The 107,500-nt window shown below is 43.7% G+C and overlaps 6 protein-coding genes across 16 annotated transcripts; 5 read left to right on the top strand and 1 right to left on the bottom strand.

Moving 5' to 3' along the window:
* Positions 1-33,725: 33,725 nt before the first annotated feature.
* Positions 33,726-38,969, top strand: rack1 (receptor for activated C kinase 1). Its single transcript, XM_083786629.1, has 8 exons — positions 33,726-33,937; positions 35,152-35,323; positions 35,961-36,108; positions 36,389-36,484; positions 36,974-37,084; positions 37,947-38,087; positions 38,361-38,471; positions 38,754-38,969. The coding sequence occupies exons 1-8, from the start codon at positions 33,829-33,831 to the stop codon at positions 38,817-38,819; spliced, it is 954 nt and encodes a 317-aa protein (XP_083642755.1). The 5' UTR covers positions 33,726-33,828; the 3' UTR covers positions 38,820-38,969.
* An 882-nt stretch (positions 38,970-39,851) lies between these two features.
* Positions 39,852-43,847, top strand: nme5 (NME/NM23 family member 5; the record flags this gene model as incomplete). The annotated part of the gene is made up of 5 exons (XM_083786346.1): positions 39,852-39,983; positions 40,791-40,996; positions 43,307-43,407; positions 43,524-43,642; positions 43,773-43,847. The coding sequence occupies 5 exons, from the start codon at positions 39,852-39,854 to the stop codon at positions 43,845-43,847; spliced, it is 633 nt and encodes a 210-aa protein (XP_083642472.1).
* A 1,577-nt stretch (positions 43,848-45,424) lies between these two features.
* On the top strand, positions 45,425-49,919 carry LOC310873982 (heterogeneous nuclear ribonucleoprotein D-like). Of its 4 annotated transcripts, none has more exons than XM_083786621.1 (9): positions 45,425-45,473; positions 46,084-46,554; positions 47,508-47,676; positions 47,767-47,925; positions 48,103-48,234; positions 48,333-48,462; positions 48,822-48,977; positions 49,071-49,156; positions 49,582-49,919. In XM_083786621.1, exons 2-8 carry the CDS (start codon positions 46,121-46,123, stop codon positions 49,139-49,141), a joined length of 1,251 nt encoding a protein of 416 aa, XP_083642747.1. In that variant the 5' UTR covers positions 45,425-45,473; positions 46,084-46,120; the 3' UTR covers positions 49,142-49,156; positions 49,582-49,919. The 4 variants fall into 4 exon arrangements, with proteins under 4 accessions (XP_083642747.1, XP_083642745.1, XP_083642748.1 ...); XM_083786619.1 differs by having other exon boundaries at positions 48,333-48,468; XM_083786620.1 differs by having other exon boundaries at positions 45,438-45,538; positions 48,333-48,468.
* Positions 49,920-50,098: 179 nt separating this feature from the next.
* Positions 50,099-56,828, bottom strand: phykpl (5-phosphohydroxy-L-lysine phospho-lyase). The gene is made up of 14 exons (XM_083786616.1): positions 56,722-56,828; positions 56,506-56,593; positions 56,213-56,331; positions 55,741-55,900; positions 54,692-54,766; positions 54,508-54,595; positions 54,304-54,420; positions 54,059-54,141; positions 53,444-53,669; positions 52,306-52,460; positions 52,087-52,176; positions 51,720-51,850; positions 51,480-51,526; positions 50,099-50,882 (listed from the first exon to the last, which is right to left on the bottom strand). The coding sequence occupies exons 2-13, from the start codon at positions 56,565-56,567 to the stop codon at positions 51,501-51,503; spliced, it is 1,332 nt and encodes a 443-aa protein (XP_083642742.1). The 5' UTR covers positions 56,568-56,593; positions 56,722-56,828; the 3' UTR covers positions 50,099-50,882; positions 51,480-51,500.
* A 381-nt stretch (positions 56,829-57,209) lies between these two features.
* Positions 57,210-64,307, top strand: LOC310873984 (protein FAM53C-like). Its single transcript, XM_083786624.1, has 5 exons — positions 57,210-57,260; positions 59,872-60,170; positions 60,580-60,640; positions 61,019-61,872; positions 63,557-64,307. Exons 2-5 carry the CDS (start codon positions 60,087-60,089, stop codon positions 63,806-63,808), a joined length of 1,251 nt encoding a protein of 416 aa, XP_083642750.1. The 5' UTR covers positions 57,210-57,260; positions 59,872-60,086; the 3' UTR covers positions 63,809-64,307.
* A 9,669-nt stretch (positions 64,308-73,976) lies between these two features.
* On the top strand, positions 73,977-102,220 carry ctbp1l (C-terminal binding protein 1-like). 8 transcript variants are annotated; one of them, XR_014570527.1, is made up of 12 exons: positions 73,977-74,102; positions 75,754-75,810; positions 77,127-77,296; positions 83,381-83,559; positions 85,535-85,679; positions 86,713-86,919; positions 91,835-92,049; positions 94,238-94,368; positions 95,511-95,638; positions 96,355-96,472; positions 98,683-98,804; positions 99,706-99,808. XR_014570527.1 is itself a non-coding variant. In XM_083786612.1 (11 exons), exons 3-11 carry the CDS (start codon positions 77,239-77,241, stop codon positions 99,884-99,886), a joined length of 1,362 nt encoding a protein of 453 aa, XP_083642738.1. In that variant the 5' UTR covers positions 73,977-74,102; positions 75,759-75,813; positions 77,131-77,238; the 3' UTR covers positions 99,887-102,220. The 8 variants fall into 8 exon arrangements, 7 of the variants coding, with proteins under 7 accessions (XP_083642738.1, XP_083642739.1, XP_083642735.1 ...); XM_083786612.1 differs by lacking the exon at positions 98,683-98,804 and having other exon boundaries at positions 75,759-75,813; positions 77,131-77,296; positions 99,706-102,220; XM_083786613.1 differs by lacking the exon at positions 98,683-98,804 and having other exon boundaries at positions 83,405-83,559; positions 99,706-102,220.
* Positions 102,221-107,500: the final 5,280 nt, after the last annotated feature.

Raw genomic sequence — 107,500 nt, 5'->3', positions numbered from 1 at the left:
TCCCACCGTGTGTCCACTCAGCTCTGTTTGTCTTCTTTTCTTCTTTAACCATCTTTCTCTCCATTGAACGGAGGAGGCCTGACGGCGGTTCCCGTCTCAAAAATGCTTTTCTGATCGGCTCATTCATTCGTGTCTCTTCCTCCTTTTCCTTCTCTTTTTCTCTCTCCTCTCCTGTCTTTCTGTCTGTGTCGTCGTCTCGATCACCTCCTCGGCACCTCTGTCCTCCCTCCTCTTCCTCTTCCTCTTCCTCCTCCTCCTCCTCCCTCCTCTCCCTCCTCCTCCTCTCCCTCCTCCTCCTCCTCTTCCTCTTCCTCCTCCTCCTCCTCCCTCCTCTCCCTCCTCCTCCTCTCCCTCCTCCTCCTCTCCCTCTTCCTCCGCCTCCTCCTCTGTCCTCCCTCCTCCTCCTCCTTCCTGTCTCAGATGGTCTTTCCTCGCCATGACCACGGCTTTCTCTCTGGCGACCAGTCCAACAACTTTCAGAGACGCTTTCTAAAGGTAGACAGACAGGCTTGTGCACGCCGTTTAACCTTTTATTACACTGGTGATGTTAAACGTTGGTAGAACCATTGGGTTGTGGGCGTAGCGCTGTCGCCTCACAGCTAGAAGGTCCTGGGTTTGATACCCGCTGGGCGGCGTGTTCTCCCCGCCACGTCATCAGTGCCCATAACCTATAGGTGGGGTTGGCGAGTCCTGTGTCCATGGGTCACAAAAGACATGCAGTAATCCTGGTCTCTATACTCCCTCCCCCTGGCCAGCCAAGGGCGCCTGATGGAGGGGAAAGGAACTGGTTGTGCTACGTCCAACCGGGGAAACTCTCCCCTTTCAGGTGAAAAGAAGCGGCTTGCACTCCTCATGCATATAGTATGAGGTCAGTCAGTTTGCAGAGGGAATGTAGCACCCTGGATTACATTAGATAATTGACACTGGGTGAAAAGAATGGGTTGCAAAATCGTGGGGTAAAAAAATCTAAAAAGAAAAGAAAGTCCCAATCCTACAAGGCCTCAGACAACACCATGCTGGTAGGAATAATGGAGTGCTAAATCTTTCCAGGTACATTTACAATGGAAACATACTGTATTATGTGTTAGCACTGATTTCGTTTTGTCCAAGGTTTAAAAAAAAAGAGGGGAACATTGTTTTATGGCCAAACGGTTCATTTATGGTGGGAAAAACTGCTGAAATAACTTTCTTTTCAAGGTATTTTTCTTAAAGCCATCACACTAAGTGACTAAGCACATAAGATCTCTAACACAGCATAATTGAGACGTCTCTGTTCAGACTCAGAGATAGATTGCACAAATAACACACTGTTAGAATATATAGTATTAGTATATATACAGGATGTTTTTTCTTTTTTTAATTAAGGACATTATAACATGAATGGGCCTACAGTCAGTTGACCTTCCCAGAAATGAGTACCAGCACTGCTCTGGAAGAATCAGCTTTTTATCCTGTTTGTTTGTACTCGATATGTCATTTTGAGACCAGTTTAAGATCACCAAACATTAAGAGTGAATGCAGTGAGATAGAAAAACACTACAGCCATAGTACAGACCGAGTCAGTCACATTGGGCCTTCTCTTTTATACATGCAGGTACCGTCTTAAACAACCCCCAACATTCTACCAATGTTCATCACTTTTAAACCACCGTTCCATTTCTTTACCGTAACATTTCTCCTTTTTTGAGGGGCGCTATCCCCTCCTATGTCCAGCTTTGAGGGTTTGTGTAAACACAAACATTGCTTAAACACAAACATTGAAGTCTAAAGTGAGGACGCACTTCACACGGGTGTGATTTTTCACAACTTTTTTCCCCCCTTTCTCTCCCGTCACCTTTTTTCACTCATGCCCATTTCCTGCCCGTTGCACGGCACCATGTTTCTTATTTTCCACCATTGTCTGTGTGTGTTTTTATCATAGCGTAATTAAATTGCGTTTGTTTGCAATGAAGTTGTTTCATATCGAAGGTCAACAACAACAATATTAGGAGGATAAACCACACGCAATTTTGATAGGCTTATGGAATGTGTTTTCCATTAGAGGGAGAATAGAACAGCTTTGTTGGTGAAGGCCGTGGGACGTCTAGAGCTGTGCTACCAATCTAGAGGAGGAAATGGGGTCTTAATGCTTGTTATGGACGATGTGGGCATAACATCGATTGCACTAAGACCAACACGCCACAGTACGGAATATAGCATGTCACACACGGATACCGCTAAGCCCTCCGGGGTGTGACAAACATTAATGGAGTCAGTTAAATGTTTGTAACTTCATTATAAAAACGGGGATAGAGAGTATAGTCGTAGACCGACGATGACACACTTTGTTGTTCGCGTGATCAAAGTTATTTTCGTGTGAAAGAAGGATTTCCGTTCGGTCTCGCAGAGGAACCGCAGCGAAATGAAACACTGTGGGTGTGGTTCTTAGTTTTAATTTAATCTAACAGTTTTAACGTGCGTGCGTGCGTGTGTGAGACTGAGAGTGAGCGTGTCATGTCTTACCATTAGCAAACCGAACCGGCTATCGACGATAACCTCCCATCATTCCTCCTTGTGTTCATCCCGTCAGGGAGACCAGGGCCAGGCCGGACCCCCTGGACCCCCCGGGGTCCCAGGCTCCCCGGGCCCCCGAGGACCCCCTGGAAACACTGGCAAGGACGGGCCCCGCGGCCCTGCCGGGGAACAGGTAGGAACCCTTATCTCACTTGTCCAAAGGCCTTCACAGTGAAGTGTCTGCTGTGTCCGTTCACCCTCATCTCAACATCACGCCCTAGACTCGTCTGTCACACACACACACGCACACGCACACACACGCACACACACACACGCACACACGCACACGCACACACGCACACGCACACACACACACGCGCACACACACACATGCATGCACGCAACCACACATTTAACATCTTTATTTGTATTCACATTTAACAAGAAATTCTGTTAAATGTATAGCGGATGTGAAAACTTGGAAAAGTGCTTCAGGATACAGATCACGGGTACAGAAAGCATCGTCCTTCTCCATATATGGTCGACTGCCAATTATTGCAGACACTGAACATAATTTAGCCGATGCCTTATAGCTCTCGGCTTGGGCATGCTTGCAATCTGCAGGCCCCTCACGACTGATTTATGTACATTACCCAGGCTTCCAAATATGAACACAAGTAGTTTACATTTGTAGCCAAACAAACACACACGCACACGCACGCACATAAGAGTCCGAACTCTGAATTCGGTATCATATTCTGGCATATATCCATTAGCGATTTGATAATCAGAGGAGCTATTGTGTGTACAAAGGAGAGATTATGTAAATACTGTATAAGCAGTATACGCGTGTGTGTGTGTGTGTGTGTGTGTGTGTGTGTGTGTGTGTGTGTGTGTGTGTGTGTGTGTGTGTGTGTGTGTGTGTGTGTGTGTGTGTGTGTGTGTGTGTGTGTGTGTGTGTGTGTGTGTGTGTGTGTGTGTGTGTGTGTGTGTGTGTGTGTGTGTGCGTACATGTGCGCGCATGTTGGGAAAGGGTGTGTAGATAAAATGGCAGTAAACCCAGATGTTCTATTCTCTTCCTTCTGGACCAGCCATGCAGTGAGCTGTGTGTGTGTGTGTGTGTGGGTGTGTGTGTGTGTGTGTGTGTGTGTGTGTGTGTGTGTGTGTGTGTGTGTGTGTGTGTGGACCAGCCACAGTGAGCTGTGTGTGTGTGTGTGTGTGTGTGTGTGTGTGTGTGTGTGTGTGTGTGTGGACCAGCCACAGTGAGCTGTGTGTGGTTTACCTAAAAAGTTCCCAAAATAGCAGCGTTGGTCTTTCGCCTCATCTGGACCGTGTTAGCCAATGAATGGCCACAGCACCGCGATCCAATCGTGTCCCCACTCTCTCTCTCTCGCGTGCCTGCGTGTCTTCCTGGACACGTCGTTGCAGACTTGCCACTGTAACAGATATAGATGTAATAGATAGGGCAACCGTGGAGGGTTCAGGGGCAGTTTCCTGCTCTAAAACAATGTGCACGCCGCCGCCTCGCCTCAGGCATCAGCCCTCCACTTTCCACAAGTTAGTTCATCCAGAGTGACAGCCCGGGGCTGTGGCTTGGGGACATAACGGCGGGGTGCCTGGGCTGGGGTGGAAGGTAATTTGTGTTCATTCAAGTATGAAGGAATGGATGCTTAGCCTCTGCTGGCATGATGCAGTGTGATGGAGACTCAAACGTGTGGGAGCATGAATCTGAGCCCCGGGAAAAAACAGAAGACGGGAGAGCGAAGGAGCCGGCGTGGCTCAAGAACAGAAACAGAAACAGGCTGCGTCGACCAAACGGGGTCGTCCGTTTAACCTATACTGCAGTCTAATGTGCCCCTCGCCGTGGGCTGATTAAAGGAGGTTTGAATGAACCCCAAACAACAAAACAAAGCATGGCCGCCATGCTGTTGGCAGATGTGTGAACAACGCACGCAGGGGAGAAGAGAAGGAGCCTGGCTGAGCGTTGCAGCCCGGCTGGGCGGTGCAGCCTGGCTGAGCGGTGCAGCCTGGCTGAGCGGTGCAGCCTGGCTGAGCGGTGCAGCCCGGCTGAGCGGTGCAGCCCGGCTGAACCGTTGCCCTCAGACCCAGTAATGGAAATGGAGATAGAGCAAGCCTCAATTAAAGTGACTGCATGGTAAGAGTGAGCTATACAGGGGTCTAAAGAAGGCAGTTCTTTGGAAAGACATTCAATAGATAGTACTTCCTGATGATTTTTTTTTTAACTTTTTATAAATTGTATATTAACATACCGTCGGCGGACCAAACCATGCTGCAGGCCACCAAGCTGCTCATTGTAGCAGTGCAGTGCCTTGCTCAAGGACACTTCATTTGAACCTGAACGCCAACATTTTGGCGTTCAGGTGCTTTCTGCCTGACAGGCAGCAGAGATATATATATTTGTAACTTGGAGCCAGGTCTGGTCTAGAGGGAATATATCCATCTATGGAATGAACCAGGTCTGGTCTAGAGGGAATATATCCATCTATGGAATGAACTTCCCGTTGCGATCAGAACTGCAGACTCACTCCCAATCTTCTGCCGTAGTCTGAAAACTCACCTCTTCAGAGCGACTCCATCTTAGCCCCGTAGACCTTACAGGCATATGTAAAGACGACCTTACAGGCGTATGCAAAGACGACCTTACAGGCATATGTAAAGACGACCTTACAGGCGTATGCAAAGACGACCTTACAGGCGTATGCAAAGACGACCTTACAGGCGTATGCAAAGACGACCTTACAGGCGTATGCAAAGACGACCTTACAGGCGTATGCAAAGACGACCTTACAGGCGTATGCAAAGACGACCTTACAGGCGTATGTAAAGACGACCTTACAGGCGTATGCAAAGACGACCTTACAGGCATATGTAAAGACGACCTTACAGGCATATGTAAAGACGACCTTACAGGCGTATGCAAAGACGACCTTACAGGCATATGTAAAGACGACCTTACAGGCATATGTAAAGACGACCTTACAGGCATATGTAAAGACGACCTTACAGGCGTATGTAAAGACGACCTTACAGGCATATGTAAAGACGACCTTACAGGCGTATGCAAAGACGACCTTACAGGCATATGTAAAGACGACCTTACAGGCATATGTAAAGACGACCTTACAGGCATATGTAAAGACGACCTTACAGGCATATGTAAAGACGACCTTACAGGCGTATGTAAAGACGACCTTACAGGCGTATGCAAAGACGACCTTACAGGCATATGCAAAGACGACCTTACAGGCATATGTAAAGACGACCTTACAGGCATATGTAAAGACGACCTTACAGGCGTATGTAAAGACGACCTTACAGGCGTATGCAAAGACGACCTTACAGGCATATGCAAAGACGACCTTACAGGCATATGTAAAGACGACCTTACAGGCGTATGCAAAGACGACCTTACAGGCATATGTAAAGACGACCTTACAGGCGTATGCAAAGACGACCTTACAGGCGTATGCAAAGACGACCTTACAGGCGTATGCAAAGACGACCTTACAGGCGTATGCAAAGACGACCTTACAGGCGTATGCAAAGACGACCTTACAGGCGTATGCAAAGACGACCTTACAGGCGTATGCAAAGACGACCTTACAGGCATATGTAAAGACGACCTTACAGGCGTATGCAAAGACGACCTTACAGGCGTATGCAAAGACGACCTTACAGGCGTATGCAAAGACGACCTTACAGGCGTATGCAAAGACGACCTTACAGGCGTATGCAAAGACGACCTTACAGGCATATGCAAAGACGACCTTACAGGCATATGTAAAGACGACCTTACAGGCATATGTAAAGACGACCTTACAGGCGTATGCAAAGACGACCTTACAGGCATATGTAAAGACGACCTTACAGGCATATGTAAAGACGACCTTACAGGCGTATGCAAAGACGACCTTACAGGCGTATGCAAAGACTAACCTTACAGGCGTATGCAAAGACGACCTTACAGGCATATGTAAAGACGACCTTACAGGCATATGTAAAGACGACCTTACAGGCATATGTAAAGACGACCTTACAGGCATATGTAAAGACGACCTTACAGGCATATGTAAAGACGACCTTACAGGCGTATGCAAAGACGACCTTACAGGCATATGTAAAGACGACCTTACAGGCATATGCAAAGACGACCTTACAGGCATATGTAAAGACGACCTTACAGGCATATGTAAAGACGACCTTACAGGCATATGTAAAGACGACCTTACAGGCGTATGCAAAGACGACCTTACAGGCGTATGCAAAGACGACCTTACAGGCATATGCAAAGACGACCTTACAGGCATATGTAAAGACGACCTTACAGGCGTATGTAAAGACGACCTTACAGGCGTATGTAAAGACGACCTTACAGGCGTATGCAAAGACGACCTTACAGGCATATGTAAAGACGACCTTACAGGCGTATGCAAAGACTAACCTTATTAATTTAGATGTAGCATATTATGCGTGCGTGCATGCGTGCATGCGTGCGTTCATGCGTGCATGGAGCAGAAGGATGGGCGCCAGATGGAAAGCCTCACTGCGTAGCTTCTGATTATCGTTCTGAAATAAGAGAAAGGGGTTAATAACCTCCAACTTATGATAACATTTAGAACATTTATTACGACGTACGAGCAACTACTTGAGAGGATGGATAAACACGCGGCAACCCGTGCGATCGGACAGCTGTGTGTGTGTGTGTGTGTGTGTGTGTGTGTGTGTGTGTGTGTGTGTGTGTGTGTGTGTGTGTGTGTGTGTGTGTGTGTGTGTGTGTGTGTGTGTGTGTGTGTGTGTGTGTGTGTGTGTGTGTGTGTGTGTGTGTGTGTGTGTGTGTGTGTGTGTGTGTGTGTGTGTGTGCGTGCGCTCTTACACAAGATCTTCCCTATAGCTATGGATGACTTCACAGCAGATGTTGAACTGCTCAGAGCACAAGCCCACCTGGCACACACACACTTACATGCACGTGCACGCATGCACGCATGCACACACACACGCACGCATGCACACGCACGCACGCACCCACAAACACAAACACACACAGTATTTACATAAACTTTCATTTGTACACAATAGCTCTGATTACCAAAGCTGTATGGATATATGCCAGGATATGATACTGGATTACAGTCCCAAGTGTTGACTCCTCTCTCTCCCTCTCTCTGTGTGTGTGTGTGTGTGTGTGTGTGTGTGTGTGTGTGTGTGTGTGTGTGTGTGTGTGTGTGTGTGTGTGTGTGTGTGTGTGTGTGTGTGTGTGTGTGTGTGTGTGTGTGTGTGTGTGTGTTCGCTACAGTATGTATATTTATGTATCAATCTATGAAACACCCACACACACACGCACGCGCACGCACGCACACACACAAACACACACAGTATTTACATAAACTTTCATTTGTACACAATAGCTCTGATTACCAGAGCTGTGTGTGTGTGTGTGTGTGTGTGTGTGTGCACGCATGTTACGTGTGTATGTTCGCTACAGTATGTATATTTATGTATCTCTGAAACTCTCCATATATGTCTTCGGTCTAAAAAACATGATTACAAACATGCAAAAACATGCACGAGCGCGCGCGCGCACACACACACACACACACACACACACACACACACACACACGTTTCCACGCAGCAGGTCAGTGCAGGCCTCATTCATCATGCTGTGCAGAGTATGAGTTCTGACTGCAGGGGGCGCCGTGTTCATATCTTTCTCTTTAACCCATTCTGACCTGAGATCAGATTCATACGAGGTTTCCGCCGGACACACACTGGTCTGATGAACCCATTCTGACCTGAGATCAGATTCTAAAAATGTCAGTCGTTCTTCGATTTTTCAAAAAATAGCAGACCTACAAGCTCGTAGCGCGCCACTCGGTGGCGCGCTATGAGCTTGTAGATCTGCTATTTTTAAATAGCTAAAGCATAACATGATGCTGACACCAAAATGGGTGCCCGGTCAGAATGGGTTAAAAATGTCAATCAGTCTGAGGCGACAGGCCAGGCTCTGTTTAACCACTATTTTATTATGTTTAATAATAACTGTACTGTATAATACATTGCATCACTATGTAACTGTTTCTCATTACTATTTTTTGCACATTATTGTATATTATTGTTTGTCATTTACATGTCTCGATGAATTGAATACACAGGACCCTAACGTAAACAAGCTCTGAGAGCTTTATCTGGGTCATCCTATACGATTATTTTGTATAAATATGTGCCACCGTGCCTCTTCTTACAAACTGTTAAAGTATTTAATCAATCAACCAATCAATCAATCAATCAATCAAAAACTATATCTACATATACACGTAGCATATCCATGTTGTACAGTATGTACATGTACTACTACTCTTACTCTTACGATGAATAGCCAATCTACACGCTTCTGTACCAGTGTCTATTTTTGTCCAAAATGACATGCTCTCAAACCAAGGATGTCAGGATGACAGTGGTTAAAACACCAGTCAACACTGACATCTAGTGGCCATTTATCAACGTTCACCATAACACTACTATACTGTAATATCTTTGTCCTTTCTTCTCCTCCTCAGGGTTTTCCAGGTCGTGACGCCATTGAGGTGAGTCCAGGTTTTTGGGTTTACTACTAAACAATCCATGTGTTGTTCATCAAACATTATAACATGCTAGTGGCTATTAAAGACCTGAATAAACTTATATGTCTTCTCTCTCATCTGACATTTCTTTCAGGGAGCGCAGGGGTCGCCTGGAAAGCCAGTAAGATCACTCACTCATCATGTCGTTTCATCTTGTATTTGACCTCTCCTGTATATCAGCTGAGACACAACGACCCTTTCAGACAGAAGTATGGAGTCAATGTACTGCTCAGACAGCTGGTCATCAAGGGAAACGTTGTACAATTAATTTAAAAATACAAACATATTTTTTTTATATAATCATATAAAAAACAAAGAAATGTGCCTGTCACAGACATGAACAAAGCATGTTCAGTGAGGAAACAGTCCTGCAGTCGTTCATTTTGCCGCTCATTTTGCGCCTCAGCATCACATTCTCATTCACATGATTCACATAGTTTTAATTTAGTTTTTTATTAGTTTTAGTGTTAGTTTAAAAATTAAATCTGCCCTTTTCAATCCTGCACCTGGCAGGTAAGTCAGCTGCAGGATTGAAAAGGGCCAGAGTAAGTATTAAAGTAATAAAAACTCAATAAATAAATAAATAAATAAATTTACAAAAACAAAAACTATAAGGGCATTTTGTCTATCATTTTACTTAGTTTTAGTTAGTTTTGTAAACACACAAGACAGTTTCAGTTTAGTTATCGTTTTTTCTTTTCCTTTTCTAGTTTTTATTTAGTTCAGTTAACGAAAATGTTTTTTATTCATTTTAGCTTTAGTTTTTTTGTTGGTTTTAGTTGACGATGATAACCTTGACCCAGGTCTTGACAACACTCGTAACCCATCATGTGTGTCAACAAACAGGGAGAAGATGGTGAGCCTGGCTATCCTGGCCCGCAGGGCCCTCCAGGGGGAAAGGTAATGATGAACTCTACAGCAGTGGTTCCCAAACGCTTTCATGTCAAGGACCCCCAAAAATCGACATTAATTAGGTCGAGGACCCCCATTTGAAAAGATATGCCAGTGACCCCGATAAGAGAGGATTTTTTACGGCTCTAGCAGTGATTCCGAAACAATTATACAAAATAATTTCATGGACACCCAGTTTCACATGCAATAGGCTATGGACCCCGATTCAATGGCATTTCTATCTCTGGTACCCCAATTGATATTGTAAAATCACTGTTAATTTAAGTCTGAGAGTGTACACTCTCTGAGTTACAGACCCATAAGGGTCCATTTGGTTCCTAACTGTATCTCTAATTTAGCTAGGGACTCCCCTCCTCCCCCCTGAAAGTACCCCTAGGGGTCCCCGGACCCCACTTTGAGAACCAATGCTCTACAAGTACTCAATGACCACATGCAGTGGGGTCGTATCTACGGAGAGAAAAGGTCCGTTTCTCAATGGATGTATCATCTATGAAGTTTAAAAAACAAATTGAGCCCCTATGTACCTCGCAAAAATGCGGGCAAAATTCATGAGAGCCCCAAATCCATATATGTCCACCATCAACAACCTGGTAAGGCACAATGAGGCAAAATTACCTCAAATTCATTCTGCTTTCAGTAGCATGTGACGTGTCAAACTAGGGGGTTTTCATGATTCTGAATCCATTCCAAGCATTAGTTTTGCACTGACCTCGTCACATTTGTGATGACGGCTATGGTCTGTAACTCAGAGAGTGTACACTCTTCTCCACTGAGAAACAGACCTTTGCTCTCCGCGGTCACGGAAGTATCAGATACGACCTCACACCGACATTGTGAATATAACTCTCACACTGACCATGTCCCTCTCCTGCATGTTGAAACAGGGCGAGGCAGGAGCTGGAGAGAAAGGAGAGAGGGGATTGGATGGACTGCCAGGATTCAAGGTAGAAGTCTTTATTATTAGTATCAGCAGCAGCGGTAGTAATAATAGTAATCTAGTTAGTACATTCAGTACATGCCATAGCGGTATAATGTAGGCTAGTAGTAGTAGTAATAACAATACATATTGCACTAGCAGTAATAATAGTTATAGCTGTACATGCATGCAGTTGTAGTGGCAGTAATAGTACCCCCAGAATTATCTGTATTTGGTTGCGGACCCCCATCTGAAAATATGTTGTTCCAGGGACCCCCCAGAAGCAAAGATTTTAGTTAAAAATGTTCGCTCTGAAAGAATAAGATTTGTGCCACATTTACACGATTAAAAAAAAAATCCAGATATACAAGCTTGTATCGCGGCACTCGGTCCCGTGCTATGAGCTTGTAGATCTTCTATTTTTTATAACATACGGTAATGCTTGCGGTAAAACCACCAAACCATCTCTCTTTTTTTCCTCTAATGTGTGTCTGTTCAAATGTGTTCAAAGGGTGACCGAGGGGAGGCCGGTGACCACGGACCCCAGGGACCCATGGTACGTGCTGTTTGGTCCAAACATGTGCCCGTCTGTCACGCAGTGGGCTTGTTGCTGTGTGTTTTTGTCATGCGACGCATTGTGAGCTTGTAGAGCTCGTGTAGCTATTTTCAGTACATTGTGAGTAATTGTGTCTCTGATGGGCTCTGTAGGGCCATCCTGTAATATTAATAATAATAATAATAATAATTGTGTCTCTGATGGGCTCTGTAGGGCCATCCTGTAATATTAATAATAATAATAATAATAATTGTGTCTCTGATGGGCTCTGTAGGGCCATCCTGTAATATTAATAATAATAATAATAATAATTGTGTCTCTGATGGGCTCTGTAGGGCCATCCTGTAATATTAATAATAATAATAATAATAATTGTGTCTGATGGGCTCTGTAGGGCCATCCTGTAATATTAATAATAATAATAATAATAATTGTGTCTGATGGGCTCTGTAGGGCCATCCTGTAATATTAATAATAATAATAATAATAATTGTGTCTCTGATGGGCTCTGTAGGGCCATCCTGTAATATTAATAATAATAATAATAATAATTGTGTCTCTGATGGGCTCTGTAGGGCCATCCTGTAATATTAATAATAATAATAATAAGTGTGTCTTTGATGGGCTCTGTAGGGCCATCCTGTAATATTAATAATAATAATAATAATAATAAGTGTGTCTCTGATGGGCTCTGTAGGGCCATCCTGGGGACAAGGGAGTCGCGGGCTCCTCAGACATCATCGACTTCAACGGGAAGCTCCTGGACGCGTTCCAGGTGAGCAGCGCCACAATATACCCATCTGGGCCTCTACACTACACCATGTGGTTTCCCAAACTTTCTTATGTCAAGGATTGACACTAATTAGCCCGCAGACCATCCATTCTCTTGTCAAGACCCGCCACGTGTAGGCAAATTGAACACATTGCCGTTTCTTCCTGACAGGCGATCAGCAGCATCAGTGTCGCGGTAATCTACTGCATGGCCTTGTTGGTGTGATTTGTCAGCAAAACATACGATATGCACAGCCACACACACACACACACACACACACACACACACAGACAGCACAGAGCATGTTCGTCTGATTATGTGTGTACACTGCAGGGCCACACACGCGCACACACACACACACACACACACACACACACACACACACACACACACACACACACACACACACACACACACACACACACACACACACACACACACGCGCACACACACACACACACACACACACACACACACTGTGATCTGTGACTGTGTTTATGCCGTGGGTGTGTTTTTCTCAGTAGGTATACTCCTGACATCAGATGTTATTGAATGTCAGTCCATGTAACCAAACGCCCCAGGCGACCAATACATCATTACATACACATGTATACGTACAGGATGCAACACATGCCAGAACATACAACTCTCAATTCAATTCAATTCAATTCAAAGGGCTTTATTGGCATGAGAAAACATACGTTTACATTGCCAAAGCAGAAAGAACAATGCAACGCATGCAGGGCATCACGTTCAACACATCACTCACGTTCAACATGTTTACAGAACCTTGTCGTTCATCATCGGTGTGCATGGACGCTCACGCCACTATCATTATAGTTATCTGACCTCATCAAACCCTGTACACGCAAGACACTGCCCCCGCTGCCACCCTTAGATCTCCATATATGGAGCTGACCTGTTCTGACATTCCATATATGTTGATCTGACCTCATCAAACCCTGTACACTCAAGACAAGCTCCATATACTGTATGGCCGGTACAGAATTCATTCCATATGTTGATCTGACCCCCCCCCCATGCCAAAGCGCCAGCGCTCGCCCTGCAGTCTGACATACACCCAGGCGAATGCGCTCTTCTCGCCCTCAGGGCGTCTTACTGGTAGTTACCATTCCTGATGTGGACGTGATGTGCCCCTTTAAAATTTGTCAGCTATTGCGTTTGTTGTGTGTTTCTTTCTTGTGGCATTTTCTTTTATTGCCTTCGGATATGTGTGTTTGAGTTGTGACATGCTATGAGGATTTGTGTTTGAGTTGTAACATGCTATGAGGATTTGTGTTTGAGTTGTAACATGCTATGAGGATTTGTGTTTGAGTTGTAACATGCTATGAGGATTTGTGTTTGAGTTGTAACATGCTATGAGGATTTGTGTTTGAGTTGTAACATGCTATGAGGATTTGTGTTTGAGTTGCAACATGCTATGAGGATTTGTGTTTGAGTTGTAACATGCTATGAGGATTTGTGTTTGAGTTGCAACATGCTATGAGGATTTGTGTTTGATTTGTGACATGCTATGAGGATTTGTGTTTGAGTTGCAACATGCTATGAGGATTTGTGTTTGATTTGTGACATGCTTTGCGGTGGTGCTGTGATGCTAGCAGACGGGAAGACTTCTCTGATCATACCCATGGATGTATTAAAAGATCCAAAACTGTCATTTCTTTAGGGACAGAAGTATTGCTTGTGTGGGACAAGTTAGGCCTACCTATAAGTTGCTATTAAAGGTCATATTCGACCATATAGGCCTAATATTGCTTTCATTTTGACATTAAACCCCTCTGGCGTCTCACATTTTGTTTTTAAATCTCATGTTATTATAACAGGCTTAAAAACACATCTAGCAGAAAAAGAGACAATGAGAGAGCTTTAAAACAGAAAGCCAACTATTAGGGGGACTATGGCATTGGATCACTGATGCCTGCCAGTCAGTCAGTCACAATGTGGGACAGCTAGGGTCTCAATTTGTGGGACGCCTGAAAAGTCTTGGAAATGAGGGACTGTCCCGTGCAAATGGGGGGCATCTGGTCACCCTACCCATGGCTGTATTAAAAGCCTGTCATGCTCTGCATGCATTGTGCTGTTCCGCAACTCAGCGGGGATGCAAATGAAAGCCTGCAGTGGAATATAATCCCTCTCTTCTACACACAGAGCACATTGATATTCTGCCACGTACCGTGCTACATGCTAATAACTAGATGCTTATCTCTGCAGTGGAGTGTGTATTTGATTGAAAAAACACCGTGCATTCGGCCCCCGCGAGGCTCAGTGTGAAATGGGCCCCATGCGTGCGATACTATAGAGAGCCTTGTGAGCAGAAGTTCCAGAGGACTCTGACCTGCAGAGATCTTATCAATAGTCTGGGGCCAATCTGCATCGGTTGGCCTCAGTTCAGTCAGATGGTTTTAGAGGCAGAGAGAGATTGCGTGAGTTTCGCATAGTGCACTGCAGTGCACCATCATATGTGTGCAACCTGTTTCGCTATATCTACGCTGACTTGTTTGTGTGGAAAAAGCCACATTTCACATCTGTGGTGAAATTCTAGTCAATGATGATAAATTTAGTGCTGAACACAAGACTGAAATATACTGGATTTATTATATTCCAACCCAATTTAATTTCATGGCTTTTTAGCATAATTATCTGCGTGGGTGGCTATACCACTGCTGGGTGATGATGGAATAGCCTCTAAGACAATTGTTGTTGGGGAAACACATCTGTCGGTTGCCATGGCTTTGCCAACGAACAACCACAGGCTTCTCGGAGGAGGAGAAAGAAGCATGTTCACCTCTGGGAGGGGGAGTATTATTTCCATCTTTTATTGCTTCAAGATGGCGGCACACACTTCAGAGGTCTCGGGCAACAAGTGTTGCTTTGTGACTCTAGAGAGGAGAGTAAAGGGCATGATGTAAGAGAGCCATCCGTCACCAGAGAAGACACCATGGACTCCAGATATAACCACTAGATACGCTTCCATCATCTGCTGGCCCTATGAAGCCCTAAGGACGTTTCATTTGATTCGGGAATCTTTGCACGTTGAATTAATCATTATCCATTGTTTCAGCACCCTCCCCCTCCCCCCCTCCCCTCTCTACTTTTGACATGTCCATACATACGCTCATATGGATGCTAGAAATAAAGACTAAACCTTAAATAAAGTCAGAGGTGGAAAGTAACTTAAGTACTGTACTTGAGTACACGTTCAAGATACCTTTACGTTACTGGATTTTTTCTGATCTGCAGTACTTCTATTTCTGTTATATCTCAGAGGAAATTGTTGTACTTTTAGTCCACTACAGTATTATTATTAGAAAACCTACATTAACCACGTCAGCCCTACTGTATATTTAGACAATTTGAAAATAGCTGGTCTACCAGGCAGTGCGACGCATTGTGAGCTTGTAGATCTTCAAAGGATTTTTAATACATTTGAAAAGATTTAAACATTCTGCATAATGAGCACATTTACATTTGACACTTTTAATTTTGATGCTTTTTTAACTTTCACTCACTTCCACCGCTGCATAAAGGCTCTGTCTCCTTCGTTGCTCGGTGATGGAAACCTCCCGTGAGGCGTTCCAGTGTGAAGCGTGCGGTCGACGACATCGTGTAGCATGAAAACCACATTCTGTGCCATTTTGCAGCCGTTTAACCCATTCTGACCTGAGATCAGATTCATACGAGGTTTCCACTGGACACACACTGGTCTGATTAACCCATTCTGACCTGAGATCAGATTCTAAAAATGTCAGTCGTTCTTCGATTATTCAAAAATAGCAGACCTACAAGCTCGTATCGCGCCACTCGGTGGCGCGATATGAGCTTGTAGATCTGCTATTTTTCAATAGCTAAAGCATAACATGATGCTAACACCAAAATGGGTGCCCGTTCAGAATGGGTTAAGAACTTTAAGGCCTAATTGTATATCAACGCATCGGCAACAAAGCTGGTCCTCATCAGTCAGCGACAGGCAGCGGCGGAGAGAAGGAACACGAAGAACCATCCGATGTGTTTACTGTCGGGGCCTGATATTCATCCGATGTGTTTACTGATATTCGCTTGAGAAATCAGCCAGCGTTTGTACTGTTGCTTTATGTTGGCGCCAGAGCATCACATCACAGCCCCGGTGTGAATTCCCTGCAACGTTCCCAAGGTTTTAACCAGTTAAGACCTGAGACCAGATTCTACTTCTAAAACCTATTGTTTCTATATTAGTGGTTCTCAAACTATTTCATGTCAATTGAGCCCCCAAAATTACATGTATTTGGCCGCCGACGCCCTGGTCAGCGACACCCCCAGCAAATATTTGACTGAAAAATGTTCGCTGTGAAAGAATATATATTCAAACATTTGCATACATTTTCATGTATCATGGTTAAAAGGGGTTAAAAGCTACGAGGTGACGCAGATGCGTTCCAGGTGTTAATGGCTTAAACACCAATATGTTTCACACATCAGACAGCTGCCTGCGCATCTGTGTGAACGAATGCCTGAGAAAGAAAGCACTATAGTGTCATTAAACATGGAGAGCTCTTTCAAACGCAATAAATTAGACAGTTCATTATTTTATTTGTCTTTTTCTTTTTTCCCAGGGTCCACCTGGTCCACCTGGGATTCGCGGACCCCCCGGCGAAAAAGTAAGGAATTTACCAAACTTCCTGTGAGTTGTGTTATCGTGAACGTCACACATCTTCACACCATCATGTGACTTCTGGATCTTTCTTTTTTTAGAAGCTGTGGTTTGAAACCAGACTGTTTAAGCACATTCAAGCCCGTCGTGTTGTTGAGTTGTGGTTATGATAATGCATTCTATCTCATATAGGATTATTAGAAGTCAGGATAATAAAAGTTGTCTTTCACCTGTCCACCAGGGGGAGCTTGGCTTACCTGGACCTTCAGGAGAGGATGGAGAGAAGGTACGTATAGCACATACCAGATTGACCATAGATAGACCAACCATAAACAGCCATATAGCCATCATCACAAATGTGATGAGGTCATCACATTAGGGCAAGTGGCTATGGCCGAATTGAGTGATTTTCATGGAAAACTAATGCTTGGAATGGATGCAGAATCATGAAAGAAGTTTGGCATGCCACATGCTACTTAAAGCATAATGAAATTTAGAAAGGTTTGCCTTATATCGGTTGTTAATGGTGGCTCCCCGCAGAGGGGCTTGGGGGCTCAATTTGTTTTATAACCTTCATAGACGATAAATCCACTGAGAAACGGACCTTTGCTCTCCGCGGTCACGGAAGTATCAGATATTACCCAACTAGCATGCGTTTATTTTGGACGCACAGAGAAGTTGAGGGGCGATTACGCACGCGTATTTTCACGGGTGAAATTGTTGCACATGCGCTTGTTTCGTGCACACGCCCGCGGGATGACTAGACCTGGAATGTGGTGAGTGGTCCCGTGTCCCTCATGAGCAGATCGAGGCGACAACGCCTGCGCCACCCACTTCCCGTCTGAAAGGACCTTAATATGTAAAGAAATACGGTAAATACAGAAAGAAAACAGAAGGTTTTTGAGGGGCGCTATGTCCAGCTTAGAGGGTCTGTGTAAACACAAAAATTTAAGACAAAAGTGTGTAAACACAAACATTGAAGACAAAAGTGAGGACGCAAATTGTGATTGGCCAGAATGAGATGATGTATGATGACGTATAATGATAAGAGCGCCCCTCACTTCACACAGGTGTGATTTCTTTTGACTAGCCACATATCAGAGAAGCACATGCTATTACACCCCATCTTTTGCTATAAATAGCTATAAAGCAACCATTACACTTACGTACTGTCAACATATTATATTGTGTAATTTTTCTTTGTTTGGGATTGTCTTGTCTTGTTTTTCTTCATGAGGAAGCTCTAAGTAGAAACATTTCAGAAACAGCTGTATCGTAACGTGTTGGAACAGCTGTATCGTAACGTGTTGGAACAGCTGTATCGTAACGTGTTGGAACAGCTGTATCGTAACGTGTTGGAACAGCTGTATCGTAACGTGTTGGAACAGCTGTATCGTAACGTGTTGAAACAGCTGTATCGTAACGTGTTGGAACAGCTGTATCGTAACGTGTTGGAACAGCTGTATCGTAACGTGTTGGAACAGCTGTATCGTAACGTGTTGGAACAGCTGTATCGTAACGTGTTGAAACAGCTGTATCGTAACGTGTTGGAACAGCTGTATCGTAACGTGTTGGAACAGCTGTATCGTAACGTGTTGGAACAGCTGTATCGTAACGTGTTGGAACAGCTGTATCGTAACGTGTTGGAACAGCTGTATCGTAACGTGTTGGAACAGCTGTATCGTAACGTGTTGGAACAGCTGTATCGTAACGTGTTGGAACAGCTGTATCGTAACGTGTTGGAACAGCTGTATCGTAAGCATGAGACAAAACCGTTTGAACCTTGATTCAGGTGGAAAACAGCCATGTTTCTCATCATGAAATCGTTTTAAGGTTCTCTGTTCCTCATGAGCTTACTACTAGGCACCTTTCTTTCTTTCTTTCTTTCTTTCTTTCTTTCTTTCTTTCTTTCTAAAATAAATAAATAATTATATTGTGCATGTAATGTGCATATCATCACCTGAACACCAGATTAGAGGGAGTTTCTAAACGCCTTTTTCAAAAAGGCGCCATGAGGCGCCAGTGGCAACGAGGGCATGACGGGAAAGCTTGACCTTTAACCCTGCTGCTCTTCCACTAGGGGCCGAAGGGTGACCTGGGTTTGACCGGACTGGCAGGAGACAGAGGAGAGAGAGGAGAGATGGGTCTTTCTGGACCTGCTGTGAGTATAGTGAAGGATGTAGAAGGATGTATTATTGCAAAAGGTGTTTAAAGTGTGTTGGACACAGCTGAATGTTAACGCTGTGGTTCTTCTGCGTCCGTGTGTGGGTCAGCAGGCAATGGACGGGCACAAGGGAGAGAAAGGTGACTGCAGAATTGAAGATAACATGGTCAGTGGCACGCACGCACGCACGCACGCACGCACGCACACACGCACGCACGCACGCACGCACTAGGGTGGGACGATTCACTTACCTCCCAATTTGATATGATCTCGATATCTAGGGTGCCGATTCGATTTATACTACGATTCTTAATTATATTGCGATTCTGCGATTCAACGATTGTTGCGATTCAATATCACAATTATTTTTCCCAAAGTTACTTTTAGCTTTTTTTTTAATATATACTACAACATTTTAAAACAATTATAAACAACATAAACAATGAAAAGTTGAACGATACGTGTACACTTCAATGCAGATAGAACAACATAAACAATGAAAAGTTGAATGATACGCGTACACTTCAATGCAGATAACGTCACTCAGTCTTCCTGACATGAAAAGTAAAAATATCGTGGCATTAAAAATCGAGATATTTGAGTGAATCGATTAAAAGAAAATTGCCCACCCCTTACAAGTGTGTGCACGCACGCACGCACACACACACACACACACACACACATACACACGCGGTGTGGCAACTCACCAGTGTGTCGTGACACCTAATACATATCTCATCAGAAATAATGTAACCTTTATTTAACCAGTAAAAACACATTGAGACTGTATGTGTCTCTTTTTCCAAGTGGGAACTGGCCAAGCAGCAGAATACATCATTACACTTTCAAACACTACATGGTATTGAGGCCAGGTGTGTCTGTGTGTGTGTGTGTGTGTGTGTGTGTGTGTGTGTGTGTGTGTGTGTGTGTGTGTCTGTGTGTGTCTGTGTGTGTCTGTGTGTGTCTGTGTGTGTCTGTGTGTGTCTGTGTGTGTCTGTGTGTGTCCAGGTCCAGATGATCTCCCAGCCTGGAGCTCCAGGACCAGCGGGGCCTCCAGGACCTCCAGGATTCATGGTGAGTCATACATGGATACATCCATCCATCTTCAACCGCTTATCCATAGTCGGGTCGCGGAGGCAACAGCTCGCTCCACCAGAGAACCTTTCATTCTGGGGGATCCCGAGGTGTTCCCGGCAGATTTTAGAGATATACAAACCCTCCATCTCAACCTTGGACTGCCCCCGGGGGGATCTCCTTCCAGCGGGACGTGCATGGAGAACCTCCCTAGGGAGACGCTTCGAGAGGCATCCTTACCAGATGCCTGAACCACCTAAGCTGGCTCCTTTCCAAGTGAAGAAGCAGCGGTTCTATACTCCAAGAATTGATACCTCTCAATCCATTAGATTACATTACATTTATCACAGAATTGGTACACATAAAGGTGGATACATAAAGATCCATGAAAGACCACAAAGGGATCTAATTACCAAGAGTCTATAATACTGTATGCATAATAATAATGTTTGCTTTTATGACACGTCAATCTATTAGTGATACACACTCACACAAGTGCACCATGTCTTTCAGGGACATCATGGAATGCCTGGTCCCAAGGTAAGACTCTAAGACCCTGGAATGGGCTCTTATGCACACACGCCATCTTGGAAAGAACTTGGGCCCCTTCCCACCTTCCTTAATTCACAGGTGTTTACCGCTGATACTAATGAAGGCTCTGTTCCATTCTGGTCAAACAGAGTCGGGGTGCTGCTGTTGTGCATGTTGACTCACTGGAAACACTCTTCTCCACCATGTGGGTCTCATAAAGTGTCCTTGAGTGGGTTCCAAATGGCCCTGTACGGGGTGTGTAACTCTGAGAGGGTACAAATGGAATGGGTCCATTTGGTTATGGAGTTATTATGGGGGGCCTTGAAATTAAAAAGTCTGAGAACCACTGCACACTAAATGGAACAGGGCCTTAATTAGTATCATTGCCGGTAACACCTGTGATGGAAGTAGGGAAGTAGGAAGAGTTATTCTGTGTTATGTATTGTACAGTATGTTGACCACAATAGTACTGCCGTGCTACAGTAGGTGTATGACTGAGGAAAGTGTGTCTGTTCTGGTGCAGGGAGAGCCTGGAGACGCAATGAGGGGAGAGAAGGGAGACATTGGTCCACCTGGTTTCAAAGTGAGTATCGCTGTAGCTAGCTGGTCTATTGTTAAAGGCCTCGACAAGGTCCGACATTCTCTATGATAGAAATGGGAGGACTGCAGGAACTTGCCATTGATGAAGATGTATGTGACCAAATGTCCTGTATCATCTGTTTTGTATCATTATTGGCCTAAGACTCTATGGCTTCCTGCACACCAGCTGAAACATGATAAGAAACTCCTGTTTTTTCCCTGGTGAGAGAGAAAAGGCAGTTTCGCTTTTGTTATTGAATTAGTTCATAAAGTGATATTGCCAAAACCATGTTTGAAAGAAGTGGTGTTGACACAACCAAGAATCTATGATGATGATGATGATGATGATGATTGTGTTTTACTAGGGCTTGGATGGCCCCCATGGACCAACTGGGCCAACTGGTTTGGTTGGACTTCCTGGAGCCAAGGGAGAGAAAGTGAGCAAATGAACCCATTTTAAAGGATTTCGCTATTCTAGTATTTGCTTTTGTGGGACATTTGAGATTGAAAATGTGATTCTGTGTTCACAGGGCAGAACAGGGGAAACTGGAATGGATGTAAGTATATACACAGTATATAAATGTACATGCATCTAATGTCGCACTCTTATTTCTGCCACAGCTATAAATAAATGAGATATTTCAAAGCAAAGTCAAATGGTAGATGAATGAGTCCAACACACGCAGCTCAAAGTCTTGATTGTGATTACTATTAAACACTTTCAACGTTGGCCCAGGCCGTAGCGTAACGGTCTGGGCACCGGACTGGTAATCCAGTCGCAGTGTGCCGCGGGTTCGACTCCCGGACCCGACACGGCCTTTACTGCATGTCATCCCCCCATCTCTCTCCCGTTTCCTGTCAGCCTACTGTCTGTCCCTTCAAAAATCAATAAAAGGCGTAAGCCGCAAAAACATATCTTAAAAAAAAAAAAAAAAAAAACACTTTCAACGTGGCGTCCCTGGCCTGTTCTGGGCATGTCGTTGTGGTGAAAATCTCTCTTTCACTATCGCAATCTTTAAACGTTGGGGTGGCAGTGGCTCAGGGGTAGAGTGGCCTCATGTGAACCGCAAGGTTCCCAGTTCGATCCCCTGGGCTCCCCCAGAGTTGGTGTCGAAGTGTCCTTGAGCAAGACGCCAAACCCCTAATTAAAGCTCGTTAGAATTCATCATAACTCCCATTGTTGTCGTTCACCTCGCTGTGTGTGTTTTGGCTACATCAAGCTACTTCAGTTACATCCGGGATAGCACCTGGTCCGTCGCTAAATGTGTTCTGCTGCTATAAATTGCTGGGAGCTCTGATTTAATGGATTAAATAACCCCGGGCGATTAGAGTGTTAAGAGTGGTCATCTATAGCAGTCGAGAGGCGCACGCACATCCAAACATTTGGACAGGTGCTGGATCAATATGGATCAATATGGATCAATATGGATAAACTGTTAGAGTTATTCCTTTCATCGCCAGGGCTTCCAGGACTGCTTGGAGAGAAGGGGGAGCGAGGAGAAAGAGGAGATAAGGTAACTGCTGGTTTGCATATGAATCTTGGACTTCATTGTGTGATATGTGTTTATGTATCATATTACCTTACCATACAACCAAAGGTATGGCACCCGCATATCTTTCAAGTCTGAACCCCAACCTGTTTATGGATTGTCAAAACAAATAGCAAACATTGTGTGTTTGTACTTGTATTTCTTGTCTCCAGGGTGACAGGGGAGGGGTGGGGAGAAGAGGGCTGAAGGGCCAGAAAGGAGAACAGGGACCCCCGGGTCTGGACCAACCCTGTCCTGTGGTATGTACGCACAGTCGCACTCACATGCACGCACATGCACACACACACACACACACGTGCATACGCACGCACACACACACACACACACACACACGGTGTGGCAACTCACCAGTGTGTCGCGACATCTAATAATACGTAGGTATCTCACCAGAAATAACTTCATCACTTTTTCTCTTGTATAGACATATTTCTCTATCTGGACCTGGGCCTCCAGGACCTAACGTAAAACCAAAGACGAAAACATTTTAAGCCGTACAACGGCAACATAAAGTGCAGACCTACAAGCTCGAAAGCTTGTATAGGTCTTAAAGTTATGACAGTAACTGTCATAACTTTAAGCATCAGAATTGTCTTGAGAAAAGCTTCAGTGGTGTGAATTACCCGTTTCTCTTGCACTCTTGCTTATGTTACTTCCTGCTATTTCCTCTGCTCTGTGACTCTTCTGCACAATGCTGTGGATGTATCCTCTGTGGATGTATCCTCTGTGGATGTATCCTCTTCATGCTGCAGGGTTGTGAGGAACCCAAAGATCTTTCCAGGGATGCTGAGCGCTCTGCTCTTCCTCCTCCTCCTCCTCTTCTGCCTTCTTCTGGCTCTGCCGCCCCCTGTCCTCTGGTACAGTATCTATGTCTCCTTCCTCCTCGCTTCTTCTGTATTGCTGCTTTATTTGGCTGTCCTATTCGTTTTCTACATATCATATATAACTCTACCCTACTGCATTCTCTTCTCTTCTCTTCTCTTCTCTTCTCTTCTCTTCTCTTCTCTTCTCTTCTCTTCTCTTCTCTTCTCTTCTCTTCTCTTCTCTTCTCTTACTCTTCTCTTCTCTTTCTCTTCTCTTCTCTTCTCTTCTCTTCTCTTCTCTTCTCTTCTCTTCTCTTCTCTTCTCTTACCACATATTAGGCTGATTAACCCTGTGTGAAGTGAGGGGCGCTCTTATCGTACATCATCATGACATAAAATAGACACTATGTGACATGTGAGAATGGTCCAGTGGAAAAACGTAAGGGTGTATGGGATTTTTCTCTATCATTCTATCACTATACACGGGGTGAAATTCACCCCAACATCTGCCTGTCGAACAAACCAGGGATGTGGGCACAGGGAAACAAACCTACCTTCTATGATGTCACTGAGCATCATGGAGGTACTATAATCATACTATAATTCTAACAATGTCTGAGTGTCCGTGTGTGTGCCTTACTGCCTGCACCAATCACTCCCACTTTTCACACAGGCATTGCCCATATGCATGCGTAACGAAGCCCTTTTTTCGATTTGACACATTAATGATTATTAATGAATTGATTAGTCAATTACAAACGCACCCGGACGCAGTACCCCCCATGGCCACAAGGGGGGGGGGGGGGGGGGGGGGGGGGGGCAAATATCTCACAACGGGTAAGGACTAGTTAAGAAAATTACCTAAATATAATTATGAAGTATTTCGGTATCTGTGTCCCTTTATTCCTATATATGGAGTTCTGTGTCAGGTATGCCCAAATATGAAGTGTTGTGATGTCAGAAGAACAGGACAGCTCCATATATGGAGATATAAAAGGGTGATCAGGTCCATTCGGAAGTCGGTGGGGCGAACGGTTCTCGCGTTAAGTGGATTACAGACGTACGTACACATACAGATGTATACAGAGACTTGGTGCATGTGTTGCTGCTGCACTGTGCTCACCACTGCTGTCACTCCTCAGGGACACGACGGACTGCCCATACCAGGCTGCTGGCACAAGGTGAGAGGAAAGAAACGCACAGGACAGGGCTGGGCAATATATCACATATCCTCACTGTCTGGCAGAAACCATCTAACTCCATTATAGACTTTTTTTTTTCTCCTCCATAAATCAATGCTATTGAACACCCTTTACGCCTGTGTGTTGGTTATGCGAATTTGGAACCAATGAAAAGTATTAAACAGTGATTATGACAAAATGACAAAAGCGTTGGTCCATTTGACCCTCAATCTGTCTGATAAAGCAGCTAACTCCACCACCTCTCCCCCTCCCATGCAAGTAACTGACAATATATAAAGTCACAATGCCAACTTTGATGAGGCAGTATTGCTTTGTTTTAAAAAATATATAAGGTTTTCTTAATTTCCTGAAAAATTTTGGAGTTAGCTGGTTTCTGCCAGACAGCAGTGATATCATGATGAGAGTGTTGTCTTTTCCGTATTTTTAATTTAATTATTGCATTGGGAGCTTGTAGATCGGCTTGTAGATCGGCTATTTTTGCTATTTTTTAAAAGCTTTGAATTGTTTTGAAAGAAAGAATGATATTGTCACAAATCACAACATGATTTCATCGTCACAATATCGATATTATGGTAATTGGTCGGACATATTGTGATATTTCATGATGTTGTCCATATCGCCCAGCCCTAGCCTGAAACATAAATGGCTAACGAAGTGATGAGCATTTCTTGTCAGTTGGCACGGTGATATGCGATTGTAGTCCAGCTAACATCTAGTAGTCACAAAATGCCTTGAATAGAAGCATTTTGTATTCTCTGTGGAATGATTAGCAGCATTAATTTAATGGTTTGATTTTGATTTGCATTTCGCTACAGGGGCATTTTGTAAGTACAGTCGGCTGTCTGAGCTTGTAATTGAGAAGCATGATTGATTGTTTGAAATGGACTGATTCCTGCTTTAGTGGGTACATGTTGTTTGGTCTGTGATATGAAGCCCTTCTCATAATCAATAATCATAATCAATCCTTGCTCTTCTTCTTTTGCAGTGATAACTAACCAGCGGCATGGCATCTGTACATATTGATCATATTGATATGGTATATATTGCAGCTGAATACCCCCCACACCCTTTTTTCCATTTTTACAAAACATTTTTATATAATATATTGAGATGATTCTTTTTTTTTCTATTGAGGACATCTTTTGGAGTCAACAGTATTATCAACAAGACTGGATGTATAGGACTTTCTTTTAACTCATAAACTCTTGAAGTATGAAGTATTTGATAGCCAGTGATGGTGAAAATTCATCCAAATTGAACTTGACGATCAGACTCCTAATATGAAGGACAGTGCACCTGGATGCGTAGAGAGAGAGAGAGAGCGAGAGAGAGAGAGAGAGAGAGAGAGAGAGTGTGGGGTCGAAGCTGCCTTACTAACTAACAGAGTCGGACTTGTTGATCATTAACGCTGCATGGGAGTGGCTATGGACAGATCTCCTGGTGTGACAGACAGACAGACAGACAGACAGACAGACAGACAGACAGACAGACAGACAGACAGACAGACAGACAGACAGACAGACAGACAGACAGACAGACAGACAGACAGACAGACAGTCGAGACAGACAGACAGACGGGTCGGTGGTCTCTTCTCATCTCTCTCTTCTCTGAAAAAGGAGGAGATGGCGAGACAGAAGCTCAAACGCAAACGTCTCTCTCAGCCCTGAAGGGGAGACAGACAGACAGACAGACAGACACGGCCCGGAGGCCACAGAAGACGTGTGACTGAGAACACAAAGGGACAGACTGCCCTTTCTTTGTGACATGTGGTGGCAAGCCATGGAACGCCCTAGTGTGTCCTCCAGTCCTGACCTATTATTACCAACACTCAGATAGTATCCTCCATTATGGACATTCACCAGGAGGTGGCGACAGTGAGCACTGCATTTCCACGCATTCACCCGAGGAGGACACACACACACACACACACACACACACACACACACACGCACGGTTATTGATATTACTCAGTAGCGTGATAATCAGTTGAGGTTTGCTCCTCTGGGTCACTATAACTGTGACCACTGGCACATAGGGAGGGTTTAATCCCACAGATGTATTGTATATGATTATGGTTTGCTCTTTTTATTATTATTATTATTAAGGTTTTCACTAATGAAGTGCATGATCATGACAAGACACTAGTGCTGTTTAGCAACCTGAAGGCCTTTGTGGTTTGTTCTCACTCTTCTAGATTAACTTTCTAGAAAACAAACAAACAAACAGAAATGTAACTACAATATTGTGTGTCATTTTACTTGCATAGTGCAGCTTATACAAATCTTTCCATTTGATCAAGGTCATGAGGTCAAGGTCAGTTTATGTTTTCTTGATGGCTTACTCTTCTGCTGGTTGTTACTATAGTGTTGTTTTGTTTTGTACTAATTATTATTATTTTCTATACTATTGTTGGCAAGTTACATTTTTGCATTCCTGTGCATGGACACGTTTGTATAGTATAAACAGTGCATGCTGAGTGTTAGATTCAAAGCAAAACATTGAAGGAACCATTTACTACAGTATTTATGATTTTGCAGTATTTCATCTTATTAACATTAACATGAGGTTGACCCCTGTTTTAATGAATTTGACAACAGTGGTGGACAGTAATGAAAAACATGTACTTTAAGATCTGTACTTTACTTGCATGTTTGCATTTTTTGGATAGGCTACTTGTGACTTTCACTCCACTATACATTTCAAAGACAAATGTAGAAATATTGTACTTTTGACTCCACTACATTTCTAGGAAAGGGAAAGGTATAATATTATACATTAACCACTTAAGCCCTATTATTTCAAACATAGTGGAAAATATCAGAGCTACAAGCTCATAACACATCACAATGCAATGATTTGTGAGCTTGTAGATCTAATATTTTCACATTTATTATTAGAATATTCCTTTGGGTGGAAAATGTCTAAATTTCAATCCAACAATGCATTGATATTAAAAAAAAATGTAATTTTGAATTAGATATCTTCAAATTCAAGTACTCCAGTATAGGCTACAAATTTGACTGGGCATTTTTCACTTGGGGTTGACTTGAGTCATACTTAGCCTCAGTCAGTAGGTTGACTTGAGTCATACTTAGCCTCAGCCTTAGCCTCAGAGCCTTAGCCTCAGAGCCTTAGCCTCAGAGCCTTAGCCTCAGAGCCTTAGCCTCAGAGCCTTAGCCTCAGCCTTAGCCTCAGAGCCTTAGCCTCAGAGCCTTAGCCTCAGAGCCTTAGCCTCAGAGCCTTAGCCTCAGAGCCTTAGCCTCAGAGCCTTAGCCTCAGAGCCTTAGCCTCAGAGCCTTAGCCTCAGTCAGTAGCCAGCCTTTTATTTTCATTCACATTCGGCTCAAAAAGAGAAGCCTGGGGAAACCTATTGGAAAATCTGGCATAGGAAGTAGGAACCAACTTGTATTTTGCTAACCAATAACAGTGCAGAGGGGTGTGGCTCCAAATTTGGTGACGTCAGCGTCTGCTGTTTTGAGGGGAAGGGAGGAGGGGGCGGGGGCAGGGAGCTCAGATCGGGGAACCAATAGGATCCACCGCCGTGTTTGGGCGGCACCCGTCCCTCTATAGCAGATATCACACGGCCTGGGCCAGTTCGGGATGACCTTTTACGCAGAGCCTGGTAGTCGATGGTCACTGAGGGGGCGCTTGTTTAACAGGCGACCGGATTAAGGTTGGTGAGGGGTCTGTTAAAACGACCGGATTAAGGTTGGTGAGGGGTCCGTTAAAACGACCGGATTAAGGTTGGTGAGGGGTCCGTTAAAACGACCGGATTAAGGTTGGTGAGGGGTCCGTTAAAACGACCGGATTAAGGTTGGTGAGGGGTCCGCTAAAACGACCGGATTAAGGTTGGTGAGGGGTCCGTTAAAACGGTTGGTGAGAGATGCACTGCTCCGTGCTTGCGGTTGTGGTTAGGTAAGGGTTTGAGGTAGGTAGTAGCCGGCGCTGTAAAACAAGCGTCCCATCAGCGCCCATCGAAACCGAGCCTCTGCTTAAAAGGTAGTCCCGGGCCAGTCCAAATCATTATTTGACCAGGAGTATCTATCTCTCCAGAACTTCTGAACAGCAGGGGGGTTTGCTGCTGACTTAACATTATTTTTATCGTGTGTTTGTTTGGACATTTTTAATCAATGTTAATCAATTGGACTTGGACTTAAACGTGCAGTTCACCCAAAAATGAAGCCTTGGAGATTCATTCAGGAGAGTCTCCTATTGACTGATTGATTAAATTATTCGCTCCGGAATGCAACAAAAGTTAAAAAATATATATATCTCTTTGAATTCAAGGCTTCATGGGGTTGATAGAAAATAAGTCATTTTTGGGGTGAACTACTCCTTTAAGGACTATTTATAATAGAATTGAATGCCAAATCTTATTTTTTTAACTGTTCTTTTTTTTCTATACAGAAAAAGAGCTTGACACGATGTTCTTAATTGTTAGCTGTTTAGCATTTTGTGTTTTCTTATTTGATTACTGTGACAATTTCAATGTTTTATTTTGGTTGCCACTTCTTGGAGGGTTTTAGTTGTCTAAAGACATTTTTAAGGCTCTCACCAGCTGTTTGCTATATTGCATCCACACATTGGCATTATTTTATTCGCACATTCTTTGACAAACACATGCGCACACGCACGCACACGCGCACGCGCACACACACACACACACACACACACACGCACACACATTCTGATAAATGGGCAATGGGTAGCATAGGAATAAAGCATTTGGCTTTTCCACAGTTAAGTTGTTAGGATATTTACTCATAGAGTAAGGAGGGAGATTGTTTGCAATCACATTTTGAGATTCTATTTACATTTGTCAGTTATTTTTACTTTGAGGTTGACATCAGTATGGACTTTTTGTATTGATACTAATTGCACATTTTTATACAAGAATGAAAGTAGTCATTTGTATGGCAAGAAGAATTTCCATGTTATATGCTTGACTAACAATCTTCGGTTCGGTATAATGTCCTTCATTAAATACATGCAGTTTTAAGTTATTGTAAAGGCAATTTCACGCTTTACATTACCTCTGTTCCACTAAGCCCAAAGATTTATCTGTCTATATATTTTCACACGGCCCATCTCAAATCTATCCCTCACTTGGATTAAATATTAAAATAATTGAGTCTGCATGCCACCATATGTGCTAAACCAGTGTAACCAGTGTAAAGGAACAGTCATCCACTGACCATGGGGAAAGTGAGACACAAGACTGTGGATACTCTGGTCATCCTGAGTAGACTATTCATGAACTCACATTGGGTACATGCATTTTAAGAAAATGATAACGCTTCATCGGTTTGACACATCTCTTTTATCCACTTACAGAACCTACCTAAATGCTTGCTCTATTCAACACTGTAATGAGGCAATTTGTTCACTTGAAACATTGACAAATACTTTTGTAGTGACAGTGGGCCAGTACTGCTTAATGAGGATGGCACTTTGCCATTAACTTTGCCATTAGTGTTTACTGTTTCAAGTCCCCACAACTACAGTAGGCCACCTCACACATTCTCTCAGTCCATCCCAAAACAATTCTCAATTCAGGGCAAAAAGTCATATTGTGAACTTGACCACTTGTTCTTACATTCTTTTTGCAACTTGTGCCAAAAATGGGCATCGAGACACTATGTCAACCTGTCCCCTGTGTTGTTGTTTATATCGGTAACACTGATGGGCTATATTTGTGATGTATTAATACTCATCATTTTGTCTTCCATCTGACTGCTGTGATTCATGTGTTAAAAACAACACACAAAACAGTAGATTAATGCAGGGTTTGATTTGTAAAATAGAAAAACAAGGGGGGGTGGGCGGGGGGGGGCACTGCACTAGGCATTGTCTTAACCACTAAACACAACATTACATTGCAGAGATGGGGAAATTGTTTTGATTAAATTATGATATCATCAAATTAACATAAATCAATAGACAGTCTACAGTTCACAAAAGGATAATTGTAAGACCAGAATCGAACCCTGCATTAGTGTACTATTGCTAAATAAATTTCATAAATGAATGAATGAACATCAACAATCACTGAGGTGTAAACCTGATAAGAGAACTGTTGAATAGTATATAGAGCTATGTTTTAATTTGAACCAGGAATTCAGTTAAATCTCAACACAGTTCTAGCTGTGATTTTTTTGGAAGCTGATAGTTAATCTGTCACTTACATTTATATGTGTTTATTTCTTTTGCAGATTCTATCAGTTTCATTTATGAAGGCATAACTACTATAGGCCTAAGTGTAATTATATCAGAATGCAGTTTGGTATAATACAAATATCACAGTATTAGCTTGATGTTGTGAGTATGTTTATTTGGTTGTGTATTTGGTTGTAAAGGAATTAAGCTATTTTTGTAACTTCTCGTCGTCTATGCATTATGTGAAATCTGGTCAATTCAACTTGTAGACTGAAATAAATAAGATCTCCAAACAATGTTTTGATGTTCATTTGGAAATATTGCTTGACACTGAATACTTTTTTTAATATAAAATGTAGGGTCTATATGATAGCTGCAATTTGCAACTCTAGATTTTTTCATAATGGGATGAATCTAGAGTTGCAATACCCTCCATTGACTCCCCACTCATCCAATTTGCTTTTGTAATCTGCATGTATTAAACAATGTTAAACTCACCAACATTCTTTCAATCTGCCAAGCGTTTAATTGTTTCATAAAAATCCACCGTAGACATGTTATGAGCTACTTTCTGTCAAGAAATTCTCTCTTTTTCTAATTGTTGGAGTTTGGAAGCACTCGTCGAAGTCACTGAACGGCCCTGCATACCACCTGTTTCGCATTTGCAATAATGCAGGAGGCAGCAGCGTGACCCGTTAATAAAACGAGTGCTTCCAAACTCCAACAACTCCAAAGAATCACCTGCACAGAATTTCTTGACAGAAAGTAGCTCATAACATGGTGGATTTTTATTAAACAAAAGCTCGGCAGATTGAAAGAGATAAAGATAATTCAAGCTTGGCCTAGACCAGGCTAGAGCTGCAATGTTGGTAAGTTTAACGTAATTTAATACAAGCAGATCGCAAAAGCAAATTAAATGAATGGGGAGACAATAGAGGGTATTGCAACTCTAGATTCATCCCATTATAAAATAAATCTAGAGTTGGAAATTACGGCTATGTATATGATTACATGATACTATTCATCATTCAAGATCAGCTACAAGATATTACTATTTTTAAATTTTCATTTTGTATTTGTTCAGCTGACTACAACAGTTGACATGTTCATCATTGGTAGGTATACTCCTTATACATACATACAAACAAACTAAAGCACAATTTATAGTCAAAGCGGCATGGAGCTCTGAACAGACCTCAGGTCAGGTAAAATAACTTGAGGCCCAAAGTGCAGATGTCCCACCCCTGAATTTCAGAAGCTGAAACAAAAAAGTCACACAGTATAAATAGCTGTAGAGGAACAATAGGGGGCCCAGAGGGCCTATGACAAATTGTTATCCCAGCAAGCATGGTCAGGACCTGGACTAATTAGTGACGTCTCGATTGGGGCCATATCAAGTCAAAACAAGACTAGTCACATCTGGCCCAGAATATCACCTGATTTCAACCAACATAAATTTTACCCACTATAAAGTTTACCCACTAAAAGACGGACGTTCCTGGATGAATCAGAGAGAGACTGATCGAGGCCAGATCAACTTAGGTCATATCATAACTAGTCAGATCTGGCCCAGAATAAGATATTATTATTTAAACTGGTGAAGACGTCCTGGAAATGACGTAAAGATCATCCCCATAAGGGCTGTGATCTGGCCTAGTCCTGAACGTCACCGGAGTCACTGGAGGACGTCATCATAATGTTATCATGACGTTTAGAAATAGAGGAATGGAAGCGCTGCAAGGATCTGTTAGTGGCCCTTAGATGGGTGCCCTTTGGTGATACAGGTAAAAATAGACAAAAGGTATCCTTCCTCCAAGTAGTACTGCTTGTCAAAATGTGAATTGCAGACTTGAAAAGAAAAGAATCCAAGGCACTCTGTCTTTGGTGGAAAATGAAATAGTTTATTTGAAGATGAGCAAGGCAAATAAATAACAGGACCAAAATGACGTTATTTGACTTGCTGGGATGCCTTTGGCTGAACATTCATTAATAGAAAATATAATATAGCCATTTTAAAAAGGTAAAGTTTTGATTGATTGATTGATTGATTGATTGAAGTAGGCCCTATTTATTAACAGTTTGCAGAATGACGGTACATTTCAAGCACAACTGAATAGAAAAACTGTTAACTGTGAGTGGACGACACCATTAAAGCATTACACTTTTTTACAAGAGGGTCCACCGTTTTCAATTCATCATAAGGCAGGCAGACTAATGGGTTTCATTCAATTGCTGATAAATGAAAAACTATATTTTTGTCACACACAAATAAAACAGTTGATACATAACAAAGTTAGTGTAGGCTATTAATGCATTCATCATAATGCACAGTATCATGACATTGACATGCATTATTGGCTATTGCCTATATATAGGCTACTATACTGGTTTCAAATAATATCAGTGAATGCATACACAGTATTACACACGTTTTCAGTGGCCAGATGTTGACATTTAAAGGTATTCTGTTTGCAATGTGTAGGAAAAGGGGAAACAATGATAATACAAAAGTACAAACGTTTGCATTTGTGACATTTAGTTTACGCAAGTGTATATGTGAAACAATCCTAGAAACTATTTATATCTCTCCATTATACAATATATTAATCTATATAGAGATAATAGTGAAACAAGAAACCAAATGAAACCGAAAACGCGCTGGTCCAACAATTCCCAGCATGCTATGCGGCTCGCTCGCGACCCCTCAAAGGTTTTACATCCGGGGCGCGACTTCCTTTTTCTCTGTGCCCAAATGCGATGAGGACCTAGGGCGACCTGGACCTCCACATAATCTAACTCCATCCTTGTAAAAGGCACCGCCAAACCTCGCAAAGATGACCGAGCAGATGACAGTAAGGGGGACCCTAAAGGGGCACAATGGCTGGGTCACCCAAATCGCCACCACGCCTCAGTTTCCCGACATGATTCTGTCCGCGTCCCGAGGTAAGCGCCACTCAGCCCCGGCTCCGCCAACATGGCTACCGCCGCTAGCACGGTTAGCATTGTGGCTAGCGGCTTGGTTGAAGAGCTGATTCAGATGGAAAGTGATACGGTGATATTAGTGGTAGAAATAAGGCGACGCCTAATCAATCCAAAGACACAAACCCAGTCGCGACTCAACGGCGTGAACGTCGAATCTCATACTATTCGCCTAAACGTCACTCGTCCTACCGGCAGTTGGCCAAACCACCTCAACTTTATACTGAACACCGAACACTACATCTATGACACGTGTTTGAGTGCTGGATGTCACAATATGTCGTTCAAATCTTTTACCTGAATGTTTTGGGTGATGGGTGAACGTTTCTTTTTTTTAGCTCAAATAAGGCTCTGGATGTTCGTAGCTCAATCTGGATGTAAACTGAACTCCTTCACCTGTATTTATTTGAACCTGGTTGCAACCGCTACCCTTATGACAGTTCATGTCATGTGTACTGTCCTCTGACTCAAGTCATTTCTCATCAAAGTAAACAGGCAATGATGGAAGATGCACAGATCTTTGACTTCACTAAAGTGAACGTAGCAATACCAGTGTTGTACAAAATCGTGACGTTGGGCATTCAACATATAGCCATATACTCAAAGTAGTAAAGTTGTCATTGTCTAGATCCCCTATTTGAGCTATAAGGTGTAGTACTAATGATCATTGTCTAACTCAATGTTGCAGCTGATAAAGGTAGAGCTTATTTCAATAACTTGCATACTAACTGGGTGGTACAAAAGTAACACTTTGTCGAATGTATTGTAATAAAAGCTCAATATTCCCCTCTGAAATATAGTAGTTCTAAAAGGACATAAAAATGTATATTAAAAGTAGAGGACAAGTATCTACATTGGATTTAACAGTGATTGAATATGATAAATGCATTTAAACATTCCATCCCAGCATCAAGATCTGGGTGCCTTTTTCATTACACCTTCCAGTCTTTGTTTAAATGAAATGAAATAGCAAAATACTAGTATGTATTTGGTGGTAAATGAGCAGTGATGAGAACTCCAATGCCAGCTGTATTTCTTGTGATGATAAAGAGGCTGTTCCTGAGCTCTGAACCAGGTGCTCTCATTTGAGAGATTTTCACTGATATTTGATTTGATGTTGTGGTCTAATGTGTGATACTGAAGAATTAATGAGTTGCCTTTTTTTTTTAATTTCTCAGACAAATCTATAATCATGTGGAAGCTGACCCGTGATGAGACCAACTATGGCATCCCACAGCGTGCCCTCAAGGGCCATTCTCACTTTGTGAGTGACGTTGTCATCTCCTCGGATGGCCAGTTTGCCCTGTCAGGGTCCTGGGATGGCACCCTCCGCCTGTGGGACCTCACCACGTAAGTCACGTCTTACTGGTGGAACACTGATGGGTGAAACTGAAGCAATCGGCTCTCATACTAGCGATGACTGTTATGTTATTACACTACCCACCATCAATCGTAATTGTCCGTGTTTGTTATGACAAGTCTAATCGGATTCCTCCAAATGTTATTTGGAGGAATCCGTGGGTTGGTGGTTGCCCATGGTGGTGATTCTTGTAGGTGAAAGTAAGCTAAAATAAAATGGTACTTTAACCCCCGATGATTATACTTATTCACAGATTGCGATCTGATAAACTGTGCTGAAATCCTGCAAATATGAGGGGCATTTGGACACATTTCTTGACAAAAGTTAAAAAGAAAACCGGTACATTATTTGAGTGACGTCTGCCTATCCTGTTAAATTTGGAAGTATATAATGAGTTGGCTTTAGTTTCATTGGACTTGATCAAACGTATGAACTATGCAATATGTTTGGGATTTCTTTGATTAAATAAACATGGCCTTTTTTATCAATTTTTTTTCCCAGGTCTAAGTTGTGATGGAAACTTAAAATGCTCCTTTGTCACTGATGAGAGAGGCTGTTTCTGAACTAATTGTTCTGTGGTGGGTTGTTTTGTTGAAATGAACAAATGTTTTTTTTGTTTTACTGTAGTGGCACCACCACTCGCCGCTTCGTTGGTCACACCAAGGATGTACTAAGCGTGGCCTTCTCGGCGGACAACCGTCAGATCGTGTCTGGCTCCCGAGACAAGACCATCAAGCTGTGGAACACCCTGGGAGTCTGCAAGTACACAATCCAGGTGTGTTGCTGCACAAGGAGTGTGCATTTCACTGTCGGGAGGCAGCTAACCTGTGGGTTGGTTGCCCATGGTGGTGATGCTTGTAGGTGAAAGTAAGCTAAAATAAAATGGTACTTAACCCCCGATGATTACACCTATATTCACAGATTGCGATCTGAGATACTATGTGCTGAAAATATGCCTAGAAATATGAGGGGGCATTTGGACACATTTCTTGACAAAAGTTAAAAAGGAAACCGGTACATTATTTGAGTGTGACCTCTGACCGTGTCTCCTTCAGGACGAGAGCCACTCCGAGTGGGTCTCCTGTGTGCGCTTCTCCCCCAACAGCAGCAACCCCATTATTGTCTCCTGCGGCTGGGACAAGATGGTTAAGGTATGTCCATCCTCTGTAAAACTACTTTCAGCCTGGTGGCCCGTGGTCGGTATACGCAAAAATGGCAGATCTGCAAGCTCACAGCATGTTGTGATCTGTTGTGAGCTTGTATATTCAGATTGGTATATATAGGGCTTCTGTGGTTAAACTCCTGCATTAGGGTTAGAAGAGATGTGCAAATCCTTGCATTTTGAGAATATATGTTAAATGTTGAGTTTGACAGGGGAAAGTGCAAACATTCTCCTGTTCTAATAACTAACCCTGGTTAGTTATTAGTTGTTCTAAGTGTTTTCAATGTGATCTGTCCATGTACGTGCGTTTGCTGTGGTTTGTCCAATGATTTTAAAAACTTTTATGCATGTATTAGCTGACTGGCTCTGATGAGAACTGTTGATGAGGGCACAACCCACGGAACACATTGAAGCAATGTAAACCTAGGTAGGTGTATGTTGCTATTGACACCCAGTACTTCATTCCCCTCTGCCCCAGGTGTGGAACCTGGCCAACTGTAAGCTGAAGACTAACCACATTGGTCACACTGGCTACCTGAACACAGTGACGGTCTCTCCCGATGGCTCCCTGTGTGCCTCCGGTGGAAAGGTAGAATGAAATCCATTCATCTGGACTGTTTATTCACCCAGTCAGTTTCAGTGCAAGTGTTCAGTTTTGATGGAAAACTAAAAATGCTCCCGTTTAAATATGATGAAAAAGAGGCTGTTACTGAACTGAAATAATTATAATACTCTCCAGCTATTCAAGAGTTGAATAATAAAAGTGTCATTTTCTTGTGACCGTATAGCTTATTTCAGTGGTTTTCAACCAGTGGTCCCCAGCTAAATTATGGAGTTGGTAACCAAATGGACCCTTATAGATCTTTAACTTTGAGAGGGAAAATGTTACGCTTTCAAGACTTACATTATTATTAAACGTCTGAATTACTTCATTTACAAGAAGTCTACACAATTAGAAAATGTGGAATTGTTATTTATTAAATACAGCATAGAATTGTGGACAAAAAACTAAACTAAAGGGACTAAACCTCGTCAAATGGTGGTCCGTGGCTAAATATTCTGAATAAATAGTGGTCCCGGGTAAGGGTATCAACATGGTTGAAACCCCACTGGCTTATTTGAAAGGATTCTATTGGTATACTGCTGTCTCTCTGGAAATTCAGACACATTTTGTGTGTTCTCCTCTCTGCATTTCACTGTCGGGAGGCAGCTAACCTGTGGGTTGGTTGCCCATGGTGGTGATGCTTGTAGGTGAAAGTACGGTAAGCTAAAATGAAATGGTACTTTAACCCCCGATGATTATACTTATTCACACAGTGCGATCTGACCGAGGACTGTGCTGAAATCGTGCAAATTAATGAGGGGGCATTTGGACACATTTCTTGACAAAAGTTAAAAAGGAAACCGGTACATTATTTGTGTGTGACCTCACATTTTGTGTGCTTCTCCAGGACGGGCAGGCCATGCTGTGGGACCTGAATGAAGGCAAACACCTCTACACCCTGGACAGCGGTGACAACATCAACGCCTTGTGCTTCAGCCCCAACCGCTACTGGTTGTGCGCTGCCACCGGTCCCAGCATCAAGATCTGGGTGCGTTTTCATTACACCTTCCCAGTCTTTAAATTCAATCACAAAATACTAAGTATTACTTGTGCGATAAATGAGCGGTGATGCTAACTCCAATGCCAACTGTATTTCTTGTGATGATAAAGAGGCTGTTTCTGAGCTCTGAACCCCCGGGCACTCTTCAGTCGAGAGATTTTCATGAATGTGTGAAAGTTCTCTCGGCCGTTGCAGTGAAACTGCTTTGTCGTGCTTTTGCAGTTATTTGTTTCCTCATGTTCTCTGTCTGCTCTTGTTCAGGACCTGGAGGGCAAGATCATCGTGGATGAGCTGAGACAGGAGGTGATCAGCACCAACAGCAAGGCCGAGCCCCCACAGTGTACTTCCCTGGCCTGGTCTGCTGATGGACAGGTACGATGCATGAACCACCTTGAGCATGTCTTAATTTATAGTCAATTACAAAGGTGTTGCTTGCCAAAAATAACCTTTTGGCAAACGATAACCCTTGTGTGATGAATAAATTAAGCTTTACTTTCACCCCTGGTGATTATACCATTTCACTTAACGCACTGTCATAAACTGACTGATATACCTGCAAATATGAGGGGGCATTTGGACAAACTAATTTGACAAAGGTCGAAACTGACAAAATGACGCAAGTGATTTTTTTCCTTGTCTTTATTTTCTCCTCAGACCCTGTTTGCCGGCTACACTGACAACCTGATCAGAGTGTGGCAGGTTACCATTGGAACTCGATAAGATTTCTCAAGCCGAGCGTTGATTTGAATAAAAGACACTTTAAAAAAAGAGATATTGTGATGTGTTGGATTATTAATCACAGATTTTTTTTTCTTTATTTTGTATTCCTTGGATACTTACAAAATCCACATTAAATGACATTTAAAGATTCATTTGTGTAAAGTAACGTAATTTTCGATTGAAACAGGATGGGGACAACATTGTGAACGATTTGAATGTTTAAGGGTAAAGAATAAGTTGAAGATTGGTTGATGGGTGAATGTCATTATTTGGTGAAATTGGTTGTTCAAGCATATGTCGGCACAAGTTTGATGGGTGGGTGGCAATTATATATTTTAAAAAGGCTGCACAATATAACTGCATGTGATGTCAAATGTTTTTTAAATCGTGCATGTTTTCCATTACAACTCTTACCACTATTTGTAATTTGTTCTACCTGGTTATAACTCAGCCTCCCGAATGAGACTGAGTTGGGCGCGATTCACTAAGCTGTTACACCCATATTTTGGGAGTAAATTAATTTTCCAAACTTTGCAGTTTGCACATTAATAGTAGTCTGAATTTTGTTGAGGGCTGCTCTTTCTCAAGTCTGCTTGGATGCAGACTTGAGACTTGCATGGGACCAAAGCTTGCTGTATGTATTATAGACTAACGTGGCAAGTTTGAGAAATTCCTTTACACCCAAAATGAGTGTATATTGAGACCAAATTGCTACCATCACAAAAGTAGTCCTTGCCAAATGCGTGGCATGGGGAGAATTGCACTTGTTTCAGGCAATACTACTTTTCAACCAGTAGGTGTCCTACCTGACCTAGGGTCTAATTTATTTTCAATGGCAGAGTGCAACAACAAATCGACAGTTGGCCACCTGGCTTGCCCGTAGAGTTGTGTGTATCCTAGCAACCAGCTAGGCTGCAGTTAATGCTACAAAGATGGTTTCATTCATGCTAACGAGTATTGCTACTACGAGCTGCATTCCGTACTTTACGCAGGCGGTGGCCTCTTGAAATGAACTAAACAACCAGGGTCAGGATGTCACAGCCAGAGGCAGGTCACGGTGGTGTTCGTGTGGAGAGAACATTGGCTCTGATCAAACCAGATGCGGTCCACAAAGCAGAGGAGATAGAGGAGCTCATTCTCAAATCGGGCTTCACAATCTTGCAGGTTGGTGCACATGTTTACTGCAAGAAACTGGACAATGGTTAATCAGATTTGTTTAATTGTAGCCTGTAGGCCTATTTAAAGTGCCTTGAATTTTCTTTGCCTCGTTAAAGGTGATATTTTTTTGGTTAAAACAAAGTTGTTAAAAGGTTACATCATATTCTGATAGTAATAATTGCTATCGACTATAGCAATACTATCAGAAATTCAGAATAGCAATGATTACCACCTGAATGTGTTTGCTCAATAATATGGGTCTCTGTCTCTCCAGCTCTTTAATAAAAAGAAAATGCATTTTCAGGTAGGTGACACAATTTCAGCCAATCTGAGACAGTATAGGCCTACCATCAATTACAATTCCACTTGTTTAATCTGTATCCTGATTGGATAAAATGTTATCCCGACCTGAAAATGCATTGTCTGTTTAATAAAAAGCCGGAGCGCTATGGAGACCCCTGTTACTGAAGAAACATTCTAGCAATGAGTACAATCAATATAGAGCTTTTTATTATTCTGATCAGTTAAGGCCTATTCATACTCACATTTTCGGTGATGAGGTGATCTCCAGGGTTTAAAGCTAAAAAATAATCCCAAAACTGAAAACTATTTTTTGCAAATCTGCACTGATCTCATTAAATGACCCCTAATGAAGTCCTCAGGACTGAAATCCGTCCCCTGGACAGAACTTTAAGCCCTGGATCTCATAAGGTGACCAAAACTCATCACCCAAAACTGGAATATGAATAGGCCTTTAGTCGGCAAGCTGGAGCGTAAATCTGATACTTAATGGTACTACTTAATCCCGAGCAGAAGCGGACATTGCAGCTCAGTCCAGAGGAGTGCAGTGACTTCTACGCCGACCATTACGGAAAGAACTTTTTCCCCAGTTTGGCTGCCTTCATGAGCTCTGGTCCTGTCACTGCACTGGATCTGGCTCGGGAAGATGCCATCGCCCACTGGAAAACCATCATAGGTCCCGTCAACAGCGTTCAGGCCAGGGACACTCAACCTGAAAGGTCAGTATTAATTCATCCTGCTTGGCATTATTTTTGGCTTAGTCGAGGGGCCACAGGCCCAAAAGCACCAAGGAATAGTTTTTGTTTTAAGCTAATTTTTATCCCACGATTTTGCAACCCATTTTTTTTAACCCAGTGTCAATTATCTATTGTAATCCTGGGCGCTACACTTCCTCTGCCAACCTGGCGGGGCAGCGGACTGACCTCATGCTTCCTTCTATGCATGAGGAGTCCAAGCTGCTTCTTTTCACCTTACAGGAGGGAATTTCTCCGGCCGGACGTAGTGCGTGGAAGGAACACGTTATTCTGACCAGTTCCTTGGAATAGAGTTTAACCTGTGATGTCATGCCATACTTTTTATTTGTGTTGTTGAGGGGCGCTAGCCCCTCCTTAGCTCTGTTCCATACCCTTCCTGCTTTCGATTCTGCGAATTAATTCGCAGAATCGAAAGCAGGAAGGGTATGGAACAGAGCTAGCCCCTCCTATACACAGGTTTAATGTTTGTCTTCAGTTCAAAGTTTGTTTAGTAAACTCATTGACAATAAAGGGAAAATGTACGTCATAATGTGTCGTTCACGTCATATTGTCTCTTTACTGTTAATGGCGTTTAATGTTTGTGTTGGCACCATTTGTTTTACATCACCATTACATCACCTAATCAACTTGAGTTAGACTTTAATATATTAGCGCTCCTCACTTCACACAGGTGTGATTTTTTTCTATTAATTTGGTCATTAAGGTCCACAGAATGAGAGGCCTGCTCTGCCGGAAACATCGCGAAAAAAGTTATGGCCATTTTTGTATGATATTTTGTGTGGTATTTTGTATACCACACCAGAGACAACCTATATAGGCCTATGGCAACATTTCCAAATTCCATTATGCTTTAAGTAGCATGTGACATGTTATTCTGAATCCATTCCAAGCATTAGTTTTGCACGAAAAACACTCCTTGGCCTAAATTTGGCCATAGCCACTTGACCTCATCACATTTGTGCTGACCTCATCAAGGTTCAAGGAGTTTTATTGTCATTCCATACAATACAAGTACAGAACAAAATGTGATTTCCCAGGTCCTGGTCAGGCATAAAAGAAGGTCTAAAAACACTAAATATAAATAAAAACCTATACCTATTCATGTGTCATGGCTTAAGTTCATAATGCATGAGTTTATGTGTAATCAACAGATCATCACATTTGTGATGACGGCTATGGCCATTTCTTATTCCAGCATGACATCACAGGTCCTCTCAAATGTTGGGTGACTGGCTCCCCGGAACCCACCAGAACCCACCAGTGACACATATAAATATCTTAAACTAATGGCCTAATGTGTGAGGGGCTGTGTACCTTCTCACCACCTTGACAACTTTTTCTCATGTTTTTGTTTTTGTTATGAACGTAATTTAGATCATGTCAAGGACCCCCTAATGAATATGTATTTGGCCCCCGGACTCCCCCCTCCCCCCCTCCACTACCCATCCCCCAGATCCTAGATCTATTGAAAATAGCTGATCTACTAGATTGACTATTTCCCTTGTCCTTATTGTGTCTATGGCACCCCCTGGACATGACACTAGAATGTCACAGGGACTTATCCCAATCCAAAGCAGGGATGCACTGGGGGCCAATTTTATAGTCTGCTGGTATGACTCGCCCCGGGAATTGAACACCGACCTCCCAGTCTCACAGAGGCGTATTTACAATAAGGCCGAGGGCAGGCCGCCGTCTGTCCAAGTCTCAGTCTCACCTGTCCTTGAAACCAGAAACCCAAACTTAGAACAATGGGAGTGCAATTGCTCCGACTTGCTCGTGTATTCGCCCCCCCGTCCTTTCACGGCCCGGGCGTGTCCATTACGTGGTGCGACCCTCCCATAGATATGCAAATACAACGCCTTTGTGTTCACACACCTTGCTGTCAAAGAACGCATGGGGGATACATTTGACACCCTACTAAAGGTATTTGATGCGTGCCCAGCTGAAGTTTTTTCCAGTGTATAAGATACACGAGATATAAGAATTATATTTTAGCCTGGCCAACTTGTCATTCCTGCATACGCCACTGCAGTCTCAGGGCAGATATTCTAACTACAAGGCCTGTGAGCTGATTCTCCCTGTAGCTACATTTATGTGATCATTTACCTAGTTTATTGACTAGAGTTCATTCTTACTATGAAGATGTTGAGCAGTTTTCTGATTGATGCTGTCAAAGTAGGTTGAGTTCTGGTGTCATATAGTGATGTACAATAATGATCCTTTGACAGCCGTAGCAGAAATTATACAAATACATTCTGAAAACTCTTCCCATAGCCTTCGAGCGATGTATGGAATCTCTGAGCTCTGCAATGCCGTTCATGGTAGTGATACATTCATAGCAGCTGAGAGGGAGCTCAAGTACATGTTTCCAAACTGTAAGTCTCACATGGAAAACACACAATTATTATTCTTATATACGTTAAACTGTCAGCTTGTGAACACTTAACTGTACGTTCCAATTACCGCCCCTCTCTCTCGTCTATCATGACAGCTGTTATTGAACCTGTTCCAACGGTAGAAGCTGCCAAAGAATACCTGATCAAGTATGTGAATCCCACACTGCTCAGAGGTCTTACTGAACTCTGCAAGGAGAAGCCTCTCAATCCATGTGTAAGCTAAGCATCAGAATGTTGGACAGATGTATCCAATTATTGTATTTATCAGTGTTAAAACATGATATGTTTGCTTTTGTCAGCATGTCGTGCTACTTTCATGGATTTGTCTTCTTCATTTTCAACAGACTTGGATTGCTGACTGGCTGATCAAAAACAATCCAAACAAACCTAACGTGTTTGATGGGGCTATTGTGGAATAAGCAGAATAACAATATATAACTTCTTACACTTGACATCTCAATCCTAGAATGAAATTAAATGGTATTTTGACTATTTTTTATTATTATAATATACTGGCATTTGTAATTAAATCATTTCCAAACACATGTTGAGATTATTTTTTTTCGTCTTGGTATAACCAAAATATATGCAAATGACTATTATGGAGGCTGATCTCGACTGCCATGCACTCAATAATAATCTCAATAAACAATATAATAAACCATGCAATGTACTCAACCAGCCTGTAACTCTCTTAAATGACATGACTATCTGCAATCCAGTTGTTAAATCAGATCAGACCTCAGAACCATTGCAACTGCATAGCTGGTGTCAAATATAAATCCCAAAGAACATGGGCATGGTATTTTGTGCTGTTTGCATTGTCTGTTGCTGTAAAAAACAAACTACATATAGGCCTACAGTTTATAATTGACACAGACAGGCTATAATTTAGTGTGTTAAACTGAACTGATCATTTTGTACAAGCAGACTTGAGGCTGCACTTCACTTTCACTCACATGAAATGGTGAAGAAAGATGACATAGGCTATATAAGACATGTTGCATGTTTATATTCAGTCTGGGTATTTTATCAGGTAGGCTAGAGCTAATTGCCTTTGGCACGTACAGTAGGCTGCATACAGACTAGCATCCATATTATAAGTAAAAGAGAAACACTCAAAACAAACATTTATGGCCCCCCTTTGCCTTTTATTATTTCCATTAATTGGTAACCGGAAGTGTTGGCACCGACCTAATTGGCTTTGGTTCCAATAGTTATGGAATAGTGTGCAAGGTTTACTGTCATGTTGAGAGGAAAGGGTGGGGAAACTTGAAGCCACGCTGTTGGCTAAGAATTAAACCCTCCTTTATCGTATAAGAAGTGTATTTTTTGGAGAGGTCACTCATAAGACACGTTACTTAAAGAATTTGATTTTACATCTATAAAGAGCATCTCAGAAATGCATTTGTTTGATACAAATTCTTGTTCTAAAACTGGTCTTTGGTTAACAGATGAATGCAATGAAGCATGCAAATCAAAAGCGACTGAAAGGTTCAATGGGAGTTGTTGTCTGTTGACAGGCTATAATTCCATGTAATAGATACCAATTCAGATTCCATAGCATGAATTTGTCAAGACGAAATTGCTTAACTTTTTTAACCAGTCCAATAATATTTAACAGCATTCACACGCAACTTTGTAAATAAATAAATAAAATAAAAAATAATAACAGATACATATATGTGTGTACTGTTGTGCAAATTCCCATTTAACAGTGCCAAATGCAATGTTTTGGACATGACTCGACATAATACCAAACAAACTATCAAGTCCAAGTTGTCCAACCCCAAGAATGTGCCTGAAAGCAGAAAAGGTACTCAAAGTTCCCTGTGTGTAAAGGGCGTGAACATCTGAAGGAAAAAAAATGAACGTGGTTTTGTGATTGGTCGGCGCTACGATTGGCAGCACTGACGATCCAACCAGACCGCCTCCTGCCGGCAGTGTGTTTTTTTTCGCTACCGGTTCTATAAAACCAACCACGAGTTTGCGTCGTATCGTATGGGAGAATCCATCTTGAAGAGTGCTCTCCGATTGTGTGATCAGTAAGCAGTCCTTTTTCCGTCTAAAAATACGTTTCTCGGAGGTTTGTTTAGTTGAGACTCAGCGCGTAAGTACGTTTGATTGTGGTGGATCTGTCGTTAAAGTTCTAGAACGGAGTGATAATTACGTAATTTGCAATTATACAAATTTACACAGTGTGTGTCTGTGGAGCGAGGCACGGCCTCCTCCGCATTACGTAACTGCGAATAGAGTTGCACGTTCGTTTTCATGGGTTTGGTTTATCACCAGCGGCCATGCAGCTTCTTCTTCAGACATCTGGCTCTGCATGTTAAAAGATTGCAGACCGCCGGTTATCTTTTCGTTTGTCGCAGCAGATCCGTTCCGTTATTTGCCTACTAAACTGAAGTAAAAAAAGGGGGTCTCCCTGTTAAATGTATGGACCGTGGAACCGGTCAAAATGGTGGTAGATGTATGTATGCATTGGCACGGCGTTAATGGCGAAGCATGTTTTACTGAGGGGGGATCCAAAATGTGCTAGACCTATTGGATTCATGAATTGTAGTGGGAGGAGGGAACAACAATGGCAGCAGTACTTATGTAAGGGAGCAACACAGCTAAAAGTGGGATTTTTTTTTTAATTTATCTCCTCAGGATTATAAAATAGAGGGATCATACTAGGTTTATAAAAATGTCCGACACCGAGCAGCAGTTCATGGAAACGTCGGAAAACGGCCACGAACTCGACGAGGATTTTAACGGAGGCGCCGCCGAGGAGGAGGAGGAGGAGGAACCGCAGCACGAGTTGGAGGAGGCAGAGCCGGAGCAGGAGGCCATAGACGACGGGATCGACGGAGACGCCGAGGCCGAATCGGAACTGGTGGACGACGCAGAGGAGGACTCCACAGAAACGGCAGTAGCGGTAGTAGCGGCGGCGGCTGAAGCAGCAGGGCCCGAAGCCGAAGTAGAAGCAGAGTCCGCTCTGGACGACGGCGATGGTGGCGAAGAACAGGCGACGGAGGAGGGGGGAGGCGAGGCAGGAGACGAACTCGAAGCCCAGAACGGCGCCGGCGGAGCCTCGGAAGGCGGGCAGATCAACGCCAGTAAAGGGGAGGAGGATGCGGGGTGAGTTTTTATTTTTTAATATATTATCATTGTGAATTTTAAATGCATTTTTGAGTGGATTCGGCCTAGTTGAAGCTCCAGGTTTCGTCCTAGTTCCTTTGTTCCGCCGGGCTTTGTTGGCGCCATGTGCCGAAGGGAAGGGGGGAGGGGCAGCCACATAGAACATGATTGTACTCTAGTTCAACGTATGTGTGGTGGGTTTCGATCGGATGCCTAACCGATCGCGTTTACTGTGCGGATGCATTCCGGCCTATATTCTATTAAAAATGTAGATGGAAGAAAAGGAACCGTAAGCTAGTGGGATCGGGGAACAGGACCCCTACCTTCCCCTTCCTACGTCACTGGTGGCAACAGATGTTCTGGAACAGTTTGTGCACTTGCCCACCAGCGCGCCCTGCCCCCCAATCCTGAATGAGCTATTTAGTGGCGCTGCTAATGTTACAATATAAAACATTTAGCGGACACTCTTATCCATGGCAACAGAATGGATGCTAGGTTCTTGGCTTCCTTATGATTCTCGACGACTTTTGGTAATGCATTACCACGTGGTCGTCTTGCTTACTGTAAAGTGCTCTGGATTAAGAGCTTCTGCTAAATGCCTAAATTGCAACCAACTTCAAAAGTATGCGATCGTTAAAATGGTCCTCCGAACCCTGGTCAACTTACGACATGGTCATGTAGATGGAGTGAAGAAAGCTTTAAATGCAGCAAAATAACTACTGAGATACCAAGTAAACATCAAACCTAGCATCTGTAAACACGTGAACAAGCAAACGGCATGACTTCCTAAATGTGAATAAGTACCCAACAGAGGCACATCTGCATGGTAACTAGCAGCAATTGAAAAATTGTGACGAAGTGATTGCAAAAAAACAAGAGTGTTGGGGGTATAGTTAACTGTAATGCTATGCTGTGGTGTTAAACTGTTTACCACTTTGTTTTTGTTGGCTTAGGAAAATGTTTGTCGGGGGTCTCAGCTGGGACACGAGTAAGAAGGATCTCAAAGATTACTTCTCTAAATTTGGTGAAGTGACAGACTGCACCATAAAAATGGACCAGCAGACAGGCCGGTCAAGAGGGTTCGGCTTTATTCTCTTTAAAGAAGCAGTTGCAGTAGATAAAGTGAGTTGAAACGACGTTTTTTTAATGTTGTGTATTGTGTAATAAGCAGTGTGTTCAGAAGGGAAACTTAACCATGCACATTTCCAATAGGTCCTTGAACAGAAGGAACACAGGCTAGATGGTCGACAGATTGACCCTAAGAAGGCAATGGCTATGAAGAAGGAGCCAGTCAAGAAGATCTTTGTTGGAGGCCTCAACCCAGACACAGACAAAGATGTTATCCAGGAGTACTTTGGCACTTTTGGAGAGGTAAGGTCCTAATGCTCAAACAACTGCGGCCTATTTTCTTTTTCCTATTTCTTGGTGAAAATAACATGTTCAGCTTGTAGATCGGCTGTGTTCGGCGCACAGCAAATGGATGAGGCTTGAAGTGGCTACAGCAGAACTGTCTTAATGAATGCCTTTCATTGTTTTATCGTCTTTCAGATCGAAACGATTGAGCTCCCGCAAGATCCAAAGACGGAGAAGAGGAGGGGATTTGTTTTTATCACGTATAAGGAAGAGAATCCAGTCAAAAAAGTTTTGGAAAAGAAATTCCATAATGTCAGTGGGAGCAAGGTAAAGAACAATTGTTTTTAAAAATAGAATTCATGCATAATGGCAAAATGTCCATGACTTCAGTCTAATGTCTATGCATGTCTTGTGTGGTGTTGCAGTGTGAGATTAAAATAGCCCAGCCCAAAGAGGTGTACCAGCAGCAGCAGTATGGCGGTGGTCGTGGAGGTGGCGGCGGAGGCGGTGGTGGTGGTGGAGGAGGAGGAGGATATGGGGGGCGTGGCAGAGGACGTGGAAGTGAGTGTCCATCCATTACTTTATTTACCAACAATGCCAACTGCTGGTGTGTGTGTCTTTTAGTACTGCCATTTCTATTGTATTGCTATATTTGTGTATTTTCTCATTTTGATACAATGTTTGTATCAAAACCAAGATTTATACTTGTATATTAGGATGCAACGGCCGTATTATGTTAAACTTAATTTTGTATATATCTAATTTATTGCCCTTTTCTCACCTTGCAATGTTGGGAGTCGAAACCCAAGAATCTGACCCGGTTTAATCCTTTATATGTAGACTTTGTAAGTCCTATTGACGACTAGTTAAATATGAAATGGTGTGAGATGTCTCGTGTCTCCTGTCGTTTCCAGGCGGCCAGAGCCAGAACTGGAACCAAGGATACAACAACTACTGGAACCAGGGCTACGGCTATGGACAGGGCTACGGACAAGGATATGGATATGGCAGCTATGGCAACTATGACTACTCTGCTGGATATTACGGCTATGGGGGTGGCTACGACTACAGTAAGCGATAACTGCCCCCAGCGAGAAAAACGTAATTTTCTTGGTCGTTGTTGTACAGAAGCACTCAGTCCCTTTTTTTTCCTTGTCCTCCAGACCAGGGCAATACAAGCTATGGGAAAACTCCAAGACGTGGAGGCCACCAGAGTAGCTACAAGCCATACTGATCACAAGTAGTGCAGGTATGCATTTTTGCATCATCTATAGTAACATGACAATCTAGCTCTAACCATTAGTGCCTTTTTGACTCAAAATTCTTCCATCTAGTCTTAAAACTCATTCAAACATTGTGGTGGTGAATGGGGGGCAGGGGGGACTGTGTCATGGGGTCTAGAATCATTAATTGTGGATTCATTCCATGTGCCAATCATTAAGATGCATCCCTACAAACACTACTGGATCAATAAGGGTTGAGGTGGTGGTGGTAGTAGGGTTTTCATTGGGGTGCTAGCTAGGTAATGCAGCTACTGGTCTTGTCCCCTCCGGTTGTGTCTGTGTCCATTCTGTAAAGATCTGTAAAGCTCATTCATGTTCTTGCCTTTCTGTAACTTATGTTGTATACATTTATTTTTTTAGTAACACTGAGCACCGTGTTTTTTCTCTTAAGGTCTAAAGTAAATAAGAGAAGGAACCCATGGTCCAACCACAGCCATCATGGGCTCTGGCTTTTCCTTTGGAGTTGGCAGAAATTTGGACTCATGCTCCATATGTACAGATCAAGTGAGGAACTGGGGAAGCAAATGTCACTTTTCCACTTTTTATTTTATATTGTTTTGTGTCCATTTACATTTCCAGCAATGGAAGTGTTATTTTTACTGTACTTTTTGGTACCTTTTTTTGAATCTAATGTATTGTATGGTTGTATTTTACATGTCTACTGGATTTACCAACAAGCAAGGAGCAGAGCTTTTGAAGCTCAAGAATAAAACAAATTTTTGCATATTTTTTTTTTCTCTTTGGTGTTTGTAGATTTTTAGTTTTTCTTTCCTGAGTGTTTGATGCGAGCTGCATGGCTTCAGATGTGGGGTGAGGAAAGACGGATAAGGGATTTAACTAATCAAAGGGTTAATTGTAAGTGTGTTAAGTGAATGTTTGCAGTTGGTTAAGTAGACAAGGACAACCAGTTCTTTTTTTTTTTCATTTCATTTTTTTTTTTTGCTTTGGCTTTTAAAAGGAGATTCTTTCCCATCATGTCTGCAATTTTAAGTGGCTTTACTAGTGTTATGATACAACCGAAAGCAAGCCTGTTTAAATGTAAGAGGGCACTCCCTCTCTCACTGGAAACTCATTCCTCTAGTGTCTTGGGCAAATTGGTAGAAATAAACTTTTGATTTATATTACACATGGATCCTTTTGTTATTATTTGTAAAAGTAATGTTAAATGTTTTGTACTGTTAAATGGCTTGCTTGCTTTTTTTTTTGTCTTGGATAATGGTAAAGTTCCTACGGATGCCTTTGGATAACTGGCAGAGTGCTTCACTTGCTGCTGGATATCTGGCTAAGATTTTGTACTCACCCCCCCTGCTAGGTGTGAACCTCCAGTATTTTTGGTATGTTTACTGTGAAAAGGTCCAGGAGATTTAAGGTTTTACTCTGGTAAGTTCTTATTCCCCATATTTTAAGAATGTCGCAGAGACGGTTGCATATAGAATGTGTCTTTATTTTCTTTTTGCTACGACGGATGCAAGGATGTGAAAGAGGCAGGATAAACTGTATTTAAAATGTTTATTGAGGTTTGGCTTAAGACATTTCCTATGAAAAGCAACCATTAGTGTTGCAGTACAAGTGTTTCTCTTGCTTTGGTCTCAGACATTAAGTCTTGATCACAGTGGCTGTGTTTAATGTGGTTCAATCAAATGACTACAGAACACTGGCAATGGAATGGCCTGTATATTCAAGTAGAAATGCCTGAAAAGAACAGAATAGAATGAAGTGTTACTTTAGTAGTGTACTTTAGAAAGCATCACAACTCCAGAGGAGATCAACTGAGCCTCCAATGTTAGTTGACATGGGCACTTGCTTTTAGCGATGCCCCAGTTTACAGTATTAAAACATCACTAGTCTAATGGTGTTGCCTCCCTGTCCGGTCTGTAGCTGTCGATAGAAAGTTAGGTGTACAGTTTGAAGGAATTGGTGAGTCGGTGATCTTATGTCCACTCAATGCTACAGTGTATTGCATCAAATGGGCAGAGTTTTTGTGAGCTCACAAGGGTTTTGTGTTAAGATGACATTTGAACTGTGACAACTACGGGTCCCCTATTATGGAGGTACAAAGTGAACATATTCTGCCATAGGAAATACCAGTATGAAAGGTAATGAAATTGTTTTGAGATTGGAGTGCATTTTACCAGTTGGTGAAGTCAACTGGATTATCAGAAAATAATTGATACTCCATTTTGACTTCACCAACTTCTTCATAAATTATGAAGATGCCTATATCTCTACCTCTGAACCTTCTGAATGTGACCAACAGCTATTAAATGTTTTTCTACAGGATTTACAAACCTGTAAATGTCTTCATTTTTCCTATTTAAGGTCCTGGGTCTCCATATCTGGGGAAAAATTGAACATTGATTGCTTAATCATGAATTGAACTGTACGATAATCTTGTGCTTCTATAATTTATACCTTTTTAGGTGTTGCAACTTTTTCTCTTGGTACTTCTGATTTGTGTCTGCATACTGACCTTAGAGTATATATTAAGGTACTGACGTACTGTAACATTGTATGATGTCATTGTCTCACCTGTGAGGATGTGGTCGATGCTATGTGCTACCAGCTCAGCATCTTCCATACTGAAGCACATGGGCGGTTTAAACTTAACGACACTCTCCCATGGTCCATCTGTGCTGACACAAATCCGCTCCTTTTTCAGCCTGCAATACAAATAGATAAGATTCCCAAAGCAGAGACCAAAAATTGAGGGCACCAACTGTTTGGTCATGACCCTTTATTTCTACAGTAAGGCTTGATTTGTACTTGTACTGCCATTCTGCCAATGTTGTTCTGTAGCTCACAAATGCCTTGCAGCATGGATCCGTAAGCTTTTATATTGGCCAATTTTGGCGTGATGTCAGATTTATAACAAGTATAAATCAGTGTTGACCATCACCTCTTCACCACCCTTGATGCAACATCCGTGGCTGGGGTCTTCAGCGCTCTGTCTGACACCAGCTCCAAGCCCACAAATAGACCGACCCCTCTGCAAAGAACCAAGGATTACAAGTGAAAAGCAGTCAGTGACAGTGCTGTACAGATTCAGGCTGTTAAATTCATCATCAGTACATCATTTTGTAATACTATGAATTGCTAGTTGATACTGTGCTCTTACCGGACATCTCCAATGATTTGATGTTTAGTTTTCAGCTTTGTGAGCAGGTCTTTGAGATGCCCTCCCACTCTGGTGGAGTTCCCTCTTAGGTCCTCTTTCTCGATGACGTCAAGAACTGCCAAGCCAATGGCACACGACACTGGGTTACCTCCAAACTGCAAGAGGTCGGACGGAATGGAATTCCCTAATTGTTTTTAGCACGTATTAGAAAAAGAAAATGCTGTCCAACATAGTTGGGGGGAAAAAAAACAAAGCACGGTCCAATAACCATGTCATGGCCTGTGGATCTATCATGACAAGTCTCCCATTAATGAGAGACGGTGGGATTTGTGATTTGCAAGATTTGCAAGATTTGATTTGTAGTAAGCGCTGTAGGAAAAACTAGCTCTTCCAGTGTGTGTGTGTGTGTGTGTACTCAACTGTGCATACGTGTGTGCGCATGTACGTGCGTGTGTTAATATTAACCATATGCAGTACTAAGTTGGCCTGCTAGCAGTGTGAACAAAAAACTTGGGTTGTACTGAACTGAAAAATTACCTCCAGACCGGCAAACACAGACCCTCTATGTAAAAATATATGGCTATTCTCATTAAGAGCCTCTACAGCAGTGCTCGTTGGGCACTGGCCTACTTGTAAATGCATGCCCCACCTAGATATTATTTCTGTGTCCCTTTTATGCCCATATATGGAGTTCTTTGTCAGGCATGCCCAAATGTGGAGTCTATGCAGACGTCAAAATGATGTCAGAATAGGCCAGCTCCATATTTGGACAATGGGCAAGGGCCCCTGTCCAGACCCAGGCAGAGGCCTTTTTGGGGCGGTTCTGGACAACCGTAGGTCCGACCGACTCGACACAGGCTACTGCACCCCCTGTGGTGGTGTGGAGCGTGTGTGTTGGATTTGAAATCGGTGGGGCGAACGGTTCCCGAGTTACGTGGATTACACACGTACGTACAGACAGAGACTTGGTGCATTTATAGATCGATAGATAGATGCTGTAAAATTTTTGACACATGAACATTTTAAAGATTTCTTTCCCCCAAATTTGACCTTTAGTGAGTTTAATGTATGTGTTACAGATTGATGACTAAATTGGTAGCATGGACTTATTTTATTCCCGCTGATCTGTAATAGTCACCGTGTTGAAGTACTCCACGCCAGTGGCAGTGAAAGCTCCAGCAATCTCTACCGTGGTTGCCACACATGCCAAGGGGTGCCCGTTGCCCATGGGTTTCCCCATTGTTACTATGTCAGGGCTGAAATCCTCTCCCTGCAGCTCAAAACCCCAGAAGTGACTTCCCACACGTCCAAACCCTGTCTGCACCTCGTCCGCCACAAACACCCCCCCTGCCGAGCGGACATATCTGTGAAGAAGAGAGAAATCCAAATCATTATGTTTTTGTCCCAGGATTCAGGAAATGTCGATTGTCGAAGATGAAATTGCTCCACTTCACTCATGTCTTAGGGTTAGTTCAGATTTTTAGACTTAATGCTGTATGAAATACTTGCCATTTATAAAGTGGTTGCAAAGGTATTAATTGATTGCCGTGGTTCTGGTCTGTTTTTTTTGTGAATATTACCGTATTGTGCCGAATATGAGACAACTCTGAAACTATACAAAGTTTATAAACTTAAGCAAGGTAATCAGGCAATCAATACCCTTGCCACCACTATATTAATGGCAAGTATTTCCTCCAGCTTTAAGTAAAACAAATCTGAATGAACCCTTTAAGAGTGACTACTGAGGACTCACTCGGCTACTTTAGTTGAGTATCCTTGTGGCAGGATGATTTGCCCTCCAACGCTTGGCAATGACTCTGCGACAAATGCAGAGATCTGTTGAAAATGAGTTGAAAGAAAAAAAAGAGAAATTATACATTGATCACCATGAATAATCATAACACTATTTGGCCATGCAGTGGCTTCACATGTGGTTCTACATTATGCATTACTGCAGTTTGCAGTACTATTAGCAAACTGAATTGTACTAAATCGTACCTTCCTGCCTTTCCCTTGCACCTCGTCTATTTTGTCTTTCACAGTGGCAGCATATGCTTCGGCCGGGTTGGGGTGGTCGTCTTTATATATTCCTCTGTAGGTGTCTGGCAAGGGTACCTAGGAGAATGATGTGTACTATTTTGTCATGGAAAATATTCACTGTTGGTCAGCAGTTCCAAATGATGCTTATGTAAGCTTACACACCACATGAACCCATTCTTTCTGTCCTGCCAGTTTCCGGAACTTGTATGGACTAATGTCGATGAGAGACATAAGGTGTCCATGGTATGCACTGGTATAGAAGGAGAGTTGTATTGTAATTGATATATTTATTTGTACGTTTTATTGTCTATGTCAAAATGACAGTAAAAAAAACCTCTAAACTCACTGGTCGAGCACAATGACATCTTCGTGTTGTGTGTACTGCTGTGCCAGGCGGAGAGCGAGATCGTTGGCCTCAGACCTGTTGGGTGAATGAATGGATAAATCACCTTCAATAGGGAGGCAGTGGCTCAGGGGTAGAGTGGCCGGTAGAGCAGCTGGATGGGAACCATGAGGTTACCAGTTCGATCCCGAAGTGTCCTTGAGCACTGAACCCCTAATTGCTCCTGATGTGCAGGTTGGCGCCTTGCATGGTTTCCGCTGCCATCGGTGTGTGAATGGGTGAATGTAATGCACAATCTATGTGAAGCGCCTTGGATAAAGGCGCTATATAAATGCACCATTTACCAATGTCATGCTATATAGAATTTCATAGACTAGAGGAAGGAAACCAAGGACAGACAGAGCAGTGACATGCAAGACGTGATGGGATGGGTTTAGATTCAAACCTGGGTCCTCACGGTCGTCATCCTTGTGTGCCAGTTTATTCATTTATATTCTGTATTTGCGTTTTTTTGGCAGCAATATATTAGAACCCCAGACTCCCAGTCCCAGGGCATACACTCTAGTAGTCTAGTAGTCTAATTCACTGCACATGCATTTATCAGCAGCATGTGGCAAATACAAATATTTAAATCTTTAATCACTTTGTGTGCACCACCACTGATGTAATCTCCTCGTCTGGTTCTGACAGACAGGTAATGTGTGCAGGCTGGGTGGTGTGTGACAATCCGGTTGAAGTATTCCTTCGGTACGGCGACTGCGGCGGCGGGCCCGGGAGAACAATAACGCGACACGGGACATGTATCACGCTAAAGATTCACTATAAGTTTATTACACAACAGGGAACATATATAGTGCTGGATCATAATGACGTGACCACAAGATATGAGACAAAATAACGTGCCTACTGCAGCAAGGCTGACCTCGCTGTCGCTGAGATGTCTCTCGTAGCCACAGTTCAGGCAGTACACAATACATATCAAGTACACTGTATCTCAAGTTCAAGTACACAGACATGGGCAACTCATGATCATTATAACAACCACCACTCACCCAGAGTTGACAAAATAGAAGACACACAGCTTGTCAGGCAGTGTGGCAGCCAGGCGTTCTGCATAGAGGGTGATATTGTCGTGCAGGAAGCGTGAGTTTGTGTTCAGTAACTCCATCTGAGCTGCTGCAGCTTGTGTGATGCTGGGGTGACAGTGGCCCACTGGAATAGACAAACACCAAGTTATACAAAGTGTGCCCACTAGAGGGCAAAATTGAATTGAGAATGTTGTGTTGATTGATTTATTAACAGTTTGCAGAATTACGTTACATTTCATTTAGTACAAGTCAATACAAAGACTGTTAACTGTGAGTGGACGACGCCATAACGCATTACACTTGTTTGTTTACAGCCATAGACCACGTCATGTGACTCAATTTCCTCGTCGAGTTGAACGAGTTCGGAAGTTGTATCGATATGTTTATAAAAAACAAACATGTTGCTCTATTTAAAAACAGTTTGATGGGGTTTTACCATGCTGAACGTTGCTGATGCAGTCTAAATACCGCTGGTCGTTCTCGTCATACAAGTATTGACCCCGAGCTCTCACTATTTTCACTGGGTCATCTGAATAAAACAGTCTACAGGACGATCTGGGAGAAAAACAACAACAATACATTTAATAGCTCTTCTTAATACGGTGTAACACGGCTGTTATTAACATTGACATAAACAGACAGTCTTGATACTAGTTTTAGATTGCCGTTATGAATGCTAGCAGGATAGATAGAAATCAGTTCACTGTGACAATGTGATTGTTTACCTACCCGATGTATTTCTTTCTCATCGCAAGAGTCTGTTCTTTTCGGAACTTTTCTGATGATGCCATTCTCGAGTCGATGCTCTGTCATCTGTCTGGGATGAATTAATTACACGGCTCCACGTTGAGGGTCGATCGGTTCGTTCTTCTAAGTAAACAGCGTAGTAAAGAGTACAGTAGGAGTAGACCATAGCGTTATGGGAGTAATAATACAGTAACAAACCTCTCTACGCATGCGTCTTCCTGAATCATGGCTGCTATATTTGTTTGGTGTTTTACAAATCACGTTTTATATAGGCTTACATTATATAACACAACTATATCTTATTCACGCCTTTTTTATATACTGACAGAAATCAGGACTTTAGTTATTAAGCCTGTCTGTGGGGTTTCTTTACATTTCCGAGCTATTTTAATGTTGTTTATTCAGGAATCCATTGGTAGCGGACCAGGCCAGGGGGAGGAGGAGGCTGCTAATGTTATGCATGAAATACACTAAAACAGTCTTTCATTTGACAGCAAATGCAATGACAACACAGCGATAAAACATATCCACGTGTACAGTTAATGTTACAATGGGTCATCGTGGGTCTCACAGACGAAGATCTTAGTGGATTCGGCGGACGCGTTTCATTGGCACTCGCACCCTCCGCAGATGGTTCCGTCCGAAAGCTATAAATAGTGCGCGAGGCCGTGCCGTGGCTCGTCCAGTGTGCGCGTGCAGCCAGCTTTGCGGTTGCTAAGGAGACACGGGAGGGCCAGGTAATGCATCAGTTTGGCTGTGTGTGTGTTAGCTATAGTAGTGTGTGGCTGACGTAAACACCTCCGCATCGTATAATAAATAGACCTAAACGTGATGGAGTCGCTCGTGTGTGTGTTTGTAGATCCGTGCGCTGTTCTGTACAACGGTGTAGCATTGATGACAACACGGTGGGGAAGCAGTAAACAGGCCTTAATGTTGCCACTAGGGCTAGCTATAGCCGATGTAGCTCAGCCCCAGCTAGCTCTGATTGGGTTGAACGCTATACACAGGGTCAGTTCAGTTCCCACACAGGCTGGCTGGGGCTGCATCATGATGTCCAGATGCTATGTTAGTTTGTGTCAGCGTCTGGTTTTAGACTAGTCTGCACTTCGTTGGAAAATAACCGTTGGTGCAGATTAACGGTTAACAGTTTTCACACAATTGCTATTTCCTTTTTTTTTTTTTTCTTCTTTTTTTTTTAAGCGATGACACCCAGTTATCTGAAGTCAACCTGCAGTGTTCCTGTTTTATTTTTTAGCTTTAACTTGTCGTATGCAAACCTCAAACGGTTTAGCAGTCAGCTAACCTGTTTTTCAGCAAGCAGTTAGAATTAACACTGGTTTAATGAGGAAGAGGTGGGGGGGGGGGGGGGTGGTGTCATTTGACTTGATTGTCACATTCATGGTCGTTTGGCATTAACTTCCTTTTACCTAGTCAGATCAGGTCAATGTTTAAAACCCAATGAATGTCCATGAGCTAAACTGCACATTGTACAAGGGTTCAAATCACCTGGCTGACTGACAGATGTGCAAAGATCTTTTGGCTGTTTTAGAATGGATGACACATTTGTTAGCTTAGTTATTGATCATATATGTGTGTATATAAATATATATTTGCAGTCTTTGAAAGTCCCTGCTCTATGAGGGATATTTGTAAAGAAGGGCTTGGTGTACTGATGATGACAAAGCTAGGCAAGTGGAATCTCATGTGGCAGTATAGGCTACTTGTAACACTAATACTGTAGCAAGCAACATGGTTGCCACATGGAAAAGGCCCAGCCCCAGAGGGCCTCCTCTGACTCTCTACAGAAAGTTCTGAGGGAAATAAATACCCTCAACGCCTAAAGCATAGCAATGAATAGTCTCAGCTTTGTCATTTAATTTCACCATGGACACCCCTTATAGTTTTACTTTAGGTGTCAAAGGTAAAAGTTGTGTGCCATCATGATTTCCTTAGAGAGCAGTGCAAAGGTTGAAATGTATCGTCAGGATGTTGTATCGCGGCCAGTGTTAAGTTTGTTTCCTAGGGTGTGTCTTACTTTCACTTACTACTATTAGATCTTGTATAGAAGTCAACTGACGCACGCAGTGACGTGTTTCCATTAAATGAAACTTAAAATGAAATTCAGAAAATGCCACCTTGGGCCTGTGAGGTTGTTTGTCTTTGCGTTGATGCACGTCTTTGTGGTCTGTTGTTCGGTGTCCTGTGCATTCTCCTCTTCACCCTGGCCATTTTTTTTAGACCACTTTGGATCCCTCTTGTCCACTTTTTTCCTCTCTTTTGTCTGCCTCACAGAGCAGCTATGGCATGCTTTCAGCCCCGCTCCCCCTTCATTTTTTTTTTCACACACACTTCCCCCATCCTCCCCCTCTTCCTCTCTCGGTCTCCTTCCCCCTTCCATTCTCCTCTGTCCTAAAGCGAGCGCCAGGCTCCTATCACGTCTTGTAAATTGGACCCACTTGGCTTTCATTGCCGTGGCATTCCCCAAAAGCTTTTCCTGTGTGCACTGTGTGCGTACTTAAATATCTGAGATGGGCCCTTCTTTATCAGATGGCCAATGGTCATACTTTTCATTGAATGTATGAAATGGAATGTGGAGTGTTTCTTTGTCCTTGGGCCTTGAGCCACCTGTATGCTTTCTGCCTTTTGTAAAAGTGGAACCTATCAAGAGTGCCTCATGTGCACGTAAAAGACAGAACTGAAATCTCTGCCTTTTTTTTTATATAGCAACATTTGTAACCTTCATGTATACTTTATTGCAGGGGTTCTCAACCTGGGGGTCGCAACCCCTTGGGGGGGGGGGGGGGTTGCCAATGCAACTGAATGCGACTGGCTGGAAAATGGAAATTTAGAGTTTACATAGTACATGCATAAACGTTCCTTAACGATTCTATCTGGTTTCAGTATACTATTTATGATGCATTTTCTCTATTAAGGTTATTGTAGTGGTCAGTTTGTATTGGGGTGGGGCGGGGGTCGTGAGGCATGGCCAAAGCATTTCTGGGGGTCCCGAGCCAAAAAGGCTGAGAACCCCTGCTTTATTGCGCCTGACCTTCAAGCTAACAATGTGTTACAGTCTTGGAAGATCGCATAATTCCACATGTCTGCATATTAAATGGCAATTAAATATTTTGACATTTGTCATAAAATAAACACACCTGCAACCGATGAACCGTGTGTTTAATTTCCTTTGGGATTATTATTCATGTGTTTTACGTCTTCTACATAGCTCGTCACTAGCATGTCTTAACGTAGCTGCTATGGAAGACAGCCAGAGCCATACATACTGTAAGTTTAGCCACTTTGCTTTTCATACCTGGATTTCTCCTCCATTGCCTGTCCTTTCACCAGGAGAAGTGAAGATGACCGTGGCGTTGTGAGAGAGCCAGTCAGTCTGGCTGGTTGAGGTGTGGAGGGGACACCACAGACCTCGCCAGGATCCTGACAGACCCCTGTACCTTTTTCCTCCTCCTCACCGTCATCTCTCCGGGGGTCCAGGATCCTGACAGACCCCTGTACCTTTTTTTTTCTTCTCCTCCTCACCGCCATTCCTCCCGGGGTCCAGGATGGTGACTCTCATCACAGAGCAGCTCCGGAAGCAGAGTTTGGAGGAGCACAGTCACAAGGCCTTCTCCTTCAATGTGAATGTGGTGAGTAGAACTTCAGTTCTACAAATGTCTTCTAAATCTTGACAGTTTTCTGAAAAACCTATGTTTCTATATATATATGTAAGAGGTGCAAGTCGAGAAAAACCTTCCAAGGAAGGAACTGCACACTCCAGGGAACAGAGATGGACAACTTACTGCATCAAACTTATTTATTAGCACGACGCGTTTCGCCGTGAGCTTCGTCAGGTGCTATATATATATATATTCAAATATTTGCGGCACATTTTCACGATTCTTCAGAAATAGCTTGTAGATCTGCTATGTTTCAATAGCTAAAGTAGAACATAATGTTTAAAACACCAAAAGGGGTTCCTGCCCAGAATGGGTTAAACCACTTACTATGACTACTTTTAAGTATATTACATTTTTAAGTAATCTTTTGTCATTTCAGTCTTTGCCTGCAGTGGGATCCAGCCCTACTATCTCCTGGAGTGCCTATGGATTGACTCCAGGTAAGTCCATGGTTATGAACTGAATATTTTCATTGGCTTCAATATATAGATCCTATCTCAACCTTGGGGAGGGGCAATTCTAAATGATATATTGTCTCTTTATTGTTAATGGCGTTTAATGTTTGTGTTGGCACCGTTTGTTTTATATCACCATTACATAATCTAATCAACATGAGTTAGACTTTCATATATTAGCTTATTACTACTACATGTTTTATAACTTATCTTGTATTGGCTAGTTATATTTGCATACTGTATTTTGTACTACGGTATATTTGTTGGACTTCATTAGCATAGTCTGGCGGCGTTTGTCACACCAACATTTCACTGCATATGTGTGACAAATAAAATCTTGGATCTGTCTTCTGGCATTCCCAGAGAGCAGTTTGGCAATGTACCCCTCATCCAGGGCCCATCTCCTGGAATCCTCCTCTGGCCTGTCCCCTCTCCACCCCCTAGGGCCCCCTGTCCCAGTTGGAGATTGTCTCTACCGACCTCAAATTCCCAGCACCTCAGTCACTGACCTGGCCTCCCAGAGCTCCCCACCCCCACCTCCCAAACGTCACTGCCGCTCCCTGTCTGTCCCGGAGGATCTGTCTCGCTGCCGTTCCACCTGGCGCCCCTGTGCCTCCAAGGTGTGGACCCCGGTTAAACGCCGCAGTCAAAGTGGAGGAGTGGCTTGTTTGGCGTCCGGTGCCTGCTCCGGCCCCCTCCGAGGCCCCAGCTCCTCTCTTACGTCCTCGTCCGTGCACTCGTCCTCCAGCCCCACATTCTTTAGCCTGGCACTGTCGTCTGACTCCCCGCTACCCTGGAGCTTTCCCTGGGACCCCTGTGACACGCTGCGGGGGGCCTGCTCCACCTTCTTCCCAGCCCCCTCCTCCTGCTCCTCCTCCCCGGCTCCTCTGGCTTCGTCTCGCTCGCTGCTGCGCAGGCGCTTCTCCCTGTCCCCCGTGCACATCCAGGAGGCGTCTCTGCTCCCCCTGCCTCCGCAACCCTCCCCGGTTTCTGCCCTGATCCCCGGCTGCTGCGCCACGGAGCCCCATGGAGCCCCCTCCCCTTCTCCCACCTCGGCCTGCAGCACGCCGTCTTCCTCTAGACGCGCCCTGCGCCCGGTCCTCCCGCGATGCCACTCTCAACCCTGTGACATGCGTAAGCCTCGCCTGAAGAGACGCCATGACTCAGATATTCTACCCTGTCCCCGGCCTGGCCTTGACTTCAGCAAGATGACTCAGGTGAGCATAATGCTGCAGCCAATAGGGGTGCTTATTATAATTTGTATCGTTATTAATATTTGGTCTACCGGTATATATTTTTTACTTTTACCTTGCCGTATTGAATTTTACATGAACTTTATACTTTGAAACCTTTATTTATTCTCGAAAGAGCAATTGAGGTTCTCCCTCATTTTCAATGCTGACGAGATTACATGCATTATATAAAACAATTAAAGACATGCAGGTATAAAACACAAAACAAAACTTCATGTAAGGCAAAGACGTATTATATAGACAATGAGACAAAACGTAAATTAAAAACAGTTACATATTGAGGTAGGGAGGTTCAAAAGCAGGTTGTTACTTGATGTTATGCTCTCAGTTGATTTATAAATTCTATGTATTTACACATTTTTAATTAATGGCATTAATCAATCGGATATTATGGCATGGCTCTGTAGCATGTCCCCACGATTTATGTTTATTTGAGATATTTCAAACAAATTATAACTAATAAAAATGAAAGATACGCCCGCACACTGATTATATAGTAATCTGCTCTAAAGGGCAACGTTTCAATCCCTACGGACCGTCTTCAGGCAACCAAATTATAACAAATTAGAAACATGTTAGCAGTGTATTTGGTTGCTTTCTGGTAGTTTGCTTTGCCATGAAAAGCAACTCCACCACCACCAAGGCCCTTAGTTCCCTGCTTCTGTCCCCACAGTCCCAGTGTGTTTATGTTGGGATCATTAGTGAACAGAACTGGGCCTCTGGTTCCCTGACCTCAACCACAATCAACCCCCCCCCCCCGTACCCCACCTACTGTATGAAGCAGCATTGCACTCACATTCCTGTTTCCATCAGACGAGTCCGGCCTGCATTGGGTTCTGTGGTGTGATGTTAGTACTGGCACTTTCACCCCACTTCCCTGACCCACTGTGTGTTTTTGGGCTGGCCCCTGCATTCCTGTGCATCTGGCCACTGGAGTCTGCTATGCCTGTCGAATATTTCCCCTGAATGCAGCTTTCTAACCCTATTAAAAGAAATGCCACCGCCATTCATGGTAACTTCCTGGTTTGTTTAGTGATGTCATCACCTTTCCTCATCGTTCTTGTTTATGACGTAGGAAAGGCGTTGTGTAGATCTTCTTGTTCTGCTGCTGTGTTGCAACATAAAAGATGGTGCATTTTGAGAAAGGGCCAGCTAGAATACAGTTTCAGAACGGCTGCACATGAACCGTAAAAGCTTTGAGCATTCTGATTTCCATGGTAAAGCGATCTACACACTGACTGACTGTGCGTACCATGTGACTCGTCCTTCACATGATGGCCCACACGGCAGTGTGTTGATTTTTAACCCATTCTGAACGGGAACCCATTTTGGTGTTAGCATCATGTTATGCTTTAGCTATTGAAAAATAGCAGATCTACAAGCTCATAGCGCGCCACCGAGTGGCGCGCTACGAGCTTGTAGGTCTGCTATTTTTGAAAAATCGAAGAACGACTGACATTTTTAGAATCTGATCTCAGGTCAGAATGGGTTAATCAGACCCAGTGTGTGTCCAGTGGAAACCTCGTATGAATCTGATCTCAGGTCAGAATGGCTTAAATGACGTTCAGTATGGTGTCATGGGGACATATCTGCTCACCCTATGATGGTGTGTCTGCATGGTCTCATGTAACGTCTCTGTGCTTTGCAGATCGGTGGTGGCGGAGCAGGTGGCTGCATGATGCTGGAGCACCTAGCCCTGCAGGGGGAGCGGCGATCAGCCTTTTCCCCCGCAGACTTCCTGCTGGGACGGACCAGTATCGTACCGTTGAGCGAAAGTGAGGAGGAGGAGGAGGAAGAAGAGGACAACGTTAAAAGAAAGGGGAGTACGATAGACGGACAAAAGATAGTTTTTGAGAGAGACTGCACAGAACTGGACTTGAACCTTATAGAGGAGAATTGATGCCTCCTCCTTGGTGCTGCTTTGTGTGCTCAAACGGCATTTCTCACCATGTTATTCACACGTAGGCTACGCACACTCTTCTGGCAGAACCCTTGGGAACCTGTTGCCCCTCTGTAGGCATGCATCAGGGCCCTTCATAATGCCCCCCCCCCGCCGCCCTCTCCACGCCCTCAAAAAATGCCAGATATTGTCATTTGTCAACAAATTCAGCAAATTCATTACTCCCAACATTTCACAAGAATGATGTCATAGTGTCTTCCATCATGACACTCCGTTGGTAAATCTGCACGAGTAAATAAGTGCGTTCACATGCACAGCACACGGTATTCTGGCTAATAATCAATATTGCGGTTAAAAGACTCGTTCAGGATAAGCCATTTATTATTATGCATCTGGATCACGCACACGCACACGCGCACACACACACACACACACACACACACACACACACACACACACACACACACACTATATTGTAAATATTGCCATAGAAAACCTTCCAGTAAGCAAAAATGTAATGTTAAGGCAGGTGCAGTATATACATTAATCCCAGCTAATATTTGCATATCTTGTATTTGTCTGTATGGAAATGAGCTTATACAAGTTGTGGTATCTGTATATCTTATGGTGAATTTGGAAAATATGGTGGAGAGAATTTGGGGAAAAGCAACATTCCACATGACAAACATTGGTTTAGGATGTATAGCGCCATTTAGACATCGTCATACAACTGTGTAATCATAGCTCTACAAGCTCACAAGGCAATGTGAGCTAATGTAGTTTGTCTGTTTTCACGTTAACATGGCTGTGTTCCCATAGTCCTAGTCTCGTGTAGCCAGACAACTATTCCACAATCACCGAATGCTATATAGAGTCTGGAACTACACCTCCCAAAATCTGAGTAAGGAAGCTGGCATTTCCGTCAACAAAAAATATATTTTTTAAATATCTTTACATTTACCTTTATAATATCCATTTCTGCTAAGCAGCAAGCTATATATGCTTAGATTATTTCTATTTATATTAGGATAAATTTGCACGACTGTAAAGACGAAACTGAAGTGGGGAGGAGGCTTTATCGCTTCTCCAGACTGTGTGATGAAACTGAAAGCATTTGAAAATTGCAGGAGGAAACAGTCTGGCCACATGAGACTACTTTAACCCTAATGCCGAAACATGGAGCTGAGGGAACAGGGCTGACCCTGGTCACCCAATGGCTCATTTGGGTGCACATCATGAGCCACAATTTAGACCCCAGGACGATTCTACAAATTGTCTTCTAAATCCTGACAGTTCTCTGAAAAACCCATGTTTCTATGTCAGTGGTGCTCAAACTATTTCATTCTGGACCCCCAGAATTATCTGTATTTGGCCGCTGACCCCCCATCTGAAAATATGTTGTTCCAGGGACCTCCCAGAAGCAAAGATTTGAGTTAAACGTTCACTGTGAAAGAATAAATATTCAAAGATGTGTGCCACATTTTCATGATTTAAAAAAAATAGTTGTTGATGTTCTTCAATGGCTAAAGTATAATGTAATGCTTAACCCATTCTGACCGGGCACCCATTTTGGTATTAGCATCATGTTATGCTTTAGCTATTGAAAAATAGCAGATCTACAAGCTCATATCGCGCCACCGAGTGGCGCGATACGAGCTTGTAGGTCTGCTATTTTTGAAAAATCAAAGAACGACTGACATAGAAACATAGCTTTTTCAGAAAACTGTCAGGATTTAGAAGACGTTTATAGAATCTGATCTCAGGTCAGAATGGGTTAAAACACCAAAAGGGGTTCTCGCCCAGAATGGGTTAAGGCTTTGGCCTCAGCACACCTGCCTTGTGAGTGAAACAAGATGAGTGCCCCCTCCCTTCTGATCCATCCAATCTGCAGAACATTGTAACGTATCGCTCTCTCTGGTCTGTCAGCTTTTTCTTTTCCATTGCAAATTCTCACATTACACTTTCCCAAATTCACCTTTACATGCAGTATACAATCGCATCATTAAGAAAACTGAAATATCAGAATATGAATCGGCATGTAAACGCTCTCGGTCATTGAAAGCAGGAAAATATTCCAAGGGTACTTATATGGCACTTTTCAATGATTGTAAATTAGATTGCTTGTTATGATGCCCCAGTGGACAGGATACATTCCAGAATGTCATAGCAGTTCCTGAAAAGCCCATCCATGTCACCATATTGGATCTTCTACAGTCTACACCACCCAGTTTGACCCTGTGGAACACCCCAACATCAGTAATGCTTAATTTATAATCAGTCGTACAATGGTGTCGGTCAAATCTGGGTTAAAAGCTTGCTTTTCTTGTATCAAAACCCCCCAAAAAAGCTAAAACTATTGCAACCCCCCCCCCCCCCCTGTTCATATTTTCTTAGGTGTGGGAGAGTTTTTGTTGCTTGAACATCAACGCATCTATTGTCAAAGACTAGTTCTATAATATTTTGGATGATATATTAACTTGATCATGCCTTAAGCTTGAAGTACAATGGGTTCCTGATGTTTTAGTGTTCACCTTTCTCAGCCAGACAGTTGTTCCTTCCAAGGAATCATTTGCTATGATTCAGACGCTAATGAACGGGTCACACATGCACTATAACGGACAATTGATTAACTAAATCAATGCTGCAGTTGGCTCCAATAGGGCACAATGTAATAATGTACTGTACAGTGGTTACACATGTGGTGTGTGTGTGTGTGTGTGTGTGTGTGTGTGTGTGTGTGTGTGTGAATGTGTGATTAAAAAAAAAAAGAAGGAAACAAAAAAAAGCCGGTAGTGATGCAGACTTACAGAGGATTGGTGGCCTTTCGGAAAAGATTTTTAATGTGTTTTCAGATGGAGAAGTTCTTACACAATTTGTGTAATAAAATAAAGTTTAATAGTGTTTTTTTGGGGGGTTTCTTTTCAACAAATGTCCTTTTTGTCTTTTATTTAAATCGGGTATTTTTTATTGGAACATTTGGACTAGGGATGAACTGTGCTACGGTTAGTGTTAGGTGACACCTAGTGTTTGATTTAGGCATTTAAGTTGCAATGGCCCGGATTGATTCAAAACAATTCTGATAAACTTTAATGTAGATATTGTTTTTAAATTGCACCTGATTAGTATCATAATTTCAGGAAATATATGAAACACATGCATGGCTGAATTATGACAACACATGTACACTTTATTAATCCCACAGGGAAATGCAGTATTGAAGGTTAAATATTCTCGTTTTCTTGCAAACCTTTTAGATTCCATAATATACAATTCAAAAAGTGAAACTTTCATATATTCTCAATTTGTTGCGCATAAAGTGAAATATTTAAAACTTTTTTTATCTTGATTGTGGCATAGCTCATGAAAACCAACAAATCCTATCTCAAAATATTAGAATATTTTACGAATCCACAACATATTTTTTTTTAATCCAGAAATGTCAACCAAAATGTACATTAAAGGGATGGTTCAGATTTTTTTTACTTAAGCTGTATGAAATACTTTCCATTAATATAGTGGTTGCAACCTGAGTCCCGTGGTGGGAGTTCTGCTCTGGTTTTGGTGAAATATTAAGTAGTTCCGGTCATTTTGTGGGGGGCACAGGGGGCCACGCAGTAAAAGTAAATTGTATTTGTATTGTTGACCTATTTCTAATATATTAGTGCAACTTTCGTTCAGTCAGTACTTGGTCTGGGCTACTTTTGAACAAATTATTTCAGCCAGGTGATCAGCCTTTGTCTCTGTTGTTATGGAAGCCCAGGTTTGCTTTGATAACAGTCGTAAATTCATTTGTATTGTTCAGTCTTATGTCTCGCACCTTACTCTTGACAATACAGCCATGATTCTCTGTGGGGTTCAGGTCAGGTCAGTTGGCTGGTCAGTTAAGCACAGTAATACCGTGGACGATACATCTAGTCTTTTGGCACTGCGGGCAGGTGCCAAATCCAGCTGGAAAGGAAAATCAGCAGCTCCATAAAGCCCGTCAACATACAGAAGCACAAAGTGGTCTAACATATCCGGATAAATGACTGTGTTGACCCTGGACTTGATACAACACAGTGGACCAACACCAGCAGATGACATGCAGCCAAAAAATATAGCTTTTGTTTTTTATAATAAATACATGAATAATGTGGTGTGGTGTCACGTGTGTGCATGCAGGCCCACCCAGTACTGGCTTTGCCACTGACATGGCACCTCAAATCATCACTGACAATGAAAATGTAACACTGGACTCAACACAGCCATCTATCAGGATATTTTAGAACACTTTGTGCTGCCGCATGTTGACAAGCTTTATGGAGCTCTATTTGGCACCTGCCCACAGAGCCAGAACTACTAGTAACTGCTGTACTGACCATGGTAATACTGTGCTTAACTGACCAACCAACTGGCCTAACCTGAAACCCATGGAGAATCTAGGTTGTATTGTCAAGAGGAAGGTCTGAGACATAAGACTCAACAATACAAATTAACTTACGGCTGTTATCAATGCAAACCTGGGCTTTCATAATACGCCACAGGCTGATCAGCTCTCTGTGCCACGCCCCATTGATGAAATTATTTGTTCAAAAGTAGCCCAGACCAAGTATTGACTGCATATATTAATATACTTTTCAGATGGTCGACATTTCTGGATTAAATCCCAAATATTTTTTTAGTGCTCTCGTAAAATATTCTAAGATTGAGATAGGATTTTTTTTCATGCCATAATCATCAAGATTAAACAAAAAAAAAGTGTTCCATATTTCACTTTATGCGCAATGAATTGAGAATATATGAACGTTTCACTTTATGAATTATATTATGGAAGAAAATTTACTTTTGCAGAATATTCTAATTCTTTGAGATGGAGCTTTACATTTCGGCCATTTGAAAATAGCCAATCAATTTTATTCATGTGAACTGAAAAGGTTTATTTAAAGAATAAAGATCAAGATGTGTATATATATTTTATTTTAAATTACAATTGAGGTGCATCGGTCACTGTCGGTCAACATTCCGTTTTCCATGCAGTGGACGTAGCCAGGAACCACTCGACTGTGACACTCGGCACAGGACTTCCTGTGAGAACTTTTCCAATCCTCTGTGAAAAGATGTTAGTGTTCTGTGAGGTCACCGGCCCCAATGGCACAGCACAGCCCAGTGTTGAGGTCCCAGCTGACCTGCAAGTTGGACTGGTAGTACTTGTTGGGCCCTTCTTCTTCAGAGTCCAGCAAAAGCAGCCCAATGTCGATCACCACTTGGTTGGTCTCTGGACACACCTCCAGTATGACAGGGTCATAGTCGTCATAGCCACGGACCCGATGGCCCCAGGTACCACTCCTGATCATCTTATCGATGAGAATGTCATAGTGCAACGTCAACTGCTCCACACACACAGATGGCCTGTTGTGCGAATCTCTGAACGGCAGGAGCTCCATTCCTGTCAGATCTGTGACACGGAACAGCGACTCATCGACCTCAAAAGGTATAGCATGGTGCTCCACTGGCCCTGGGAGGCAGTAGTGCAGGTGTGTGTAGTTGACATATTAAGTGGGCTCACTTGCCTCTTCTTGAGGAGGTGCTATTACGGAGCCAAAGATCTTAGGCGACTGGCTATGCTCACCTGCTGGACAGAAGGAGGTGCCACTGGCTATCAGGGATGCTCGGGTGTCCCACAGGATGACCTGGTCCTTTTTCATGTGCAAGGCTGCCTGGAAGCTGAGGGTGCCACCCTTAATTTCCACACGGAGCACATGGCCATGCTCTAGCCCTGGTCCAAGGCTTACAGCGAGCCTCTCTCTGACGCCTTGTGGAAGTACCTTCCACAGCCCTCTGGTCATATTTCCACTCCCGTGCGCTGTTTTTCTAATACCAGCAAATAAACAAAACGACGAAACCACTCACCGAAACAAAGCCTGCTAGACCTTGGTAAAAGTCTATTCTCGAACCTGGGAAGCGTCTCAGGTCCCCAGTTTCTCTCTAAAATGCACTTTGTGCCATTTTAATAACGCAATGTACCCTGAATTTAACTGAGTAACGCTATCCTACACTCGCGAACCGCCAGTAATGTGATCTTGGCGGTTCGCGAGTGTAGGATAGCGTTACCGTCCTTAAATTCAGGGTACATTGCGTTATTAAAATGGCACAAAGTGCATTTTAGAGAGAAACTGGGGACCTGAGACGCTTCCCAGGTTCGAGAATAGACTTTTACCAAGGTCTAGCAGGCTTTGTTTCGGTGAGTGGTTTCGTCGTTTTGTTTATTTGCTGGTATTATAAAAACAGCGCACGGAAGTGGAAATATGACCAGAGGGCTGTGGAAGGTACTTCCACAAGGCGTCAGAGAGAGGCTCGCTGTAAGCCTTGGACCAGGGCTAGCCATGCTCGAGACATACCCCTCTACCTGTGTCTGTGGCGCCTATGGTCGATGAGGTTGCTGACGCGATCATAGGACAGCAGTGAGAGCAGGGTGCAGGTGGAGGCTTGGGCATAACGCAGATGAAGATCACGGTCGGGTAGACGCGTCTGTCGGAGCCGAAGATGACAACTTTGGAGTCGTCTCTGGGCCACTCGCACAGTGAGACGCAGGTCTTTAGGGATAAGATTGGCATCTACAAAAAGCTGCACGCGTTGGACCTGCCTGAGTTTGCTGTGCACGTTAAACTCCCACCAGTACAGATAAGAACCAACAGTGCCAAAACCCCGGTCTTTGGTGTAGTGAGAACGTATCGGCCACATTTGTTAAACCCAACAAAAGTGTGTCGCTCTCTGTCTCGCTCGGTGACAATGTTCTGCAAGGGGATTCGTACCAGAGCTGGCTGCAGTTCCCTGAACAGGTGTTGAGAAAACTTTCCTGAAAGCTTTCCGCGTGCAAGAAGCTTGACGACGTTGTCTTTTTGCACTTTCTGTTTGATATTATTATCGTCCTTCTCTGACTTGGATCTGAAGGGTGCCATGTTCGAAACACATGTGTTCGTCCTGGAGAGTTGAAGGAGGCTTAACCTCGCCACACCAGGCGAGGAGGATTTATTGATTGAAGGAGGAGCTATTTGTCTGACGCGGCTGACGCACGTAGCTGCGTGGTAGGCTGTGCAGCAGCAAATGAGAAGCAGCGACAGTGTGATTGATTTATTGATTGATTTATTGATTGATTGAAGTATTTATTAACAGTTTGCAGAATTACAGTACATTTCAAGTACACCTCAATACAAAAACTGTTAACTGTTAACACTGCTATTCTATATAGCCAAAAAACTGTGTTTTTGTGTGTGTGTGTGTGTGTGTGTGTGTGTGTGTGTGTGTGTGTGTGTGTGTGTGTGTGTGTGTGTGTGCGTGTGCGTGTGTGTGTGCGTGTGTATAGTATAAATAATAACTTTAACCACCCTGTGCTGGAGTCAGGGTGCTAAACGTTGCAATATATACAGGTATATATACTGTATATATATTTTATGGTACAGAAAGTTCAGCTAAATAAATAGCTAATAAACAGAGACACAAAATAAAATAAACTAACACACGACAAACAATAAATAAATAATATACTATACAGGGTATTTCTGCATTGCAGTACTGACAGGCCTAACCTACTTTTAAGTAAAACTTTTCCACCACTGGGATTGATATAATTGATTGAAATTGATTGATTTTTTTATTTCACAGTATGCAAAATGGGTATAGTAGTCAAATAGTAATCTCAGCGAGGCAGATGGCTTCTTGGTTAGAGTGGGTGACAATATTATCACACGAAAAGATGAAATTACCTACCTAGGTTCCATCCTGGTTCCAATCTTTCCGTGATGAAATGGCCACCAACGTAATCAAAAAAGTCAACCAAAGAACAAGATTCCTATACAGGATCTCCTCACTGGTCAACAAAAACACCTTGAAGACCCTAACAGGAGCCCTCATACAAGGTTTCTTCAACTATGCATGCACCTCTTGGTACCACAGCACCTCAAGGCCCTTAAAACAAGGCTCCAGACTTCCCAAAACAAACTGGTCAGGCTACTACTTGGCCTCACTCCCCGAACCCACCTCACCCCTGCCCATTTTGGCTTAGGGTTGACGACAGAGTACAGCATCTTGCAATGGGTCTGGTTCACAAGATTCGCTACACCACCAAGATACGATGATGTAACTGTCTAAATACTTCCTTAATGTCAACAAAGTCCACACCCACAACACCAGGGAGTTCAACAAACCATGTGCAACCCAGATTCGGCACAAACAAGGTACTAAATTAATTTCGCTCCTATGCCACCAAATGTGGAACGCCCACATGTCATTGAGACATGCAAATCCCTTGACTCCTTCAAAACTGCTCTCAAAGGGCACCTACGAACGGCTGCAATTCGAAACTGGCCTCTGTAAAATCTACCCCTTTCCCCCCTCGCTGTATATGTTTCTTTTCCCTTTTTACCTTCTCTATGATGATTTCCTGTTTTGACTATATAGTTGTGTATACTGTATATTTGTACGTCTCTAAATGTTTTGATGAATTAAAAATGGTGGGACCTATATTGTAAACAAGTGTAATGCTTTATCAAATCTAATCTAATCTAATTTAGAGTACAATACAATACAATACAATACAATACAATGCAATACAATACAATTCAGTGCAGAAGACGTCAATAATAAAACAACAGGCATATAGGACAGAGTAATCTAAAAGGAAAGGTGCAAGATCATGTCGGTGATGCAAAGGCTTGGGAATATAAAAATGTTTTAAGTTGTGATTTATTAAAAGACTCAACGGAGGGCGCAGACCTAACGGCGAGGGGAATGCTGTTCCACAGAGTGGGGGCTGAGACAGCAAAGGCGCGGTCGCCCCTGAGCCTCTTTTTTGTGTGCCGAACCCTAAGAGACCCCTGTCTGCTGACCTGAGGGTCCTGGTCAGTGGCGTGCACAGATAGACACTAGGGGGTGCTAGAGCACCCACTGCCCTTTTGGCAATTTTGCTCTTAAAAAATAATAATAATTATAATTTGTAGTGTGTGGACCATGGTGACATTGATCAAATCTTGATAAAAAAACGCTTCTACTATATTATTTAGGCCCCCCACAATCTAAAGCTATGTTTCTATGTCAGTGGTTCTTTGATTAAAAAAGAAAATAGCAGACCTACAAGCTCGTAGCGCGCCACTCGGTGGCGCGCTATGAGCTTGTAGATCTGCTATTTTTCAATAGCTAAAGCATACCATAATGCTAACACCAAAATGGGTTACCGCCCCAAAATGGGTTAAGGTAACCAGCCGGTTCCACGCGCTGCACAAGGTGCCCTTTTTTTCATTTGAGCACCTGCCCCTCTAAATGTCTGTGCACGCCACTGGTCCTGGTAGAGGGGGTAGAGGGGGGATAGGATAGGAGGTCGGTGATGTAGGAGGGGGCCAGACCATCAAGGGCTTTGTATACAAACAGGAGGGTTTTGAATTGGATTCTGAACCGGTGAATCGGATTCTATGGTGTCGTCCACTCACTGTTAACAGTTTTTTTGTATTGCGTTGTACTTGAAATGTACTGTAATTCTGCAAACGGAACCTAAATCAATCAATCAATCAAACCCGGCGACTTCTCCGGTATTCCAGTTCAAATGAAAGCACAAGTCAGTAACAGTACAAAAAATGTTACGACACCATGATTAAGCTTAGCTCACACTTGTTTGCAACAGGGTCCACCATTTTCAATTCATCAGAACATTTAGAGACGTACAAATATATACACTTCTATGAAAAAACAGGAAATCATCATATAAAGAAAGTAAAAAAAGTAAAAAATAAAATAAAAAAGGGAAAAACATGTATAGGCCTACAGTATATGGTGAAAGGGTGTGTGTGTGTTGGAGTTGGAGACCTTATTTACGAGGAGCAGTTTGGAATTGGAGCCGTCCGTAGTGTGCCCTTTGAGAGCGGTTTTGAAGGAGTCAAGGGACTCCACATGTCTTAATGGCTTGTTGGTATTCTGTTTAATACAGTGTTTATACTGCTTTAATTATAAATGTGTGCACTGCGCTGCCAGTGCTGCGTGTCATTCTGTCGTGGGACCGTGAGTGGGCGCTCCTTCCAGGTCTGATCTTATGATACTTCTCTCTCTCCGCTGCTCTTGACCCCCTGTGGCGTGAACAAGACACTTCCTCTGAGTTTTCTTTTTTTTTTCGTGATTTCATGGCGATCGGGAGAAGAGAGAGAGAGAGAGAGAGAGGGAACCACCGAGCGACCCACGCACACGCACGGCACGCACACACACACACCGTTGGTTCCACCACCACCAGCAGCAGCAGCAGCATTGAGAAACAGTTGGACTAACATCTGGGGTAAATAACAACAACAACATTTACTTCTTCATCTTTTCACGCGCACGACGCGTGCGTTCGTCCATTCATCCCTGCGTGCGTGCACCCGGGATCACGCACGCACCTAGTAAACAACGCCGATTGATTGATTGATCACATCGATCGAGCGTCTCCGCGGCGTCCCGTACTGGTGAACTATTTGGGAGATAACACGCGAACGGGACGAAGCGAGCTGCACTCACTCACGAGGAGAGGGTGTCGCTGCTCGCCTCAATCTAAAGCGCAGATCTACAAGGCATCGCCGGCGTCGCCCGGCGACGCGGCGATGCCTTGCAGATCTGCTCTCGCGACACCGCCGTACCAACAGAACATACATGAAGCTTAATAACGACGCCGTGCTGCTAACTCGTTAGCATATTCCGCTAACGACCACCAAAACCACAACGCGTTGGAATTGGGAAACTTCCATTTAAATGTTCATCGGAAGGTTGTTTTGCTGTTGTTGTTGTTTTTTACTTGGCTTAAGAGTTTTAGACTAGTTGTTTTAAGACGTATAAAATAAAGTGTGTCTTATGTTGTCGCTGCACGAGCTGCGTTAGCGTCGCTGCTATAGCTAGCTTAGTTGGAAGTTAAAACAAGTTAGAAGTTATTGCGTTAGCCGTTAGCAGTAGTAGTGTAATGTTTTAATATATAATTAAGTAAATGTGAGTTGAGCCTCGAATTAAAACGGTGCCCGTGGCTGTCGTTGTGTAAATGGGGAATGTATATTTGATATGTGTGTATATATATATATGTATATGCAACACATTTTTAAACTGCTAAAAAGAAGGGATTAGCATTAGCAAGTTTTATAGCTAACGGTAACTAGCCGCTAAAGCTAGCGGTTTCCATTGAGGATGCGAATTGAATTCAGCATCAAAGTATTTTTTTATTCTTGTTGTGAATAATGATGCACGTTAATGGGGTATTGTTGTTTTATGACGCACGTTGTCGTTTATTGAAGTTATAACTAACATGAACAAATATCAACACTACCAATTGGGCAGCAGCGTTCTGGTTAATTTATACGTCATTTTCGTCACTTTCGACAAAAATGACGTTTTTCATCTGAAAAAGGTGACTACTCATGACGTCATTAGTCGAGGAGTTTTAAAATAATAAAAGTGTATATTAAAGTATGCCCTATATACTTGTGCTATGAATTGCACTTTTATGAGCAGACTTAAAAGTAGTGTGCACAACATGTGGCCCCTGTCTGTCTTTTACTGGTGATAAATACAGCAAAAGCAGTGAAACCAATACATTATAGTAGAAGAGTCTACATTATAGTGAAGTGATGTAATTTTCTGAACTTCAACATACATGAATGTTCTATTATGTGCCTAATACACTTTATTGTTGTATAGGCATTACTGATTATTTATTAAACTGAAATCTCATTGTGTAAATGTTTGAAATTATTATTCATTTCCACAATATTGTAGTGACCCTGCAAGATGCATCAACAATATTGAGCTAGTTGGGGCCAAAACACAGTGATATTATACTGTTGCCCAGCCCTCCATTTAAATCAAACGTCAAAAACAAATGTCATGTTGAGGACATCTTGCTTTGATGGCAATATTACCAGATTATAATTCAAAATGTCTTACTTTGTTTTCTTTTTCTACAGTACAGATTACTTTCTCAACCTGATTGGTGGAAAGGTCCATACAGAATTGTTCTGCTGGTGAGTGAAAATATTGATGCACTTCGCCATCAGACTGTGTGTGTGGGAAGGGGGGGATTTGAATATCTGACTGTTGGTTGTCTTGGACATGAATATGTTAGACATTTGCATATAGGTTACAGGTATTATTCTATCAACTCTAAACTGACACCACTGCCCAAATTAAGTAATTCCTAATTATTTACATGCACAAGTCGGTACAAAAATAAACATGTGCAATATGCCTTGCCTTACTTTTTAACAGTGGGCGAACAGCGATAAAAACCTAGTTGGAGTTCCTGCTGTCATTACCATAATATGTCCTCGCTTTGATGCGCATGTAAAATTACTACCGTAAATCAGTGGTTCCCAAACTTTTTCATGTCAAGGTCCCCCAAATTGACACTAATTGGCCCGCGGACCCGCATTTGAAAAGATATGCCAGGGACCCCCATGAGAGAAGATCTTTACGGCTTTAGCAGTGATTCTCAACTATTGTCATTTCAAGGAGCCCCTGGTTTGACCCGAATTAGGCTATGGACCCCCATTTAATGGCATTTCTATCTCTGGGACCCCCAATTAATATTGTAAAATCTTGAGTAAATTTAACTTGAGTGTACAAATGGAACCTTTAGGGTCCATTTGGTTCCATTTGTGCACTCTGAGTTACAGGCCGGGGCCATTTCGTTCCAAACTATTATTTACCTGGGGACCCCCTGGAACTCTCAAGGACCCCTAGGGGTCCCCGGACCCCACTTTGGGAACCACTGCCGTAAATGACGCTCCTCGTCCATTGCGTAGTGGAACTAGGAACCAAATTTCGGTGGTATGGTTCCGCGTGGAGGGTAAACAAAGCAACACATGAAATTTGATTGGCTATCGCCGATGACGATGTCATCCAAAAGATAAAACGTTTTCATGTTTTTGAACGACGTTCCTCCGCCCACTTTTCGACTGTCCTCTCGTCGCCTGCTGTCTGTCGCCAGTAGTTGCCGGGTCCCATAGACAAATAACGCATTTCTGTAAAATACGCCAGGCAGTCGCCCGCTGTTAAACTCACCTTTAGGCATTGGCAGTAATCATACATTAACCCGTTTTGGGCGGGAACCCCTTTTGGTGTTAGCATTATGTTATGCTTTAGCTATTGAAAAATAGCAGATCTACAAGCTCATAGCTCGCGCGACAATCGAAGACTGACTGACATAGAAACAGCTTTTTCAGAAAACTGTCAGGATGTAGAAGACAAAAGGTCAAAATGGGTTAAAAACAAATTATGTATTATTTGCTCATTTGCCCTGATGTTTCTCACTCCCTACTGTGATTCATCTCTCTTTTAGGTCTCTGACGGGGGGATCTAGCCTTGTGGTGTATTATTGAAGGAACTCCCTACTACTACTTTTTTTTTTTTTTTTTTTTACTTGCTCTGTCCCGGGTTAAGACTTGTTGTCTATGGCTCTGATGGACAAACACAAAGTCAAGCGGGCAAGATTGGACCGCATCTGTGAAGGTGAGATTGTAAACACACACACACACACACACACACACACACACACAGGATGTGTTTTTAAGTCTAGAGTAGCCGCAATTTGCAACACTATATTTTTTTATATTAGGTTTAATCTAGAGTTGCAATACCCTCCATTAAAATAGAAATCAGATCTGCTAGTATTAAACACTCTTACCACTCTAAACTGAGATCTCCGTCCTATCAAATGGTTACGCTCGCCAACACGGAGATTAATCAAAATTACTGTAATTTTGATTAATCAAGTAGTGTAAGTCAACCCACGTGAGCTGCAACTGGCCGCGGCCCTCATCAAGTCACCTTTCGCGCAATGTGGCCCTTGCCCCAAAATGAGTTTGACACCCCTGGTCTACAGCCTGGGAGCGTCTGTTGGGCATTTCCGTTTGGCTCGTCATCCAAAGTGGTCCCCCTCCATTTTAATGGATGGGATGAAAAATCATAAAACGTGAATAACTCTTGATCTAAATCAGTGCTTCCAATTCTAACCAAAGATTGTGTTTTTGACGGTCCATCGCGGTCCTGTCGCTTGTCTCGTTAGCAGTAATCATACCTCCCGCTGTTGTCGATCACCTCTGGGGTGTTTTGGCTACATCTAGCCACTTCTAGCTCCTTCCAAGATGGCGCGGAGCAACCTTGAAATAGGCTCTGAAGCTGCAAATCGCTGGGCGCCCTGATTTAATGGGCGTTAAGGGTGTTAAACATCACCAACATTGCAGCTGTAGGGCAAGCTTGAATTATCCTGGATTTTTATGAAACAAACGCTTTGCTGTTTGAAAGCAGATAATTCAAGCTTGCCCTACAGCTGCAATGTTGGTGAGTTTAACGTCGTTTAATTTAAATCGGAAATTTCTATTTGGATCAATGGGCTGTCAATGGAGGGTATTGCAACTCTAGATTCAACCTATAGGACTATGTTACAAAAAAGTCATTCAAATTTAAATTACATTATGATGTTGATATGCATTTAATTTAAAGTGATGTACTATTTGAAACGGCATCCAGAATTTCACAATAAGCTTCATGTGGTTAACCAGTCATATTCAAAGCCAGACTCAATTTCTACGCTTTGAAATTGGGTGTGTAACAGAATCGGTCTGCTTTAAATGGTGCTGCTATGTTTATGTATTTTTTGAACGTTGCCTGCATACTCACTAGGGTGTTATGTTTTAAATAGCTCATGTCTTTCATTTAGCCTTTATAAAATAATACATGTGATACTTGTGTACATTGTTCTGTGGTACCTGGACAAACATCATTCTGATGCGATTGTTGAATAGAGTCCTGAGTCTTATCGCACTTCCTTCCTTTCTGTCTGTGTGAGGATGGAGGCATTGGAGGGGCTGCATTTTTACTGGGGATTGTTTTTACAAAGGTGCAATGGGGGTTTGAGATTTAAAAAAAATTAAAGTAAAAGGTAGAACCTTATCTTGATTGGTGAGATGCTGAAAGGCTTCCAGGATGACTTTGTGATCGATTGGACATCGCAGCAAAGCACATTAAAGTCACAGCATGGATGGCACACTTAGGATGTGTTTTTCTGGAGGGAAAAGGACAGTAATTAGTGTGGAGGAGAGTAGACGTAAGATGCAGATGAGAGATAATGGAGAACTAAAATGGAGGGAACTGTCTGGGGAGAGTCCCTGGAGACGGGTTGAGAGGGAGAGGACGAGGTGAAGGGTCGTGGCCGCGGCCACAGGGAAACGGGCCAGCTGTCTCTTTAAAAAACGACAACAGCCCAAACCGCCCTCAGCCGCAGCCTGGCTATGCTAATGAGGTTACTGCTGGTTGGCTGGGCCTCAATGTTAGCCGCCCGTGATTGGAGGCCGGGCCGTGGGGGAGGGGCTGGGTGTGGATGACAGCTGGGAACCAGCCAGCCAAGAACAGTCTGACAGAGAGAGGGAGAAAAAAGAGAGGACGATAGAGGGGAGAGCAAGGCGAGAGTAAGAGAGAGTGAGGAAGACAGGCTGACAGACTTCATAATGCAAGGTTAGGCCCGGTGCTCGTGTTTGTCTTTGAATGTTTTTTGAAGCCATGCTTGTGAACTGACGGGGAGATATGGAGCTTTGGGTGTGGTTGTGTGTGTGTGCCGTTTCCTTTCTACCCCCCCCCCCCCCCCCCCCCCATATTGCTTGGCATATATCTTTTCGTCGTAACGGACGGTTACATAGGGAATGAATCAGTGTATTCACGGTTGGGTACTTGGCTCACTCTGTGTATGTGTGTGTGTGTGTGTGTGTGTGTGTGTCTGGGTGGAGTACCGCTGCTTGGTGCATTATCATCAGCCCTGCCCCTCCCCCTCACCTCTCCCTCTTGCTCTTTCTCTCTCTCTCACTCACACACACACACACACACACACACACACACACATACACACACACACTCCTCCGACGCGGCCAGAGGGGGAGAGAAAGGAGGAGGGAGGGAAAGAAAGACCGAGGGAGGGAGAATGAATGAAGCACTGAATGAATTGCATTGTGTGCGGCCATGCTTGCTCGTCGTGGGCCTCGAGTACGCCAGTGTCCTTTACTCCGATTACTCAGTGTGTGTGTGTGTGTGTGTGTGTGTGTGTGTGTCTACTCGTAGTATATTTCCAGGGAGCTTTTGTTTTTCCTTTTCTTGAACGGGTAGTCCTGTTTGTTTGGACGTTGTGTGATCGTTCTCTTTGCGGTTTATACACGTAATGACAGTTACTTCAGCAAGCCTCGGTGGTTCCAGTGGCTTACAGTAGCCTGTTAACCCTGCCAAACCTTCTGTCCAGATATACGGAGTCAGGATGTGGTAAACGGACAAGAGTGCGCCAAATGTGTGCGTTTTTTACGCGATAAGGTTGCATGGCTGTAGAATTTGTGCGTTTTTTCCGTGAGGAAAGGATACATGGCTGTAGAATTGGCGTGTGTTTTTGCGCGAGGAGGATTCGTAGCTGTAGAATTAGCGTGCGTTTTTCTTTTAGCCGAGCAGTATACTATACGTAGCTGTAGAATTGGCGTGCGTTTTCTTTAGCCTGAGCAGTATACTATACGTAGCTGTAGAATTGGCGTGCGTTTTCTTTAGCCTGAGCAGTATACTATACGTAGCTGTAGAATTGGCGTGCGTTTTCTTTAGCCTGAGCAGTATACTATACGTAGCTGTAGAATTAGCGTGCGTTTTTCTTTTAGCCGAGCAGTATACTATACGTAGCTGTAGAATTAGCGTGCGTTTTCTTTAGCCTGAGCAGTATACTATACGTAGCTGTAGAATTAGCGTGCGTTTTTCTTTAGCCTGAGCAGTATACTATACGTAGCTGTAGAATTGGCGTGCGTTCTTTTTAGCCTGAGCAGTATACTATACGTAGCTGTAGAATTAGCATGCGTTTTGTGTTTGTTGCGATTGGGAAATGCTCCCGACGTCAGAGGAAGTGTTCACAAATATTTGTTTTCAACCCTGCTACCAGCAGGCAGCTCCCGTCTCACCATTACCTCCTGCCCTCTGTCCAAGTAAATGTCCCCCCCCATTACCTCCTGCCCTCTGTCCAAGTATAATTATGTCCCCCCCCCCCCCCCCCCTCATGCTGGGACACACACCTGTCATGGGGGAGGCACTGTTTGTACGTGTGTTTCTGTTGTGTCCGTGTGTGGGGGTGAAAAGTCCTAAGCAAAAAAAAAAGTGATTTGTCTGCAGTCTGCACTGCCATGTCAGTGGCTATTCCACAATTTACAATTTCAACATTTTAGTTGACGCTCTCTAATCCAGAGCGATCTATAGTAAGCAGGAACGACACACGGTAATACATATAGTCATCAAGAATCATATGCAAGCTAAGAACCTAGCATCTGTCCAACAGTAGAATATCTGTACAGTGAAGCTATGAGTACACTACAGAGTGCTATGTCTACATTTACCATAACATCCTAGACCTTTTTTAGCTGTGGCATTTATTTATAACCTACTAAAAAGACATCATAGCGGAAGGGTTATGTGCTCTAGATATCCTCCAGCTTTGTGTTTTAGCAGGTGTAAATACACATACTCCTTAAGACGGATGAATTTAGGTCATGACTCTGAACCCCACATGAGCCCCTGCTGCACCACCTCTCAGAGACCCTCCACCCCTCCCCCAGCTGTAACACTCTACCACCTCTCCTACCCCACCCCCTTTCTGCGCTCACAGGAGCTCACAGGGCTCATAGTCTGTGTGTCTCTGGTTGATCGACCAGGGCTACGACCACAGCAGCCAGATATGAATATGAAGAGCATATACTAGGGCTTGGAGGATGGATCAATACATGCCTGGCAAGGGATAGCGAGAGCCAGGCTATGTCACTTCCTGAAAGGAGCCCGGTGGAAGAGTTGATGGAGTGTGTTCTGATGCCCCGTTATAGATTCAGTTACACATTACACTTTATGTAACCATAGAAGAACACTCACATGCAGGTGTACACACCTGCATGTACACACACACACACACACAGACACTGCCAGGCAAAAGCCTGTATGTGGCATGCGCCTGGAGGACCACTTGGCCAGCGGGGCCACCAAATGCATAGACTTTAAAATATATTTTTGTGAATGGAAATTCCAGCTTCCTTGCTCGGATTTCGGGACGTTGTAGTTCCATTCAGGAGATTGTGGAATAGTTGTCTGGGTAAGCACGGCTAGCACCTCAGTGGTGTGTGCAGAGGGGACCTTTTTGTGAGTGATGTAGACTTATTTAGCCTGTGGGGGACCAGACGAACAGGGAGCACAGATTGTTGAGTCACAAACGAGCACAATATGCGTGGTTGCTAGTTTTATATAGGTATAACTCTCATACCAATTATTATATTTAAGTGTCATGCCACCTCTTGGCCCATCCCTCATGGGATTATATGATGGTTACAATATAAATGGTAAATGGTGCATTTATATAGCGCCTTTATCCAAGGCGCTTTACAGAGATTGTGCATTACATTCACCCATTCACACACACATTCATACACCGATGGCAGCGGAAACCATGCAAGGCACCAACTAGCACATCGGGAGCAATTAGGGGTTCAGTGTCTTGCTCAAGGACACTTCGACAGTAACTCTGGGGGAGCCCGGGTTCGAACTGGCAACCTTACGGTTACCATCCAGGCACTCTACCCCTGAGCCACCGCCGCTGGTATTGCTGATCATAACAAAATAGATACTGATGAAACTAAACTACACAAAAATGAAAACAAAAACATAGGGTACATATCTCCTACTGTCTGTAGGTCCCAGGCCTTCTCTAAATATTTTGCCAGTTTAAATCTAGTCCTTTTCAGTGACCATTTCACTATTTTTGTTTCATACACATCACACCAAAGACATATTTTAGAGTTGGTGGTAAGATGCTGTCAGATCTGGCGTCATGACGAGTTGTGAGCTAATCAAACTGCCATTTTCACTATTTTTGAAAGTCTTAGAGGTTGTTTTGTTTCTGAAGATCTTCAGGCATATAGGGACACGCCAGGTGGAAAGTACTTTACTTAAAAAATATATATATTCAAAGATTTGTGCCGCATTTTCGCGATAAAAAAAAAGCAGACCTACAAGCTACGTAGCGCACCACCGAGTGGTGCGCTACGAGCTTGTAGATCTGCTATTTTTCAATAGCTAAATTATAACACAACGCTTAGTTAAAACACCAAAAGAGGTTCCCGCCCCAAAATGGGTTAAGACCTGGAACGCATTTTAAACATTATATTAAAACTTTGAAAAATTAAAAAAAACGTGTGCAAATCTTTCAATATTCTTTCACAGAAACGTTTTTTTGATGGCCGATGGCCCCTCCTATATGCACAGCTTTGTGTGTGTGAGAGCGTAATGTGATGTATGATAATGTATGATGCTAAGAGCGCCCCTCACTTCACAAGTGTGATTTTTAACTCGTATCTTTGCTTCTGGGGGAACAATATCTTTTCAGATGGGGGGTCGGCGGCCAATTACATAATATTTGGTGTCCTTGACATGAAATGGTTTGAGAACCACTCGCATAGAAACACGTTTCTTTTGGAATACTGTCAGGATTTAAAAGACGTTTGTAGAATCATGTCCTCAGGTCTTAATGGGTTGACCACTAAGGTGGCTTGTTCCCCTCTGCCCCAGGCATTCGCCCTCCCATCCTGAATGGGCCGATGCACCCGCGACCGCTGGTGGCCCTGCTGGACGGCCGTGACTGCACTGTGGAGATGCCCATCCTCAAAGACGTAGCCACGGTGGCCTTCTGCGATGCCCAGTCTACACAGGAGATTCACGAGAAGGTAAGGTAGCCACGGTGGCCTTCTGCCTTGCCCAGTCCACACAGGAGATTCACGAGAAGGTCAGGTAGCCATGGTGGCCTTCTGCGATGCCCAGTCCACACAGGAGATTCACGAGAAGGTAAGGTAGCCACGGTGGCCTTCTGCCTTGCCCAGTCCACACAGGAGATTCACGAGAAGGTAAGGTAGCCACGGTGGCCTTCTGCCTTGCCCAGTCCACACAGGAGATTCACGAGAAGGTCAGGTAGCCATGGTGGCCTTCTGCGATGCCCAGTCCACACAGGAGATTCACGAGAAGGTCAGGTAGCCACGGTGGCCTTCTGCCTTGCCCAGTCCACACAGGAGATTCACGAGAAGGTAAGGTAGCCACGGTGGCCTTCTGCCTTGCCCAGTCCACACAGGAGATTCACGAGAAGGTAAGGTAGCCACGGTGGCCTTCTGCCTTGCCCAGTCCACACAGGAGATTCACGAGGAGGTACGTTGGCCTTCTGCCATGCCCAGTCCACACAGGAGATTATATCTGCTTTCAGTATTTACGTATTTATGATGTATTTTCTCTATTATTGACACGTTCAAAAACGTTGAACCCCTGATCTAGATGATGCATGACTCCATATTTTGGGCATGGTGTCAGTCATCCTGATCCGACTGTCTTTCAATTCCATTATCAAATTACTAGCCTGAAAGATTTGAACATAACTAAATGTGAAAACAAAAGCGTCATGGTATTAGTTTCGCTTACTGGCATCGTACACAATGAATTTGGCACCGATTCGTCCAGTAGTTTAATGTTTTATGCTGTTAGTTTATGGTGTGTATGCCAATACAAAGTGAAATTATGAGTACTTTGTGGCCGCTAGCCCCTTTAACATTTTGGATGTGCTACCTTTTTGGGGGATTCTTTTCAATTGCTGTTTTTTATATGTATACTGGATTTGGGGTCTAGCACTCCACTGAAAAGAAAACCCATTGTTGATGCGCAACCTTTTTCTTAATTGGTCCAGTAGTTTATCCCCAGACAGACGGACAGATAAACACATATTCTGAATCTCCCCTCTTGCCTTCAGCCTTAATAACTGGGGAACTGAAATAACTGGGGAAACCTTCCGTTTGTTTTTTACGACCTAGGAGGCCAGCTTGACTTTGTGATTGACTGACCAAGGGTTTCTGATGAGCAGGGAAGCCACTCAGTAATTTGACCCTGTCTTGTTTTACTTTAGTGTACAGGAGTTTCTTACTTCCTAAAATAAGTTGAACCTCATTGTCCACAATGACTCGGTGTCTGTTAATCATTTTTTGTAGCTTAACTAAATTTAGGCCCACCAGAAAACCTATATACACACACACAACCACACATGTAAGTAGCCTTGCCGAGCCATGAGGCCCATAGGGCAGAAGCCTATCTCCTGTTTCTGTAGCGTGAGGGAGAGAGAGCTTGAAGTACAAGTACACCCCCTGGACATGACGCTAGTATGTCGCAGGGACTTACCCCCAATCCAACCCTTGATGCTGAGTGTCAAACAGGGAGGCACTGGGTCCCATTTTTACAGTCTTTTCTTTGGTGTGACCCGGCCGGGGATCGGACCCCGACCTCCCAGTCTCAGGGCGGACACTCTAACCACAGGTCCACTGAGCTGGTGGACACACAAAGGTAGTGAAGGAACCCCTTTTGGTGGTTACATCATACATTATGTTATAATTTAGCTATTGAAAAATAGCAGATCTACTTGTAGGTCTGCTATTTTTGAAAAATCGTTAAAATGTGCCTCAAATCTTTCCAAAAATTGTCATTATTTAGAAGACTTTTTTTTTATTTTTACGTCAGGCCTGAATGGATTAAGGTGCATCCAGGCTGTATTGACTTTTATGCCTACTAACTACCATGAGTGGCCTTTATGTTATGTTGAACCACTGTAACTTTATGAAAGTTTAGCAAATTGCATTCAGCTGTAATGAAAATGATTCCTAATGTGTGCAGGTGCTGAACGAGGCAGTGGGGGCGCTGCTATACCACACCATCACCCTGTCCAGGGACGACCTGGACAAGTTCAAAGGCTTGCGAGTCATCGTCCGAATTGGCTCCGGCTTCGACAACGTAGACATCAAAGCAGCAGCAGAGCTGGGTGAGGCATCAGAAACATAGAAGGGCAAATGTTAAACATGTCCCCCGATAAAGGTCTGAGCGACCGAAGGGCATCTGCATTAAACTATTTAGGCCTGACCTCGAAATTAAAAAAATAATCTTCTAAATCCTGAAATACATATTTTCACGATTTTGCTATTCTATTTTTCAATAGCTAAAGCATAACAATGCTTACACCAAAATGGGTTCCCGCCCAAAATGTGTTAAACAATTTTTGAAGACATTGAAGAGGGTAGGTGAGGTGTGCAAAGGAACCTTTTCTACTAAACATGCCCCCTAAATCAAAGGGTGGTGGGCAAAAATGTACTTGTTTTCTAAGAAAAACATGAACATTTGATTTTAGGTTTTTAGAATCTGCCTCAGCCCTAGAAAAGTGTTTGACAGGCTCATGGGTAAGACAAGTTAATACTTGCATACTGTCGTGTAAGGCATATGCGGAAGACGGGTCTTTGACGGAAATGTTGCATTTCAATGACAGACGAGACGAGAGTTGACACGAAGAACCGTCCAAGTCCATAATTATCCATAATGGATAGAGCTTGACAGATAGATAGAGCTTTTCGGGGAGCTTTTATTTTTGGGACTTAAATCTGTTCTTCGTCTCAACTCTTAGATGTTCAGCAAGTGTACAACAGTATGACCTTTCTTATATAGTGTACTTGAAGTCCTGACGTCACGCTCTCATTCCCTGTTATTCTCTATGGAGATTAATAACATTGGGTCATCTAGAACCGTCTCAAAATAAGAATTGTGATTAAAAAAAGAAACAAACTGTCCCTGTTGCCGATATTGTCAAGGAGGTGGCATCAGTTTCCCTTTCCCCCAAAATCACTAAGTGAACGGGCGGGACATCCGGAAAAGGGCTCAGGCAAGCGTTGCCTAGCAATCGGGCCGAGGCTAATTTTTTTTTTATCAAGACCTTTTTATAATGCCTTAGAATGACTTGTACCCGTCTTCAGCATCAGACGGGTTTTATTTGATCAGACGTGTTAACTGTCCCTCTGTCCGTCCAGGCATCGCCGTGTGCAACGTGCCAGCGTCCTCGGTGGAGGAGACGGCCGACACGTCGCTCTGTCTGATCCTCAACCTGTACCGACGGGTCACCTGGATGCACCAGGCTCTCCGGGAGGGAACCCGCGCCTCCAGCGTGGAGCAGATCAGAGAGGTGGCGGGCGGCGCCGCCCGCATCCGAGGGGAGACCCTGGGCATCATCGGTCTGGGTGAGTGAGTGAGTGAGTGGAGAGGAAGGCTGGGTTAAGATTGCAGTATAGAGAGAATGCACATGCACCACTTTGCCACTGGGACACGCCCACCTCATCTAGACTGAGTGACAAAAAGCAGTATGGCGCGTTGGAGTTTGGAAGCGCTCGTTTCAGCGTGGCCTCAGTTTCTAAATGTCACATCATGCGGGAGGCAACAGGACGTTGTCTTATTGAAATCGAGCACTTTCAAATTGACACTTTGAAAAATAATCACCGGTATCATGGAATTCCTTGACAGAATGTAGCTCATGACATGTCTTGTCTACGGTGGATTTTTAGGAAACCAAAACTTTGCAATGTTTGTGAATTTAACATTGTTTAATACAATCAGATTAGGACTTTTCAGTTTGGATGTATGGACTAGTCGAGGCCAGAAAGTATTTTGCCACTCGGTAGGGGCGTTGCCGCATAACTTCCGGGTACGATGATGTCACGCGCATAGCCTCTACTGGATTTAGTGATTACAACATTAGAGTGACAAAACAATCATAACACTTGTTTTTTTTTTGCTGCTTTGCTTTGTGTGTGCCACGATGGACCTGTTAGGATCCATGTGTTTCCATTTATACAGACTCTGATAAGGGTTCATTTGGTTCAAAGTGATACGATTTGTCACACACGTTACCGCAGTGAAATTTGTTCTCTGCATTTGACCCATCTCTTGGAGCAGTGAGCCGCAGCTAAGGAGCGGTGAGCTGCTGAATCATTTGATTAGTAGATTTGACCCCCCCCAATCCAACCCTTTGATGCTGAGTGCCAAGCAGGGAGGCATTGGGTCCCCGGCTGGTATGACCTCCCAGTTTCAGGGTGGACACTCTAACCACAAGGCCACTGTCTGGTCTATCTATCTTATCATTTAGTTAGGACCTCCCTGAAGGACCCCTGGTGGTCCCCGATCCCACTTTGAAAACCACTGTCCTACACAGCACACTGTGTCTGTCCGTGTTCCACGTTGTAACCACTAACCAGTGACATCGGTTCTGTAGCATTCATTTGTTGTCACTTTAGCAGCCATTGGCATGGTCTGAGGCATCAATATTATTGACAAACGGCGCTCAACTAACTGCTATCTTTGTGAAACCAAAACTGTTGGGGAGATGATCTTTTAACCCATTTAGGCCTGTAGTGCGGCACTCTGTGCTACTAGCTTGTAGATCTGCTATTTTTCAATAGCTAAAGTATAACATAATGCTTAAAACACCAAAAGGGGTTCCTGCCCAGAATGGATTAAGAAGATGAGCATTTCAGCATGCTCGGCTGTCAGCCTGTTCCTTCTCTCTTCCACTTGCGCAGGGAGCACAGAGGAATCGAGCTCTTTATTTAAATTTTCCATTCAGTTGTTGGGTCTTTTTCGTTTTCAATATATAATAGTCCCATACGGCTGACTGCTTGCTCTGCTCGAGTCTTACTGCAGCTCGACTACTAGTGCTGCTCCATGCTGCCTGCGACTAGCTGCCTGCCGGCTAGCTACCTGCCGGCTAGCTACCTGCGAAGTCAGGCCTAAATGGGTTAACATTGGCAGTTACCACAGGCTACATAGCAGGTGGTGTAACGTTATCACTACTGGAAGGGCCACACTGGTCCACCTCTGTCGTGCAGGTGGATTTGTTTTTCCATTCCTCCTCTGGCCATTTCAATTGCATAATAACCCATTTAGACCTGAGGACGTTTCTTCAAAATGTCTTCTAAATCCTGGAAGTTTTCTAAAAGAAAAACCTACCAGTATGTGTCTGTCAGTCAGTGGTGCTCAACAATTTCATGTCAATGAGCCCCAGAATTATCTGTATTTGGCCGACGACCCCCATCTGAAAATATGTTGTTCCAGGGACCCACCAGAAGCAAAGATTTGAGTTGATAACGTTCGTTCTGAAAGAATATATTCAAAGATTTGTGCCACATTTTCACGGTTTTTCAAAAATAGCAGACTTACAAGCTCGTAGCTGTGGCGCGCTATGAGCTTGTAGATCTGCTATTTTCCAATGGCTACAGTACAACATAACGCTTAAAACGCCAAAAGGGGTTCCCGTCCAGAATGGGATAATTCACGGTTCCACGACAGGCCTACATTTCAGTTGATGAAGCCTGGATAGCCGAAAAATCGTTTGTCCTGATGTAGAGAAATAAACGTGTTAAATTGATTCTTTGTGTGTGCGACCTCTTCACCTATTCTACAATGTTGATTTAAGCTAGTAAAGCACCTTAACACAGAGCGCGGTGGTCACAAGAAAGCCCACAAACAACGTAATTCACATAATAATTGACGGTTCAACATCAGGCCTATGTTTCAGCCCACAAACTACTTAATTAACAACTTTGTATTCCCCGATCGTCCAGGCGTGCTGAATGATAATATAGGCTTTGGAAGGTCAGCCGTGCTGATAGTATGCACTTGAAAGGAGAGAGAGGGCTGATTGAAGTAACGTTAACTGTGAATGAGAGAAGCTTTCATTTCCTTTCTTGAGCACATATACTACCCAGTAAAAAGAGAGTCGATGCAAACTTATCCCAGATTGCTTAACAAGAAACGGCGTATCTCCATCCATTGTGGATCACAGACTTCATGTGGCCACTAAGCCAGCCTGTGACGTCAGTCATCTGATGTATCAGTAATGTGGGCAACCTTTCAGCCCTATCAGAGCTCTATTGACTTGAATTATAAACATTTCAAACAGATTACTCCCATTGCGGGAGGTGTAGTTCCAGACTATGTGGAATAGTTATCTGGCTACGTGAGACTACTCTTATTTTAGCACAATGGGCGCCGGGATTTCTTAATAGAGCGAGCAAGATGGATAGAGAACGCAGTAAACTGGGGTTTACTGTTGGGTTCTGCGTGCATTGTCGATGACCGCCGCTAAGTTCTCCGGGACAGTCTTAGCTCGCGCACACAAACGCATAATTTAATAACATCCCACACTCACACACATTTATTTTATAAATATAAAGTGTTGGGTTCCTGTGTGTGTGTGTGTGTGTGTGTGTGTGTGTGTGAGTGTGTGTGTGTGTGTGTGTGTGTGTGGTGTCTCGTGGGGATCCGATGGTAATTCCGACGGAGCATTAGTCCGACATGCGGGAACAACGGTCGGGCTTGCGCTTGAACATCCCTTGCTCCCGTGCTTGCGGTTACGATTAGGTTAAGGTTTGAGGTAAATTGTCGGTCTATTAACTGTCGGACCAATTCTAGTGTCGGAACTAAAGCCTGTACCCGTCTCTCTTAGCCAGACAATCATTCCACAATCTGAGTACTATGTAGAGACCGCTTTCCCCATGACCATTCATTAAAACGCCTTCCATGCCTGGTCTACGCCAGACTGAGGCTGGGCTGGCAATAAGTGCAGTACCGCCGTGCCAAAGTAGCTACTTCATAACCGCAATTATTGTTTTATTGACATTTATATTCCACGATTTCATAACCCATAACCCCGAACTGAGCTCATGCTTCCTTCAATGCCGTGCCCCTTCTATTATTCTTTTTTTCTTTCAAACAACTTTTCTTTTTAGGTATCGCTGGGATACCTATTACAGGGATTTATTACCACAATAACAACATATCCATACCGCCCTAGCCACACGATAACAATCGCACACTAGTCTGTGTGCGATTGTGTACGCACAGCACAGCTGCCCGAGTGTGTGACAGTGTGTTTTCAAGGACCTTTCCTGAAGCCCAAACCACACCCATGCAACTCGCATGGAGACCCATTGGTGTGGTTTGGAGACCCATTGGTGTGGTTTGGAGACCCATTGGTGTGGTTTGCCATTTAATTGAATGACTTGGATCGACTTGAGTCGTCATGATGCAACAGGACATATCCAGAGATTAAAATAGGGTGCATTTTGCATCCCAAAACGCAGTATATAGTTAAGGGACGCAATAAAACAACGACCTCTGCATCCACGGGATGCACTACTGTACTACTATACTGTTTTTTTATTCTAGTTTATTTTGCTAACTTTAGTTATAATAATCATTTCTTCTTCTGTTTTCTACATGAATATAACCATTATAACTATATAAAATGAAATGGGAGTTAAATGCTGCAAGATATGACTCCTAAAGTCATTGAAGTGGGACTCATAAAATGTCCCTGGGACTCATCTAAAAGACCATCGATCCCTGCTGCATCCCCGGACTCATCTAAAAGACCATCGATCCCTGCTGCATCCCCGGACTCATCTAAAAGACCATCGATCCCTGCTGCATCCCCGGACTCATCTAAAAGACCATCGATCCCTGCTGCATCCCCGGACTCATCTAAAAGACCATCGATCCCTGCTGCATCCCCGGACTCATCTAAAAGACCATCGATCCCTGCTGCATCCCCGGACTCATCTAAAAGACCATCGATCCCTGCTGCATCCCCGGACTCATCTAAAAGACCATCGATCCCTGCTGCATCCCCGGACTCATCTAAAAGACCATCGATCCCTGCTGCATCCCCGGACTCATTACTTTGAAAACTTGTACATCACTGCATATCACACCGCTGAGACGGAACGTCCCGTCCCGTCCCGTCTCCACCCTTTGGTGTGGTTTTGGCTTAGCGTTTAACACGTGCCCGGCATGTCTCTCCTGTGTCCAGGTGGTGTGGTTTTGGCTTAACGTTTAACACGTGCCCGGCATGTCTCTCCTGTGTCCAGGTGGTGTGGTTTTGGCTTAGAGTTTAACACGTGCCCGGCATGTCTCTCCTGTGTCCAGGTGGTGTGGTTTTGGCTTAACGTTTAACACGTGCCCGGCATGTCTCTCCTGTGTCCAGGTGGTGTGGTTTTGGCTTAGAGTTTAACACGTGCCCGGCATGTCTCTCCTGTGTCCAGGTGGTGTGGTTTTGGCTTAGAGTTTAACACGTGCCCGTCATGTCTCTCCTGTGTCCAGGTCGTGTGGGCCAAGCCGTGGCTCTGAGAGCCAAGGCGTTTGGTTTCGGTGTGATCTTCTATGACCCCTACCTGCCCGACGGCGTGGAACGCTCGCTGGGTCTGCAGCGCATGGCTACCCTGCAGGACCTGCTCATCCACTCAGACTGTGTGTCTCTGCACTGCAGCCTCAACGAACACAACCACCACCTCATCAACGACTTCACCATCAAACAGGTACGAACACAACCACCACCTCATCAACCACTTCACCATCAAACAGGTACGAACACAACCACCACCTCATCAACCACTTCACCATCAAACAGGTACGAACACAACCACCACCTCATCAACGACTTCACCATCAAACAGGTACGAACACAACCACCACCTCATCAACCACTTCACCATCAAACGGGTACGGTAGCATGTGTTGTATGGAGAATATAGGTTGCTACCTTCAGGAAGGAGATATGGTGAACCAGCATACAATAAGGTCAGGCTAAAGAGGTCCTTTGTCCACCAGTCGACTTTGAGGCTTAATCAGGAGTTGTTGTAGCCACAGGATAATCTAAGCGGTGGATATTGCTCTTGTCTTCATGTCTTTATGTATGTAAATTGTCTTTGTTCTTTGCGTTATGTCAACTGTGTGTATATATGTATTCTGCATACTTGGCTGCTGGGTCGCAAGACAAATGTCAGTGTGAACTGACAATAAAGTACTATATCATATCATATCGTACGCATGCATGCATGCATGCATTCCACTGGACTCTCGAGCATCACAATACTGTATTGATTATCTAGCCCTTTGTGTTGACGCACATTCACGTGCGTCAACACATATCTACAATATCAAAGTTATTTGGCCAGTTGGTTAATCTTTTATCATATGAGCTGAACATATTAGTCTCAGGATTCCCACAGTCATGAAGTTCTTGGAAATATTTTGAAATTGGCAAAGACATTTTTCAGTCCTGGAAAAGGTTTGGAATTTATCAAGAGTCTGGACAATTTGTTAATAAAAAAGGTTTTCCAAAACTAAACTCTGTATAAATCTCTTTAATGCATTTCAGTGGATCATAATACAAATTGTATCGTGATCTATAAGGGGATACGAGTCAAACTATGACCCATGTATAGTGTTACATGTTATATTGTGAGGCCCAATCAAACTAATTAAGGCGACACAGTGAACACAGACCCATATAACAACCTCAACATTGCTATATGGGCCACGATGGAGCAATCCGTAGCGCTGTCGACGTCACAGCTAGGTCCTGGGTTCGATTCCTGCTGTGGGCACTGGCGGCGTGTTCTCTCCTTCACGTCATCAGTGCCCATACCCTCGGCGAGTTTGGCGGAAAGGGCCTTTCTGTGTGTAGTTTGCATGTTCTCCCCCGTGTCCTCTAGGCCTAGGTACGATCACAAAGAACATGCAGTAATCCTGTTCTCTATACTGCCTCCCCCTGGTCATTCGGGCAGTCCGTTGCTCTCCCCAGATTGGCAGAGGGAGTGTAGCGACCAGGATTACACTACTAGACAATTGACACCGTGTGAAAAAGATGGGTTACATAAATTGTGGGATATATACAAATAAAACAACAACATTGCTATATGGGTTGTGTTGGATGAAATGGGGATTTTATGAAAGAAATACACTACTGCGAATAGTACACTAAATCTCCATCCTCTGGCTGTCTTCAGCTTAACCCATTTTGTGCGCGTACCCCTTTTGGTGTTATGTTATACTTTAGCTATTGAAAAATAGCCTGTCCAGTCTCAGTGAATATGTTGCTGCTTTCTGCCCAGTCTCAGTAAACATGTTACTTCTCTCTGTGCTCTCTAGATGTGCCAGGGATTCTTCCTGGTGAACAGTCTCAGTAAACATGTTGCTCCTCTCTGTGCTCTGTAGATGTGCCAGGGAGCCTTCCTGTCCAGTCTCAGTAAACATGTTGCTCCTCTCTGTGCTCTGTAGATGTGCCAGGGAGCCTTCCTGTCCAGTCTCAGTAAACATGTTGCTTCTCTCTGTGCTCTGTAGATGTGCCAGGGAGCCTTCCTGTCCAGTCTCAGTAAACATGTTGCTCCTCTCTGTGCTCTGTAGATGTGCCAGGGAGCCTTCCTGTCCAGTCTCAGTAAACATGTTGCTCCTCTTTGTGGTCTGTAGATGTACCAGGGATTCTTCCTGGTGAACAGTCTCAGTAAACATGTTGCTCCTCTCTGTGCTCTGTAGATGTGCCAGGGAGCCTTCCTGTCCAGTCTCAGTAAACATGTTGCTCCTCTTTGTGGTCTGTAGATGTGCCAGGGAGCCTTCCTGTCCAGTCTCAGTAAACATGTTGCTTCTCTCTGTGCTCTGTAGATGTGCCAGGGAGCCTTCCTGTCCAGTCTCAGTAAACATGTTGCTTCTCTCTGTGCTCTGTAGATGCGCCAGGGAGCCTTCCTGGTGAACACGTCGAGAGGGGGTCTGGTGGACGAGAAAGCACTGGCTCAGGCCCTGAAGGAGGGCCGGATACGAGGGGCCGCCCTCGACGTACACGAGACGGAGCCCTTCAGGTACGCTGCCTCCTGCATGAAACATGGTCTACTGACGGCCCGAGGGCCACATGCGGCCCCTACCTTCACTTACCTTCAGAGCCACAGACAATCAGACATGCATGAAACATGGTCTACTGACGGCCCGAGGGCCACATGCGGCCCCTACCTTCACTTACCTTCAGAGCCACAGACATGAATGAAACATGGTCTACTGACCACCCGAGGGCCACATGTGGCCCCTACCTTCACTTGCCTTCAGAGCCACAGACATGCATGAAACATGGTCTACTGACCACCCGAGGGCCACATGCCTTCACTTAATGTGGCCCTCAGGTTAATATCGGAGTACTGATATATTATTATTGATTTCAGCTGTTACAATTCCAAACATTCAAACATGACCCACTTTATTACTTCAGTCTATAATTATGTAGTTTAATGACTAGTATTAAATGTTATTGTCTTTTTTATGTCCAATGTATTTGGTTCATAAAGTTAAACATAACTAAAACTACCGGTATGCATTTGAAATGATAAAAAAAAGGTCACTTCTAAGGATTCCAATTAAAAAATAGCAAAAGAAAAATCAGTATTTCAATTCAAATATAGCAAAAATAGCTTTGCCTACAACAGTATACGCAATGTGACTCTCTGGAGTGAGTGTGGAAATAGTGGCCCTCTCCATCGTCAAAGTTGCCCACCCCTGGTCTAATTAGTAGACCATGTTTCATGCATGTCTGTGGCAAAAAATGAGACAAAAGTGGAATGAAATATTTATATTGCTTCTGGTTGTAATAGGCTCTCCAGCCGTGCTGAAATGAGCATGACGGCACACCTTTAGCCGTTAATAGAAGATTTGGGAACGCATTGATCACATTAGAAATATCATCAGTTGTGCTGATTAGACTGAGTTTCGTCAGAGCAGCAGCATTATTGGCTTAGGAATGGAACAAAAGTCAAGGAATAAATTAAATATCCCTCCTGTGTTAACTGCATAGCTGAATAGGATGGGGTCTACGCACGTCTACGCAGCAGGTGATACTTAGAGACAAATTAATTTTCTGAGGTGGTACTTGGTATAAAAAGGTTGAGAACTATACATATTCTTTGTAGAATGATGCTTTAGTTTAAAGTACCTTTCTCCTTTCCATGGCGTCCAGCTTTTCAACAGGCCCGCTGAAGGATGCGCCCAACCTGATCTGTACCCCCCACACATCCTGGTACAGCGAGCAGGCTTCTGTAGAGGCACGGGAGGAGGCGGCCAGGGAGGTACGCCGTGCTATCACTGGTAAGACTCTTCCACCAATAGGCAGGAGGCCATGGGACAGTGCCTGCATTTGTACTCCGTTCTGTCAATTAAATAAATGTTTTACAAAATGTTTGGCTGTTTGATATATTTATATTAATAAAAATCACACCTGTGTGAACTGAGTGGTGCAACTCCACATGGGGGTCCCCGGAAATTCCAGACCTCACAGGAACGCACCCAGGGTGCCGGCCCCAGTTAGTGACACTTGGTGGTGAAATCAACCAAACGCTATTTTCGTGCTCGGACCCAGCCAGCCAGGAACACAGCCAGAGACACACATAGCTCCGCATAGGAGTGGTTGCACCACTCAAAAATATGTCTAACATCTAACTGGTGAAATGTGTAACAAGCTGTGGGAGTGTGGCCTAGCTAACGACACTGTGTCGCTGCACCGTGATATGATGTTAGCTTGTAGATCTGTTCTTTTCGTACCATGACACCTTTGCCTCATCATTGCACCATATGTTATGATTGCTATAGGCCTGGAAACAGGGTAAAATACTTTTGGAAAGGTTTAGAAATATCCTTCCGTAAAAATATGTGGGAAGCCTGTGAGCGTTGCTTGGTAGTCTGAAGTCTCGCGTGGCCAGACTGTTGCCTTTCATACAGCCTGGAGAACGGAAACTCTTTCCATGAGTAAGCGATAGAGCTTACAGTAACATGACAGTAACATTTTGCCTCCCTCTGTGCTGCAGGCCGTATCCCTGACAGTCTAAAGAACTGTGTGAATAAGGAGTACCTGATGGCAGCGTCCCAGTGGCCCAGCATGGAAGCTGCCACCGTTCACCCGGAGCTCAACGGAGCCGCTTACAGGTGAGAGGAGAAACAGAGGACTTTAGTGATGTCTTTGTGAGAGTAATGCATGCAAGCTGCAAACGCTATAGGGGGGCGCAACAATGGGCTCTGTGCACACACGCCATTTTGGAAAGAACTCTATACTTCCTACACAGGTGTTTAGCGCTGATACTAATGAAGGCTCCGTTCCATTCTGGTCAAACAGAGTCAGGGTGCTTCTATTGTGCATGTTGGCTCTACACTGGAAACACTCTGCTACACCAGTGGGTCTCAAAGTGTCCTTGAGTGGGTTCCAAATGGCCCTGTACGGGTGTGTAACAGTTACAGGTCCATTTGGTTCCATTTGTACACTCAAGAGTTACGAAGTTTGAGAACCACTGCATACTAAATGGAACAGAGTCTTCAATGTTAATAGTATTTGTAGTAGATAACAGTAGCACAATTTGACATGTGCACCCTATGGCCAGAATAATAATGAAGTCTGTGGCTTTGACTGGATTGTGGAATTCCTTCAATGACCATAATGCTTTGGTGTACTGCCCCTCCTTGTGGAGAGGGGGGGAGGCTGCATGGACGTGTGACTTGTAGTCCAGGAAGGAAGTGAGACCACATTTTCATGAGAAATTTTGGTCATGAACATGGTGTCATGACTAAACTAACTAAAATGTCTAAAAACAGTACACACACCTAAAGGACCTAAACATCATTAAAATAAGATCTGGTTGCTTTAGGCCTGTGCTATACCTATATAGATCTTTTGCAAAACGGATATTTTTGTCCCCCATACGACAAAGATATGTGTCCACACACAAACGCAGAAACGCATTGAACACAGGAGAAAATCACTGCAGTAGCAGGTTTCAATTGTAGGCTATTTTGCTTCACACTATTGAGGTGCCAAATACATAGGCCTATCATATTTTTGAATGAAGGAAATTAATAAGTACCGCATTTTAAAAGCCACCTAAATTGTGAGTGGAAGTGAAACATGTTTCTTGCATTGTCTTGTCAGCATGTCATGCTATGTGCGTGAATCTCCAAACACCGACACTCTCTCCTCTTCTCTCTCCATATAATTTACAAATATGATTCTGATTCATACACCCAATAGACACTTTATCATTGCTCTGGCAAGTCCTGCACAGAAAATAATAGCAGTCAGACCTATAGAAGTGTCGCGTCCGCAACTGTCACAAATAATGTAGTGCTTGTAGGCTATAAAGGACATTCGGGGTCAGCGTTCACGCGCACACAGTGACAACGGAATGCATGCAGTCAAGGGTGCGCCCGTTATTTCCTAAACGGGTGCCATGCGCACGGTGCGCGACTGGACATGACCCACTGTATACTTTCTTCTCACCAACCACGCTATTTAATGCGATTGCATTCACACCCCCCTCTCTCTCTTTCGGACTGTAGTATAGGCTGATATTATTTATATTGGATTGCTCGCTGGACAGATATCCGTGTGGTTTCCAGGCGCAAGCTGCATTTCTCACCTATATTATAGTAAAAATTATATGCGCTAATGAGCAGTGACGTCATCGTTTCTCAAAAGCTCTGTTTGGCGTGACTACACGGATCCACTGATCCGGATATTTTGGAAAATCTTCACTTATTTATCCGTTTCCAAAAACCTCCGTTTGAGTGACTGAAAGGCCCAAATGCACACAAAGAAAATTGCGTTTGGGAAAAGACCCATATAGGTGTAGCCTAAATCTTGTCCTTTTAACCCATTTTGACAGATTCTAAAAATGTCTTCTACATCCTGACAGTTTTCTGAAGAAGCTAGATCTGCTATTTTTCAATAGCTAAAGCATAACATAATGCTGACACCAAAAGGGGTTCCCGCCCAAAATGTGTTAATTAGTATCATCGATCAACACCTGCCGGCCTGGAAGTAGGAAGAGTTATTCTGTGTGCATATAGCCCATTGACCCGTGCTAAACTATTTCATCAATTATAATAAGAATCAATTTGGGGGGTTTTATTTTTGTTTTTAAATGGTCAAATATAGCCTGATCAACAAGCTCACAACATCATGTGATATGCTACACTTTGTGAGCTTGTTGATCAATGGATCTAATCGGACTAATTTAGTCCGTTTTAATTTTCTTCCCTGAATGTTTCTGCAGTCTGCACCGATTCGTTGATACAAGTTATTTATAGAAAAAAGATTGTAATGTGTTTTTTTTGCGGCTTTTGCCTTTATTTTATATTTTTTATAGAGGGACAGACGGTAGGCTGACAGGAAATGGGGGAGAGAGATGGGGGAGTGACATGCAGTAAAGGCCGTCGGGATCGGGAGTCGAACCCGCGGCACACTGCCAGACTTGGACTACCGTCCAAGGTGCCTGGAGCGCTGAGCCACGGCCCAGGCCGTTATTTATAGAATAATCACTGAGAAAAGAATCGCTAGTTTGCAGCCCTACTGTGTTTTATGATGAAAGTAATGCAAGCAGCTAACATATGTGACTAGATTTGACTGAGGGACTGCCATTGGATTTTTTTAATTTTTCGTTTTCTCATGTCATATGAAAGCAGGGAATCATAGCTTCAAATTGACATTGATTGTTCAGTTTGACCCACCAGTTTTGGAGATATGGCTTATAGAGTAATGTCTTTGCAGAAAACAGCGAGGTTATAAAACAGGCTTGAAAGGTTCACTTCTGTGGTCTCTAACATTACACCTAGCTACATGTTTGGGCATTTATTTCATATTTACATGTCGATTTCAGCTCTGACATTAGTTTCAGACATGCTCTAGTATGTGAAGAGTCTGCCTGTGCTATAAACTCATTAACCCATTCTGACCGGGCAGGCGGGCACCCATTTTGGTGTTGGCATCATGTTATGCTTTAGCTATTGAAAAATAGCAGATCTACAAGCTCATATCGCGCCACCGAGTGGCGCGATACGAGCTTGTAGGTCTGCTATTTTTGAAAAATCGAAGAACGACTGACATAGAAACATAGCTTTTTCAGGAAACTGTCAGGATGTAGAAGACGTTTATAGAATCTGATCTCAGGTCAGAATGGGTTAAAAAAATAAAAATAAAAGTTTTTTTCCTCTGGTGAAAAGCTGGAATTTGCGCGATAGTCTCTCAGTCAAATCTGGTCACACATATTATTGCAGTAGGTGAAAGTGGGAACAGTTGTGGTGGGTTTCTAGCGGCCGTACTGTAGTGTCATCTCTTGGTATCTCCTGTACTGTATCCAGCTGCCGTACTGTAGTGTCATCTCTTTCTCCAGATTTCCTGCAGGTCTGATCAGCGTGGCAGCAGCAGGGGGTCTCCCAGGGGCCGGGGTGGAGGCCTTGGTGGCGGGCTCCCTGGCACACGGCATCGCCCCGGTCTCCCACCCCCCCCACGCCCCCTCCCCGGGGCAGCCTACTAAAGCGGAGGCCGACAGAGACATCCCCTCCGACCAATAGCCCCCCCACCCAGCCAACACATTCCGTTACGCCCTGGAACCCCCCCCTCCTCCTCCTCCTCCTCCTCCTCCTCGACCTCCCCTCCTCCCCCGCCCCTCAACCATCCTCCAGCACGTTGACATTGGCGGCACCAGTTTGATCCGGTCTGGTTTGGTTCCACACAGCCCGGTTCCTCTTCTTCAGACCACATAAACCAGCCCACTCTGCTAGAGTGACCCGTCCAGAGCTTACCCCCCCCCACACCCCCCCCCCCCACCACTCACACACCACTGTCAGACAGAAACTCTAGGACACTCATCTCCCTCCTCTCCCCCCCGACCCTTTCCTCCACCCCCCCCCCCCCCCCACCCCAACGTCAGCAATAACTCTTCTCAAGGATTCAATAATTCAATTGGTTTATTTTCATTAGTATGTTTATTTTTTTTTTCCTTGTTTTTTTTTTTTTTGTCGTTTCAATGAAAAAAGAAAAATCTGTTATGGTTGTAGTTTTTCTGAAGCGAGCCTCTTCCTGCTGTTTGGTTCTGGTTCCGACTCGTCTCCAGATACTGTGGCAGTGAGGTCGACCCCCCCCCCCCCCCCCCTGTACATTAATGTTCTAATGTTACTGCTCTCTCTCCTCCTTGGCTTCCTGTTTTTGTTTTTTTCCTCTTGCCTCTGCCTGTTCTCGCACAGTTGGCAAAATATGTACTTAAAGCAGTGTATCCGGTCTCCCCGACGGTAGGGCTGGCCGATATATATATCGTTATAAATCGAGATGATGATATGAGACTACATGTCGTCCGGGAATTTTGGATTTTTGTGATCTGGAATAAGTGTCGTCGTTACCTCGTTTTAATCACTCTGGCCTTATTTTATTCATTCAAATGGCTGATCTACAAGCTCATTCGCAGTGCATTGTCAGATATTTAAATTGGTAGATCCATATATTTTTTTTTGCTTTGCGTTTTTGAGAAATGAACACGATACGATACATCGAGGTATATTTGGTCAAGCACATTGTGATATTTGATTTCGTCTTAGTGTATCGCCCAGCCCTACATGACAGGACAATGGCCAACGCCGCCGCCCGCACCCATCTTTCATCCATCTCTTCCTCACTCCTCTGCCGTGGCCTGCTGGTCGCTCTGCCCAGTCCAGGGGATCCATGATGTCAGTGGCGGTGCTTCTCCGGCCCATTGGAGCACGTTAGGCGACCTCTTCAGCTCGCCTTCTTCTCATCACAGTCAACTCTGTAGTCCCTGTGAGAGCCCAGCCTCCCCACCGCAAGTTCACAACAGCCCAGAACTGTTCTGCATCGCCTTTTGACGATGTAACGTTTGCGAATCTCCTCCACTTAAAGGAAAAAAATAAATGTAAACGTGTCACGCACGTCACGTTCAGCCCAGCCGGGTTTCATCGTGCCACTTTATAAAAGCATTAACATTTTGTCCACAAAAAAAAGAATCTCGTTAGAACAGCCACATCATATCAAACGTTTTGGATCTAAGATGGCTGAAGTGCTGTCTGTCGATGTGTGAGAGGTGTGTTTCGACACCGCCTCCCCTCCCTCCCTCCCCATCTGCACAGACAAACCGCTGCACAGTTTGCCCCTGGCCACCGGAGGGCACCATCTAAACGCTGAGCAGCAGGACAGAGACAGACGGCTGGCTGCACGGTGCATGGCTGCGGTGGACGATGAGTAATGCGTGTCTCGTTTCAATGAAGCAGAGGTCAAGCTATAGGAGACGCGCTGATGAAAAACACACATTTGAGCCTCCACGCTGACGACATCATATCACACACTGCCGACTTCCAAAAACAACAGGGGCCAGGTGGCTGGGGATAGATCACTGTCTATCTTTTTTAGATCTCCGCTTATTTTTTCTTTTCTCACTCAATCCAAACCTATCTCCGCCCCAGCCCTTCCCACCACCAGCATCATACCCCCACCCCTACACCACATCTGCTCCGATGAAACCAGTATGCATCCGCTCGTACAGCAGGATGAAATCCGTATGCATCCGCTCATACAGCGAGGGGATAAATGCAGCTCCGATTCTCTCTGACCACTTGAACCCTCGTGTCCCCGACTGTCCCTATTCTGGCAAAACATATTAGATCTCCAAGCTCGCTATGCGTCGCAGTGTTTTAGAATGCATTGTCTGATTATTTTCCATAAAGTGTCCACATGACTTGATGAACTTAGCCCATTTAGTCCTGACCTCGAAAAAAAAAAGAAAATCTTCTAAATCCTCCAGTTTTCTGAAATAAATATTTTCTCAATTTTTCAAAAATAGCAGACCTACAAGCTCTACAAGATCTGCTATTTTTCAATAGCTAAATTATAACGATGTTTAAAACACCAAAAGGGGTTCCCGCCCAAAATGGGTTAACAGTGGTCTCTGATAAAGGACCCCTTGATGCCCCTTTACAGTTTACACTGAAGCTTCACATAAGTTGACGCCTTCATTTTCAAAGTCATTTCTCTCCTTTAGTATTTGCCAAGTCGCCGAGCAGGCAAATGGTTTGATAGCACGCTTGGATGAATTGACTCCAAATCTGGTCTGTGGCAGAATATTCTGTGCCGTGATTAGAACAAAGCTCTACTTTCTTTCTCCCTTGTTTATATAAATTTGAATACCCTCGCACTTTAAAAGAGGATGTTCAAAATGAAGTGAGAGATTTCCCCCCCGGACAATTTAGTATATATAGGGTTCATGTGGTTAAGAGCTGGGGGATAAGGGTTCTTGCATGCTGGCTTTGTTAATAACGGTGTGTGTCGGGTTGGTTCCTCCCCTGCTGTGATAACAAGCTGTTGTCTTTCCAAAGGAGAGTCCCTTAGGAGTATAACTGTTAACGCCGTGGCCCTGGTGTGTGAAGGGAAGACCTTTATAGTACCTCAGTAACAGATATTGAATGTAAACGTGCATACCCGTTTTTGTTTTGTTTTTTTTGTACAGATTTTCTAGAGACTTCTTTGCTATTCCTGACCAGAAGGGTTGTGAAATCGTAGCATCGATTTATTGAGATTAAAAAAGGAAAAAAAAAAAGAAAAAAAAAAACTCCCCCGACGTGATTTTGATTTGAGACAATTTTGCCAGACTTGCAGTAGTAGTAGTAGTAGCCGGGCCACTGATGGATCCTCAGCTTCAGAATCAGAACACAGAACATCTTATGTCTTTGATCCTCCGCTTCAGAACACCAGAACATGCTTCTTATCTCTTTGCCTTGAATACTTTTGACATGTTTTTCGGACCCTCGTTTCTTTCATTGTGGGAATAAAGAAAAAAAGAAAAAAAAAAGCACAGTGCTTCTTCCCCCATGACAGAAAACATGTGACCCTGACACACTGATCAGTCTCGTATCGACCTCCTATACATCTTACCGGCCAATGGAAAACGGGAGTTCAATAAAAGGGGCGTGCTCTGATAGTAATCTTTTTCTAGAACGATTTAGATGTAGATGCGTTTTCTTTTTTTTTCTTTTTGTTTTTTACCCCCTGATGTCATGCTGCTCTATCTTTTAGTGCATGTAAGTTTTTAGGGGAAAATGCTATCTGCTTAAAGAATCTGTCATCTTGTTGTCCCCCCCCCCCCCCCCACCACCTCCTCCCCAGCCCCAGTGCTTAAACTCCTCCCGAGTTGCCATTTTGTGGTGGTCAGTTTCCAGTGATGTACAGTCCCCCAACCCCTGCCCCCCCACCCAGAGTCTATGAGTGACACAGGGCGTGTCTGTGTCCAGAGATGTTAGGCTCTCCTTGTCATGTGATGAGTATATATTTTTAAAAATAACCCCCATAGTTTGGATTATGAGCAAAATAGTGATCTTAAATTTGCTGTTGATAACTATGATGAAATGTTTTCTTTTTTTTTTGTTTATTTTTTTGTTTCAGTTCAGCAGTGCACTGTGTAATGAAAAAAAAAAGAGAAAAAAAAACTTCTGTTTTATTGTAGAATTTCATTTTTATGGATTTTTGCTATCTGTGTTCTACATGTTGTACTGAAACATTTCAGAGAAAATCGGAGGTCCCTCGTCCTTTTTACGATGTTTTCTTTACTTTGTTTTCGCGTCTTATATATATATATATATATATATATATATAAAATAGTATAGCTGCCCCATCCGATTTGCTATCCCTCTGGGCCTTATCTCTCCTAGCTATTATAGAAAGTCGCCATGGAAACACTCACTGCCTTAACTACAGTTGACCACAAGTAGGCGGAGACAGCGTTCAGACGAAAGGGGTCAGGGTTCGAGGCCCTAAACTCCGCCGTAAAGCAGACCCCACCACCATCGACCCTCCCTCCATCCCCCCCCCCCCCCCCTGCAAGACCGAAATCAAAAGCCTTTCATGGGTCTCTTCTGTTCCGAGTGGAGTCATGCTTTAGGCTGATGCGCCGACGGTCCAGTTTTTGCGAACACGAAGCCAGTGTAATTTCCTAGTGCGCGCAGAAGAGGGGTTGCCTTTTTGAGTTCAGCCAAAGCGGTTCCGCGTCCGTCCGTCCGTCTGCCTGCCCCACTAGTGTGTATATGCACGTATACAGCAGATGTGACGAAATGGGGAAACCTGGGGTTGTACATTCACACAAAAAAAACTGCAGCCGATATTTCACTCTGTGGGTGTGAGGATCTTAACCTCCCCCACACCCCCCCCCACCCCCCCCCCCCTGCCTCATGCAGTGCTGACATCATCTTTTCATGGACCCCGCTGGGCCTCGAGGGAGGGGGTGGGGTGGGGTGCACAGCGGACAGTGGTGGGCGTCCTGTCAAAGAACGGAACATTAATGGACAGAATTGGTCACTTCTCTCTCTCTCTCTCAGGGTTCAAATGCACACATATCCTCCTGCAGTCCGTGCTCTGTCTCTAGACCTGTACCCCCCCCACCCCCACGCCCCGCCCGTTCAGTGTCCCATCCTCAGAATGTAGAACAGAACCCCCCCCCCCAAAAAAACACCTTCCAGAACCCGCTCTCTCCCTTCGTTCGACACAGTGAGTTCTGTTATTTTGTTTTAAGTTTTCTTTCTTCGGCACTGACGTCTAACCATCTAACAAAGAATGAATGAGTGAGTGAATGTTTGAAGGGTGACTGTGTGTGTGTGTGTGTGTGTGTGTGTGTGTGTAACGTTGAAATTGGGAAATGTATTTTTACAACATGTGAACATGGTTTTTTTCTTTTTCTTCTCCACTCACTCTCGTGAATTAATTGACTTTTTTTTTTGTTTTTCTTTCACCAGACTGCAAAAACCACAAAAAAGAGAAAAAAATCTCCTGTAACTAGGCTCTTAAGCTTTATTTTTGTTTTTGTTTACTTTTTTTATTAGAAACAATCATGTTTGTGATGGTAACTTCCGATGGTAAACTCCACACCGTATTTTAATAAAATCTTAAAAAGTATCTTTGTTCCCTTTTTTTATTATTATTATTTTTTTTTTAAAGCTGCAGTATGTCCTACTTTAGCACCAGGTCCCCTGCGACTAGCCCCCCATGCAGAACGGCTGGACAACGTTGAAGCTGCTGGCCCTACTGGTCAAAGCTGGAACTGCAGGCGGGGGACATTCATGCCGGAGCAAGAGAGCGTGTCTGGGTCTGTGAGGTGACCTAGAGGTAGACCACAAGAGCAGCGCGAGAGGTACTCTCATGGGAGCCAACCAATTATATCGAGCCAACGGAGGTACTTCCAAGGTATAGCCTCGGTCCCAGGCTTACTTATCTGCGAAAAGAAAAGCCTGGTCACAACCTAAGGCAGAGAAGCTATCGGCGGTTGTATCCTCCGGAACAGCCGTCACATGTATTTCCCCCGGATACGATATTTTCCAGACTAATCACAACACTTGTTTCATTCACGGAGAATGTAAACTGATTTGTAAAGCATCAACGATTTCACTTACGCTAAAATCCCGCAACTTCAGCTGATAGTCTTTTCAGCTTAGGTCTTGCCCAGGGTGTTTCCAAGGTTAATTAAATATGCTTAGGAAGCAAAGACCGTACGGTGGACTCCATGTTGCTTCCTGGAAGGAAAGAAACATGCGCAATTGTCTTGAGACCAAGGAAGCTGAACGCGCAAGTGTTGGCTGCATATAGCCCATTGCGCGTGTTTCTTTCCTTCCAGGGAGCAACATGGAGTCCACCGTACGGTCTTCACTTCCTAACCTAATTTAATTAACCTTGGGGTACTTCCCGGAAGGGTCCTTCAAATCAAAACGCCACTGAATTGAAATGAAACGCTGGGGCTGGGCTGTCGCTCCTGGGCCGCGCTCTAGTTTATATATAACTATGCCCTGCGCTAGTGCCAACATTTCTACTGTTCAGCTATAACGGACACGGGACAGCCTTTTTTTTGGGTGCGATGATAAATTGCAATTTGATATTCATGCAATGCCACTTCTAACTGATCTAAAGTTCTCAATGTAGTCCAGCTACAACCACTGCAGTATGGCATATTAAACATATACTAGATTGATACAAACACTTTATGGGTTGCAGGTTTAATATTCAGTGAATAATGGCAGTAAATCACGGGCAGAGAGGCGGTACGCAGGTGGGTCTCTGGACCTTGGTTCCTTGGAGCCTGGGACCATTCAACTATGAGGCTTTGGTTTTGTCTTCCTTGATGTCTCTTTGTTTTCATAAACCGTTTCTATCGAAGTGGCATCACGTTAATGCCAGGGCTCCTTTTGCCTAAACGGTGTAATTGGCATCACGTTTACCTTGTCTTAAACAGTGTAATTGGCATCACGTTTACCTTGTCTTAAACAGTGTAATTGGCATCACGTTTACCTTGTCTTAAACAGTGTAATTGGCATCACGTTTACCTTGTCTTAAACAGTGTAATTGGCATCACGTTTACCTTGTCTTAAACAGTGTAATTGGCATCACGTTTTTGTCTTAATAATGTTTATGTTGCATCTGTAGTGATTGCTGTGTAAACACGTGTGTTTCTGGGTAATCTGATGGTCCAGATGTGATGCCAGTCTCTCTCTCCCCCATTATCCTCCATCCACACGCAGCCTGAGGTTGTTTACAAAACCTTGTTTTCCAGATTGCTTACACAACCCATATTTGTGTTCCTAGTTCCTAGAGATGATGCGATGCCAGGAGGAGCTTTACGAGTGTGCAGGGACATGCACACATGGACATCAAAGGGGGCTTCAGGCAGCCCCCCCTGTCCTTTTTACCCATCTGCAAAACAACTGCCCTCTCCAGACCACGAATGCAGCATTTACTATACGGTGAAAGAAATTCAAATGCCACTCCTTTCCATACTATAGGAGAAGTCTCCTGAACTTAAACACTTAATACACCGCATCTCCACTAGCTAAAGAGTGCTGGGTTGCGCACCCGAAAATAGCTGATCTACAAGCTCTCAACGCGTTGCGTTGCCCTCTACCACTCTCTGCACGCCCCTGTGAGTGGGCAGGTAAGGCGGGGGGGGGGGGGGGGGGGGGGGTTCAGGGAGGGAGGTGGGGGGGGGGGTACAGAGAGACCCCTCAAGGGTAGAAAAAGGAGGGTGGGGGAATACGGGAATACCAGCCCCAAAATTGTTTCCACGTGAACGTTACTAGATGGTGGGGGGTGGTGGTGGGGGTGGGGGTTGTCTACTCTGCAAATGGGAGTTTATTGAGGAGCCTTTTGAC

The sequence above is a fragment of the Protomyctophum parallelum genome (assembly GCF_964188405.1).
Source record: "Protomyctophum parallelum genome assembly, chromosome: 16".
Classification (NCBI taxonomy): Eukaryota; Metazoa; Chordata; class Actinopteri; order Myctophiformes; family Myctophidae; genus Protomyctophum; species Protomyctophum parallelum.
This window is presented reverse-complemented; position numbering and strand designations above follow the sequence as displayed.

Excerpts from the sequence above, each read along its gene's own strand:
- LOC310873984 (XM_083786624.1), top strand. The coding sequence starts at position 60,087 with ATGGTGACTCTCATCACAGAGCAGCTCCGGAAGCAGAGTTTGGAGGAG. Across the intron at positions 60,171-60,579 it reads TCTCCTTCAATGTGAATGTG|TCTTTGCCTGCAGTGGGATC; the intron begins GTGAGTAGAACT and ends TTGTCATTTCAG. Across the intron at positions 60,641-61,018 it reads TGCCTATGGATTGACTCCAG|AGAGCAGTTTGGCAATGTAC; the intron begins GTAAGTCCATGG and ends TGGCATTCCCAG.
- LOC310873982 (XM_083786619.1), top strand. The coding sequence starts at position 46,121 with ATGTCCGACACCGAGCAGCAGTTCATGGAAACGTCGGAAAACGGCCAC. Across the intron at positions 46,555-47,507 it reads AAAGGGGAGGAGGATGCGGG|GAAAATGTTTGTCGGGGGTC; the intron begins GTGAGTTTTTAT and ends TTGTTGGCTTAG. Across the intron at positions 48,469-48,821 it reads GCGTGGCAGAGGACGTGGAA|GCGGCCAGAGCCAGAACTGG; the intron begins GTGAGTGTCCAT and ends TGTCGTTTCCAG.
- rack1 (XM_083786629.1), top strand. The coding sequence starts at position 33,829 with ATGACCGAGCAGATGACAGTAAGGGGGACCCTAAAGGGGCACAATGGC. Across the intron at positions 37,085-37,946 it reads TGTGTGCCTCCGGTGGAAAG|GACGGGCAGGCCATGCTGTG; the intron begins GTAGAATGAAAT and ends GTGCTTCTCCAG. Across the intron at positions 38,472-38,753 it reads CCTGGTCTGCTGATGGACAG|ACCCTGTTTGCCGGCTACAC; the intron begins GTACGATGCATG and ends TTTTCTCCTCAG.
- ctbp1l (XM_083786612.1), top strand. The coding sequence starts at position 77,239 with ATGGCTCTGATGGACAAACACAAAGTCAAGCGGGCAAGATTGGACCGC. Across the intron at positions 85,680-86,712 it reads CAAAGCAGCAGCAGAGCTGG|GCATCGCCGTGTGCAACGTG; the intron begins GTGAGGCATCAG and ends CTGTCCGTCCAG. Across the intron at positions 92,050-94,237 it reads ACGACTTCACCATCAAACAG|ATGCGCCAGGGAGCCTTCCT; the intron begins GTACGAACACAA and ends TGTGCTCTGTAG.
- phykpl (XM_083786616.1), bottom strand. The coding sequence starts at position 56,567 with ATGGCATCATCAGAAAAGTTCCGAAAAGAACAGACTCTTGCGATGAGA. Across the intron at positions 54,142-54,303 it reads TGCAAGGGAAAGGCAGGAAG|ATCTCTGCATTTGTCGCAGA; the intron begins GTACGATTTAGT and ends CATTTTCAACAG. Across the intron at positions 51,851-52,086 it reads GCATCAAGGGTGGTGAAGAG|GCTGAAAAAGGAGCGGATTT; the intron begins GTGATGGTCAAC and ends TTTGTATTGCAG.